The following is a 132,365-nucleotide window of genomic DNA, read 5'->3' as shown; positions in this document are numbered from 1 at the left end:
TGTCTTATCTAAACCCTCAGTCCTTTTCATGTCTGTTCCCCTCCCTCCTTTGTATCCTGCTGTCTCCTTTCAGAACACCCCTTTTTTCCACCCCCATGGTCAGGGTGTCTCGTCTTCAGTTGATTGCGCCCATCATTTTACTTTTTCAACATTGTCCCGTTACATCATCCTCCATGTCTGTAGCCTGCAGGCTCCTTTCCATCAACACGTTTCAAAGCAGTGCTCATCTCACACTTTTCTTTAGCTGAGAGGCACACACACACAAAGAAAGACATTTTTTACCTAGATATGACTGTATCACTGCAAAGCAGGCACCACACTCAAGTTCTTTTATTATCTACACACACAATTGGCGTTTTGTCAAGGTTGTTGGTGTCTAGCTGCCTCTACATCTCCCTTCATAGTAAGTTGAAAGCTGCTGAGGATGCATATCCAATTTCGGGTGACGAGACGAGACAGCATTTGCATCAGGCTCTCAAATAGGCCACCAGCTTTATATAACATAACACTTCATCCAGCAGCTTGTCAGGTCTGTTTATCTTTCTATATTTATGTTACTGGGTGTCTCCACAATCAGATTTACTCCCCAGTTACAGGGGTCCGTAGCAGCTGTGAGTGCTGTTATTGGACTTGGAGATCACAGTGAAATTGAATGCAAAATGTTTACAGTGAGCTTCATGCGTCGCTGTCAGTAGTTGCATTGTTTGTTGGCGGGCGTGAGTGGCAGAGCCGTACATTACATTAAAGTTTAGGGTGAGTTATGTAATGCGGTGGGCGTGATGGAAGGACAGAGTACTGCAGGAGACATACAGTAAGCTGTCTCACCATGATGCTTCATGCTCGGTTGGGGGAATGCTGCCTCCTGTTTATCTGCAGCTTCTCTCACACGACTCATCAATAAGCCTCTTTGACAGAGAAACAGATACACTCTATGCCATTCATCAACAAGCTCCTCACTCCTACAAGCTGACCCCTGGAACGCTCCCACATGCCTCCCACCAACATGTAATAAAACAAAACACCTATTCAAAAAGATTGAATTCAACATTTGTGTAGAAGAAAATCAAGCCGTTCTGTCCTAAATAAACTGTAGAGGAGTCTGGTCTAACTTTAGATTTTATCCATTCAGTTGGGACTAGAGAACGTGCAATGATGGGTTAGGTTTCTGTGATAAAGACACGTTGTTATTCATGCATGTCCAGATGGAAAAGCAGACAGACGGTGCAATGACAACACTGTTTAAACAGATATCCAGCATCACTCCTGCTCAGATTTTCCATGAATAACAGAGCTTGATCCTAACTTTAACTCACGCACTAGAAACATGACTGATGATGATCAGGAGGACTATGTATGACACGTGATATCCTTTGATAAATTGAAAATTGTCATGTTTTATAATAATGCACAGATTTCTGGATAGAAATCTCTGTTGCTGCTGCAAACGTCCCCAGTTTAAGATGCGGACGCAGTGACCTCCCAGCTGAGAGTGACTCTGTCCTCCTGAGACATCAGAAGCAGCTGGTAAGTGCAGTCATTGGGCACACATTTATTTTCTGCCACAGATACACAGACTTGCAGCATGCCATAATGAAAGAGAAGGAGTATAGACAGGATAGGTGTGTTCTCAGTAAATGACAGAGGAGATATATGAAGGAGTAAAACCCACTGTTGAAACAAACTGGAGAGCAAGTGTGTAATGAAAGTTGCAACACTCCTTAGGTCAGCAAAGAGATGGTCAACAGACACAGAGGGTTTAATGCACCTTCATTAACATCTAGAGTGTTTAGATTTCAAAAAATGACAAACAATATCCTAAAATCAAAGAGATTAAAAAAAGAAATAGACAGGTGGTAACTGTTACATCCACATTTGCTAATTTTCTTCTTTTTTAATGTAAACATGTAGCTGAATGCTGCAAACCAGCATAAAGAAGGTCCAATTTGCAAAGGAACATCAATGTGTCTATATGTTTCTACTTAGTGGCAGCTCACAGTAAAAGTGGGTCATGCTAATCAGAAAACATAGAGCCTACAATGTAATTCCAGAAGCACTGCAGTTGCTCCCTCTAATCCCAGAAGGCTACTTCATGCAATATTTACAGTGATCCACTGTCATTTAATGTCTAGACTGAGCTGCTTTTTAAATGTAATTGTGTCTTTGTCAGTCTGTGTGCCATTTTTGAGCAGGAACAATCATAGAGCACAGCAGTAATACAGTACTGACACCAAACGCACCCTAAAACCCTGCTTCAGAATCACAATATGTCAGCATGCTCCTAAGAAGTCAACTTGATTGTTTGCAGAATTCCTTTTTGCAGAAATTGTCCTCAATCCTCCAATCAATGAGTTGAGTAAATAAATGAAAATACTGGACAGGATAAAAAAACAGTTACCGTAGTTCTTCAGAACTGTCACAGACACTTTTTCCCCTTAAAGCTTTTTCCAGCCTGAAGGCTAAAATGAACATTTAACAGCACAAGAATGTACTGCTTCCATTGGATAAAGCAACGACGGTTTTCATTGTAACTTTGGAGGAAGAAGGTTTCTGGTTTCAAAAATAAAGCAGTGACTTGAAAATAAGAGAAGTGTCCAGTTTTCTGTTTCCATCACATGAACCTGTTCCTGGTGACTTGAAATAGACACAGTGCTTCTGATCTCTGCTGCTGATTAGCCTTTCTGTTAGTTTTTTCTCTGAGGCAATGTATGTTATTAAAACTGAACAGGACAAACCAGTTGAGACACTTTTACATGTAGTACTTAAACATTAAAAACCGCGTAGGAAGGAGAGGGCAATTTTCTTAAGAGTTTGGTTCAACTGTTGCTTCTTTAATTAAATTCAGATTACTTTGTAATTATGGAAAATACATAACATTTGCATAAATAAAAAAAATCTTTTTTTTGTTATAAACATGGGGACACACACTCACACATAATTAGAGAAAGACACCAAAGCTTTATCAAAGGTAAACTGCAACAATAAATTACTAATGTTAAAATTTGGGCTTATTAGAAAACGAGAAAAAATTTGAATTTACTCCACCAAATTAGATATTTATATGTTTTACTTACTAGCTAGGTAGCTAAATTGCAGCCTCTGTCATAAATGAGTGTGGGAAACTGACCATCAGTCACAAACTGTTTCTCCCGGCTGTCTAATCCAAGGCTCAGACTCACTGAGCCTCACTTATATTCAGAACCTGACTGGATGTGAAAATAAATTGTGTCAGTGCACCAGAGCTCCTTTGGAGGGGTCACTCGTTCACACATGAGCTCATGCGTTTCTTTCAAACACAGTGACAATCACACCTATTGACAGAGGGAATGACTTTTAAATAGCTACTTTGTCCTTTAGCTTGAAGTGTTTAGAAACCCACAGGTCTTCATTTTCAAAAGTCTAGGTCAGACCAGCCACCACAAACAAGGACGTTTTTCAATAATGAGGCCACTGAGTAGGTTGTTGGATGGAAGTTTTCAATTTTTCTCTTAGCTCCTCTCTTTCTCCAGTCCTCTCTAAAGTTTCACTTTGTCTTCAAAGTGTCCACATTTTTATGTAAACTTTGAAAAAAGTGCATGGCCTTTGACAGAATTTTGTACTTGGTTACAGTTGCCGTGATTTTCCCAAAGCTGAAAAAAATGGCAGCACTCTTCATTCATCCTTTTATTTTCCTCTCCCACAACACTTAATGTGCTTTTCTCTAAGTCTCCTTCATCTTTTTGCTGCTGCTTTGTGACTGATTCAGGCCTTCCTGAACTTCCCTCCCTTTTACCCTATTAGCAAATAAACAAAATGCAATGTCACTTATGTGTGTAAGCAGCATGCAGTTAGACAAGGTGCTCGAATTGTTTTTACTAATCAACGTTCCTCAACTGCTGAAATTTGAACGTCACCAATGCCATCTTTGTGATTTAATCATGAGCCATATGCAAAGAAAGAAATAGTAAAACAGACAATGAACTATTGCCTTGAATTTTAAACCTATCTCTAGTGGTTTTAAAAGAAACCGGAAAATGTAATGTCTGGAAGATGAAGACTTATCTGACACAGAGCAAAGGAAACTTGGTGCAGACTTTGGGGAGTGGTTACCACCATGTACCTTATTTGAAAGTGGTGGAGAACCAGGCTAAGAGCAAAACTAAAGATTGTGAACAAGATCCTATACATACTGTTTTTTTTTAAATAGCAAACTACATAGGTTGACATGTGTTCCATATTTTTCATCATCACATCATGTTGAGCAGTGAGGTTCCTCATTTAAACCGACAGGTCTGTCCAGAAGCAAACATTGTCCATCCAGGTAAATTTCATAGATGTTTCTACACAAAGTGACAGACCTGCATAAACCAAGTCTGTGGTCAAAAATCTGGCCATCTTATTTACATTAAAGACTTCTTTAAGTGTTTAATGTTAATGACCCCATGACAGTTAAGGAAATTCATATGCAGCTTTGTTTGTTGTATTATTGGGCTATATAAATACAATACAATTGAATGTAATCTCTTGAAGTTGCAGTAAATCTTGGCATTTGGACAAAGAAGACCACTTTAAGACAGCTTTCTTGAGATTTTTTTTAAGCTATGAGTTTTACTAGTCTTCACAGATTTCTTATAGAACGTGTAGGCTACACTAGTTTGGCTGTAAGGGTAAAAATGTTTTATTTATCAGAACAACACTGTATTGAACTGTAAGCTGTAAGTGCTTAGAGATAAACCCTGCTGCAGGTTTTTGTTCTCATTCTTACCGCGGTGAAAGCAGCTTTGCTGCTGACAAACACCAGACGTCACGACCCCGTTCCAAACGTGTCCAAACCCTCTCCTACCAACTCAGCTCCTCCTGATGTTTTGTTAGCTGTCGCTTCGCAGTCCGACAAAGAAAAGAACTAGCTGTCTAAAATGAAAAGGAACCGAACAAAAACCAATTAGTTCAAAGCATCAAAGCAATTTTCCAAGACTCAAAAGAGAAACTTGGCTTGATTACTTTCCAACGTGGCACTCGGAGAAAATCTTAGTTAAATAGTTAAACAAGAACAAATGGATGGTGTGGATGGCATCACAAAAGGAGTTTGCTCTTATAAAGTTTACTGGGAGTGACTGAAGACTTTCATAATGTCAAGCGAGGGATGGGCAGGGGTGAGCAGTGGGTGGGAGAGGATGTTGAATAAAAAAGAAAACTGTAATGTGAGGGTGTGAGTCAGTCCACACAAGGTTACAGGCTTAATTGTTCCCAATGATATCAGACCATGGTTTCATGATGTATAAAGGAACTTAAAAACATAAATACTACTTTTAAAAGTACTTTGATCTTTTTATTATTCTCATGTGTCTGGATTTTCATTCTGGTTTATTTAGTTATTTATTTTCAAAAAGAGGGACATAATAATACTTAAGACCAACTGAACTCTTGACTTCACATAAAATAAATAAAGCATATTTTTCTTATCTTTGTGCAACCAGGAATCTGAGACTAAACTATTGCTATTGTCAAATAAAATGTAGATAAAAGAGTATTTTGTTATTTTTGCACGACATATTGTAAAATCCTAACATACCTTTGTTAATAAAAAACATCTTAAACATATTAGGTCAGAGTTTATTGAAAGTTTTTGTCATAATGTACTTGCTGTAGCCACATGCAGAAATTACTAGAAACACATAGAAAGCTGTTAATAGTGTAACGCATTAAAAAAAGGCACACGTGAAAGTAAATGCCTGTAATAACGTCATCTGTCACGTGAATGCAGTTGAAAAAAGTGGTTAGGTTAAGAGAGCAATTTCTGCTTTGACCTTTGCCCCCACTGCAATAGACCAGTTGACTTTTCTCACTCAATAACAGCCTGATTCCAAACAATGTGTCCGAGCCGAGACTCAAGACGATGAACAGTAATGTCTGTATGAAGAAATCCCAACATCTTTATGGAAGAGTTTTCTCAACAGCTTACATTTGATCCTTTGGTTCTGTCTTTAGTTCTACATCAGCTGGATCTAGACACTTAGTCTGGACAGTGTCTCAGGTCAAGACCCTCCTGCAGAGCTTCTCTTCTGGGTCACATCCTGTCCAAAGGGGGAGCAAAAGGGGGGTCTTTTTTCCAGAAAGGTGGTGGTGGGGGGCTTGAGGTCAGAGATCATGGATCCTTTTCTCAAGTTTCAAAGGCTGCGGGGAAGGGGCAAAGCTTCACAATTATAGTGGGTAGATCAGCTCTAGTTAAAGCCACAGTGTCTTTTGGATCACAGCAATGGCCTCCACAATTAGGCACTAAAAAGAAGGAAGCATTTATATCCTCTGTTGAAAGATGGTGATCATGGGGCTTAATGCTGGCTCTGGGGTGCCCCTGCCTGCTGTGCGCTGCAGGTCATGCTCAAACATTGATTTTGTTTTGTGTTGGTTCTGTGGGATTACTGAGCAATCAATCAATGAAAGTCTGCCGTCACAAGCGCCTGTGGTGGCAGTGACGAAAGAAAAATGGATTAATTACTCAAGGTTTATAACAGAGTACTGTTTTGAGCAAATGGTGATACAAAAATTAAAAGATAAGTTGCTTTACACAAGTGAATAGGTGGAAAAAGAAGAAAAATACATAGGTAAGGGCAAAAAAAGGTGAAAAACGATCATCCTTCTGGTTAGAGATTGGAGAATGGGTCGTTGTTTTTCATAGTTTACTTGAAAATGAATGGACATTCTCAGATTTGGGGAATAGGGAGTTTCTGGAAAGAGACCAAGTACGAAAAGCACAAGGTAGAAGAACACAAAAAAGAAGGCAAAAAGGACTGAAACTAAATAAATTAGTAAGAAAAGTGTGTTAAAAAGTTAAAAGATAATACCTTCTGTTTCTTTCCCATTGAGCTGTAAATTTACTGCAATGTTTGGGGACAGAGAAGTGGAGCACTTCTGCAGGTGTTATCTCTGTTTCTGATAAAAAGCTTCAGGCCCAGCATGCAATGAGCCTGAAAAGAGCCTGGCTGTGCAGGGAGAGGGGGACAAGCTTACATAACTGGCCCCATAACTGCCAACAGCTGCCTCCTTTGGGCTTGCAGCAAGCGCTAAAGCCTCCACGGGTCCTGGTCTAGATTTCACGAGCGTATCAGAAAGTGCATTGGACGAGAAGCTGGAACAAAATGTCCCAGTTCATGACAGGTTTGATTTTCCATTAAGATGCATCTCCTCAGGCTGAGCAGGAGAGTGTTGATCAGGCCCCAAATGATGTTGCAATGCTTCACCTCACAGCCTCAAATCCTGAGGGAAAAGTTTCAACATGAGATAATCTGTGTATCTTTGATGGTTCAGTGCAATGTGAAGAAACCTGCATGGAACAAACCACATTTATATACAAGCAGGAATATACAAGTTTTCCAGTTATGAACATATCATGAATGACACACTGTTAGTGTAGCTCCATGGGTACTCAGATTAAAAGATCTAAACACATTTGGCTGACTTGGTCAGAAATTAGATTCCCCTTGACAAAAATCTAACATCAGTTTGTCCTTAAATAGGTAAGAAAAGTATATAAAGGCACTTTTCCATGTTGCATTTCAACCTCTGTAGTTTTTTTTATTTAAATTTTGGTCATAGACCACATTAGAAGATTATTTTAAATTTATGTTCTTTTAAAATGGCCTTTTTGGCACAGACTTTGGGTTTACTCTTATTCCAGGATGTTAACTTGTTTTTTTCCCCCTCAGGATATATTAGGTTGATCAAAGCCAAAACACAAGACACGTTTTAAAATCCCTTCAGGTTTGTGTGATTAATTTTTTTTACTGCAAACAAAAAAAAGCAGACTTATCACTTATTTGCCTAAAATGCCATGAATATGAGAAGTTTGTGTTCAACATCTGACATTACAGGAATCTCTAATTAAAGATTGGTTTTGTACAAACAACTTGTCATTTTCTTCGTAAAAAAAAAAAAGCTACAAACACAGTTGCAGATGCAGTTTTTATTTGTTTTATTTCCCCTGCTGATTTTTACTATTATAACTTCCCAAACTTGTCAACGCTTGTGCTTGTTCTCCCTGTACTTTGAGGATACATTGTTGGTCTAACTCCATGAAACATTTGACCATCAAGTCAGTCGATGCTGCATGTGCTAAACATTGCTATCTGTGTTTGCTCTGCAACAAGGAAACCTTTGGTCCAATGATCCTCATGGTCTGGTCAGCGCACCATAATGAGTTACTGAGGCAGGTAAATAATCAAGCAGCCCTGACCAGCTTTATCAGTCACCACCTTAACGTATTCTTTAGGTCTTCAAGCTGCACTTTTGTTCATTTACCCACGCTGCAGATGTTCGGAAACACCCAGTCGATACACTAATATGTTATCTGAGATCAATCTGTCAACCTGAAGGCTATTGGATTCTCAAACTAAACAGTGAAGCAGTGATATGACATCAAGGCCGGGGAAAACATGGCAGAAACACAACAGGGCTCTATTTGTTCCAAATGAGTGATTAAAGCACCTCAGGCTGTTAGCAATCAAGTCAAGAAAAACAGAACGCTGCTAAAGTAAACTGATAAGCAAGTGACGGAAGAAGCAGAGAGAAAGAGGGAGCGTGGGATGAAGTGACGGGACGATGGAGAGAAGAGAAGAAAGCAGATGCATGGGTCCTGAAGTAAATCAGGTCAGTGGACCTGTGAGCCATTTCTGCAGATAACAGCGTGTGTGTGTGGACTCTTGTCAGATAGCATCAGCTGAGTGAGCTGCTGCTGCGAGCCAATCACAACCACTGACAGTGACATCAGCTGCTCACTTGGATTCAAGCAGAGAATTTGATTGACTTGGACAAAAAAACTGAGAGTAAAGGCTGTTTGGTGTGTGAAATCAAAACGGTATTAAACAAAGTCTGCATTCCTGTGCTCCAGTTTCAGTAAAACAGCACCTTTCTACGTTCAACAAGGACATTTTACTGCCCCAGATAAAATTTAGCTCTAAGCACCAAAACTGGTGCAGGCAACTTGAGACACTTGGTTCTTATCAAGGATAGTGGTGTATCTGCTCTGTGTCTGAACTACATAATTCTAAACGGTTCACATTCGAGTGACAGTCATCAGATTTTAGAAAATTTACTCAAACTGTATTTAGCTGCACCAATTTCCATGCAGCATTCTTGTGCATCCCTTTCGCAATGAACATACTGTGAAGACAAGAATGTCTTTAAAACAGTCTTTGCAGCTGTAAATTTGCTTTTCCACATTTGTGACATTCAAATATGGCAAATGTTTCCAATAAAATGAAAGGAATGTGAGTAAATTATGGATTTTTTTTATATTTCGGAGAATCCATAAAGATCCCGAAGGCTGTCATCAAATTCATGAAGGATTCTTTTGGGCATATGGTTTTTGAAAACAATTAGAGGAATTGTCATGAATAAAAACTGTCCCTCCTGTGTGCAATAAAAAAGTAGCAGGGGGTCAAAAGTTGGTAGATTAAAGTCTCTGTGAAAATCTGCTTGGAATGTAATTAGTTCAGCTCACAATAGCTCTTACTAGAAGAGCCAGTCAACGCCAGTACATGATGAAAAATTTACTTTAATGTGAGGAAGCATGAAAAGCTCCACCCAAAAGTGCACGTTTTGGCAGACGGTGGGTAGACTATCAATTCAATTACTCAATAGGTCAAGAGTAGAAAAGTAACTAGTAAAGTAACTACTCAGGGACTGATTTGAATATATTGTACTTTAATTTCCTCTATAAAACTCCAAGTCAAACTTGAGGTTGTCTCGAGGGACCGCATAAGAAAATCCACACACAGAAAAAGAAAAAGAAAAAAATGAATCTGATTTACTCTAAAAACTTCAAGATTGTTAAGATTCCTGTAGTGAATAAGGCGCAAAAACCCCCAAAACAAATTAATATTCAATGTTTAGTTTTTAAAATATTGAAATAAAAATTAGTGTAAATTATTTTAGCCCAAAAATGTTGATGTTGTATGAAACAAGTGACGCCCATGACAGGCTGGCGACCCATCCAGGGTGTTCCCCGCCTTCGCCCAACAGCAGCCAGGTTAGACTCTGGCAGTTATGTGACCTCAGAATGAATACAGCGGGTTAAGACAATGGATGAATGTAAAAAAAAGTGACAAACTGCTAGCTTGCGTAGGTTTTTTTTCTTTCTGTAAAACCCCTAGCCCCATATACTACACCTGTATGTGCAAGTGTAGAAATGTTCTCATCCAGATAGTTTGCCTGACACATGCTTTTTGCGCCACAGGCAGAGATGGGCCTCTTAGTAACAAAACACAGAGTTGTTCAAAGAGGCACCGCTGACTTCAGGACACAAGCAAATCAATTAGCTTCCCATAATGAGACAGCTCTGTGGGGGGTGTTTATGTAAGCTTATTAAAACATAATCCTGCGAGCAGTGCTGCACAGAAACATTTCAAACAACTCTGCAACCTCTGTGTTAGCAAACAGCAGGCTGGTGGCTTCAGGCCATGGAAATTTAAGCCCCCGATTTATGTAAAAGTCTGTGCAAGATCATTCCAGCCAGATAAAGGGAGATTAGCAACTCAATCTCTTCTTGGCAATCAGTTTTGAGCTGCAATGTCATGTATTTATTTTTTAAATAAATAATTATTTTGCTACTGTTTAATTTAGCCGGGGGCACTTTCTCTTCTATCATACTCTCAAGCACCTTAAAAAAATATAGTAAAAGATCAACAAATAAATCACCTTTACATACGGTATTCAGGTTATAAATAAAAGACATGCGACTGCACAAAGAGAATAGAAGGGAAAGCACATTTTTGTGATAATGACTATGGTGTTCCAATTAGCAAGCAAGTTGAAATACAGAAACGTAGAGTATTGTTTCAAAACACAAAGGAAGACACTCTAGAAAGTTTTCAGGCCCATGCAGGTTCTAACTTATGCTTTACTAAACCCAAAAGGGTCTTAGCACCACCTTTTATGAGCCTTGTGCACTGTTTTTATGGCTAGGTTATACACTATGGCACAAATGATCCAGCTATAAAAGCAAAACTAGTTTTTTCTGGATGTATTTCAAGGACTCACAATTGCTGCTTTAACCCTAGTGCTATCTTAGATGACCCCACCCTTACATTGACGTGTTCTCCCTACCATGACAAAGCTGGATAAAGGTGGAAAGATTTCATGTAATCCATGGACACCAGTGAAGATCACAAATCATTGAAGAAAAAAGGTTCAGAGCACTGTCTTGTGGGTCTAGATGACCCAACTCCCAATGTTAAAGTACCTAGGATAGCACAAGGGTTACATGCATAGAAATGATAAAACTAAGCCTCTGGTTCAGGATTATCATCAAATGTAATTTCTTGTAAAGTTCATAATTCAATAGTATTATGTAATGATGAGTCATTATTATAAAGAAAACAAATGATCTTAATTAAATGTATAAAAGAGGGCAGGTCAAATGTGTTTCACAATAAGAGGATATAGGAGTCAGACTAATGTCTTGTTGTTAGATTTTTTTTGTTTGATAGTTTTGTCTCTGGAAAAAAGTCTTTTAATCAGGGCCTCAGACGTATTGCATCGTATTAACGGCTCAAGAAACACCTAATCCTTAAGACAATGTACAAAGTATACCACGGTCCACTGTTGGATCCACTCCCCGTTCATAGCAGCTATTAGCATGGTTAATGGTAATCAGTAATCCCATCCCTATAGCCCTGAGCTCAGGTTATTAGGCTGTTAATTATCTGATAGGAAGCAGAAAAATCCTTTATCAACCTGAAGACATAAAAACTGATTACAGAGCTCCTCTTTAACCCTTGTGCTATCTTAGATGACCCCACCCTTACATTGACGTGTTCTCCCTACCATGACAAAGCTGGATAAAGGTGGAAAGATTTCATGTAATCCATGGACACCAGTGAAGATCACAAATCATTGAAGAAAAAAGGTTCAGCGCACTGTCTAGTGGGTCTAGATGACCCACCTCCCAATGTTAAGTGCCTAGGATAGCACAAAGGTTAAGTGGAGTCAGAGTTCACTTGGTATTTCAATGATTTCTCGTATGTTGTGTAAGTAAGCAAGTACAGCTCTAAAAAATGCAAGGACCAGATAAGTTTTACACCTGAAGATGGTTACAGCTGATCTGGACTAAAACTTCACACCATAAAATCATCCTACACCCATTTGAGAGACATTAAAGATACTTTCCACTGATTTCCATCTTTTGTTATGATGTGGGTTTATCTTTTTATAGCAGTGAAGATCTTTTCCAAGAAAATGGATCAATAAAATAGATAGTACATGTTATCTATTTTAACAACACTTTTATGTGACTTTATTTGACAAAGTTCCTGGCTTATTTTGAGCTTTTCTTATACCACAATAAATCTACATTGAAAATATGTTTTTTGTGTTTTTAACATGTTCTTGAAGCATTTTTCTCATAACTGAGGACATGTTTGAAGGAAATTAAGCTTCAGAGTGCATTTCTAAGTATTCCTTTATTTAACCCTTGTGCTATCCTAGGCACTTTAACATTGGGAGTTGGGTCATCTAGACCCACTAGACAGTGCGCTGAACCTTTTTTCTTCAATGATTTGTGAACCTCACTGGTGTCCATAGATTACATGAAATCCTCTCCACCTTTATCCACGTTTGTCATGGTAGGGAGAACACGTCAAAGTAAGGGTGGGGTCACCTAAGATAGCACAAGGGTTAATCATTGGGAATCAGGAGCAAACAAAAAATGCTGTTTGAAAAAGCCTGTAGGAGTGACGTATAAGTAAGTCAGTAACTCACAAACTCCCTGCTTGGCTCCATTCTGATGCATCCACTTCCAGAATAATAGATCCATGTTTGTCTTTGTTTTCCTCATGAGGGTGGATAGCCATTTGGTTTTGGTGCCACATGGTATCTTCCATTCACTGAAGGAACTTTTTTACATACTCTGGGAGTAAAAGTAAAACAACTTGTGCCACAGATAAAACTTCATCATCATCATGTATAAATACCCAAAATCTGAGAGTTGACCTTATGCTGACTTATTTCTTGTTTCCTGTCTGGCATTTTACATTTTTACCATAAAAACACCTACACTTGTTATTCAAAGGTAGGTATTACAGTAAATCACAGAAGCCACAGATCCAAATCACAGGATATTTCTTAAGATGGCCGCCCTGCTAAGACAAAACATTGAGGTTTGGGGCTGCTAAAATATCGTTGGAAAGACGAGCCAACCTGAATATCATAATTACACCACTTGGAAGCACTTTTAGCTAAGTTTAATCCACTCTAAGTCATCATACTAATACTCATGTAAAGCCTGCCAGACAACGCAAAGTAGTTTCAACAGTTCAACCTATCATTAGCGCTCTAAACAAGGACAAGAGCGAGCTGTCACCATTTGCCTATTGTTGCATGCTGTGGTGTAGACATGTGGTTATAATTGGAGCATATTGTCTGTTTTAGACTTTTATAACCAACTGATCCTCCATAGACATTTTGGTGCCTCTGAGGCAAAGCCCTCTGAAAAAATGTAACTCTCTTCAAACATTGCGGACAACATTTAAGTCTATGCTTAATTTTTTTTTAGAGAAATTCTATTAATTAGCTCTAATGGGAACCAGTGTTCCCACACAATGAAAATTAATTCCTTGTTGACATGTTTTTTTTTTTAGACAATGCTTGACTATCCTTCAATTGTAACCCTTGTGCTATCTTAGATGACCCCACCCTTGCATTGACATGTTATTCCTACCATGACAAAGGTGGATAAAGGTGGAAAGATTTCATGTAATCTATGGACACCAGTGAAAATCCCAAATCATTGAAGAAAAAAGGTTCAGCGCACTGTCTAGTGGGTCAAGATAACCCAACTCCCAATGTCAAAGTGCCTAAGTTAGCACAAGGCTTAATGCTTGCCAATTCCCATGGAGGGTTATGGGGTTGCTGGAGCCTATCTTGGACTGTACAGGAGTTCATTACAGGGCCACACATAGGCATACAACTGCACTCACTCATATACAATGTGAGTCTTAACAATTTTAATCTCATGTTTTTAACTGTGTGTTGTTCCAAATTGTAAAGTGTCCTTGGGAGCCTGGAAAGGCGCTTATAAATTACCTGGAGGAAACCTGTATATGCACTAGGAGAATATCGATCCATCCATCTTCTGAACCCACTGTTTCCCTTTTGGGGTCACTGGGCTGCTGGAGCCAACCCAGCTGATGTTGGGCAAAGGCGAGGCACACCCTGAACAGGTTGCCAGTCTGTTGCAGGGCCACACACTCACATTCACACCAAAGGATAATTTAGAGATACCAGTTGATCAACAAAGCATGTTTTTGGACTGTAGAAAGAAGCCAGAGTGCCCAGAGAAAACCCACGCATGTACGGGGAAACATGCAAACCCCACACAGAAAGGTCCCAGCTGGGAATCAAACCGGGACCTTCTTGCTGTTCAGCAAGAGTGCTGAACACTACACCACTGTGCAGCCCTGATTGAATATAGTTATCATATTTACATCAAAATACTAAAGACAAAAAGTAGATCTTCAGTCAGGTGGTTTTGTTCACAAGCTTTGGTCCGTAACAGAATGGTCCGCTTGATGCCAGTCTGAATACAGACCAAATGCAACATTCGGGACTCGATCCAGAACCAAGCATTTTTCCAGTCTGAATACGCTCTTAAATAAACTCATCTATAGCACTCCTTGGAAAAAAAATGATATCAATCGCTCTTCTGCGTGCAAACATTAAGCTGCCCCCAAAGCACGTTCATGAGATAGCTAACTTACAATGTTACATTCCAGCTGGAAAACTGTTCTCTGGTGAGACAAATTCTGATGTATTTTTGATAGAGACCATTATTCAATATAGAAATCTAGCTGGTCAGCTGAATTAGGAAACCTACATTCTGAAGGAACGTGCTAACTGACCAGTACTAGCTATGAGGAAATTAAAACTAAACATGTGTGGTCTAGCTGCACAACAAAAAATGAATATGCACAAGTATGTTACATAACAACCATTAGTTTCTCCTTTTCAAAGTGACACAAGGTTATGTTTTATTGGATTAATCATAACCTGACTGTGAGCCGTCTCTTGTTTGGGGAATTTACCAAGGTTACAAAACAAAGTAAGGGTGAAGTTCCTTTGATCAAATTAATTTATACAATAACCACTCAAAAAACTCTAACAAGTCTTGGCAAAACAGTTCTACTAAAGAGGCAATGGGGAAGAAAATGTTAAATATTTCCCATTTTATTTTGTTCTGCTCATTCAAGTTGAACACATTCCTCTCAAGACAATCAGACACTTAAACGCACACAATTAAGTACCATTTAGAGTTGTAAAGCACAGAGAATCACTTATATTTGCAAACACAGAGTTATCCTGATGAAATTACAAATATCTTCAGCAATTACTATGTAACGTAAATAAAGATGTGATTATTCCGTACATCTGTGTTGTGTTCAGATAGGTGCTGGCCAAAAGTAGAAGATAAAAGAATGAGAGGGGCAAAAAGCTTCTGAAAAATAAGAAGCAATCAAGAAATCAGTGTCCTTACAATCTGATTTCAAGCTATGACAGAACTCCAATGTACTTTGACAGATCAAAATCTGCTTAAGGCCCTCTGAGAATGTTAAGTATCTGTGGTCATTGATACCCTCTGTGGTTCAGTTAGCATCAAAATACATTTTCTATCTGGTTTGGCATCCAGTTTTAAATGAAGATTTCCAGTCCTGAACCGACCCAAAAGTCAATGAATGGCCACATCTCAGTGATGTGCTTGAACTGTGCATCATAAGTGCAATTTACAGTGGCACCACCTACTGTATGCTTTGCTGTAACAGTAATAAATAAATGTATAAAAACTAACTGACTGTAAGTGGTCAAATGAAGGCCTTCAGTCAAGGTAAACCCACAGCAGATGTGTTAGAAAACCAGGATAAAGTAGCTGGATAATCATCAGAAAGACCTGGATCTGATTGTATTCTGAAACCTCCGTCCTCTGTCTTTATTTGTCTCTAAAAACAAACTGACACTCATATTGACACTAAATGTGGTTGTAGAGACACAACTATGGCAGCTGATAGAATAGAACTTAGAATAACTTTGCATATCCTTGAAATATCGCCAACCTTAGGAAAATTATAATCATATACATTGGATTTTGTCTCAAAGAAGTATTAGCTTATATGAATCTGACAGATTTTCTCCATAAAAAAAGTTGGGTTGTGTAGCAAGGTGCAGGGCTGGCTTTTAAAGAATAATTGCATCTTTGATTCAGTGGTAAGCTGAGCTGTTTGCATTACTTTAATATTTTTTTTAAAAATAAAAATAGATCTCTAGTAAGTCTGTATGACAGCGTAGAAGACATATAATACAACATTTTGCATGTATTTGAAACCAAATTTGAGGAAAAGGCCAAGAGTTTTTTCAAGACACCATTCTTCAGGATATTGTTTTACTGGAGCAATGTTTTTTTTTTGGCTGAATGCTCAATACAGTTACACTTGAAGCAGCCAGTGGTTGAAACCTGTTTGCTCTTTTTAGTGTCAACACGCGGCAGTCTCTAGGCAAACGGAAACTGTGCAAAAACCACAAACTCCACATGGAAGCGGGCGCACCTTCCCAGCTGACTGGTGACTGCACGGATCTAAAGTTCATCTTGGGGGATCCATTTTAGAAGTCCTTACATCCAGCTCTGTCCATCTTTATCAGTCCTCCCTTCCTACTGAACACATACATACTTCTTCCACCAGGATTTGGACAGCATCTTCATCTTGTCGGCTGTGCTGCGGACCTTTCTCTCACGCCGTGCTCGGTGGTCAGAGTGCCGTAGCCCCACGGAAATGGCTGCGTCAAACACCTCCTTCAGGTTCTTTTGCGTAAGTGCCGAGCACTCCACATACATGACGGCCCCAATTTTTTCTGCGAGCGCTCTGGCGTCCTCCTCTGCCACGGGCCTCTCTCGTCGTCTCGAAAGCTCGATGAGCACCTTAACGTCTTGCCGGAGGTCACACTGCGTGCCTACAAGGAGCATGGGAGTGAGGGGGCAGCGGCGGCGTATTTCAGGGACCCACTTTTCCCAAACATTTTGAAAGGATGCGGGGCTGACCACGCTGAAGCAGAGCAACAGGGCGTCGGTACGGCTGTAGCAGAAGTGGCGGAGTTTGTCAAACTCATCCTGATGGAGAGGCAGAGAAATGTACAGATCAGTTTATTTTAAAGAAATACAATTTCACTGAAAACTGTCCAGACCGTTTACATTTTTTAATACAAGCATGTGCAGTAAACGTTTTTGATGAAAATCTGAGCTTTTGGCTTTATGGTCTTTCCTCATCTCAGTGTACACGGATTAATGCTGGCCAAAACGTGGCCCGAACCTCTCCCTCTTTCCTATAAATCCTCTTCTTTCTGGCACACATCTTCTGCTTCCTTTTTGTGCAGCAAAGCCTGATACTCTCAGAACAGACCTGAAACCTCCAACCCGCTAATCTGTTGATGTGAAGCTCAACATTTCGATGCAGCAAACACTTTGCCACACACAGGCTCTGCAGCCTGATGACGCCGGTCCGTCTCCAGTTTACACAGACAAATCAACATCTTCTAGTTTGGAGGGTGTGTGTTTATGGGCTTCAGCGGCAGCTGTTTTCATCCCTCTGGCTCCAGTCTCTGATCTCTGCTGTTTTGGCACACCTCCCCTTGTTTTATGCAACAAGCTCTCCTCTTGTGAAATTGCATCAGTGCAGTAAGTCTTTAGCGCCTTTAATCAAACGGTATTTGTCCGATCTTGTCCATTTGCATTCATTTTAACACCCTGCACACACAGCCTGCAGCATCGTGCAGCTAGATTTTTTAGTTATAAGGGTTTGCCTGAAAGCCTCATTTCAAATGCCAAAAGTGTATATCAGTTCTTTGTAGAAGTGGCAGCGCCCTTCTGGCTTTTATGAATGTCAAACATGCTGCTCCCAGGGCAGGGTGCTGCAGAGCACCGAGATGTGGAATGAAAGAACGGCCCACGCCCCAGAGGAACAGAAACAGTGTTAAACTTTCAAAGGGGAGTAAATAAATGTACCTGGCAAACTCTGCATATCGCAGAGTCTCTCTCAGTAACAGACAAGAACAGTTTGTCTGCGATAAAAGATTGCAGCTGGTTACATCTATCAGACGCCATAAAACTGTGAACAGGAGGAGGGTCAAAGAGTACACATCGTGCTGCAGGCAGATACCTTCTTTTTATCGAAGCTACAAGGACATCTGAGCAGGTTTGAGGAGAATTATTATCACAGAAATGGAGCAGGGATAAGCGCTCACATGTGTGAGGGTGGACCAGGTGTTTCATGTAGATCCTTTGCTCCTTCAAGGATAATGCATGATGTCACTGTTTTATGGCACATGCTTATGCTGATCATAGAAGGTCATAAAAGTTTAAACTGCAGATTGTCTCACAGGGTTAAATATAGATATGTATTTCATAAGGGATACTAGTACTTCTATTCTTTGAAGTGAAACATTTTTCAAAATGATCTATTGTGCCTGCTTAAGTGCTAAATGGAAAGGCAGTTGTTGTGTGAACAGTTCTCACCTGTCCTGCAGTGTCACACAGCTGTAGCCTCACTGGGCTCCCGTCCACCTGGACCACAGCTGTAGGTGCAGAAACACACAAACATAAGGTTCAGCTGCTAAATTGACTGGAAGCCTGTGCACAATGCCCCCACCTGGATTTTTCTCCAACAGAATACTGTCTGGGGTAAACAATAGTTCTCCAGCTGAAATCCCAAAGCCCCCCGCTCTGCTCTTGTTCAAAGTTTTCCTCTGTCTCGCCCACCCACTTTGCCGGTTACTGCTCAGACCGTAATGTTTTACTGCAGCTCGGGCCGCTCAGTGAGCTTTGTACTTTTGAGCAGAGGCCTCTCTGGGGTTGTCTTAAGAGGAGATGGGGGTAAAGACTTTGTTTATTCAGTTGACTTTCAATCTGCCTTTTTCCAAAGTGGATGTGTCATCTTCAGGTGAGTTTCATTATCCAACCATTTATTCTTCTCAGAAGGCTGAACTCAGTGCAGGGCAGCAGGCACATGGAAACATTTTCCACACGACTGGAGTGTGTGGTCGGTCATGCCACCTGATCAAAGCAATCACTGGAACAGTTCGTGCAGCAGGACAGCCATCGCAGAGGGTCTGCGTTCTGACAAAAGCGAGGTTGAAAACTTCAAGGTAGAAAAATGGAAGCGAGCTGCTATTTGGTAATTATTCTCTAATACCTGACATATGATACTCCTTTTGATTTTCTGAAGCAAAACTCCCCCTTCGACGCTTCTCTGCCACCTGAGGCATTGCATAACTGCTCAGAAGTCTGCTTTCAAAGCAGTGCTCTGATTCGGGCCTCTGAGAAATGACATCACTTTTAAGGGCCCCAACTGCACAATCATTCTCTGTCAGAGCAAGGAGTAAGACAATCTCTGCCTCAGAGCTATTGCAACAGATGTGCCTATTCCAGCATAGAGGAGTGGGCTCACGGGTCAAGGCTGACAACAATAGGCTGAGTTGTGCAACCCCCTGAACCAGAGAAGCTTTCTGCACTGAGCCAGCACCCTTGAGAGGCTGGTACGAGTCCCTGTTGAATGTTTTTGTCAGATTTGTGTTGGTTGTTGGTTTTACAGACAATAATTAATAAAATACCGACACAGAGCCGCTTGCATTGTGCAGAGCAGGTGAGGAACAACACCATAAGGTGTTCACCATGTCTGGAGAGCAGATAATGGAAAGTCACAAATTACATCATAAGTTAGAAACCAAAGCTGCCTTGCATAAACTGCACTTGCAGGGACTAGTCACTTTGGAAAGTGGAACTGTGCCAAATGGAACAGTGCTAAATCAGGGAGGGAAGACCTGCCCATTACCTCAGATAGAGGATAGATAGTAGGAAACACAAACACATCTATCATACAATGGATGGAAATGGGAGCATTTTGGTAAACGTTTGTGCAATCTGAAATACTTAGGTGAAGCAGAAGATTCTAGAGGTAAATGGGTGGCATGCAGGTAGAGGCAAACTGGTTTCCACTCTGAAGTAGAAACAAATATCCTGAAGTGAAGTTTAGGAAAGTTAGTTTATTGTACTTTTCTCAAAATGTTCTTCTTTTGTCTCAGTCCCAAATAAACAGGACGTTTTATGGTCACCTGTTTATTATTTCAACACCCCAACCAAAGTACCTGTTGACTCTCTTACCGGAAAAGTCGTCAAAGGCCGTCGGGATGTATTTGGTTGGATATCCGTTTGTTGTGTAGCTCACAACCAAGCTGGTTTTCCCAACCGCTCCATCCCCCAGAAGGACGCACTTCAGCAGCCGCTCCTGGCCCTGTCCTGGCCGGGCGGGTTTGGGTTTGTGCGGCGGCACCGGCGGCGCCATGCTCCCCGTGTAATCCATTGTGAGTGGGGGTGACATTTAACGGACCACCGCGAACTCCTCTAGAGACTGTCCCACCATGAGAACAAGATTCGGTCTCCACGGAGATGCCGAACCCCTAGGACCGAGAGCCGAACCTGTGCGTAAAAGCCGTCATCCAGCGCGCGCTCGTATCCAGCCGGACTAACATCCACACAGCGGCGCGCGCACTGCAGCTCTGAGCCAGGGGCGGCTTAGACTCTTTATGTTCCCATCATTTGACTAATCCCACCCACCACAGTAGAGGAGGACTGATCAGACCTTCTGCAGCTTTGTATTAGACATGGTCCGAAACATCTAGAACATTAGTGCTGTGGACATGATTCAAAATTACATCTGTTTATTTTTTTAAATTTCATTTCCACTTTTCCCCCTCCTGTTTGACCTTGCTGACCTGCTCTATAATGCCCCCGTAAAGAGTGTCTGACCTGTTACAGACAAGTCAAGACATGCCCTCACCGGGATAAATAGCCCTGACGGCAAATTTTAACGTGACCTATAAAGAAACACTGAAATATTATACTGTCCTCCCAGCCTACTTTAAGCTGCAGAGCTGAGCTCAGGAGAAACGTGCTCAAACTGTGTGGAGAATGGAATTCCACTGAAGAACAAAAATTAGTGTCACCAGGAAAACTATTATAAGTAATAGACAAAGTCAAAATACTTTTTTCCCTACTGAAACCATCTTCATCTGTTGCACAGATTGGGCTTTCTGAGAAGTACAGGCCTTGATTTTGGCGCCACCTTGTGGTTGTAATTGGTTAATGTTTTTGGTTATCTTTTTTGTGCCTTGAGACTTTGTACATCATTTTCATACAAGGAATGAAATAAAAGGAACAAAAAACAAAAACTAAAGAAAAGTATTTTGTATGGAATGTTCTCAATTATTGTGTAAACTGTGAGTGATATTTTCTTTTGTCTAAAGACCAAAAAGACAGAACATTGCAGTATACAAACCTACTTTTGATGAAAGGATGCCCTGGGATTTCAAAAGTTCTAAAAACTTCTAAAAAGTTCTCTATTGAACTTGATATATTACCATATTTTTAAATAAAGAACTAAATAAATAATCATTCTGAGGTTTATATCAAGACTAACATGTAAAATGCTTGCATGTCAGCAATAACCCATTTGCAATGGTTTTAAAACTGTAATCAACATTTCAGGTTCTTTTATAAAACCTTTTTTATCACACCATCACATTCTAGCAGTCGTGACCTTTTCTTAAATTGTAATATGCTGAATGTGAAACTTGAGCATGTTAATGCAATGGTACTCACATTGTCTCATTGGTTCACATTAAGGATTACATTTTTTTTAATTCTATTCAAAGTACATCAGTTTTTTTTAATCATCATTTTAGTGATCTCTGCAGATAATCTTATTTTAGTTTTTTAATTTCACATTTGGAAATGATGCCATTTTTTTGCATCATAAACAGCAGTTAAATCTCCAGAATAAACTATACCACTCAAACTAAATCTATGTATTGCAACAGTATTTAAATAGGGTCAAAATATTTACAAAAACTTATTTGGCAACTACAGAACTGGGAAGGCCTCTAGAGGTGAAATGTCTTTAATAATAATAAAAGTTAAACCAAGTCCAGTTGACTGCTTTTTTTAACCAGCTATTTGGATATATAATGGAGTTTTTAGAGTATTTTCTACTGCTAAATGTCACTCGTTTGACAAACAGCTCAAGGCTTTGAGCAATTTTCTGCAGATAAAAAAATTCAGAAGATCAGCATGTTTGATTTTCCCATTGATTTTATTTGCTTTGCACAGAAAAAAGTCTGTTTTGTAAAATAACAATAATCAGTGTAACACATTTCCATGAAGATTAGAGCTGATTTTACGTAACCATAAGTCACTTGAGTGTTTGGATTTTGAACCCTGTTTCTAAGAATTGAAATTGTGTCGTTGACAATGGAATGCAAAGATATGCAAACCAGCAGGAACTAAAGCAAATGAATGCAAATTTAGAAACTGAAAACCCAAGACAACACCCTTTCTTCTGGTGATGAATTTTAAACATCCTTTATATTGAAGGTCCAGGTCTTCATTAAATGCAACATGATGGTGTTTTAGAAACATATGCTGCTATTTAGATAAGTGTTTCATGGAGGTGTTTGATCATTTTAAGAAGACTTTGCCAAACATGATGCACAAACGGGTCACTGTTGTGCCGGCAAATTCAAAATGACCACAATTTAAAAACCTCAAAACATACATGTTAATTTCTGCTTTTTCTTTTTTTTTACATTTATTAACAAGATACAGGTTTAAAAGCTTTAGCTGACATTTTAAAGCATTTAAACTTCTACTGAGACATGGTTGGGCAAGGTCCTGACGGAAAAATATCAAAACATTTGGTTTGTCTAGAAACATTTTTGTAAAGACACTCACTGATAGACCCAAACAGGAAATGTTAAGTATCTCTACTGATGTTTCATTAAAGAATTTGGAGTTTAGCTAAACCCTATAGAGTGAAATACATGTGAACTCACAGAACCGTCACTCATATCCGAGGCTAACATGCCATCCTGTTTGGTTGTTTCATGGGTCTGGTAGAGCTTCTCTGCAAGGTGCAGGAGTTGCACAAAGTAAGGCTTAGGAGCAAAATCCTGGTGCAAGACTTTAAAGCACTACGTGTGCGAAAAAAGAAAAGCAGAATGTTCATAAATGAATAAAAGTTTGCAGTATCCTGAAATGTCTCATCATCCCTAACATTTATGGACATGGAGGTTTTTTTTTTCTCCAGGTTAGGTTTTATCCCTAAACCGGACGTCTTCTGTTGATCAGATAGACATGAAGGTTTCATGAAGTTGTTTTAAAGACTGCTGTAAACAAAAAAACTGGGTCTTCAACCTGCAGTTAAAAAAGGCACCTGCTGTAGTTAACAAGTTTCCTTTGAGTGAATTCACCCTCTGCACCGCTCAGTTACCTTCTCAATGTTCAACATCTAACAGGAAAACAAGAGCAAGAATGAAAGCAAAGCAGAAAAAAAAAAAGGAAGAAATGAAGAAAAAAGTGATTTTAATTGTGGGAAAAAGTTCATTTTAGTTCACTCACTACCTCGCACATAAAAAAGAAGTCTTGACGATGTATATGCATTCAAACATGTGCACAAACATGCATCCTTAATTGCCAGTTTTATGCTGCCATGGTTAGGAACGACGTATTTTGTCATCTCGGACAAAACCACTGCGACCCCCTCCTGTTTTTCAAGGTGTGTTGCTGCCACTTGAGACCTCATTTGGAATACAGCTCCATCCGAGACACTTCCTGAGTCTTCCTTTTTATACGCATTAAAAACAATGTTTCCAATGATAACAGCAAGAATATTACTGAGGATTCATACAATTCAGATACTTGGATACAGTTAGAGTTACGCCTCCATTCCATTTTGTGGAGACTCATCCTTTGGAGCTCTGAGAACACGTGGCCGAGTAAGACTTCAGAGGGACAGCCTGGACCTGCTGACTTCTGCTAACTTTTGTCTTCACGATGTTTACTGGAGTTTAGGTTTGGCACCACCGGGAGTTGGATCAGGAGGTGGGCCCCCACCCTGGGCGAGTCTTTGTAAACTACAAGAGAAGAGAGTGAAGGGGTTAGTATTCATGTTTAATGAGAGAGATTTTTATTCCATCAACACAATCAATGCTTTTTGTGCCCTTATTTTTGCTGGATGCTCCTTCAATAACAATCACAATACAAAGAAATAATTTAGAATCCCTCTCGATTCAGTTTAAAGAAGTGGCTCCTAAAAACTGGTATCTATTAGAAATTCAGTCTTAGGTGATAGTTTTAGGACTAGAAAATTACTTTGTGCAAAAAGATTGCCGTAATAAGTAGGGATGCCACAATTCTTCAAAGCAAACCGTGTGTTACACCATTGAACACGACTGTGGAGAAACTGTATCGTTGCGTTGCTAGTACTGCCTTTTCTTTATTGTTACCTGCCAATTGAATAAAAGAAAAGAAAAACTTTTCTAAAGTTTTAGTTTTTGTTGTTGTTTTGTAATACACAAATCAAATATTGAATTGAAACAAAACCATGACCCAAAATTCAAAGTTTGAACCAAATCATGGGGAGAGGGTATCGTTGTATCACTAATATAAAACTATTTTAACATAGCTTTTGGATAATCTTATCTGCTTATTTACCACTTGTCAAATTCGTTTTATTGCATATTACCTTTTGTATCTAAATTTATTTGATGTTTCTTTCCATATTATGTTTTTAACATACACCTTATGTACCGGTCTTTAATTTAAACTGCTTTCTTTTTATAATTTTAGCTCCATCAGTCTTTCCCAGTAGGCATCCTTTGTGCCAGGGGCAGCCGGTTTGGTCTGGGGTTGTTGCTACAGTTGTTGCCCTTGCTGGGCAGCTGGAGTTCAGTGTTGCTGCCTCACAGATGTGGAGTGGAACACGTTGCGGTCTCAGTCTGGGGGGCGATGTTCCTGTGGCTTAGCTGGCTCCTGAAGAGATTCCCTATATACTAAGCCTTAAGCTTCTTTTATAAGCTACCGTACTTTTATTCAAGCATTCATTGTGTGTGGGATCATGAAGTGTGTGTTAACGGGGGGGGGGACACGGGGGGGGGTTGGATTTTTGTTGAAATTTCGGTGTCCATCTTTTTGTTTTTAACTGCAAAGTGCTTCGATCTGTGCCAAGTATGAGAAGCACTTTTTATAAATAAACTTTGATTTGATTTGTTTTGATTAAAATTGATTTGATTTAAATAAGTGATAACCCATGTAAAAGGGGTGAAATTAAAAATGGTAAAAGTCTTAGACCCCTAAACCAACAAATGCCCAGTAAATGGCAGATCTTTATTCTTAATTTATCAACATCTTGTGATCAGCTTTGATTGATTCTAAAACACACAATGAAATTATTGTGTGGTACCTGTTGACTACAACAAAAGGAGTTCTGCATCAGTGAAAACCTGCTGAAAAATCAGGGCTTTCGGAACTTTTTAAGAACAAAAGTGGTTTTAAAGCCTTTTTTGCCAGCTTGTTCTTTTTCCCTACGTCCAGAGACCATGTCTGTTTGTTTTAGGCTGACAAGGTAACTTTTCAAATGCTTTAAATTTTTAAATAATGGATACAGTTTCTATTTTCAGCCTCTAAGAGTAACTGTTGTGTCTAAAGTCTTTGTATCACAGATAGTGTAAGCGCTCATCAAAATTTAAGCTTTTAAAACCTGTTCTGTGAAAAGTGTACTTCAGTATAAAAACAGAAATACAAAGTTGTGTGTAGTCATGTTCAGTAGCTGGTCACAAAAAGCCTGATATAAACGGTTATCCCCTGTGTAGATCGGTGTGTAGATCTGCATTTTGCAGTGTAATAAATGTTGGGATGAGGTCCTGCATGTTGTCTGATGGAGACTCATATTCTGCAGAGATACACAAAACATGGAAGCCTGATAGACTGATATAAACTACAGCAAGCATGTGGTCCAAAAATATTAGTGAAGGGGTTTAATTTTAACAGGCATTGATGGAGTTCTGTACCCTGTTGGCACAATGTAATGCACACATTATGAAGCTCATGCAGTTTACTCATTAGAATGAATAGTCATACTGATTTCTGACTATTAAACATATGTAATAACCTCATGTAAATATTTTAAAATAAATAGGAAAAAGTATAAATTTTGGAAATAAACTGAAGCCTGGACAAGTGTCATCATATGAAACCATTTCTGTAATATTTCTGCTTGACATAGCTGCATACCAGGTTACATTGGGACCATTACAATTAGAAAGGCAATAACATTTTTGACACAAGGTGGCGCTAAACTCACGTGTCCTTGATGCTATCTAACTTAGCCTGGATTTTTGCAACAAAGCTGTCCACCTCCTCCTGTTGGGATACATAAAATGAGCAGTTGCACAAACAAAGTATTCATCTTTCAACATAAACCCGCCTTACCTGACGCCTCTTATAGAAAAGTGGCAGAGAGAAAACAGCAATCACACCTGCAGAGAGAAAAATGTGAAAATTCTAACCTTTTCTAAATGTCTAAAGAAAGTGAGGATATTAAAGTCTTACTGATGATCAGCAGGGTCAGGCCGTTGCACAGGTCCCCCAGGTAGGTCACCAGGTACAACAGAAACAGGAACTACGACCCACAGACAGAAATAAAACATCATTCTTTGAATACTCACTTAAATGTGAGTATTCCACCAAACAGTGAGAGTGTTTATTCACCTCCTCTGGAACACAATGTTTACACCACGGTTACCACTAAACCTCAAAAAATGATCTCATATCGTTCATGTTCCCACAGTTTTTGCTACATTGACATTCTTCTGTGTGTTTCACAAAATGTCTTCAAGTGCTTCAGCCCTCTTTGGTGGGATCCGGTTGCTCTGATATGGGATACCCCCCATCTCAGGTGGATAGCGGCTCCAGTTTCAGTGGCGGGTTTCTGCCTACAGACCTCTGTGTGTCATTTCACATACCGGCCAGGTTGAAGTTGAAAGCAGGAGGTCCTGGGAGTAAGGAGCTCCCATTCACTGCAAGTGTACTGGCCTAATACTCTGTCAGTAAAATAATACAATTATATTAAGGATAAACTGGAAGGACAGGGAGATGCTGATGCAAGCGTTTCTAAAGGAGATTTATTTTTACACCTCTGCCATGGAGCTTCCAGTGGGCTTTTGAGATTTCTGTTGGAAATTGTCCACCAATGTAAAAAATGAAATAACAAAAGCAGCACTTTAAAGTTGTACAATGGTTCCGTTGATACAATAACTGTGGCAGTGTTCACTTTTTCAGCAAATTGGGTTGTGTTTTGTATGTCTTCTGAGTTCTAAAGCATCACATAAAACTAAATAATTATTCTCCAGGTAATAACTCAGTTATTAAATTAACGGAACTATATAGGTAGATAAAATGCCCCCGTCATTGTTGTTTAGAAAGTGTGTTTTAAAAACCTTAATGTCAGTCTGAATAACTTTAAACTTCAATACCGGGAAAACAGGATCAGGGGTTTCCCTCCGGATACTGTTGGAAGAACATTTCCCCAGTCTCAAACAGAAACTTCACAAATGTTTTAACTTAAAGATCTAAAGCAAAACATTTGTAGGTAATCGAAGTGTGTTTTAACGAACTGCTATGGTCTGGCCCGGGTGTATAGATGACTAACACTCTGTGAACCTTTATTGCTGTGAAAACATCATGACAGATCAGCAAGAAGACAATTATTATGCGAGGGTCAAAACTTCATACAGTAAGAACTAAATTTAGCTGTCATTTTTAATTGGTACAAGAGAAAAGGGTCAATACAAAAAAAATAAACACCAAGATACATAAATACAAGTGTGAGTGATTATCAATAAGTGGTCTGGAGTGGACTGTCCCAGGTTTCTCTGAAAGAGTTAAGAGTCTTCGTGCCCATAATGGGGACTGACAGAAACTTTGACTTCAGTTAAAAGAGGACAAACCTTTTTATTATGAGTTTAATTTTACCTAAGGGGAACAGATTGTTTTCCCAAACATTCAGTAAATAATTATCCTCTCTAGAGCTGGAAGGAGCAACAATGATGAGGAAAAATAGATGTGACCGAATGAAAGATGTCCATCTGAATGTTCAGTTTAATGAGAGTTTCTGGATGAGAGGAATCGTTTTGGGGACAGATCATTAAAGTATTTACTGAGAGGCTGGCGCACAAAAACACACATGAGCACACATTTCATCCATCTGTCCTCCATCAGACACAAAGCTGAGATCAACCAGGACAGACTGCCTCTCCATCCCGGAAAATCCAGTGAAACAGGACTTTATTTGCAGCCTCAGCTTACCTTCAGGGAATCGAAAAGGTTTCCAACAAAAAAGAGTTTCTTCAGGGCGTCAACAGCAGACAGAGTCGACACTATGACTTTCTGCATGTAGAGGTCAGCCTGCTCCCCACTGAAACTGATATCCAGATCCAGGTATGACCTGAAGGCAAAAAATCTTTTTATTAACAAACAAAAAAGAAACACATTCAAAATGTTTACTTTGTTTTCTAATTTTTCCCTGTCTTATAGTTCCTAAAATACTCAGACAATCTAATAAAAAGAGTGATTCTCTTTGTTTTAAAGGGCTTTTATACCCGAGGGCACTTTTCAAGTCTTACTTGAAAGGATGCTCTCCATCTCCCCAGCTGAGGACGTAGAGGAACTGGTAATAGGTGCGCACAGATATGGTGAAGCACATGACAGCCAGGGAGACAGTGGAGACCACAGTGATGATGCTGAGCTGGAACAGGGACAGCAAGCCCACCACTAACCCCGTGAGCACCATGCCGCTTCGCTCCATATCCTTCCAGTAGATCAGGTCCATCACTAGGCGATGAGGCGAGCAAGTGAAAGGAGAAGGAGTAAAGCAGAAGTTTAAAACGCATGACTGTGGTGCTTTCCGCAGCAATGTCACATCAATCCTCTGCTGCCTTATTTTTGGGACACAACTAAAAAGGGGGCGTGGCAGACAAATCTGAAAAAGAGACAGACAGGCCAGAGAGGTGACAGACGGGAGAAAAAGAGGACTTTTCAGCCTTCAGCATCATGCAGGGACGCATAAGCTCCGGCCTCAGCTAAATTTAGCCCTTTACATGAGAGAGAGCAGCCAGCAGTTGAGGGGAGTAGATTCAGCCTTTCACAACACCTGCTGCCGGTCGTCAGGCTGTCAGCAACCGTTTCTACACGCACTGTTGGTCTCCCTCTCTGTCACCAGGCAATAGCTGCCGTAGAGATCCAAGCATCCATTTAGTCATCCTTTACTAGAGATGACGGCTGAAGCATTTACATGACTAGCTGTGCAATTTACTGCACTACGAACTGAAGTGAAATGCAAAGAGTGATCAATACGACGTGAAGCACACAACCTCACATGAGCCCAGCTCATGCCACGTGTGACAACATAATGCACGGTCAGGGAAATGCTGAGCCTCGGCATTAGAAAGGAGGGAAGCCTCTTTGACCCGAGAACGCCGAAGGCAGGCGGGTTATTTATGGAAATCATAGCATACAATTAACACCAGACTTGTGTTGCTCTCATTCGAAGACACAAGAGTGATAATAAATAACACAACATTAGACACTGATACATTTATTTAAAAAATGGAACGTTCTGAAAGTGTGAAAAAATAAAAAATAAATCACTCATTAAAATAAGAAAATAAAAACATGAGAAGAGATACTGTGCTTTTTTGTAGTTAATAAGAAGCTTTTTACTAATCTACTAATTAACAATAAACAAATATGTAAATGTGTATTGTGTGTGTACAATTAGACTGCATTCAGATTAGTATTTGCAGTGCCTCTTCATTCATTTTGAACAGTTTGAACGAACAATGTTCCTCCGTCTTTTGTGAGTAACATGTACATACATACACACACACATATATTTATATATATATGTATATATATACATATATATATACATATATATATTGACAAAAGCAAGATCTTTTTTTTAACTCAGTTCTGCATATTTGTGTCTGCTGCTCCAATTTACAGCCAAAAACAAGGAAAAACAGCTGTCAGACTTTAAATCACTGCAGACAGCCTTTTGGCGGCTTCCTCTTTTGTATAATTTATTTTTTATTCTGTATTAAAAGACATAAAGAATAAAAAACATTTTGTTCATTTCAGGAAAAAATTTAGCAAGTCTAAAATAAAGTGAATTTGACATCTAAAAACTGTTTTTTGTCACTTGCTGTAACTTCATGTCTTTTTTTTCACAAACAAATCTTAAGGAAAATATATAATAAAAAGAACAAATACTTTAAATTTTTACTCTAAGGACCAGAGAGTGCGCACTGTGATTCAAGATTTTGGATAGAGTAACAATAGCAGTAACTGGGTGATGACTATAATTATTCCTTTAAACATTTGCAGTTTAGAGTAAAGCATTTTTCGTAGGATTTTCAAAATCTAAACGCAAAAATATCAAGGCAAAGATCCTTTTTCTACATAGAAGGTCAACAATCTTTCCCTTCAAAGTATTACATCATGAAAATGGTGCTGTAATTACAATTATCCTAGCAGCACAATTTAAGCTAATTTCCCTCTGCTCTGGTCCTGTCAGATCAATGCCACATCCAAAACTATCAGAGAGTGAAAATTATCTTTGTGTATGAGCTCAACAGCTGAAAGCAGAAAGACCCAAATAAAACAGAACCCAGCTAATGAGAGGCAGAATACTATTTGAACTCAAGCTACTGATAAAAGAACAAGTGATCCCTCTGGAAACAAACCAGCTTTTGATGGAAGCCTGCAATCAACAAGACAGAGCAAAGCTGCCACTGAATTCATAATTTCACAGCCACTAAGCTCAGAATTATCTCGTAAAGATGGTAAATAAAGAAGTAAATGAAGCAATAAACTCAATCTGCTTTTCCTGCATGATTGGGATATAAATTAATTGTTCTGCAGGAGCTATCTGTCACCCAAACCCAGTTAAAACATCATAACGTTTGACAACAAAAGAGAAATATCATTCAAACGCACTTTAAACTGAAATGTCTTACCTTTACTGGCCATTTTAGTGTGTGCTCCAGTGTCTCACTCCACCTGTCCCTCACTGTGTCCCCACTGTGCTCCCCTCACTTGTCTGAGCTGTTTTTGGCCACACAGCAGTCCAAAGGCCTCCCAGCCCAAAATAATCAGGACCACCGTCCCGCCCACCACTCCAAAGACTGCCAAGGTTTAAGGTAAATGTCAGTCTTCCCCTTCTTAAGAGACATTTGCCTCTTTTCTCAAACCTCAGACATGTTAAAAATCCAATCACTCAAGCTGTGGAACAAGGACCAAATTTTCAATCAACAACTCAGACACTAATACATTTAAATACATTTTTTTCTGTTCTTAGCATTAAGGATTTTACTTTAAAATTTCAAATATGGATGCATTTTTCTAGAAAGGAGTGTACATGCCTATATATTTAAATACTATTACTGACAGAATTATGAACCCAAACTAAATCTTTAACAAGTTCCGCCCTCATTATGTGTGAATCAAAGCAAAACAAAAACCAAACCAAACGAAACTAATACCCAATTGATCTGTTTCATACAGTCAATGGCAGCAAGATACCCATTTGTTTCCAAAATATAATGAAATGTTGTGATCAGCTAATGTGTGAGCCATTTATTTCAGGAACTCTTAACTCTGTCATCATTCTGACCACACATTAATCAACCGTCCGACAAACTGCAGTCCCTCCCCCAGATCTACTAAAATAGGATCCATTGAGACGACTGCAGCGGCCCACTTAAAGAGCCGTCCATCTAAAAGACACAATCTTGCCTCCCATTATCTGTCTGCTTTAGTCCTACATAGGCAGCAATAACCCATAGGTATACATAAAAATTCCCGTTCCACAGTGAGGGACGTGCACCAGCACACACTCATCCGTGTGTGAGTTAAGCACTGCCAGGCTCTAATGAGGCACGCGCCAAAAACAGCAGCCAAAGCCAGAAAAGCTTTCCTCACGGTTACCCATCATTCCTGAAATCTCAAGGGAAACAGAGCATGGGCCCACAGGAACAGCGCAGGTTTCCAGTGGAGTGTCTTTGTCTGTGTGCTCTTGAAAGTACTTGCACAAACTGAAACCTGATATTTTCTTTGATCAAAGTATTGATTCATGAGCTAAGTGAAAAGCTCTCTCTAAGCAGTGAGGCAGAGAGGAGGAGTGAAGAAGAGAGATAATAATACTCTAAAGAGAAGAGAATGTGAAAAAGTAGGTGATCAATTTTGTACCTGCAATGTGGCTGAAAACTGCCAGCTCATCTTTAAGGCTAACCGCTGAAAACCAGTGATGGCTGACCAGCTGTTCCTGAGAGTTGAAGCCCGGGTCAGCTGGCGCTGAGCCAGCTGGGTCTTTGGGTTGGACAGAAGTGAGAAGCTCGACCAAAATGGCCTCCTTGGTGATGAGGGGCTCAGGTTCGAGGGCTGGAGAGGCGATGGCTGCTGGATAACAAGGGGGTTATTGTCACTATGGTGTTCACATATGAAATGTGACTTTGAGGTATTTGTTTCATCGGCTCCATATTTGTTCCTCGTGCCAGCTCAGCTATCAGGAAAAGAAATGCTCATGTTCCTATTTGGATGACAGGGATTTGACAAAAATACAAATTAAAGTGTTTAGCTAGCAAAAAGAAGCAACAGAAATCCGACAGTACCAAGAATAAACCAATATGAATGACCCTTCACTCTGTCATCTCTACCTTTCTGCTTTTCCTCATCCTTGGTTATCTGTGAAGGGGGTTGTTGTTGTGATGAGTAAGTGGCCGGCTGGGCATCCTGGCTCATGAAGTCTGCTCTTTGAAGTTCTGAGTCTGTCTCTTGACTTTCTGGCTCCAGGTCCTGGGGCTGAACTGGAAGAGTCTCAGTCTGCTGGTTTTCATCCGTCCTCGCTTCAAGCCTCTCTGACTCTCTCCGCTCAATGTCATCATCTTGGCCGATAAAGCCTTGTGGGTCCCAGTCTACATCTGGGGAGTCCAGCAGGGTTTCCAGAGTGTCTGCGCGCATCAGAGACGTGCGGCTTCCCCGACCCCCTAACCCCCTCCGCCGTTCCCGGTGATGCCGGGAGACTCCAACTGCCTCAGGCTCGGCAATGGCGATGTAAGAGAAAGTCAGCTCGTAGGAGTTCTGGCGAGGGGTGCCCCAGATTGACGGAGAGGAAGCCAGTCCTTCATCGTCGTCTGCCTCTCCCAGCTCCTCATCATCAGACCATTCTCTGGCTGTTTGGAGCTCGTACATCTCCGACTCCTCATTTCCGCCTGGAAGCACAACAGTCAGATAAGTATTCATGAACATAACTGTCGTCCACAGAGGCAAATTTGTACAACATGTAAAAAACCAATGAATCATTCTAAAGTTCAAAAGTGCGTCTTACCATCAGTGCATGGGGGTGTTGAGTCAGGAGTGGATGCCACAGAGCCATATTCCTCTAAAAAAAGAAAGTTGGATAACATCTTCATGTAGATGTAAACAGCTCTTTTATTCTTTAAGCAGAGGTGTCTGCTACTGTGTAACAGCACAGTGAACTTTGCAGTTCAGATTTCTCCACAGTATTTTGGGGAAAAAAAGGACAAGACCATAAAGACTGTTTTCACCTTTCACATTTCATGCAATGGATGCTGTTCAAAAATGTTGCAACATGCAAAGACATATCTTCATGTGTAGATTAAAATAGTCTAAAACATAATGCAAAAGTAGCTTTCAAGTCAAAACAAATTGCAGTTCTGGCATGGAAATGTGCTAAATGTACATGGCAGCCACACAAACCAATGCATGATGATGACAAAATAAGCTCTCTGCTGCGCTGCAGCCATCCGTCCACACGTGTGTTTTTCTTGTCTAGATGGAGGAAGGAGGAAAGGTGGCTGAGTTAACGCATAGGAGGCTCACAGATGTGGAGCTGGAGCATAAACACCACTGGCATGTCACAACCAGCCTTCAGAATGCTAACAGAACCAACTAAAGCAGACTTACGGCAGTGGGAGAATCCTAAAACCTGGCCCATGCTCCATCAAGGCATTGCTGGGCCTATCCAGTCTGGAAGCGGCGGCCCCCCTTCACCTCCACTGCTGCTAGCTCACTCTCTTCCTCTTCCTCCTCCTCCCTCTTGTGCTCCTCGCTCGTCTGTTAAGCAGCTTCCTCTCTCTGCCTCTGTTCCTCAGCAACCCCGCCCTGCCTCACTCCACCATCCTTGCCTGAGCACCCTCCTCCTCTTCCTCTCCTCCTGCATCGCTGCGACTGCAGAGGCAGCAGTGAACGCTACAGCAGAGGGTAGAAGCACAAGCATCTGTGTGAGCTCATCGGGGCATCCTCCGGTCGTAGCCAATCTACGCCGATCTCTTGCTCACTGTGCGGGTTTTTTTTTTTTTAGGTTTGTGTGTTAAAGGAGCAGGATTTCAGACAGGAAGTGACGAGTCTGTGATGTAACAAAACACACAGGAAACAATGACTTTTATCCAAGATAAGGAGAAAAGAAAGTTTTCTCACGTGCTTCCCCAGGATTCCACTTCTTTTGTTTCATTACCAAATATATTACTAAAGCTTATATCATTTAAAAGTAAAGATTGGCACATCTTGTTTGTGCAACCATGACATGTAGAGGGCAGTAGTATTCCATAAATCAAACTTCCTCTACTTCAAATAATTAACATTAAATGAAAGGTGGGGTGGATCCTATTTAAACAATAGAAATCTGTAAATAATCTTTGGGTAACTTCTTTTCTTATCCTTATAGATCATTAGTTACAAGAAAAACATATCAGTTTGTGTTTTGCAATGAAAATTTCCTTGGTTTGGTTAAACTTGATTCTCAGAGAACCTACAACTTCAATACAGAAAAAGTTTATATTATTTGCAATTTTGGATTTTAAATATAAGGGAAAACATTTTTAAAGTTGATAAAAAATGTAAACAATTTTTTTTGAACTTTTGGTAACACTTTATATTAAGATTCCTTAACAAGCTTTGTTAACACATTAACAAGCATTATAAAAGAATTTATAGGGTGTTAGTAAGACATTTATTAGTACAATAAGTCTAATAAGGTTTATTAAATTACTTAGTTAACACATTTACAAGCATTATTATTAGGATGTTTTCAAGATGTTAATGATGCATTTACTGATATTATAGGTGCCTAACAAATTTGTCAGTGTTAATAAGCTTAATAAGATTTATTAACAACCTTTGTTAACAAATTAAGAAGTATTTTTATTGTTTGGGGCTCTAGTAAGATATTTATTAGCATTATAGATGTCTCACACAAACCTAAGTGTTCATAGGCTTAATAAGTTTTATTAACTAACTTAACAAATTAATAGGCTTTATTAATGTGTCAGATGCTAGTAAGATATTTATTAGCATTATAGATGTCTTGTAAATACCTGAAAGTGTTAATAAGATTTATTAACATCTAAAATCAGACCATTGTCTTCTGAATCCATATTACTAAACTGCTTATAAGCTTTACAAATGTATTAATTAACTTTGTTAATAGTTTATTAATTGTTTTGCAGCACCTCATCTAAAGTGTGGACGTTTTTTAGCACAAACAACCACAAAGCATAAAGATTGTAAAAATAACTTTATGACATTAAATCAGACTAAACATACACAAATCGTTCTGTAAAAGATATATAATAATTTAATTCAGAAAAATATTTTTTTTTTTAAAAAAAACATATATACTGGTGTCGGATTATGCTAGCATCATAGCTAATAAGGATAAAGTATTAGCATCTATCCTGAGTGAAACATTCATAGCAAATCCCATCACCAGGAGACAATTCTCTGCATTCACTGCAACTGCATTTAACCACTGTTGCCTTGCTTCAAAGTCCACAAGAAAGTTGCACAAGCCAGTCATTTTTGAAGACCGAAGACAATAAACCTACAGGAGCCATGCTAAAGTCTCTCTATTGCCAAGACTGGGCCTTATTTTAAACAGCGATTCATTTCATCGGTTGGGTGGTTTTTTGTTGGCATGAGTCCATGATCTAAAACCCAAATTCTGGTAAAGTCATTTTTAATTCAATTCTTTTTTTCAAAATCCATCTATCCATTTTCCTATGCCCAGGACCCTCTAAGTTTACCAGAGACCATCTGGATGATCCAGCGGAGGATTGGGAGAAGGTCATGTGGTTAAATGAGACCAAAATGGAACTCTGGTATAAATGCCACTAGCCTGTTTTGGAGGGGGGGGGGGGGGGGGATTCTTAGATGTCTTCTCAATATTCACCATGGCCACTTTGAAGCATGAGGGTGAAAACATCATAATTTGGAGCTGTTTTTCTACAAAGGGTACAGGACAACTGGTCTATATTGAGAAAAGGATGAATAGGACCATGTATGGTGAGATTTTGGGTTAAAACCTCCTTCCACCACTAATAGCATTGAGAATAAAATGTGAATCTTAAAGTATGACAGGAATCCCAAACACAACACTTTGGGCAACAAAGAAATGGGTATGTAAAAAGCATTTCAATGTTCTAGAGTGTTCTAGCCAGTCTACGGACCTCAAGCCAACAGAGTTTCCACTAAAAGTCTGTTACCCAGCAAAAGCCTCAAAACATCACAGTTTAAAAGAAGATCTGCATGAAAGAATGGGCCAAAATGAATACCCGGTAAAGACCTACAGAAAATCTTTAATCTCTGTCATTACCAACCAGGATTACATTACTAAGTTTTGAGGTAAATATCGACCAAAGAAAAAGCAGACACTGTGATTTCCTAGATTATTTTTGTACATCTCTCAAAGTTAAGATGTTTCGATAATGAATATAACAGACCTCTCATCTTTTTGGGAGGGGCAACATGCAGAACCTCCAAATACCACTTTACCCCATATATACATTAACTTATAAAGTCGGTGTCAGTATAATATGAAATGTCAGTGACATTTGGACCACATCTTCCTATAACAAACAATGTCATTACCCAAGTTCAGTTCAGTTCGTGACCTTTAAACTGTGTTTGGTTCACATAACACTGACTGCTGCTGTAAGTGAGCCATCCGAGACTAAAAGTATCCAAGATTCTTGCCAAACGTGTGTGTTATCCGAGTACGTGATAATTTGTGCACGAGGAACTTTACCTCTATCACTTTTTACTGTGTCATAGTATAATGTTTATTTATTTCCTCCTAATTTATAACTAAAGTTAAAATATTTGTGAAATATTGAACAAAAGAAGTTCATGGTTAAAGCTATAGCTGAATTGGAGTAAGCCACAAAAATCATTCCTTATTAATACCCTAACATTTTGCACGTCATAGAATCCTCATACAGTCACATGACTGATTATTGGATTCCTTTGCCTTGTGCTAAATGTCCTGCTTTATAATCCATGCATGACTGGAGACACAAGTTATCTGCATCGGCTCTCTGGCGAGGTGATTATCCCAAAGAGTCCCAGAGGGAGGGGAAGGAGGACACACTGTGTGGAGCAGTGCTAAAGGGATAAATCATCACAAGCAGAGAGGACAACAGACTAAAGAACAAGATCAGCATAAGGGAGAACTTGAAGAAGAGAGGATGATGGTTTTTCTACAAGTCAGATTAAGGATGGACAAGTGACAAGTAGCCAGGACACTTCTTCCAACACAAACTACTTTGGTTTACCGGGATTTTTCCATAATTTACTTGTTGTTTACCTCTTTGAACTGGCACAGCCTAACTGTTGCCCTGGACCTGTTGAGGAAAACCCACAGGCGGGAGAGAGCCGCGAGGAGGAGACAGGCCTCTGGCAGGTCGAGCAGGAAGCTTGAGCTCAGGCTCCGCGGGGTGATGAGGACTGCCAGACGTGCCAGCAATGTGGAGGTGCCCTCCTTCCTCCGCCAGCTGGTCAAAGAGACGGAGAAGATGGTGACTTTCTTCTTCAAAGGTGGATCTAGAGAAGCGGGGTCTCCCGATGAGGATAATTTAGATGAAGAAGACGCATTACCGAGCCCCTATCTGGAGCGCCCCATCCTGGAGAAGCACACGTCAGAAGGAGGCAATGATTTAGGACTAAACTATGCTGTGGCGAGCATGCAGGGCTGGAGGGCTCAGATGGAGGATGCACACACCTGCATGTCCCAGCTGAGAGGAGATCTGGAGGATTGGGCCTACTTTGCCGTATTTGATGGACATGCAGGCATCACTGTTGCACAGTATTGCTCCAAAAACCTGCTGGATCACATCCTGGCCACAGGTAGAGGAAAACCCCTGATTTGTAAAATAAATGTTATGCATTAGGATTATTCTTATATTTATGTGTCCAAAACATGGGCTAATCTTTATAAATGCAATCGTTTTACGTCAAAATCTCTCCTTTCTGCAGGTGGGATCAAAGCAAATGAGGACCCTGAGCAGGTGAAAGAGGGGATCCGGGAAGGCTTTCTTAAAATTGATAGTCACATGCACAAACTGTCTCGTGAGGACAGCTGGGAACGGAGCGGCACCACGGCAGCAGGCGTCTTGATTTCCCCCCGTCACATTTACTTTATAAACTGCGGGGACTCGCGCACCCTGCTGTGCCATGACGGGCAGGTGGTCTTCTACACAGAGGACCACAAACCATTCAACCCCAGAGAAAAGGAGAGGATCCAGAACGCTGGAGGCTCCGTCACCCTGCAAAGAATAAACGGCTCGCTGGCCGTTTCCAGAGCTCTTGGGGACTTTGACTTCAAGGAGGCGGACTGGAGGCCACAGACGGAGCAGCTGGTCTCTCCTGAGCCAGAGGTGTACAAGCTGGAGAGGACCCCAGAAGATGAGTTCCTGATCTTGGCCTGCGATGGTGTGTGGGATGCCATTGGGAATGAGGAGCTCTGCGCCTTCGTCCGCAACCGCATGCAGGTGTGCGACGACCTGAGAGACATTTGTGCACAGGTCATTGACCTTTGCCTGTATAAGGTGAGAAGTCCCAATTCACAAAAACAACAAAGTATACATCACATATATACATCACAGATCTTTTATACTTAAGTTGACATTTGAGATGATAATAAGGCTAGTGTACAAAAGTAGAGGAACCTACTAAGAAAAATAAGAAGCGCTTTAAACTAGCAACAATAAAGGTTTTGATCATATTTCATGGAGAACCTTTTGAAGACTAAGGACTTTACAAATAATGTATATATTTATATATACATTATTTGTCATTACAATTATTATTAATTATTATAATAATTTAAAAAAACACAGCATTTAGAGGGTAAAAGCTCTTTGTTTTTTTGAAACCTCCAAATCCTAAGTGTATTATTGCAAGGTCAGTGTTTATTCTGCAATCCTAATGACAGAATTCTCCATCTAGATTTTCATTTATAATTTTTGTTTGTTTGTGCATTGTAGTTTTGGATTGCATATTGCATAGCAATTTTAATAATGACAGGCAAACAGGTTTTTCACACTGAATATTTAAATCTTATTGCACATCAGTGTACATCAATGCAACAAAAGCTTTTATGATTTTATCATCAACGTTTTTCCTAACATAAGATTGGGATCGAGGAGAAAAAATTAAGATTTATCTAAATAAAAGGAAAAACAAGAATAATTTGTTCAAAAATTGTAGAAATTTTAAATGTATCAAAGAGAAGTGCTCTACCCGCTCTACCTATCCCAAAGTTTTATTTTTGAACATTGTCTGTAACTGTTGATGGCAGATATACTACAGTGTGTTGATGTCAAATGTGTTTTGTTAAGTTGGAATACTCTGAAGTTCCAGTTGTGCGTCAGATCTCTGCCTGACAAACGTTGACTGTAAGCGGTGATTACAGCACAGCAGCTTCCGAGAACGTCAGTGGAAAGTTTCAGCTGAGCTCCTTAAGTTCTGCAGTTCCCTCTCAGCAGTGTTGCCCTGTAGATCTACCACAGCAGGCCTTCAGCCAATTACCTCAAACCCGCTTCACAATGAGTGGATTTATGAATGAGCTGCCCCACATCACAAAGGCGGAACGGTGTGCAAAGTGTGCGTCACAGAGCCTTACGCTCATATCGTTACGTAAGTAGATTTCTTCTGCTAGTCTTCGTGACACTTTCAGTAAATAACAATCTCAAGCTCTTCTCTATAAATAAGATGTATTAGGGCATCCTGGGACATGAGATTGGATGGAAGAAAATCTGCACATGGCTGGGCTTAACTCTAAATGTGGGTGTGTTGATGAGAGCTCAGCATCGTGGCTCAATGGCTCACCAGCTCAGAGGCTTTATTCTGACCAGCATGATCTGGTATTTATTTCACCTGCACCTGCTTAAAGGCGACATGTTCCAGCACACCAAGACACTCGCTACTTGGAGTTTTCATTTCGAACAATTACATGCAGTGATGAAATGCCAACCAAAAGCAAAAGAGTGTAAAATAAAAGACTTTTCAGAACATTTGAACTGCTAATGTGATTGTCATACCAATCACAATACTGTAAACAACCAGGTGTTGGTGGATTTTTTCTGACCCCCCCCCCCCAAAAAAAGACCCAAAATTTTGAATCAGATTATTCAAATTAATTAAATAAATATTTTTGCTGCATAATAAGAACAATTGTCTATCTTTAAGCTCGTCATTTGTTTTAAAAGAACAAAGCAGCCACTACAGGAGTCAATTATATGTAGCCAATATAAAAACAGCCACTAATATGTAACTAAACACTCCACTAATCTACTAAAACCTACCACTAAAATGAAGAAAACTACGGTACTTGGCACTCAAGGTGCGTTTCTGTCTCCCTCTGCAGGGCAGTTTGGATAACATCAGCATCATCATTGTGTGCTTCCCTGGCGCCCCCCAGGTGTCACAGGAGGCACTGCAGCAGGAGGCAGAGTTGGAGCACCAGATTGATGTAAAAGTGGAAGGTGATTTTCTGTACATCGGCTTAAACCTCATAAGACCTGGCGTTCACATGCGTGAACATCACATTTTGGGCTATATTACCACTGTAGGCAATTCTGCCAAACTGGGGCCGTGTGACTATATTTGTAGAGGGTTAGCTCAGATCTTAAGAGGTAAGGTAAACACACCAAACGTATCATTTAAAAAAACTATGACTCTTTTTTTTTACCAGAAATAATCCAGATGATGAGGTCCAAAGAGGAAGACCCAGACCTCTTGTATGTGATCAAATTCCTGGCAGCAGAAGAGATGCCAGGACTCCCACCAGGAGGGGGAATCACCAGCAAGTGAGTAAACCTGATGGGAGCGGGGGGCACTGCAGACATGTTCATTTTGTGAAAAGGGGGGGATAAGCATAAAAATAAAATGCATTCTTTTTCCAGACGAGACTGCATCATCTCCTCATATCAGAAACATGTAATGGGCCTTAGGACTCAAGAGCCTATGGTAATGCACACACACACGAAAGAACTTTGATCTTTTAGATCAATGTCATATTAAAGAAAGCTTTCTTGTTTTTGTTGAAATCTAGTCTTTTTCTAGTCAAACTTAGTCAAATATAACAGTTAAAGTGAAATGTAACACCACTAGTAGAAAAAAAAAAAAAGAGTTCATCATAGTGACAATCTAGCAAAAAAAATTCAAATATTGAAGTCCAACCTCTAAAGTGCTATAACCTTTAAAACCATTTTTGCTTTTGGGTCATTTGTCTCCGTTTGGCTCCATACTGATGCAATTAAAACTGTTTAAGGTGTTCAGCAATTAATTCTACTATATGTCAATGTGGTTCCCCGATACCACTTTTGTGCTTAAAAGAAACATTGAGAAACTGTTTTCTGTGGGATGTTCCAGGACATTGGGGGATCAGAGGAAGACTCCAGCTAAAACTGCAACCATGGAAACCGCTTCATCATCGCCATGAAGACTAAGATGCTTAAAGAAGAAGTGTTACATTAGAAACAGATCAAGAGGGAATTCATTGATTTAAAATATGGTATAAGATGTGTGCGTATTAAATAATTAAGATGTGGTTTGCATTAAACAATCAAGGTGTTGTTTTGCCTTTGTAAAACTAAATGTTCATCTGTTCAGCATGTTAAATATGTGTCCAAAAATCTCAGGAGTTTGAATCCATTGTAGCTGAGACATTTTAAATAATTATGTCGCAAGTTCAACTTTGTGCTGGAAAGAGCAAAGCAAACATACTTTATGAGTGCCAGAAGCTTTGTCTTAGTAGTGAATGTCTTTTCATATCAGAAATAGAATAATACCTCCTCCCACTCCTTATTATCAGTGTTGCCCCACCTAGTCAGCCTTTATGTGTAATGTTTTCCTTTTAAATGCACCAGCGACATATCTGCAAAAATGATCAGCATACTGGTTCCCTATCATGCAAAACCGGCTTTAGCACTGACAAAGATCCTGCTCTGCTTCTGATCCCTCTTGAGGCAGAACACAGGTGCAGGACACAGGAAAATAAATGAGAAATGAGTAAATTACAACTAAAACCTTAAAGGATGCGACACGCAATTTATTTTTAAAGGAAACATATTAAAATCCATTTTGATGATGTACAAGGAGGGAGTGCTTGAAATTCTTGTCCATTTTGTTAGTATCAAAAAATCCTTATCAAGGACTTTCAGATGACATTTTTGCTGTAATAATAAATGTAATAGTATAGACAGCACATGACATGACAAGATTATTTCTTACCAAAAATGATTATAGTTTTAATCCTCTTTAAAAGAAAACCACATAGAGTTTGCAGAGATTTCAGGGTCAGTGTGCTTTACATGTCAGTGGCTAATGACTGCATATACTGAGAAAAACGGCAGTACATGTAACAAGGACTTGCTAAAATCCTAAACTTGGAAGGTGAAAAGAGCCAGGGGATGAGATGCAAAAACAACAATGTGACAGAAAAGTTGATCAAAGTGGGGGGAAAAACACTAGCAGGCCCTTTTGGGACATTTCCAGCATCTAAACTTCATTAAATGTGCTCTGCAAAGCACTTTAGGGGTACAATATGACCTTGGCTCACAAAGTAAACAAATAATATAATTTTGAACCCTTTGAAACAGTCAACAGCCTAACTAAACGTCCTGTCGCAAAGTTTAGATCTTCTGTTCAAAACTGAACTCAAAGCCATTTGTCGAGCATTTTAGTTCTTGTTAGTTAGTTCTGTCACTCATTTAAACACAAACACACAGCTGCATACCAACAGAGGGTCACAGAAGTTTTCTTGCCTACTTTAGCAGTCATGGGTTCTTCACAATGTCTTGCAGTTGTGTGTTGAGACACATCACCTCTGCATTAATTAATGAAGCTGGGCTTTGATTGGACGGCGCCAGCTTCTCACCTCCTCACTCCTGACATGTCCAATCTCTCAAAGATGTTGAACTTGGTGTAACAAGGCAAAGCTAAGGACATTTGTGGAGAATAAAGTGAAAGAAGAGGAGGAGAAGAAGACCAGGAGCTCAGAAAAGCAGAAAATGTGAGTAAAAGCTAAGCTGTGCCTTGATGGGAAAAGCAACGGTTTAAAGAACAAAAGTCTTCTAATGAGTGTGTGCTTTAATATTCCTGTCAGGTTAACCAATAGTTTAGTTTTAGCTTTAAAAACACTTTTTTTTGTTTTTTGTTTAAAGGAACTGCTGTCGGCTAAAGCCAACACAGATAGTTGTACAAACACCTGATATGTTTGTAATTTTTTAGGTGATTAAGAAAAAAAAAGACGACAGACCTGTTATAGATAAACAACAAGAAATTTTTAAAGATTTAAAAAAAGTATGAGCAAGCAAAACCTTTATATCCTCAAAAAATGTAAAGTTTGAGAGAAGGGAAACATTAACCAGAACAGTTATGAATCAGTAGGAATTACAAATAGAGAATTGCACAGGCTAAGGAAAAGTTTCATGAAGACAAAGACCATCTATTATTACATCTATGTAATATGTACTGAATGTATTATCTGAAACACTTAAAAGCCTCAAATAAACTAAATAGATCTAGAATTTCAACACAATAGTGACATCCAGATGTCAAATTTCTTCGTACACAACTGAGTGCATGTCAACATCAGAAGCATTCTTTAATGTGTTGTAAAATAAAAAATTAACAAGGAAAATAATAGGTATGGACCTTTAGAAAAGTGTGTAAGTAAATTTGGACAACACAAAAGGTCTAGTTTTAACTTGCTTTTTAATTGTGTACAAATATTGCAAAAAGTGTAGAATAACTGTTAACTTAAGAAAACATTTGTTTTAAATTGAAGACTAACAATGGTTATTTTCTTATGTATTGTTTATTGTTCATGCCAGTTGAATAAAAAGAAAAGATAAATCAATGCACAATATTATTAACCTTTCCTGAAAGCTCTGAACAATTGGAACAGTGGAAGAAAAAATATTCTTATGTAATCTGTTCCTTGTACACCAGCGCAAAAACAACAGTATCAACAATAGTAACGTCACATCTTTTGTTGTGTGCATCTTTATAAAAAGTAAAAATAACATGTCTTTTGAATGGTGTTTTAATCCTACACTAGAATGTTCAGAAGGGAAGTAAAAATCCTTTATGCAAAGATTTTATTTTGATTAAATGGTGCATCTTCTTAATCTGTGTTTGCTTTAACCATCACATTTGCTCCACTGCCGTTCATGGAGGTTAAGGTCCTCCTAAGTTATCCATCATCCAATTCTAAGAAATAATTATCTAAATAATTGTTTTAGAAATAGGTAAAAAGTAAATGGTAGAAAAACTACTTACACACTGAGCTGAGTTAAAATATAACTAATTTATTGTCTAAAACCTATGGAACCAGGTAAACAAAAGAATCAATAGTATTGTGATCATCCAGACATTTTTGGTAACAAGGGTTTCAGGCTGCATGATTTGATAAGAGGCACAATCCCTTTGTCTGTGATTTAAAAAAAAACATTGCAGCAGGCCTCTAAGTCTTCCATCATGGTTTTATAACCAAATTTGGATTGACAGAATTTATTTTATTAGTTGAATACAATTTTTACTTTTTAAAAGACACATTTGTTGATTTGATATCCTTGTGTTCTTCAGTCAATGGTAGCCCACAAATCTTAGAAAGAGTAAGTTGTCAATATTTGTTTTTGTATGAGTAAGAGTTCTAGTTTAACTAATAGATATTAAGAGAAAAAAAGTAAACGTATATTTCCATAAATGTCATAACTTTCCAAATAAGTTACTTAAATATGCAACTGAGGTTTCTACCAACAGGAACGTGTGAAAAGCTCCGGCCAACACTTCCCGCGTGGTCTAATCTCGTGAGCAACTATCAAAAAAGGCAGCTAATTTACCTGCAGCGAGCACGTGCGCGGGAGCACGCGGAGAACACCGCGAGCCTCTGTTTCACCTCGACTGTGCGTCCCTCCTGCAGATGCCCGTATACGCAGCAGACACCAGCTACGGCAGCGTCCCGGGCACCGGGCTGCTGGGCGGCGGTGGCTCCATGGAGACGTCCCCGCTGCTCGAACCGGACCCGGAGCCCGTTCAGCACTGGCGGCCCCTGAGCAAGCAGCAGCTGGAAGCCGCCGCCGGAGGCCCCGGTTGGAGGAAAGTGCGCCACTACCTCGTGCTGACAGTCTGGCTTGCATGCATCGTGATGTTCTCCGTCGCCGTTGGGATCATCGTGTTGAGCCCGCGGCCTTCTGCGACATGTCTGCGATGGTGGCAGAAGTCGCTGTTCTACCAGCTGCAGGCCGACCTGTACATGGAGACGCAGGCCCAGGGGCCACAGGGGGCCACGGGTGAGCGCACCACCTCACTTTCTGCCCGTTTACGCACCAAACATCTCATCCGCTTCTAACTTCTTGAGTTCTCAGAGTTTTCCACCGGGGATTTAATTTGATTTCTTTTATCAGAAGATGGGATTTACAAAAACTGTTAAACACACAACAATCTGCATACCGGTTATTCCATACAATTATTTTCTTATTTAGATAACACGTCATAGATATAATAGCCACAAAATTGCTGCACAAGAATAAAACAAAGATTTTTTAAACAAAGAGAAGTAAAACTTATTTAATAGTCTTAAAAAATTATTTACCCAAACTATGGGTTAATGCAATATAAAATATATTTCATTAAAAATAAAATAAACAGAAAAGGATGATCGTCTGAAATGAGTGCACTTTGTGTCTCACAGGCTTATCTCAAACATTGTCATATCAAATGATATATTTATTTCTGCATTATTGCACACAAGCATGGCATATTTGGAAAATTTTATTTAGAAAAAAATGATGGGTTTCTGAGGTGTAGAGGTTGCCCAAATGAGCATGTGCCCACTGACAAAAGCTACTATTTCATTGAATATAAAAATACAAATATTAATAGCTAAAAGTTAGCTAATTGCTACAGTAATTTGTATTTCTTCTTTCACCTAAAAATTAAGTGTGAAAAAAACATGAATTATTTATAAAATGGGACAATTTTTATCACAACTGTTTTGTTCAACCCCATCACAGTTTATAAATCCTCCCATTTTTATTAGTAATGGTTTAAATCTTTTTTATTCATTGTTGAAATTAAATTAACTTCAATGTTTTTTTTTAGGCAGTCTGTATTCTTTTCGTAGCACAAAACATTTCTTTACATAACTTTGTCACTGTAAGCACAGAAAAAATGCTTTTCTGGTTCATGAATGAGAATCTTTTTTTCCCTCTTTTTGAAGAGGTGAGTGAGCAGCTGGCTCACCTCAGATCTTTGGGCATAGGAGCTCTCATCCTGGAGGGTGTGTTTCACAAAGGGATGTCTATTTCCAACCTCACAGATGCACCCACTCAGATCCAGCTTCTGCTCATGGAGAGTAACAAAGCAAGTGAGTTTAAACAGGAATTCTGTCTGTCTGTCTGTGTGTGTGTGGATTAATGCTGTTTGGTTTTTTTGCCCTGCAGATCTTAAGGTGGTAATGGATCTTTGTGAAGCAGATCTGTTGGAGCTTTATGCAGCAGCAGGACACTCAGACATGCCATCAAACCATTCAACCCCTGTACAGGTGAAGCATGTTCTCTCCTCTCATAAACTTGGTCTCGCTGCAATCATCTTTTGATCTGTTGTAAAAGTGTTCCCAGTGTTCAAAGTGTTCCCCTTTTAATGATGGTTGTGCCATTTTTAGGCAAAATTAAAAAAAAAACCTGTTGTTTTCTAGGACATAGTTTCTGCAGAGCAGCAGCAGCAGTAGTTCAGAAATTTGCCTCTTAGTTGTGGTAGGGAGTAAGCCTGTCCCCATTTCCCATAATCCCTTGGTTTACACGCTCGCCCACCCAATTTACAGCCTCCCAAAACCCCAACCTAACATAATCAGTGCAACAAAAATGGCAAGCAATATTGAATTTTGAGCCAGATGTCAGCTCAGAGGAGGAAAATGAAGGCGCACACGCATCTATTTGTCATCAAGTGGATGTATAAGAATGGAGCAGAGCAGGGAGCTTGCGGCCACCCAACTACTGACACAAGCTTTTTTTCAATGGCATTTCTGCATCTGCTCCTGATTCACAATGAATTCACAATCATGAGAAAACGGCACAAGATCATGTTAAAACATTTTCATTGGAGTGCGTCTTTAAATGCTAAATCTTTTAAACATTTTTTTTATCTTCAGGATGCATTGCGTTTCTGGTTGGGGCAAGGAGTAGCAGGTTTTCTTATATGTGACACAGATGTGGCATATTCAGAGGAGGTATGTCAATCAAACAAATGTTTTAATTTGACCAACATTGGGTTTTTCTAACCTGAATTTTTGAACGTTTCAGGCCTTGCTGGAGTGGAGAGGTGTGCTTCAGGAATTCAGCACTCGGGGGGAGGAGAGGTACACTCTTGGTGGTAAACATGGATAGATGTTTCCTCCTAATTCATTTTAAGATTTTTTGGGAAATGGTTTGTGTCTGTGTTCATTCAGGATTGTGATGGTAAAACAGACGTCGGACATTCCTCGTCCACTAAACTCAAGCCAGAGCAACGTTACTCTGGTGAATGTGGTCCTGCGCTCTATTTTGCCAAACTCGCGCAGCCCTCCATCCTTTCAGGAAGTGGCCGAAGCCATAGAGAAACATCTGCAGATAAAAGAGGAAGACGCATGGCCTAGCTGGACTGTAAGAGAGAAGTGGGCATGCGGTCGAAGGGTATTCTTTTGTGGTTGAATTGGTGTGAAAAATTTTCCAAAACGGAAGTTACTTCTGTTTTTTTAAAAGTATTCGAAAGTAGCATTACTCAAAGCATTTCACTTTAAAAAGAAGCATGGAATCAAATATTTGAGCTCAATTTTCCTCACTTTTTTTTTTATTACTGTTTCCCGCAGGTTGGAGGTGAAGCATCTCATGAGTTAAAGAGGTTACTCTTTGTGTTGCTAATAACCATGCCGGGTTCACCAGCAATCCAGCACGATGAAGACTTTGAGCGATTTCAGGTAAAACTCCGTCTGATGCTGCGTACACACCGGGGGTGTGATGCTCACTGAAGAACAGGCTGAATGCAGGTTCTTGAACGCGCTTTTAGCATACAACGTTCCCACTGGGCCGTCCATGAATTAAAAGGGATGCTATCCATGCGTCCCTACCAAAGCGGAGTCCTTGATTGGTCAAAGTTCAACTGGTTTAACCATCAATGCATTTTCAATGGCTGGACGTTTGTACGTAACCTTGAAAACAGACTTAAAAACTTGCTTAGTGATGCATGAACGACAGTTTTGATCGTGGAAGCTCGAAACACACATATTTACATGCGTTTACCTAGACTTTTTCATTGGGCGTGGTTGCTTGAACGCATGTTGTGGAGGCAGGTGTAAATGTAGCATAAGCCTTTCAGACATTAGATATCTCTTAATGCCTTTTCTTCACACAGAGGGAGTTTATGAGCAAAAACTCACCAAACAAAGACATTATTAGGTCATACACATACAAGGTAAGTCAGAATCCCAGCTGTTTTTCTTAGAATCTAACTTTTCATAAAGCTGGACATTTATCTTCTCATGTTTCCTCTTAATTCCCACACATTTTAGAACATGGACAAGACAAAGCGGGGAAACGTCGCTCTGTTTAACATCCTCAGCCACTCCAAAGCCATAGAAGAAGCTCTCATGTATGGGAGCTTCACTTTCCTTCCCTTCGACGCCTCCTCAAACTCTTCTTCTAACTCCACCGTGTCCCCTTCTTTGTCCCCTCCTCTCCTGGCCTTTTTGCGCTCTTGGGGCTGTGTGCACTTCCTTGTCCTGCTCAACGTTGGAGCAGAGCCTCACTTTCTGAACCCCGCATGGGCTCCTAACCTGCCAGAGTCCGGGGTGTTTGTGGCCAGCTCTGGGTTGAACCGCTATGGGACCACACCTCTGCACGCAGTGGAGGTGCATCCTCATGAAGCCATTGTTCTAAAACTCTTTAAACCAGGGAGGTATTCATAAATGTTTGCAGTTAAGTTTTGTTGAGTTCTTTTTTTTTTCTTGAAGTTGTGACTGAGTCTGTGGAAATAAAATACAGATCATGGATGTATATAGCATGATCTTATCTAATTTGTGCTTCTTTGTAATTTATTGAGAGTTTGTCCTTTTTATATCAACTGCTTTTTTGAAAAAAGAAAAAAAAAAGCATGTATCTGCTTTTTTTTTTTTTTCATGTCATCTGTTCTCCACCTTAGTACACATAAGCATTAGGTTTTTTTCTGTTGGTGTTTTTCCACAGATTTTTTTTTTACTATTTTTGAGTCATCAGTAAAGATTCAAGCATTTTAAGTTGTCAAAAGCTCCTGTTAAAACGGAGGAACAGTTTACTTGACTTTAGGATTTGTGCTGCAGCCGTCCTGGTGGGGCGTTGACTCGCTGCAGTTGGGATTTGAATCGGCTTCCTAAGCTGCTTATAAACCATGGCAAGACTTAAACTGATAACATCTGATTCATAAAGCTTGCAAGTAGAATATCTTTGGTGATATTTGAACCATTAAAAAAGAAAGCGACGTCTAGCTCTGCTTTGCAGCAAGCTGAATTCTTTGGTTGTTTTGGACTATTGAAACGGACAGCTGTTTTTGCATCAGTTGACCAAATGAAGGCGCTGTAGCACAACTCAGCTACACCATCTGATCTGTCCTTCAGAACTGATCAGTTCAGCAGTTAACATGGTTAAGATGTGCTCATACTTAATAGGAAGTGAACAGTTTTGTAAAGTATGCACAGTGACCGAAACAATTAATGCAAATGTTGACAATGCTAAATATGTAAACACAACTATTACAATGTTTGTGGTAAAGCCTGTTTTTCAATTTTACGATTTTTTTATTTTTTTTTCTCCCAAGCCAGAGCCTTCTTCATTTGTGATGATAGTCCCCCCCCCTCCCCCCAACACACACACCAGCTTCTTTATGACACGTTAGGTATGCAATGTAGTACATTTGTTTTAGTTTTGAGATTATGGTTGAACTGAAATGACTTTAAAAGAGCATCATGTTGACTTGTCGGCAAGGGTTTGAAAAAATAAATGAGATCGGGTGTCACAGAAGGTCGGATGTTTCTGTTCACAACATTTTATTTCACAAGAATAAAAGCACAGAAATAATTTTGAACAAAAGGTTTAAAATATGTACGGGAAAAATTATGACCAAAGGAAGTTCAATAGCATCGCTTTAAGTCAAGCACGTTCAATCTTTAGCATATAGTCAACCAAGCAAAAATATAAAACAAACATATATCTTTTTACATTTTAACACATTAAAAAAATGGAGAAAAATCACATTTGCAGTGAAGTGAAGCGAAAGGTTTTGAAAACATTCACAAACATCTTCAATAGCTTTATAAATTAGTGAACGAGGTGAAAAAGTAGAATCTTATGCTCATGCAGTGCAAAGATGCAGTAGAATGTGGTCACATTCTCTAACAATGAGTAAACAAATTGGCACATTAAATCATTTCAAAATAAAAGTTTAAAATGTGATATTTTTCACTTGTTTTAATTTTTTTTTGCTTTCTTCTTTAAGCAATATAATAGCCAAAAGAATGCTTGCTATGATAAGCAAGCATCCACAATAAAAGCCTTTATATTCTATTTTGAAACGGAACTTGCTCATTTTCATAATTTTGTTTTAACCATAGGATTCAACTATAGCAATAATAAAGCAACGTCTCACTTCACAGTTAATTTAAGTCTGTCAGTCTGTGCTGCAGGTGCAATGATGGGCAAATTTAAATAATGTTGTGGTGTTGTCCTGTCGTAACAGCAACCAGAATGCTGAAACATCAGATTTTTTCAAAATAAAACTAATTCAAGCACACAAACTATGTAAGGCCTGATAGCAAAGTGGCTTAAACAGAGTCAAAGTAATCCGCCAGGATTTATTTCCCACCACAAGAGAAATCATTCTAAAACATGAGATGAGTGGTCAGTGTGTTTTCCATCACACTGAATGTCGATGGCCAACTCATCAAATGCTCGTTAACAGCAGAACACCAAATGAAAACTGTTTTGTCTGAGGAGTAAATCACTGAAAGATTCTTGGAAACTTGGTGGGAAAAGAAACAAATGGTCTTCTAGTTTAATTACCTCTGAGGATATTTGACTGAAGATGACATTTATCTCAGAGTCCAAGAAGAAAAAAACCTAACTCTGTGATGTCATATAAACTTGCCAAATCTTGAGCTTCTTTCACACAGAACATTTTCAAATAGTACTTAGGTGTCTTAGCTACCCACCCCAGTCGTGTTTCTAGGGTAGAAATGGAACAAGATTCTTTACCTTTGAGTCACCGACCAAGTAAAACTGGCCTGTGGGTGTTGAGTTGAGAGCCGTTTTGGGGTATGACCCATGGGAAAAAGTCTTTTAACAAAGGATTTATGACAGAGGAGGCCAGCACATCTAACTAAAGAAAAAGTTTCAACTTTAGTGGCTGATTTATTTAAATTTTTGTATTTTATTTCCACCTAAACACACTGTATATACTGTGTCTTACCTTTTATCTTAATCTTTAAAATCATAAATCAAATCCATCTTGAAATACTTTCACTCTAGGGTGTTTGCTTCATACCAGAGATTTTTTAGACTTTGTTTGGTAAGTTAAAGTTAACCTTAAACTCAGGTGCAGATGGAAGAGGTGAACTCTAGTTCACCTAAATCAAGGGTCTTAGCATTTTTGCAAATGAAGTGTGGTGTGGGTCACTAGTGGAAACGTTGGATGAAAATTATGAAGCTCAAAGAGAACAGGAAAGAGGTAATGGACAAGAGCCCCGGCATATCCACCAGAAAAGAAGCAGCCTCTCGCATGAGTCTCAAAAGCTCAAAAACCATTTAAAAATGTTGCAAAAAGCCTCATGGGTAAATATGGTGAAGTGAGGCTCCTGTTAATTCAAAGTGCTCATTTTAAATAAAACTAACTCCCAAACAAGATGCTGTTGTTACTTATTCCAGCAGTTTGGTCCACAAGCGTGTTACTTTCATAAGTGTAGTTCTTTATACTTGGAAAAAAAATCATTTTTAAGAATTAGGTTTTAGGCTGGATAAAATTATCTATGTGAACAAAGTTCTGTCTGCATTATTTTGTTTTCTTAAGTGACTTTTTAGCTCATATTATTTCTTCCAAAACAGTGAGCTGCAATATAGTGACTATAATGCAAGTTATTTTAAAAATATGCAACGCAGTGATGTAGACAGAGAGAAGACAAACCTGTAGCATTAAACATGTTCTGGTAGCCAGTTAAAGAAAATATTTACGATCTTTAACTGGCACTTAAGTTAGACAGTGCAAACTTTTCAAATTCAAACAGCAGAAAAACTAAAATCAATGCTATATTGAAAGGAAACCTTTTAAGCTTCAGCACAGAATATCTTTCACAAGATTTTTGGGATAAATCATGCTGACAAGACAAAGATGAAAACGCGTATTAGATCAGAAGGAATACATGTTTTATGAAATGTTGTGGATTGTTAGCACACATTCTGCTGAGCCTCATTGACTTGCTGACAATGGCACTTCACTTGAAGCAAAGCTGTGCCAAAGTCGAGCCTTAAATGGACCACTCGCATCACAGCAGTCATGCTTTTGGATTAAGGCCTGTTTTAGGTTGGGATAGTTTACATGAGGAGGAGGTGACCAGTGGAGAAGATGCATTAGATGAAGCTCCTTCTCCCTCTTTGAATGTAGTAATCTTTCACAGAAAAGTGAAATGGATCTTTGCACTGAGAGAAACAGATGGCTCACACTTGAAAGCTGCACAGAAGAGAAACAGTCTTGCTGTGTTCCCTAAGAAATGCTCACTGACTTAGAGAGAAATACACAATATACATTCATGAATGTCCATATAGCTTCATCTAATGTCTTTAGACTTTGTTGACTATTTCTATTGGCTATATATGGTTGGATACATCGTATTTATAAAGTCTGTGGGCTTTGATTAATGACAAAATGATCCTTTCAACACAGAAAAGGTTCCATGGATCAGTGGAAAAGCAACACAGGGTAGTCATTTCATCCAGAGGTATCGCAAATAAATGTTTCTCCTTTGTTCCCTTAAATTGTAGGTGGAGTGCATCTTGTTTCAGTGCTGCAATGCCTCAGATGCAGACTGGGTAAACCTGCTGCCACAAATACTTTGTCCTTCACAGCCAAGAGTTTCAGTGACTTAGTCCATGTCACGCCAAGGGGCTGCACGTTATGGTGTTATCAAGTGGTAGAGACAAAGCGCAGTGTGCTGTTGCCTTCACAGCTCCTTTGCTGAAGTGGCAGCTCAGAAGGGAGCACAGGTGGCGAAACACAGACTTGCGGCAGATGATGAAGACCCAGGGATCCACGATGGGGTTAAAGGCGTAGAATCGGAAAGCGGTCAGATGCTGTTCGTCATCTTTGAATGGATTAAAGGCATTGATAAAGCCAACAATCTGAAATCAAAGAAAAAGTTGCGATTAGACAGGAAATCTGAGAAAGCAATGTTGTTTCCAAGTCCCAAAAAGAGGCACATTATAGACATGCCAAGAGACCAAACATTAAACTGAATCACTAATAAACTACAGAATTATGAGTTCTTCTATAAGCAACTATACTAAAGGTGCCTGGTGGAGGATGTTTTTTACTGGAGTACTATGGAGTGGTATTTCTGCCACGATGATGCAAACTAAACCTTTTAAGTTGCAAATGAAAATATTAAATATTTGCTTTTCAAAAACTTTTTTTTTGCTTCCAAAAACTTTTTTTTTTGCTTTCAAATTTTGTTTTTGCTTTCAAAAAATATGTTTGCGTTTGCAAAACACGTTTTAATATGCGTTGTGTCATCTCGCTTTTTTGCTATCTTTGATTTTGCTGAGATAAGTTTCAGTTTAGCAGGACAAAGCTGCCATCAAACAAAAAATAAAAATAAAATAAGTAAAAAAAAAGCTGCCATCAAACAGCTGCTGATTGGTCCAGATTCTAACCAATTCAATCACCACAGTTATCAAACTTGGTGTCTGCTACAGAGGCTCAGAAGTTGGTAAAAAGTTAGATTTTCTTTAAGATCTGTTTGTTTAAACAAGACAATAAAATATTTAAAGCACATATTATTTTATGCTGCACAAGTGTTTTGAAATAGATTGACAGCGATGATAACCAAAAGAATGATGGTTTACCAAAGCAGACTCAATGTATTTAGCAGAAGATGCATTTTTAACTTTTATGTTAATTTTTTACAGTGTATTATGTTTTAGAACTCAAAGTAAAAAAAAAACATTACCAATGAAAAAGTGCTATTTACTCTTAATATTTCAACATTTATTGATTAAAATAAAACAATAGTTCAGATACAAATCTTAAAAACTGTTACTTCCTGCTGGACGGAGTCGGAGTTCAGACGTTTTTTCTGATGCAGACATTTTAAACACGTTGGTCACTACACTGACTAAAATAAATACAAAACTCTGTTCAATTTAGCTGCTTTGCTGCTCCTTCTGGGGTTTACTCTGAGAAAAAACGGGCCAGAAAAGTTGATAAGTCCATGTCTGCTTCCAAGCACCGGCAATATAAGACGGAGACACCTGATTGGTTAGAATCTGGACCAATCAGCAGCTGTTTGATGGCAGTTTTGTCACACTATACTGAAACTTAACTCAGCAAAATCAAAGATGGAAAAAAGAGATGTGTCACAACGCATGCGAAAACGTGTTTTGCAAATGCAAAAATGAAATCTGAAAGAAAAAACAAAAATTGAAAGCAAAAAGAGTTTTGAAAGCAAAAAAATGTTGAAAGCGTAAAAAAACTTAGTGATACCAATGAATTTGAAAAGCAAATATTTAATTTTTTCATTTGCAACTTATAAAGTTTTGTGTGCAACGTAGTGGCAGAAATACCACTCCATAGAGGGCCTGACCCTAAATACCTCCTGCAAAGGAAATGTGTCTAAAAAGGCAAATCCAGGAAATGCTCTAGGTCAATTCTATGTTTAAATGTGATCGAACTGACAGCAGATCATCCTTTCCTGTTTCAAAGCTCTTTGGTAGCACTTCCAATGGCTCTTTGGAGTTAAATCTTTATGACAACAAAGCTGCATGTTCACCATCGTTGTCAGCTGAGAGTGTGGTGTATCTTCTTTATATGGAGCTGAGCATCATTACATTAAAGCCTCCGCCACCAATAAAACAAGTGTCCATGTGCTTTTTTTTTTTTTAATTCTTCACAATTAGAATATGTGATAAACACCCGCGCAACGGAACTGTGTTTTCTTCTTGCATTGACCTTTAAGAGATGACAGACTGCAGACAGGAAGCCCAGACAGAATCAGCTGAAGTTTTTTTTAAATCCTAAGCAGAGGCGAAAGCAGCAGCTGGCCCAGGATGCTCTTTTGTTGCCTCATTCCACTTCTCTATCAACAATTTCCCATTTCCTGCACAAAATATCCAACAAACAGTGGCCTAATTAATGTTCTCTGCTGATTGAAGACAGTTTATTGTGGTGTAAATGTTTTCCTGTTGCTAGTGCTCAGACAGAAAGCTAATAATTAGCCAGCGACTAATGCCTCTTATACTGGTTTATCTTATTCATTTTCTTTTTTTGCAAAATGAAAGTTTATTTTTAGAAACATACTAGATAAGCAGTGCCCATTAAAAAAATGTTTAGAATTTTCTGTATCAGTTTTCAATGCCAATTATGTTACTATATTGCTCTACATGTTTTGATACTTTGAGATTCTGCCTAAAACTGTTAAATTTTTGGATCACAATGTGGAGAAAACCCAGAGATCTTTGAGTTGACTTCTGCTCTGATAACATTTTAAATGGCGGCAGTGTTATGGTGTGGGCTGGTATTTTTCCTGCTTCCTCCTGGCATGTTGTTTGTGTAGCTGTGACCATGTTGCCTTAATGGCAAACTCTGATAAAAAGGATACACATCTAAAAGCATTATGATTAGTGGTTCCCCATATTTTATAAAGATTATCCCTATTAAACAATGAACTGTTCAACTGCCAATAAGTCTTGTTTTTTTTTTAAACAGTTCTTTAAGCAACAGTAGCATTTGTCGTTGTTGCCTGAGGTCTGCATTGCTGCTCATGCTGTATACTGCAAATACATCCAAATGTGGAAACAGATAAGAATAAAAGTAAATCAGCCTTGCATGTGTGCACATGGAAGGAGTGGGGCTAAAGTTACACACCAAACCACATAACACAGAAGATTTTATCTTGAAAATGCTAAACCAGCATGTTAAATATATTGTGATATTTTCAGGTTGTGTGGTTTTCTACAATTTGCTAAATTGGCCTAAAATAAGGGCTTTGCACATATCTGTTTGCAGTGGAATGGAAAGGCAAAGGCGATGTATCATTCTGACCCTTTACTTTTTCCATATTTCTCATTCACTCTTAATGCATGCTTTGCAGATGTTAAATATTATGGCTTCAAAAATTCGAGAGTTCTTTACAAACACACACAAGCACACACATCGGATATGCTTTGAGCTGTATCTACCGAAACACATTTTCACAGAGGCCAAATTGTAACTTTTTTTCATATTTCACCAAAGAAAAATTGAAGTTTGTGATACAATTGAGATCCTTAAAATGTTTTTGCTCCTGACCAAGAAAGGTGCCTCATAACAGCCCAAATTTGTTATTTCATTGCAGTTATCCTTCATTTAGTTTATCACACAGAGTGGTTAGAAACATAACAAACAGATTCTGCGCCGTCCTAGTCACCAACCTCACTCCTGCTCCCGATTCTGCATGCCAGCCTGCCTCTTATGGTACTCTGAGCAGACTTTAAGCCCAACAGAAAGGGAAACAAATCATAAACCGTGGTCTGTAAGCACCATGGCCCGAGAGGCAAAACTTATGACTTGTCAGCGTCTGCTTAAACAGGAGCATATTAATGTATCAGCGAGTGGCTAAGGAGCATGACAGAGTGAGTTTACAATGGAGGATTCTGGTTAAGAGAATAGGGTCATGTGGAGGTGCTAAATGCTAAAAGCCTGGGAGGCCTAAAGTATTGGCCTCCTAGCAAATAGATATATAAATCTTACCAAATCCCATTTTTCACATTCAATGTGTAAATAGACCATGCTATATGTTTAAGACAGCGACAAATACACACCATACAAAACATGTTCAATCATTTATCAGAACTGTTGATGTCATGAAAGCAAAAAATTCAGTGTCTCAAAAATTATAGATTGAAAATAAATTCAATTTTGGGAACTCATTGTGAGACTCCTTAATCAGCTAATTAACTCACACAAAAAAAAACTGCAAATGTTTTCTGAGCCTTTAATGGTCTCTTAACCCTTGTGCTATCTTAGATGACCCCACCCTTACATTGACATGTTCTCCCTACCATGACAAAGGTGGATAAAGGTGGAAAGATTTCATGTAATCCATGGACACCAGTGAAGATCACAAATCATTGAAGAAAAAAGATTCAGCGGATTGTCTAGTGGGTCCAGATGACCCAACTCCCAACATTTAAGTGCCTAGGATAGCACAAGGGTTACTCTAAGTCACTAAACTAGCAACCATGAGAAAGACTGCTGTCTGGACAGATAACCAGAAGACAATTACCGTCGCCCTTCACTTATAACAAGGTGGCTCTTCACAGAGTGCAGAATCCAAGTGTATTGACACAAAAATTAAGTCAAAGGTCAAATTATGGTAGGAAAGGTTGCAACAGGGCAAACCACAGCCTGGAGAGGATTGCCAAGCAAACTTTATTCAAAGAGCATCACAAGGACTGGACTGAGACTGGAGTCAGAGCATCAAGCCATCCTTGAACCATCTCAGCCATCTTATTTGGGCTAAGAAGAAAAAGAACTGGATTGGTGCTAAAAGTTCCAAAGTCCACTATTTAAATGAAAGTAATGTTTGTTTATGAATTAGAAATCTAGGTCCTGGAGTCTAGAGAAAGAATCTTTGTTGCTTGAAGTCCAGTGTGATGTTTCAACAGTGAGTCAATGTTCAAGATACCATGTCATTTCCTGGTGTTAGTCCAATGTTTTCTGAGGCCAGCAGTTAGGAAGCTTTATAAAAGGATACTTTTGACCATTTCTCTTCATTTTCTGCTGACAAGTGTTAAGAGGATGCTGATTTTTTTGAGAAATCTTTGATACCTGATGGAGTCTTTCTGCTGTACTGCATCCCGTCTGCGATGCGTAAGAAGCTGCTCAAAACAGATGGCTGCTGCATGTTTCCGGAAACAGACTGCGTAATGGATGTCTCCACTCAGCATCACATTATTGTATTTCCATCTTGTAGTCCTGGTGCACTCTTCCTGATCCTGTTTCAGCGCGCCATCATTACGCAGGGATGAACGGAGGCAGTGCTGGTGATTACTAGCCTTTCAGAGCAGAATGCTTACACCACTGAGTCGGGAGAGCATTGCTATTGTGCAGAGACCCTCTAAAGAAGTTTCGCATTTAGGGAAATGTGTTTAATACCATTTGTTTCGAGTATAGGAGATCAAAATCAATCTCATGTGAGTTTGTTTAACCAGGAATAAATGTGTGTGCTCTCTGTTTTTTATTCACTCAGCAGCTCAACATAGCATTATCGCTGTAAATCATCGGCTTTAAGGTAATGCAGTTTAATGACTTACTAATAGCATACTATTGTATACTTTATATATAGTATTCTTTTGGTCTGCTCTATATATATATATATATATATATATATATATATATATATATATATATCTATACAGAACAGACAAAAGGTTTGGACACACCTTATAATTCAAAGAGTTTTCTTTATTTTCATGAATATGAAAATTGTAGATTCACACTGAAGGCATCAAAACTATGAATTAACACATGTGGAATCATATACATAATAAAAAAGTGTGAAACAACTGAAAATATGTCATATTGTAGGTTCTTCAAAGTAGCCACCTTTTGCTTTGATTACTGCTTTGCACACTTTGGCATTCTCTTTGAATGAGAAGGAGTGTCCAAACCTTTGGTCTGTACTGTATTATATATATATATATATATATATATATATATATATATATATATATATATATATATATATATATATATATATATATATATATATATATATATATATATATATATATATATATATATATATATATAGATATATATATATATATATATATATATATATATATATATATATATATATATATATATATATATATATATATATATATATATATATATATATATATATTAGGGGTGTAACGATACAGGTAGTTGTACCGAACTGTTTAGGTACCGCAAACTCGGTTCGGATCACTTTTGTATCGTTTCGGTTTTTCAGGTTTTTTGTTTGTTTATTTTTCCCCCCCAAACCGCGAGTGGCAGTGCGCAGCGCACGAGTGTGTGTGTGAGCGCACGTTCAGGGTGTGCTGCTTAGTTTGCCGGAACAGTTACTAAAACGGTTTCCTCTAAAAGAAAATTGAATTGAATTTAATTAAGACTGACTGCTTCAGATGGAGCTCTTAAGTCACTTTTATTCTTATTTAAATGTTTATTTATAAACACATAAACATAAAAACTGGAAAAACCAGGAAAAAAGAGAGCAGACATTTGGTGAACTAACAAAGAGTGTGACGGATGTTTAAGTCCCACAGGCGAGAATAATGACAAGGTGCTGACCTAAAAACAACACCTGCACCAACTGTGTTTCCTTTCAGATCAACCATCTGAAAGAAAGTTTTTCCTTCACAAAGAAAAAAAAATCAGTTGAAGTTAGTTATTACTTCTCTGAAGAAATGTCTTTAATGGTATAGTTAGTACATCACTCAAAAGCCTATTACTAAACATACCATCTAATAAAAAGCACACAAACATTTGGCACATTTTTAGTGCTCTCATTCCTGAGCGGACAGAAGCTGAGATCCCTTTTGCTTGACAGATTTTATCGTTACATCAAAGCTTGTGTAATCTTCGGACACAAAGCGTGAATCTGTACAAAAACTGTTCTTTAAAGAATTTCTAGGATTTTTAAAAACTATATTCTCTGTACAAACTGCCTCGTAGAATCAATGCAAATCAATTTTAGATGCATTTCTAAACACATTAAGGACACAGAGGCCTAACTTTCCCCTTTTTGTTGTATCTGAATAATCAGGTTAAAAGTTAAAACTCTCCAATGAGTCAAAGTCTTGCATGTGGGTTGATAAACTGCAGGAGGAGTTTTTACTTATCAAGCAAAAACAGCGCTTTCACAAACCAGAAAACATAAGAAGGAAGTTGCATTGTGTTAAAGAGAGAGAGAGACTTTCACAGTGGGGGATGGCAAAAATGAAGCAGACTAACACCTAGAACGGATAAAAATAATAAAAAAAAAGGTCACATGGCTATGTTGCAAGATCTGTTGCAACCGACTAGAGTTCTGCTTTATGAAGAAGTGCTGTTTCTTTTTAACACTGCTGTTTGACAGTACTTTATGCATTTAACGCCAGTGAAATTTAACATTTTGAAACAGATCTAACCCATTAAAAACATTGAAGGCTTTGGTTATTGCAGAGCATGCGTTCTCACTGAGGCTTAGAGCCATCAATAAAGAAAGTGGTTCCTTTAAGCTGTTTTCCAGTAGATGTGACTAAAAATTGTCAATAAATGGGAGATAATTTTACATTTTAACTCTAAAGAAAAACTGTCAAAATTCAGAAAATAAAAGTATTGAAAACCATAGTTAGAATTTTGAAAACTAAAGCAAAAATTTTGAGAAAGATTGATCAGATTACAATAAGATTGGGATGAATATATTTGAACTTGAACTTTAATAATTGGAGAACGTCTGAGCTCATCAGAAAGCAGTTTCTATACGTGCAGAATAGCCACTAAGAAGAGCTCCACCCTGCCTTCTCAGTCTTCACGTTTTGTAAGCCGCTGCTGGGTTTAAGCATCACAGAACTGGGTTTTCCCAGTTCTGGTTAACACTCTGTCTGCAGTTTTTTGAGTGAGTTGCAGCTTTGTAAATGTCTTTTTTCTCTCTTTTTTTTTTGCCAGAGACTACTGTTAGAGTAGTCCAGCCTGTAGATGACGATATGAATCAGCTTCTCTAATTCTTGTCTGGACAAGAGATCCGTGAGTCTCACTGGCTGAGACGGAAAAAACCTTATTTAGCCTTAATGTGAGGCTGAAGTTCAAGTCTCAGTCAAAATTTCCAATGGGACATTTTTCCTTCATTCCTCCAAAAATGAGCTTTTCAGCCTTTCTCTAACCAGCAGCAGAAAGAGTCAGATGATCTGTGGTGGTTTGGTGACCCAACTAAGGGTTAAGTTCCTCACTTTCATCTAAAACATTGTGTGCATGATCTGACTCAGATAAAGCCTTTAAAGGTTAAACAGCCCCCCCCCCCATCCAAAAAAAAAAACAATACATATGACCCACCTCTAGAATGTACTTGATAATCCCTCCCACTACCTGATAAAAAAAAAAAACACTTTTTTTTGCCTGACAAGAAAGATTTGATTAGTCAAGGAATTCCTGTAAGCCATTAAGCTTTACCATAAAAAGAAAAGTAGCCAGTGACTGTTAAAGATGGAATAATCCAGGCTGTGTGTTGTTGTTTTAAATAACTACTTTTCGGGTGGTTGAAAACATTTTTAAAAATTGTTGACAGAGTCCAAGTCTTTTAACACCAATTCTGAATTCTGGTTACCAGGTCTGCCAAGGACGATATTTTGTACTTTTTGTTGAAGAACGTAAACCCATTCCACTTACAGTACTTTTAAATATGACACTAGGAGCAAACTAAGTTAGGGGTTTAGTTAGCCTTTAAACATCAGACGAAAGTTATTGATGTTGCTGTTGATAACATCTGGACAAAAGGCTCGGCCAGCCTTATTGACCCCACAAGTAGACCAGCAGAGCCCTACTATCTACATTTAACAATCAAATAGAGGACTGTTTTTATGATAGCATAAGACCTTCATTGAAGTCAGTAAAGTTTTGAAACTAGTTCTAGTAAATAAAAACACGAGTTGTAACTTACAACTGGTAAGCATCACTGAGGTAGGGAAATGCAGTTTCACTTGTTTTGAAGCATCAGAATTTCTACTGGTGGTCTTTATGCCAATTCAAATAAGCCACAAAGTTCTACAAATGTTTTTTTGTAATGAAGCTATGTGAAAGAAAATCCACGTTTCTAACAACCTTTAAATGATTTCAATCTTCTTCTTTTTTTTTTCAGAGCCCCTTTTGACCATTTTTCAAGCTTTGATTTGACTGTGAATTGGTGCTGCTACCCTGCTGGGAAGACAGACGTGTGTGCCAGTCTGTGTGGGTGGGCATCAGCTGTGGGCTCAGAACCAAAAAACATTGGAGACAAACAAGTCATAACCAGGATGGATGACTGCATAAGGGCAGGCATCAGGCAAGCCTCACACTTCTCATGCATTTTAACACTTTGGACAGTCACATCATCAACAGCATTCACCAAGAAACCAATCAAAAATGACACTTAACTGTTTTTTTCCCTTATTTAATAAAAATCCACTTTAGATGCTTCTTTAAGGACTGTACTCTCTCAATGTTCCCTCATCTATTTTCATCTGTGTCACTGGGGGCAGCGAAGAGAAGGAAAGCATTTCTTCCCTTCACAAACACTAAACACTGTTGAGTTTTCTGATATTCACTAAAATTCCAAACTCTGCCTGGCTGGCTGTTGGCAGTTATCCTATTAATATTCCCCGTTGTTGGAGTCTTTAAAGGAAAAAGTCGTCTTATATCTACAAAAAATCTGATGAATCAGTTTGTGTCTGATAGGTAAACATCCCAATCAAGCCAGACTATGGAGTCACCACTCATCTAACATGTTAAATGCTGTGAATCATAAATTAACTGATGCCAACTTAACTGTATGGAAGAAAAGGGGGAATATTTAGGAATAAAACTTCTTTTTCTCCGATTGTGTTACACTGAATGTAAAGCTGTGCGCGATCTGGGAGGAAAGATCTGAGTGAGTGATTACACAAAGGCTGTTTTTCTTTTGAAGCAGCAAACATGAAATATCCTCGAGTAATTTTGCAATGTTTGCTGTTTCTGAGCGCAGACTCCTTTTTTTCCCTCAAGTTCACGGCTTTACTGAAATAAGTGATACTGCTTCCCTATTTTCATGCATCCACTAACACTTACAAGGAATAATCACCATCTTCTGACCTGTGGTTTTGTTTGATGTGAGGGTGTTGTTTTACATAGTTTTGTCTTCCCCACACTTGAGTATCTCCAGAGACAGTGGAGAAACAAACACCTCATTGTTCTTTCATGTTCTTTCCTTTCACATGTGACTGAAGTGTTAACACAAAGGACCGGTTGGCAAAGCTGTTTAGATCCGTCTCAAAGTTGGCACAGTAGCTGGTTTTATTATGGTCTGATGTTGAGGAATCACTTAAAAAAGCAAAGATATGAGTTTTTACATCCTCTTAGCTTGCATACCACAGCAAGGATTGCCAGATGGCAGATGTTCAGCAACTCTAAATGATGTTCGAAGTCATTAAAAACCTTAACCTCTGAGTTTTGTTTGACTAGCTCAGAAAACCAACATTACAGTGTTTAATTTACTCGCTCTTGTAGCATGGTTTCAGTGCGACATTCACTTGTTTGACCAGACACAGAAACACCAGAGCTGGGTACCTTTGTGGAGATAATGGGGGAACTTGAACCCCAGGTCAACAGTCATGGCAACAAACGTGAAAACTGGGAAAAACCAGGAGAAGGCAAAGCATGCATGCCTTTTGAAACACAATCAAATTAAAGAGGAAACCCATGCAAACATAGAAAGAACATGCAAATGCAAACACAGAAAGGTCTGCAGCTTCCAACTCACTGCCAAGCAAAACATAAAAGAAGAACTGCCCTGAAGGGGATTTAGATTTAATGTGGACCTAAATGGAAATCCATACAAGTTTAAAGAAGAACAAGTCAAATTGACACAGCTCATTTGTAAATGAGTTGGTTCATAATAAATCATAGTCGTGTTGTCCTTTGCTGGAATGTTCTTTGTAAAGCACAAGTATACGCCCCCCCCTTCAAAAATAAATCACAAATGTGCTTTTTAATTAAAAATCTTTCTTTTGAAACATCCCTTGGTGTCACATGACCTTTCGTGACAATTTAAAGTGAGTCATGGGTCCCATCCCATAGATTGAGAAACCTCACAGATGGGAGTGGAGTGTTTGAGCTTTAAAGTCGCTGAGAAAATGAAAAGGTAGCTTCTGGAGACTCCTGGGACAAAACTAAAAATAGCTAAACAACCTGTGAGTGAGGACAGTCTGAAAGAGAATGTTCTCACAGGCGCTGCAGTTGTTTGAACTGTCTCATGATAAAAAACATGCTCAGATAAAGCCTACAAACCCATATCATTCACTAATGGCAGTGCCGTTGTGAACGTTTTCAAAGAATGCAAAGATGGGTCGGTGTTAAAGTCTGCCACTACAAGCCTTAACTTGTAAAATCTTTCCAACTTGCTCCTCGGTAAAATCTAAGATTTAACAATATGTGAAAGCAACATTTAACCCTGCAGCAACTTTGACTAATCAACTTTGGTTTAGACGCTCCTCTGACAGCCCCTATTTTGCTTTTCAACTCAACTGCCACAGAGCTAAAAAAGATTTTTGATATTTTAAAAAAGGGGTTTTGATACAGTGAATGCACGTGTACTTGCTTGATAAAACAAAGGAAATTTCCGCGACTTGGCTTTTGCATCAAGTCGTGCCAGGTTCCCAACACGCAGCTTTACATTTACATGCAGCAGACTCCTTTTGTTTCAAAGCTACCTACCGGTACAGGTTTCTTTCAATTGAGACCAATGTGAGGTAAAAGTCTGCAACTAAAACCTTTAAGCAAAAGCTTAGCAGAGCGCTGCTCAGTCCTCTAAACTTTCCTTTACAGATTAAAGTCCCACTCCGACCATCTGAGCTATTTCCAAAGGGTTCCCAGTTATCTTTTAATTATGATTATGCAGTTTTCAGCCAAAATAAAAAATACCTAACTCACCCAATCTAAAATGATCTGTGCAACAAAAATGGAGAGCAACTTTTTTACTTTACAAGTTTTAAGCCAAATGCCAGCTCAGACGAGGACAACAAAGACGTGCACGGACCTGTTTGCCTCCAAACGGATGCATCGGTATGGAGTGGAGCTGGGAGCTTGCGGTTTGGAGTTATAGGTTCTTTAATACTGTTTTCAAACGGCTTTTTGCCTGATTCAGATTTGCTCCTGATTCACAATGTTTTAAATAGAGAAATACTCAGAAATGTAGTGTTGAGCAAAATCTTCTTTTTATATATGGCCTCCATCATTAGAAAAAGAGCATGTCAAAAACACCAAAAATAACATTTTCATTAGATTAGGTCTTGAGGAACAGCAGCTGCAGGTCAGACATCCTGCATTAATGGTTACAAATATAACCAACAACTAAATCTAGAGGCAGACAATGATGGAAGAGGAGAGGTTTACTGATCCCTATTACCCCATAAGACCTTTAATGAGGCAGATCCAGCTGAGAAAGAAGTCAAGTTCCATCACAGAAACACATTTTAACCAACTAAATTCTTCTAACTGTTGCCTAAATCCTTGAATTATCTTTCCATTTTCTCATTTATTCAGTCCTTATGGGTACGTAGTTCCACAGATATGTAAATTCACTCTAACGATAACCATCTGTTCTGCTATATGTAACTACAACAGCCATAAATTATACTTCTTTTTTACAAACATCCTTTTAAGAAATTGCTGCACAGTTAAGAGTCCAGTTTTTCATAGGTTTACTCTGAATGCAGGAGAACAGTTCCTTACACTGGGCTGATTTTATACTTCTTTTTTCTTTATCTGATCTCTATTCATAAAACTGGATCTGCTGCTCTGTTTTCTCCCCCATGTTCTCTATTCCAAATCGATCTTTTACCCTCTTGTTGTCATTTTGTTACATAACCATTAACAATGATGTTCCGGCTAATCCTCCAATCACCTGCCGTCGTTGGTTTGTGTCATTTTCTTGGCACATATGGTTTGTTGTTTAGTTTCATTCATATGAGTCAAAACAATGAAATGGAGAATGAAATCAAATAACAAGAATTGAAAAATGTTATTGGACAGGGAGCAAGCTGGTGAAAACAACCCCAGGCAGAAAGCGTGGAGTCATGCTCATTTTTGTGGCTGACCTTTCTGGCTTTGTAAAATCTAATTAAAATGAAGGGAAAAAAAAAAGATGACGATGATAATAGAAAAGAATATGGATCTGGTGGAAGGTTAAAAGAAAATAACACAAAATGAAACTGTTCTCACACCCTAACTAGAAGAAGCAACTTTCATTCCCAGAAGGTGCTTCACAAAAACTGAATCTTAAGGAAGCAAAAGGACCCTTGTTTCGAGACAAAAAATATATATTTTCTGTCTTGCAAGAAAAATAATCTTATGAAGAAACTTTTTCAAAAGCAAAATATTCCTATTTAGACAAAACTTAAGAACTTGAATTTTCTTTCTTAAAATAAACATTCTGGGTAGGACAAATTTTCTTACCCCATTGTCAGATTTCTTATTACTTATTTAAAGAAAATATGCCAATAGGGTTAAACTCTTTGAGTTATTTCTAAGGGGCCTATTTTGGCAGTGTGTTTCTAAAATTTGGAGCCAGTGTTTGCATTGGCTCCAAAAATGGAAATGATCAGAAAGGCTAAACATGAACCATGACTATATGTTGTGATAAAGAGGTTTTCATTGCCAAAGCACAACATGGGAACCTGAAAGCGTGAAACTGCATTCAGAACTGGGCATCTGTCCAGAGAGAAAACCCCCATTGTCGCTCCAACAAAGCGAGCTGCTGATTACAAAGCATCATCTTTCCTTACGAGCCTGGAAGGGGGGGGCGTCAAATTCCAGCATCAGAAAAAAAGGTGCTTGCGGGGACAAAGCTGTCACAACATGAGTGTTTTTCCATTTCTAACTGTACCACTCCCCTAGTGTGGATTCATCTGATACCTCAGATGCAAAGAGCTCATTGAAGTGCACTGATGTGACAACAGGTGACTTTTATTGTGCTCATCCTCTCATTATGGCTTCTGTGGAGGCTTCATTATCTATAGCTTCTGGTCTGCCAGATTGGATAGCTGGATAAATACATTAAGGATGGTGGTAAGGACAGGGAATGTAAGAGGAGGCTGGGTCTTTTACTGACCGTTTATCCACCCTGAATGATCGCTCCAGACATGTCTTAACTTTTTTCAAAAGGGGAGATTCATTTCATGCGTTCTATGTTTCAGCTTGATCCCTGCAGAAGCATTCATCCATCTACTCAACCAGCTTTATCCCTTTCAGTTTCATGGGACTGCCAGGGCCTAGTCTGGTGACTGTTGGGCAAGGGCACACCCTGGACAGGTTGTCAGCCTCTTGCATGGCCACACAATCACACCACGGGACAATTTAGAGTAATAAATCAACCTACGGAGCATGGCTTTGAACTGTAGGAGGAAGCCGAGGTGCCTGGAGAAAACATACGGGCTCCACACAGAAGAAACCCAGCAGGGATTTAAGCCAGAACCCTCTCGCTGTGAGGTGAGAGCTCTAGCCACTATGCCACCATGCAACCCCCTTGGAAAAGCATCAACTTTTGAAATGATTATGGCTTTCTGTCAGAGCAAATACTGTTCAAGGACCTTTTATTCATTTATTTTGTTTGACTTGAGCTTTGCAAGAGGTCTCTATTGTTGGGCAGATTTTGTTTACCAAGAAATGTTTTTCATCAAAAAAAATAATAAATAAAAAATCTTTGCTTGGTCTGAGAAAATACACAACTGTATTCAAAGAAGCTGTCCTCACCAGCAGGCTGTAAGGAAAGGTTCAGTGTTCCATCACTCCAGTTCTAAAACCACATTGATGAATGTTGTGTGGCAATCATCAAGAACGTTAAATAACTGTTGGACCACCATTCTATTGCCAGTCAGCCCTGTTTCTGTCAGATGGTTAACAAAGAAACACAAGAAATTTCAGTATCATCCCAGATAATGAAAATAGAACCATTAAAATTTGCTTTGATTATATTTTTGACCACCAGTGTGGTTTTCTCAAACTTGAATATTTCAAAATTTGTTGAGATAAAATTGCAAAACCTGCTCAACAGTGGTTTGATTCTTAGTTTTGGCAGCCTCTGTTTCAACTTCACATGAAAACAGAACTGGTTGAGTCAGCTATTTGTATAGCAAAAACATTAGCAAGATGCTTTCAAAAAAATGCTTTTTTTTTGTGGTTTTTATCCACAGCTGCTGAGTCTCACAAACTCCAAGCAGTGCCATCTAAAAATACACCTGAATAAAAATATACAGATTGTCAGCAGCCAGTAGCTAAAAGTTAAACAAATTCACCACAGCAGAACCCATGAAAGGCTCTTACTCATTTGGTTAGTGAAATCCATGGTGACATATTTTGTGTTGAGGGAGTGTACATATATCAGGAGGCAGCACTGCTGTTTCTAACTGCTGCCATCAAAAGCCTTAGTCACAATTGCCCCTACACCTGAGCAAAGTAGTAAGAGTAAAGGAGGGAAGACACAGGCGTTATACGGATTTTTCCTTTCTTTCATCCCCTCAAACCTTGCACACTGTGCAAGGAGCCCGTTAGTGCCATTCAAGTGATAAGTGCTCATGTCTTGCGTGCCCGTTGCTCAGTTCAAAATTAGGAAATTAGACGATCTAAGTGTAGTTTTGTGTTGGCGACCTGTGGGCAGTGCCTCTAACTTACATCGTCAAATCCTTCATGATACACCAACAACAAGCACATTAATCATATGTTCCATTTTTATGACGTCCCCTAAGCAGGCCTTAATAGTCTCAACGGAAGACACACCTGCGCTCCTTTTGAGATGCAGCCCCTCCTCTCCATGACCCTCCACGGGCCCGGACAACCCAAAACCCAGCTGCACTGCTATTCTTCTGGTGAGTGTTTCAGAAACTCATCTGAATTCTGTGCTCATAAATGAGTCTAAGTCATCTCTTTTTTTTCCTCAATCTCTTTCACAGCTATCATTCCATGTATTTGGATCAGAGATCCTAAAGCTTTGGAAATTTCACTTAGATCCGAGATCCAAGTCGTTTCAGTTATTACCTCTGCAGTACATACCGGTAGCTTTTCTTGGTTTTAGCAAGATGCTTTTGGATCACAGCTATGAAAACTGTAAGGTATAGGCAGTTTTAATGTCGATCATATTGGCATTTTATTTCATTTAAGAAATTAGAAAAATATTTAAAACATTTTTATTGACATTCATTTGAAAGAAAAATTTGAGTGGAAAATAAAAAATAATCAAAATATGCATTTTAAATGTCCAATGGATTAAAATTTTAAACAGAATTTTGTCGTTTGTCAATGTTTTTATTTTCAAAAGGGCCATCTTGGGAAATATTGAAGAAAAACGAATAATTAGTCCTCCAAAGCTTATTTGCCAGTTTCTATTGGAGCAAGTCTGAACTTGAGCAAGGATGTACATATGTTTCCATGAGTCCCAGTCTCAAAAATGACATAAAAGATATGGAAAAGAGAAGAAGGCAAGAAATTGCAGCTAAAATTTTCAGCCTGTAATTTCATTTGCTTTGTTCTTTCAGCAGAACGATAGGCACTGAAGCCGCAAAAATTGTAGCCCTCTTAGTGTAGCTGAAGTCAACCTCAAACCTAGAGAGAAATGACTTTGAAAGTATCCATGAAGCCTGACCAGAATGACCAGATAGAGAAACTGAATGCCTGCATCAGTGACATCAAGACCTGGATGACAATTAATTACCTCCTCTTGAACCCAGAAAAAACTGAGGTCATTATACTTGGTCCTAAAAACCTCAGAGATGCTCTGTCTTCTCAGATAGTCTCCCTGGATGGCATAAGTATAGCCCCCAATTCCACAGTTAGAAACCTTGGGGTTTTACTTGACCAGGATTTATCATTTAAGGCTCACATATCTCAGGCGTGTAGAACTGCCTTTTTTCACCTGCGGAATATTGCTAAGATCAGAAATATACTTTCTAAGAGTGATGCTGAAAAACTCATCCATGCATTTTTTACATCGAGGCTGGATTACTGTAACTCCTTGTTAGCAGCGTGTCCTAAGAGTTCCTTAAGAAGTCTCCAGCTTGTTCAGAACGCAGCAGCAAGATTGTTAGCTGGAGCCAGCAGAAGAGATCACATCACTCCTGTGTTAGTTTCGCTCCATTGGCTCCCAGTTGATTCCAGAATCAAGTTCAAGATCCTCCTGTTAACCTATAAGGCCTTACATGGAATGGCCCCATCCTATATTAAGGACCTCATAGTCCCTTACCATCCAATGAGAACACTTCGCTCGCAAAATGCAGGACTGCTTGTGGTTCCTAGAATTAGTAAAAGTACGGTTGGAGGTAGAGCGTTTAGTCACCAAGCCCCTGTCTTATGGAATAAACTCCCAGCTCATGTAAGAGAGGCCGATTCAGTTTCTACATTCAAAGCTAGACTGAAAACATTCCTCTTTGGACAGGCTTATTGTCAGACTAGTTAGTATTCAGAGATTATTTAACTTAATGTTAATTTGTTTAAATTAAACTTAATAATAACTATTTCTTTTAAAAGGCTGCTAGAAGTTGAAGCTGGGGTAACTATGGTGCTCCGGGGTTTTGTCCTCTTTTCTTTTCTACTTCTACGCTTCCTCTCCTCTATTCTTGATCATAATTTATCATTTAGTTCTCCATGCCTCTGTTTGGTGCAGTGTGATTCATGTATTGTCCCTCTTTTCCTCTCCCCTCCTGGGGAGTGGGAGTGCTTCCAGACTCCAGTTGGCTCATCCGTGCTCCAGTTCCTGACCGTTTACCTCGCCTTTGCTCCTGCTCCTACACCTGGCTGTGGATCCTGCCTCTGGCTCATCTCTGGCTCGTCTCTGCTCTGTGCCTGACCGAGTACCTCGTCTCTGCTCCCGCTCCTACACCTGGCTGTGGTTCCTGTCTCCGGCTCGACTCGCGCCTTTGACTGTCCCCACAACCACGGCTGGATGAAGCTCGTCTGCTGGACTTTTATATATATATATGTAGTTGTAGATTTAGATAAGTTAATTCTTCTCTAAGATTTCTGGTAAATCGCCTGTCCGTCCTGGGGGAGGATCCCTCCTTCATGTGGGCACCCCTGAGGTTTCTTCGTTTTTTCCGGAATCCGTTTTTTTTGGGAGTTTTTCCTTACCGCGAAGGGGGGTCTAAGGGCAGGGATGCCAGTATAGCTTAGTCAGTTTGTTAGTTCATTTTAGTATTTTTCTATTGAACTCTTTGTATTCGTGATCCTTTTGATTTCATGTTTTACTTCGAAGCCCATCGAGACGACTGTTGTTGTGATTTTGGGCTATACAAATAAAATTGAATTGAATTGAATTGAATTGAAAGTAACAACGACAACAATAGACAATAAATAAAAAATAAAATAAAAAAAAGTTTTAAAAGGAGGTACATTTGACTATACATGTGCTTCGTGTACATGGACCGATTTAGGTCTGCTGACTAAGATTTGAATGCAGTTTTTATACTGATGGAAACCTTTTATGTTTCAACCACAGCATTATTCCTACTCAGAAGTAAACCAGCTGGGTCTCATAGGAGTTTCAAATCCCATAAAGGAACATTTATTAATAATTAAACTGTAACAGAGAGAACCCTGCACTCCATTTTCCCAACAGTTGTATTTATAATGTCTTAATGGAAGACACTCAGAGCCTCCTTAGCTGATTTTTGCCAACAAGCGAGGAAATACGTGCTAGTCTGCATTGATCAAGAGATATACCGGCAGCACAGGAAGGGCTTTTTGTGGTTTCCATGGTAACTTTAAAGGATAGGTTAGGCCTAAATGTGTCCAGGAAGAAAAACAGATTGTTGGTCTTAGTTGCAGCACAGAGTAACTTGTCATTTTCCATACAGATAAAATGAGAACATACTAAACTTACCGATTGAGTAAATGACAAAAGTATTAAAAAATATTGGTTTGTTTCATTTAATCAGCTGTTTCAGAAGCCTTTTTATTTGCTTTTGTTGTTCTCGTCTAATCTTAGTGGTGTAGACTTGCTCCATGTCATTGCTTCATTTGTTTCCGCATTTTGGTGTAAGAGGAAACGCTACAACTACAGATTTTTATTGCTCAATTTTAAAATATTTACTGAGCAATGTCAGTAAATTCCATCTGGTATGAAATTCCTCGAGATGTGTCAACTACCCAAATGAGAGAAAACCACAATAGAGAAGATTTCAAGCTGCTCGGACAAATCGCATGCATCTGATTTGCATTTGCAGTCAAACCACTCATGAAACCAACTTCAAATGCTGAGTGACCCCAATGGTTCCAATGTCAGATGTTTCAAAGTCTGATTTGGGTAAGACTGAACAGAAAAAAACAGTGTCACTGGAACAACATGAGCGCAAAAACAACCCTCCCCTACAAACATCCTCGAATGCAGACATTACTTTCCCTGAGAAATTCCATTTTTGGTCAGACTTCACCACATCCTCCACTGCACCACCACAATACCTAAATGCTGTCGTCTGAACAAGAAAAATCGTGTTTGACTGGTTGAAACAGCCATACTTCAGAAATCCATCGCCTGTTCAAAGGCAGGAAAAAGAGGACTGGGAAACCTCATCTCTAAATATAGAGACCTACAAGCATTATTGATAACTGTAATTAACAGAACGCTAACTATGGTTTTACAAATATTGATCTACTCTGCCAAACATAGATTCAAGGGATATTTTTTTCTTTTTTCAGGTGTCTCTTTATGGTATGCCATTGTACAAACCCTGTGGCGCCTGACTATCTGGAAAAAAAAAAAAAGTGGAGACCGTTTCAAAACAAAACGTTGCTCCCGGCTCATTCAGTGAGAAACACGTTCAGTAAATGAAGCCTAACTGGAAATACATGGTGAACAGCCTGATTTGGTTGCAGCTTACAGTATACAAGTATATACATGACAATGTCATTAATAATGGATTTGTTTGTGTCAGCGTGCAGAGGGCCAAAATAAGATACGTGCAACACGTTGTTCATTGCAATAAGACATAGTAGATTGTTTCTGCACAGGTTTATTCTGCCATGAAGCAAACCTGTCGGCATTAAACATGAGCCCACATATGTGTGGAAAGATCTCAAGTCTGTCTAGACACGTTGACTGTCTCAATTCTTTGACCACAAAGAAGTACAAACAATCACAAATGTCTATGAGATGACACAGGAATCTTTCGGGGCACTTACATAAGACAGAAAGCAATGCAGCACAGACTATTAAACAAAGGACACTGTTTTACTTGTCGCATTCAGATGGAAACAATTAGGCGGCCTCTTCAAAGCTCATATCCAATATAATCTGTTCTTCTTGACATAATTAATAAACCTTTTTGGTGTTTCACTCGTGCACAGCTCTCTTAAGGTTTACTCTAACTCAATCCAGTCCACTAAACAAAGTGTTCTCTAGGGGCTTCGCAAAAACTGCAACAAATACATCAAACCAAACCAAAATATAATTTTTTATTTACTGTCAAACTCTAATTTAATCAATGAAACCAAAAAGTCACAAGTTTACTTTTCGTTTACGATACAGTTCTTCAGTTTTGCCCTAGTATTTGACTATCCCAAATCTTGAGTTATACTTTTTCACATTCAATTGAAAAGTTCAAAAAATTGTTCTTTAAATGTAACCAAACCACTTGAGTAAAACTCCCCCAAACCAGCCCCTTTTCTAAGAGCACCAAGCAGGGAGGCATCGCCTTTTTGACTGACTGTGGCATCAAGTCATTTTAATCAATCTAATTCCGTGTCTGCCAGTATTGAGCTGCTTTGCTGCTGTAGTTTGGAAGGATCTTATCTTGAAAGACCACATTTCAGCTAAGCTTGACCCAAAGGACAAACGTTTTTTTGTCTCCAAGTGTAGAATCAGGCAAAACTCCTATGCGTCCATGAAACATTGTACCAGAAGTCATGTTTTATGGTGAGTCCGTGTTTGTTTTAGAACCAAGAATCTTTCTAGTGGGAGCTAAAAACAAACAAAAAAAATCTTGATGATGTTATAGGGGTGGGATCATACAAGTTTGCTTCCTCTCACTCTCTTGCAAGCATTAAGCCAGACTTTCTTTGAGAAACAAAATATTATGGATATATTTTTCTGTTTGTCTTCTTTATTTATTTTTTTCCTTTTTTTGATTGCCTATTCTTGTTTTGATAAACAAATTCCAATAAACAGACTCTAATTTTGGTTGGCCCTCGTTAGGCCTTCTCCGATCATGCTGTATCTGCAGGGAATCATTTTTTTAATTGCGTGAGCATTCCTCTGGAAACATTGGCAGCTCTTTTAGATGCTTCGACGTGTGAAAAATCTGTGTAATCGTAATGAAACATGAAAGTGCTGTCTCTCTCCTGTCTCATTATTCATGTATTGCCCTTCAGGCACTGCGTTGACACTTGTCTGAGTGCTGCAGAGCAACAAACTATCCAAACTGCTTCTATGGTGATCTGCCTAGTATAAGTAACAATCAAAGAACTTTTACTGTTTTTTGACAAATCAATGGTCTAAAAGAAGGTGGAAACTTCCGGGCATAACTGTGTTCATATGTGCAAAAAAAAAGGGGGGTTCGATGAAGTCTTACTCAGAGCATAACGTCATTACTCATAACTCCCTTCGATTGCTCTCAGCTGCAGCTCCGCCACAATACCACCACATGTACCATATGTTAGTCACACTTTATGGCTTCATCTTTGCCACAAAATAACAAAATATCCGCACACAGACAATGAGTAAAAAGTGAGAAGACAAAATGTGGCTTGAAATTTTTAGTTTCCCGAAAACTACTCGAGGATTGTCAGAACTAGTTTAAATCATTGTCCACATTTTTATGGAAAATCTGTGTTACTGGATCATTGCAAGGACAGACCAGTCATCCAGGGCTGTTAGGTTAAGCTCACTCCTCTGAGAGAGAAAAAAAAGTCAGACAAAGCGAGGCAAAGCACACAAATGCTCAACCCACACACATTCAGTGACTGCATGCTGTGTGTGGTAAGGGCTGCTCTCTCAGACACACCTTCGAGTGAAACTTGTAGAACTCCATTGTTAAGAAGCCTCCAAGAAGGACACACAAAAACATTAACGGCCGCCATACTCGCTAAGCTTTTTGTTAACATGTAAGGATCACAGAATACGGGGGAGGAATTAATTTCATAAGTGCCAACTCATGGGGCAGTACGCCCGAGTTATAAAAATAGACTTGTTACAGATTACCTTTAAGAACAAGAATCTGCCCATTTAGCTGGTGAAAGACACCATCCAATAACCACCCCCCACTTTCAGTTTAACTTTTTTCTGATTTGTTTTGCCTGCATTTGCATTTAGAGTTCAGGTTTCAGTATAAAAGATGGCGCAACTGAAAAATCACGATTCAGTTAGAAAAAAAAAGTGCAAATAGAAAGTTCAAATGTCAACTTACAGTCAGCGGCACGGAGCACACCACAAAGATGACAGTGATGAGCGCCAGCAGAACCAGGTGGTCGATCTCCTCTTCCCCCTGTTTGAACCAGGCCATGCTCATCTTCCTCTTCCTCCCTGTCGATGCCACTGAGCCACGTCTGACCAGCTGGCTGCGTCGCATCTGGCACAGGCTAAAAATCACTGACCCGTTGCAAACAAACACCACGAGGATCAGCAGTGCCATGATGGAGGAGTAGGACAAGGAAAAGACCAGCAATGACTTGTCCTCCTCTTCAGCATCCATATCAATGAAGCACCATGTTCCAGGGCAGTACTGTCGGAATTTGCCGTAGCCACTGTACGGCAGGAGGCAAAACACCAAAGAAAAGAGGTATATGAAGAAGAGTGAGAACTTGGCGAAGCTGCGGCGGATGTGGACCGAGTAAAAGTACGGGTGGCTGATGGCCAGGCAGCGCTCCACTGCCATAGCACACAGGATGAGCATGGGGGCCAGGCCGAAGAAACTCATGACGAAGCCAAAGAGGTTACACAGGCTCTCACCTCCCAGATCCTTAAGGGACATGTTTTGGGCATAGCAGATAAACACGGGTGGGCTGAGGAGGCAGGTGCCCAGCAGGTCCGTGAGAGCCAAACCAGTAACCAGGATGCAGAACAAGGAGGACCTGGATCTGTGTTCCTTCTGGTGAATTCCAAGGATGAAGAGTGCCACAAGGTTTCCCACCACCCCTGCTAAAAACATGATGATGCTCACTGCGGGGTTGCCATCATGACCCACAGTGCAGTTACTGCTGTTGGTCATGTTTATGGCATTAAAAGAGGCTGATCAATGTGGCAATAAGGAATAGGTCCCAAACATCAAAAGAAGCTCATCTTCTCCAGGGACCAGCATATGACAGCTAGGCTGTTAGGGAGACCCATAAAGCCATAAAGCTGCTGTAAGTTCAAGCTCAGCTCTCCCCTCCCTTAGAGAGCAGTCGTGTATTTCTGTAAAACAAAAACAGGAACTTCCAGTTACTAACCTACTCTTAAGAAGACATTTCATGTCACAATTTTTAATGTTTTTTTTCTTTTAAATTAAAAATTGTGACATGAAAAAAAACCTTTTCATCTCTAAAATTCAAGATAGATAAATAATGACTCACCTGCTGGTTCTGGCAACAAGCATGACTTACAGAAAAATAGGAAATTCTTACCTCGCTTAGGTTGGCTTTTTAATTAGGTGTTTATCCAAATAAAAATAAAACCTCGTGGAAAAGTGTCTACTCTGAGATTTGGAAAGTAGTAGTGCAGGAATTGTGTTTGCAGGAGCGCGCTGCGTAAATCCACGGTCAGAGCGCGACTGCTGGAGCGCAGCTCCACTCACTACCTCCGTTTTTCTGTCTACGCACCTCCCAGTTTGTGTGTGATCGATTCATGGCCCCGCCCACTGTACCGCTAATACACCACCTATATATCAAGTAAGGTTCCTCTTTGCTTGCGTCAAGATCCTTCTATTTCTTTTGCTAAAGTGTTTGCTTTGGCTGTGCCTGTCAATCTAAAAAGTTTGTTTTTCACAGCTTTAATTGTTTTTTCTCTAACTGAGACAAGAAAAAAAGAAAAAAAGTTGTATTTTTAAATAATAGTATTTACCCATTCTTCATTTTTTATTCAGGAAATAAAATCCGTTTGTTTCTAAGCTTTATGGTTAAATATTTTTCTATGAATGGATTGACCATCTGCAAACTCAGCCTGGCTTCTCCTTCTGCTTGTGCAAATAAACCTTTTGATAAGTTACTAGACGGAAAAACAAAGAAAGAAATTCTGCAATTACACATTGATCACCCTCTTTGTTGAAACCACTGGCAGATGAAAAGAATTGAGCTAATGAAGCTTGACTGCTCATGTCAACAAAGGAGATTTTGGGCTGACAAAATGAAACTGGAAGCTAAATGACAAGAAGCAAAGACACAGTAGTAAGGTCCAAAAGTGATTTAAGAAAGTAAATTTGTTGAGTGGACTTTTATTTTGATAGAAATAAAAAGGAAGACTGAGATAAGTTTCGTTTATCTTTAGCAACAAAACCTAACCATGGTTATAAATTATCAAGCAAGTCAGCAAGTGCAGTCATTTGCAACATTCTATGCTATCCCATTCTTTGCTTTGACAAGTAAATGATTAATGTTGCAACATTTATGACACTTTCTTTTTTTTTTTTTTAGATCAAGTCCATATTTGCTGAACAAAAATAATGATAAAATCTAATGGGTTTGACACTGTGTGGGATTGATGTGTCATTTAAATGACAAAAGGGAAAGACTGTGCAGTTTACCAAGACAGTATGACAGTGGAGGATGTGGTTAAGTGGTCCGTTTTGTTATTTTTTATTTTTTTCCTCTGTGATCTTGCTGAAGGCAACAGAAGCAATGTTCTAGAGCACAGGATTCACATGTCAATCAAAACAATACAATAGAATAGAATGCCTTTATTGACCACTTTGGAGGTCAAATAAAGTACCGGTATGCTAAAGAGGTTAATTAAAGTTCACTCTCTATAGAGTTGTCATAAAAAGATGTTAAATAAAACGGATTTCGAACTCAAGAGTGCAAATGAACTATGACTCCATTGTTGGTTTTGTTTTCGTGCCCATGCAGCACCAAAAACCCAAAGACAACATTTCACCAGATCCCTTTCCTGTCATCTATCAAGTATATTCTTGGAGGGGTTAGTCTGGGCTTGTTTCACTGCTACAAGACCTGGACGTGTTTCAGTTATGGAGTCAGCCGTTTCATACAAGGGTATTCTGGAAAAACACACAAGGACATTTGTGACCATTCAGTTTAAAACAGGGGAACACAACATGTTTTAAGGCTTGCTAAAGTGATTTTTGGTTATTTGTTTTTTTTTTCACACTTTTATTCTTGGTAATCAGTGCTTGTTTTGGGGCAACAAACAGTTTTTGTGACTGTGTGAAGTAGTAGATGGTCAATTCAAGCAAAGGAGTGAAAGTTTTTAAGCATCATTCAAGTCAGAACAGTTTCTGCAGCTGATCCAAACCAGAAGACAGCCACCCAAATGCAAAGAGCTTCATAAAACGACCCAAAAAAAATCTAATCTGAGAGTGATAACTATTTATCCTGTTGGTGTTGCTGTGTTTTTCCTTTTAATTACTGTAAACAAATGACACAATGAAAAAGATTTACCTTATTTCAAGATGTATTTTGATAAAACTATGACCTGCTAGAGTCATGACATCATATTTAGGCATTTAGAAATAAAAGAAACCCCTTAGAAATATTTGAAATACTGCTAAAAGGAGACTTTGTGGCAGAGTTTGATTGTTCCTTTCAGTTGCCTCCACAGCAGAATGCCTCGTTAATAAAATTATCAATAACCATCATCACATAATTACATTTTATTGGTCGCTCTAGTAATTCGTCCCACTCTGGTTTCCTGTTGCAGCTTCTGTAACTAACAGAGGACCGACAGCACAGTGTCCACTTGAGTCAAACCACTGATGGACCTCTGGTGCTGTAGAAGAGCTGCAGCAAGTTTCCCGGCTCAGCACTGAAAAGCTCTTAAAGCTCTCTCAGTTGGAAATGTTGCACATGACTCCAACAGGAGGAAAGACCAAGACGGAGACCCAGCTGGCTGATTAAAACAAACCACAGACGCAAATGCTCAGAACAAACACTGACACGAGTGAGCATGTGGTTCGTGTCAATAAAGCTGTGTGTGAACACCAGGAAAGGAACGGAGTTGATGCTGTCTGGAAAATCACACAGGTTTGATAATGACCAGTGGAAAGTTATGCTACTGTGCAAACAAGGCAAACTTGTTTTTTGTTTGGTTTTTTCCTTTGGTTTAAGTAAACATTTTAATTAAAGAATGCATAGCAGAGGTGAAGGGGAAGAAGCTGGAAGAACACTGACGATAATTAATCTGCACACTAACACACAACACAAAAGCAATCCAAATCAAGGCACAGGTGTTCCTGCAAAATACTCTTGGTGTAACAGTTTTAATTCTGTTCTTTCAATTGAGAGTCAAAAACATTAGCTTTTATTCTGAAATCTCACTGGTTTGGGGTTGGGGAGAGGGCATTTCCCTACATAAATGCAGTAAGACGAGACCCACATTAAAAAAAAACACAATTCACCAGAGAGTGGTGGGTCACCGCATCAAAGCCTCGACCAGAATTACAAAGTATGTTGTAGTTCAAGGGGGTTCTGGACTTTGTTTGTCTGTTCTTTCTCCCTCAGTTGGAAACAGATTTCTACACAGTGTCCCACAGTTTGAAAGAAGACGTTGAAATCAGTAGAGATTTGAAATTGCTTTCACATTTCATTCAAATATGTGTTTTTTTATGTATTCCATTGAAACCATTTCCTGTTGTTGGTGGATAAATGGACATTTCAATTGTTAAATACTTAGATTTGATGTTATTTTTGACAGCAAATCTATAAATGAAACACATTTTTGTAGTAAGCTGTTTATTAATTCAGACAATAGCATGTCGAGGAACCAGGAAAGGTTGATAAGATAACTGACAGTTAATGAACATTTTAGTTGCAATGAGAATCTCTCACAGGTGTTAAAGTACTATAATTCATAGATCCCACAGGTATAATAATTAGATCAATTAGGAGAGATCTAAGGAATGGGAAAAACAGATTTATTTCTACTACAAAAATGTGCACTAAATAGTCACTAATTGAGATCGTTTCGGCCCCAAGGCCTTTAATCATTTGTCCGTCTAATCAAACTATGTTTAAATTAAACATAACAATAACAATAAAGTTGTTACAAGGCTACAAGATGTCAGAAGCTGGGGAAACTACGGTGCACTGGGGTTCTGTCCTCTTTTCTCATCTACTTCTACTCTCCTTCTCTCTTCTATTCTTGATCATTTATTCATCAGTTCTTCATGCCTCTGTTTGGTGCAGTGTGATTCATGTACTGTCCCTCTTTCCCACTCACCCGGAGATCTAATTTTGCGTTCATGTGGTGTTGGAATGATCGGAAAAATGCCTGTCCAACTCAGAAAACACACATGAACATCAGTAGAACAACACATCTTCAGGCACAACATGAATACAGAATGACTTTTTGTCCCTAAACAAAGGTCAATGTATTTGTAGTGCACCATCTGTGGGGACACACCAGAATAACAGGGAAAATAAAACTTAAAAAAGGATTATCAAAATAATTTATTTCAGTTTGGCAAGCCAAATGAAATAGTTTAACGGGCCGCATATGGCCCCGGGCTGTGGTTTGCCCATCCCTGCCCCATGCTGATAGTGGTAGAAGTCATTCCACAACATAGTATTGGTCCAGGTGGAAAATGGGGTGTAGAATGTAGGAAAATAAAGGCCCACGAATTTAAAAGCAGAAATAGGATTTGTTACGGCTGAAGCCGTAATTTTTTTTTTCTATTTTTGGAGTGTTTTTCTCTCTCTGTTTTCTTTTGTTTTCTGCTGGAGTAGGAGGTTTTCTGTCTTTTTTTTTGCCCAAATTGTCCGGAGCACCTGAATGGATGAAGACCTCAGCTCGGAGTTTAATAACGGCATCATCATCTGTTGGAACCCCCTACAGCTAGCAATTATTTTGAATGATAGAGGCTTTGGTCCTTGTATTTTGGATGTTTTTGTGTAGTTTTGAGATTTTTTGTGAAAATATCCCAGGTTTTTTTCAGCTTGGGTTTTGTTGCAAAAGTTTTGGAGACATTGGGGTATTTAATTTGTTCCTTTTATCTTTATGTTTCATCCTTTTATTAACCCTCTAGTCAGGGGTGTAACAGATTGTTAAGTGGTGAATTTAACTATTGGTTCAGTGATGGGTTAATTGATGAGTGGCGTATAGAGTGAATGACGCAAGAACCCAGCTTATCAAGATGTGAGGTAGAGCTTCCTTATGGATTTAGTCCCAAAGCTTCACAAAGTTCTCTGTGTTTTACATATTTTGTTATAAACAATTCTGAGAGCATTTTCCAGATTGTTAAACTACTCTTGTGAACCAAGAAAAAAATCCGTCAAGTATTTTATCAGCATCAATATTCATGCATCTCTAAACTGTTAAAATACAGCATGGGTTCCATCAAATTACAACACTTTTGTGGCACACCTCCGAGTGTCACGCTACAACAGGTACTCACACAAAAGCCTGCAGGCCTTTTTTTAAACCTGCAAACAATGCAAAAGCTTCTGTAATATAACAGTAATGAGCGTAGCCTGCCCCAGCTCAGAGCGTTTCATGTCATTTATACTTTAATGGAAGTTAAAGATGTTTTCTGACTGTTTTTTTCTTGCAGCAGCCTTACTTAATTGATCTTAAACCAAAACAGGCCTGGACTGGTTTGGAGGTCTCTCAGTGCACAATTCTGAATCTATTCAAATCAACTAAGTAAGAAACAAATGTGCAAATTACATTGAACAACTTTTACAGCAATGCACAATGTTTTAGCTTTTATCCCTACTTTTAAATGTTTTGATAAGTTACAAATGAAAGAATGTTTTTATAGCTTTTGTTTGTCAGTTATCAGTATAGAAATCATGAACAGGAACAACAAAACAGAGAATGCTTTTAGACTTTAGTCATTGTTTTATTATTTAAAAACCACAACGAAAGTGAAAATTGAAATGTTTATGAAAACAAAATGTTTCATGATGTTTCTCCATCTTTTTATTATTCGTGCCTTTAAGGAGCACACAACTTTAAAAATATGGGTTAGAAATAATGAATGAAATTGGACTCAGCAATGAAGAAGTTGTTTGTGAGGGCAGGTTTGCACCTGCGGGGATTAATTTCAGCCAAAAGAAAATTAAAAACAGCTTCATGCAACCTAAGATAGGACACAAGAGGTCATTTTTCCATTTTTTTGGCAGATAGTCGGTTTTCAAAACCAAGACCTAAAGATCTAAACTGTTTCCTTAGTGCTGTACACAAACCTCAGTGTTTGTGTGTTGTTGAAAAACCCTTTAAGTGACCTCAGAGCAAATGGAGAAAAGCTATTTGTTCATCTCGGTCATGAAGAAAAACCAAATAATCTAATATAGATTACGTATTTTGTATACATTGTTAGTGCCTAATGGCTCCATTTTGCTATTCCCTGAGAAAAAACAGAAGCTTCATTTGTGAACTTACAGGAAAACTACGCAGACCAGCTTTGCTCTTGGGTGAAATTAGGACTGTAAGCCTGTTTGTGGTGCCTATCATTTTACCTCAACAGTAACAGTACCTGAGGTTTCACAGATGGCAAAGCCGGCCTGTGTGGGATCACAAATATACACACGCCAGAGTGGCACCTGAAGGAGAAAATGTTGTGAGGTTTGTTTGTTTTGAGCTCAATAAGAAAGAAAGACAAAGTTTATGCTTGTTAAGCTGTGAGAACGAGTCTGAAAGACATTTTTCTGTTAAATCAGTACGACAGTGAAGAGCAGCAACTTTTTATGTCCTGCCATGTGGGAACATTTGGAGATTTTCAGGATTTCGACAGTAAAGTAAGAAAAATACTAAAAGTCTATATCTTAGCTCATCTCAGTGACCCATGACTGTACCGCAGTTTTTACTTTTACAGATTCGACTTTGGCACTTCTCGAAGTTCCTAAGTTTGATTCAAAAGAATCTGACAGTCAATATTGTGTAAATGTCGAATCAACTTGATTACCGCCTAAGATTAACTTCTGGCTGTACTTACAGTTTTACAATCAGCTTCTGTTTCAAGGTATGTGATCACAAGCGTTTTGTTGAATATACTTTAAACAATCACTTTTCTTTTGCTTCTTTTTTTCTGCACAGATAAAGGTTCCCTATTTTTAAGAAAGCAGCTGCACAGGGACAGACGGAAGACATAAACTGTTTTGTAAAATATCTTTAAAGGAAAAACTGCATAGGGGCTTTTTAATCTTCTATAAAAATGATTTCACCACCACACGTTTAATCATCTTAGATGACCCCATCCTTACATCGACGTGTTCTCCCTACCGTGACAAAGGTGGATAAAGGTGGAAAGATTTCATGTAATCCATGGACACCAGTGAAGATCACAAATCATTGAAGAAAAAAGGTTCAGAGCACTGTCTAGTGGGTCTAGATGACCCAACTCCCAATGTTAAAGTGCCTAGGATAGCACAAGGGATACACTAAACAGTGTACAGTTGTTGAATCATATATTTTTTTAAATAAATGCACCAAGCTGTGGTTGAAATTGGCACCAATGACAGCTTCATGTTAGTGTTGCAGAGAGGTTTCCGTGTCAGCTTTGTGGTCTTAGAGGTTCAATCTTACCAGTCACCAGCATCTTCAGAAATCTTTAAGAAACTCCCCTTCGAATGACGACTTAACTTTTGTTCACGCCAGCAGCAGAGAAACCAGCAACCAAATAAGCTGAAAAACTCAATAAGAAAGGCTGGACTCAGTCTAAAAACTGCTGTGGAGCACCAAATGCTTTTAGTATGACATCTTTATTAACATATAGCACAAACAGTACATTACACAATACAAACAGTTCCTTCTTGCTAACAGTCGAGACCTTTTGGATTGTTTTTGCAGGGAACTCCATTACAAGCACTTTGATAATCAGCTTAACAGTGATATGGTGAAGTTTTATTTTTCTCTGTATTTCATTTTCTCTGTTATAATTTAATTTTGAGATGGATGTAATAGGATTATGTTGATGGTTGAAAGGTTAATAGACACAAATCACATTAACAGAGTCAAGAAAAACCGAAGAAAACCACTGTGGCCAATAACTCAAAAGAGGGTCAAGAGGGAATCATTCAAATCTTGGAACAAGTGGGAATTCTTTTAAAAGCAACGGATATTAATAATTTTAATGGGTTAAAGTGTTTATTTTAATGTGCTCCATGGTCTCAGCTGGTAGGGTGTTATCCTTCTTTGAACTTGTTTTGTAATATAATGTCAAAGTAAGATGAACATTTGTGCAAAATGGCACACCGCTTTTGTCTTTTTACTTGCTCGAAAATCAAGTTTGTACAAAGGTCCTATTGTCCTTCTGTAAGTGTTTTCTTGTTAAAAGAGGAAAAGGGGAAGAAAAGGAACTATATGGTGTTAATATGACTTTAAAGTTCAGCAGAAAACAATGATCTACGAAGACATCTGGTTTGATTGCGTTTTTTCCTTCAGTCAGCGAATAGCTGTTGCGAAAAAATTCCTGCAAATGACCCAGTGGTGAAGTGATGGTGATGCACACCATGAACTTAAATGCACTGGGATGACTGCTGTAATACTGGAACTTACCCTGAACGGGATAAAGAGAAAACAGGAAATGAACACAGCTGCTGTAAGTTAGTTAAAACTGTGAAAAACAGAAAGCATGAGGATAAAAACAATTATTTCCGGTTGTAATTATATTAAGACATCTAGTCATGATACACAATGTTTTACCCTAAGTAATTAAGTTGGAGGCATTTTTTAAAGGTGTACTTTAGAGTCAAGCATAAACATGTTTAACTTTATTTAAAAAATTTAAATTAGCACAAGGTGGCATTAAAATCATTCATCTAAACAGAACCCAAAATGAAATGAAAGATAATTTCTATTTGCCAAAGTTTTTTAATATGACATTTTATTCTGTTGGAAAATCTTTTATATTTCCATTTTTAATCACATTTGTAAGTTCATGATTTACTGTAGGAGCATCTTTGTAGCAATGAAATAATTCTTTTTAATATTTAAAAAATAGTCATTTATCAGATTTCACTATGAATTATTTTTGTCTAGATAAAAACCAAACAAGATTTTATGGTTTGTGATGGACTTTTACTGTTCGTCACATTATGGCGCAAGCTGAAGATTTAATTAAAAAGTACCACAAATGCCTTTCAAAACATTAAGAAAAGTTATATCTGCGGTCGTTGATTTCAAGAGAAGGTCAGCACAATCTCGTTTCTCAACAGCTTCTCTCTGCTTCAAATCAGATTTCACAACAAGCAGGTGCAAAGCAAACACGGACTTTCCAACGTGGTGTCTGAAGAGTCTCTTTCATCTCTTTTGACACAAGAAAGACAAAAATAATGTGGTGTTATAGTCTGATCAAGACAAGATGCCAAGATGGACAAGACTTCTCATTTCAAAGAATAGTTCTATGTTAAATAAAAAATCATACGAAATTAATTCAAATTTAAACATCAGACTTGAAATAAGAGGTTAAAAAGTATAAATCTTTCAAGCAAGAACTAAAGATAAATAAATAACAACTCAGGCTTTCTCATGACAAGACATGATTCTGTTACAAAGAACACAGTTTAGGATTTGCTTAGGATATCTTTTACGCACATAGATCTGTTTTATTCCTGCTTTTTTAAAATAAAAGTAGGTAAATTAATCTCGATGTATGAAAAGGTCTTTTTCTGTTTTATCCGTTTTTTTTTTCCTCTTGTCACCTTTCAGACCTCTCATCTGTTTAAGTGGAACAACTTGTGGAATTGGAGACTGAAATGTCATTTTGCCCCATTGTTGAGATCCCACAAGAAGTTTGGGGTTTGGATTCAACGAAGCAGCACCATCTAGTGTTTAAGATCATAAAAACTCCCATCTTTTCTGCACCATCTGTTGCTTTATCAGGACATTCCTAGTTAAAGCAGTTTTTAATCAAATCAAATGAGACTAACGTGTTATGTGTTTCTAAATTATAGGGAAAAAACAGAAAACAAACAGAGGACAGTCCTTCAATGCTAGCTCCATTGGTTACTCCCCTAAAAATAGAATAATCTCACCATCAAACATCCTATATTTACATGTAATTGCAAGTAATGGATGGATGGGTGGTTTAAAATCAGTTTTACATCATTGTATCCTAAAAATGTAAAAATTTAAGTTTTTCTAATGTTTTAATAAAGTAAATTACTGATGTTATATTTCATTTCTGAACCCTTTCAAAGATCAGTTCTTGCCCAATTTTTCAAATGTTTTGTTTGATACCTCTGTATTTTAATGAAAAGGTTTGCCATAAATTTCAGGATTTTCTTTAATTACTTAAATTTTTTTAAGTAAAACCTTATTTATGTAAGAATTTCAATGTCATGAGGTGTTTTCTGTTTATGGATACTTCCTGTACCTTTTTCATTTTTTATTAAAAATGCCATCATTTTTTAGTATTTTATGGTCTTCCTTTTACAGGAAAATTTTGTTTGTATAATTTTTCACTTTACAAAAGTTCTTTTAAATATTATTGTGGGAAATGTGTTTTTATAGTAGTGTGAGGAGAGAGATTCTCTGGGAATGCATTGCCATTTGTTCTACAGAGGATTCTCTGAATCAGAAAAAAATGACTTGGTTCCATATCCAAGTTCATTCCAAATGTGCTCTGTGGATTTGACGTTTGGGGGAAGACTGATCTATTTATGTCTTTAAAGAGCCCGGGACAGCTGTGACACAGAAGAAAAAGGATCGTCCATAAAAGTTACCACAAAATTGGAGACAGAATATTTTCCCATGCAACACTTACAGGAAGAGTATGAACTATAAATAAAAATGAAACCTGAAAATCTCCATCACTGGAAAATCCTTTTCTGATTTTCTGCTCTTCCCTACTCATTCTTTTCTGCATCACCAATCTGACTCCTTAAGTATGATCCCGTAGCTCACTGGTGAAGGAGCAGACTTTGCATCCCTCCATCTGACTCCTGATGATGCATACAGCTACCCAGTCATGGGGATTCAGCCTGGAGTGTAAACGTGGGGAACTGTTGTCTTGCTTGATGATGCAGTTTCACAAATCCATCCTTTAGTGTGGCTCAATCACAAAGCTCTGCAGAATTACTTATTCCTAAAATCATAAGTAATGGAATGGCTTGACGCTTTACCTTTTCCTAAATAACCTACCTTGTCGTTTGGGATCAACTTTGGAACACTTTTCTCCAGGTGGAGTGAACCTCTCTAGCCTGCAGCTTTGACCACATCTGGCTGTTACACTTGTTTAACTCGTTCACTTTTTTACATCGTGAAAAGGACACAAACATCCTGACAGTCAGATTTAAGGGCCCGGATAAAGTCTCATTCTATTAGCTCTTGATATTGCCAGTCAGCGATACGGCTCATTTGGGTTTAGTGGACTACCTCGGCTTCTTGTAACAATCTCTTGAGCCGCTAAAAATAGCTTGTGCCTGGGATAGTTCCTCCAGTGTCGGGCTGGGGTGACCTGCGCTGACCCAGTCTATGGCTGCATGGATGAGATTAAAGCTCCAACACAGGGACACTTGCTGGGGAGAGAGGAATTTCAGAATGTGTTTGCAACTATAGCCACTGTTCCACTTAAAGAAGAGTCAGAAAATATGCAGATGAAAGCTCAGTCAATTTATTGATTTATGGAAAATATATCACATCTTTACAACTGTGACATTCCTTCAGATAGTAATTAATAGTCAATTTTCAATTAACTTCCAAACGCCTGACATCCGGAAATGCCTGAAAGCAACATTTAACGTTCACCGTTTTGCAAAAAGAGAAAAAGAAAAAAGAAATTCAGCTAACCTGCCTCTTTGACTCAATAGTCAGCAAAGCTCAACACTGTTGCACATTTAACTCCGCCCCCTCCATAAAGTTCCACAATGAGCCAAACTAAAGTCCAGCCACCTTTCAAAAGTAGCTTTAGTGAATATACAATATATTTAATCTGTTCAATAAAACAGCAAGCAGACTTAAGTTTATTCACTGAACTACAAACTGAAGATTACACACCAACAAAGACAGGAAATGAGTCAGACACATTGTTATAGCAGCAGTTACAGTGACATTTGGTATTTCTTTTTTTTTTTTTTTTATCTTTTAGCACTACGTTATTTAATTCTCCAACATCCATATAGTTTATATCAAAGTGCAAATATGCTCCAAATGCATCATTTTGTTATATTATGCAGATTTATTATTTTCTGAACTACAAGACTTGCAGGAAGTTCGAGGCGTTTGGCACATTTCAAAACTGAAGGGGGAAAAAAAACATGTCACAGGTGATTTACTACAACATTAAGCAATGCAAACTTTACAATACACTATTATATATATATATATTTATATTTATATATATAGTCATATTTTGCGACTTGTTCGCTGTGGCGACCCCTGATGGGAGAAGCCGAAAGAGGAAGAAGGAGTCATATTTTGTAACCAAAATTTGTCATCAATACATTAATATTTGAAAACATTTAAAAAGCATTACACCAATATTGTCTTATATCTGATTGCAGAACTAATGTATCAACTGCAGTTTTACTCAACTGCCTGAAGTGTTTTTTTCTCTCACAATAACCAACCTGAAGCAGCACAACACTCTCCTGTATCCAAACAGAGCTGTTGGCTGTTCAAAGCCTTTGACAAAACTTCATCCCACCTGGGAGAAAACCTCCATCACATCAGCCTGATTTATCTCTGAACCTTTTCGAGGTATAAAAACACTCACCTCCAGCCAAGCACCAATGAACACCCTATATCTCAACTAATTGCTCTTGCAATGATTAAAAGTGACACACATTTTACACATTTATAGATATATGTTTATGTACGTGCCTCCCAGCGGGAACACGGTCTGACCGCCACCTCAGACGGGATCAGAGCGTCCCTGTTGTCACAAGAGATGGTCACAGAAAGGGTGCATGCAAGAGGAGTACTGGATTTAATAATTACAGAGTCACCACGGGTGCAAGACATTTTTCGTTGCTGAGAGGATTAACTGGAAAGATTTTTTTTTTTTTTAAACCACCAACTTTCCTAAGCCAACTGTATCCCGACTGCTGTCCCTTCTGCCTTTTCAGTGTTGCTCTTTCCTCTAGATTAATCAGGGCTGGTTGACTCACAGAACCATGGTCTGATGGTGGAGGGCTTTGCCTTCTTAAATGTTGCCCCTTAACTTCTATAGGGATTATACTGTTGGTGTTAACTAAACAGAGACCTTAGAAGTAGTTGGATGCACTGAAGCACAAATCGCAAAATCCTACAGATTAGTGATCTTGGGGGTTTGTTTACCGTTTGATTATTGTTCTTTTTTTTTTTTAATCTTAAAGACAAATCTCAAGAGGACAAGTAACACAGAGAAAGATCGGAGCTCTCTTCACTTGGCAGTCATCATCTGGACAAACTCTGTAGAAAGGAGAAAAAACACAAATAAATTGTGGACAATAATAACCTTACAGATGAAGTTAGGTGAACTCAAAACAGGTGGAGGATAAATAAATATGTTGTTGAAGAAAAAATAGCATATCTGCCCGTGTTCAGATGTTTCTGAGTGAGAGCTCCAAACAGCATGCACCTATGATTGAATGATTTCTCCCACACACAGGAACTGAATATGACTCAGTGTAATACACAAGCTTTGTAACAAGAGGGTCAAGTAGATGTAAAACACCCCATAATATCCTAGTTCACTTTGAATTACGCTGCATATCTGCATGATGAGAGAAATAAAACGGCATGATTTCGCAATGCAAACAGTGTGTTCTGCTTTGTTTAGTCGGCCTCATTTTACACTCCGATTCAGTAATTACAGTTCCATTCAATGGGCTTCAAATACAGCTAAACACGGTCAGTTTAAAACACAAAACAGGTAAAAATTCCATCCAGAGTGAGACTTGGTTTCAGCAAACATTTAACAATAACAACACACATCTGAGGTAAGCAGTCTCAGTATAAAAAAAATAAATAAATGTGATTTCTGGTCACATTTTTAGGAGCTACAGGAGGAAGACTGCAGGCGAGCGGAATGCCAAAAAGAGAGCTCACCCTCATAGTTGACCTGACCATCTCCATCGATGTCAGCCTCACGGATCATCTCATCCACCTCCTCATCAGTGAGCTTCTCACCCAAGTTGGTCATAACGTGTCGTAGCTCAGCTGCGCTGATGTACCCGTTCCCATCCTGCACAGCAAATACACTTACAGCGCACGCCGAGGTCTTTACAATAGATTACGTTTTAGCGACTCTACATAAAAGGTTCCGAAAGAATTTACTTTTCCCATCACACCACATGTCAGCCCTGACGTTTACCCACTACTTCAGCTACCGACCCAAACACAGAGGCACAAAAAGACATTTTTACTCAAATTGAGATTGACTGCAAAGCTCTCAACATTTGTCTGCAGAGTCAAATGGGTTTCCCTGTTTTAAACCAAACCAGCAAAATACTGTTTAAAGATGTCATTTGTTGGTGAACCTGTAGAGTAATGAGTTTGGATGCAAAACGTTTCTTCACAGCAAAAGGCCTAAACAAAAAAGTCAAGTGCCCTCATAAAGCTACAAAAATAAAACACCTCTGTCAAAAAAATTACAATGGCAGAAACTTAAAGACAATGCAAGACAGTTTTTAAGACACAGCAGACAAATCTGCAAACAATCAAGGATTTGTTAGGTGAGAGAGAGAAACTAGAGCAGAACATTAGAGTTTAACAAAGATCAAAACTTTTAAATACAACAAATATGATTTGGACCGAAAAAAAATTGGTTTCTGTTCAGGTAAACTCAGTCTCAAAGTACCTTGTCAAAAACTCTGAAAGCTTCTCTGATTTCTTCTTCACTATCTGTATCCTTCATCTTTCTGGCCATCATCGTCAGGAACTCAGGGAAATCAATAGTCCCATTACCTACAAAGACAAAAGTTGGAACTAATTTAGTTCTCGCACGATTTAATAAGACAAATATAAACGGCCCAATTTATCTCAAATAAAATAGATAATGGCTCACTTTGCGGTCCGCTAGTTTCACCAAAACCTTTTCTATTGTTAGCAAAAAGGATATTTCTTATGTATGCGTAAGTTGAAATATCTAATGCCCAGTGTCCTGACAGGTGTGGGGGTCTTCTGATTTCGAGTTATGCTTTCTCACCATCAGCATCCACTTCATTGATCATGTCCTGCAACTCTGCCTCTGTGGGGTTCTGTCCCAGAGAGCGCATCACTGTCCCCAGCTCTTTGGTTGTAATTGTACCGTCGCCATCCTTGTCGAACAGCGAAAATGCTTCTTTAAACTCTGCACATCACAACAACAGCAGAACAGAGACAAACATGTGAGCTGGCGCTTTGCTCAGGTCTATTAAACACTGACAGTGAATTATTAAACCAGTGATTCCCAGCCCTGATCTTTAGAGCACACTGCCCCGCGTGTTTTCCATGTTACTAACTAGGCCTGCACAATATACCGCAAATTTATCGTTATCACGACATTAAGCTGTGCAATATGCATACCGCAAAAGACGGCGAAAATCGCAATAAATGTTTACCTTAAATGTGCCAAAACAAACTCATGGCAGCTTGAAATATTGAACAAATGAAACAAATCCCTTTATGCATTTAACCAATATGAAGGACCCGTTTACGTTGTTGATCAATCAGATGAGCCCTTTTATGTTTGATGTTTGCCTCCTATGTCGACGAGGGTCATTTGGAGTATAATTTTTAAACTGTTGCAGTGAAATGGAAATGATGTTTTTGGTTGTTTTGCTATTTGTTTATATACCGCGAATTATATCGTTATCGCAATATTAATCACCAATATCGCATATCGCGAGTTTTCCTCATATCGTGCAGCCCTATTACTAACAAATATCATGTCTGAGTAATAGCTCTCTATGTGTCAATAGAAGTCTATGGGGTTTTGGCTTATTGGAGCCAGCAGGTACTTCCAGTTTGGAAAACGAGGGAAGGGCTCACTTAGTCCAGTTCTCATATACAGTCAATGGATAAAACTAAAACGTTCCAAAACATCCAAATTAAAACTGAATTTTGAGATTTACATCTAATTTTAGAAATGTACCAAATTTGTATTTCCATCACGGATCTGATTTACAGCAAGGTAATCCCTGTGAATGCAGGTTTATGCTCTTATGCTAAGAATACAGAAATGGTGTATAAAAAGCAGCGAGAGCTCCATTTCCTTTGATCTCTAAGACACTTAGTTTAATTATTGATCAGTCATAAATGAATGAAAGATGAACGTCCTACTGGAGGTAAAAAAAAACTTGTACACACTCACCAGCAATCTGCTCTTCAGTCAGCTGATCCGCCTGTTAACAAAATTACAAAAACAAACTATTAATGATCACAGCCAGACATTTTCGAAAATGCATCTCGACTATTCCTAAGACTTGCATTAGTGATTCAAATGTACAGCACAGTAGTTCATGCATAATACAAAAGTAATTACTGAGACCGCACAGGAACAACAGCTTAACTGTATCTAAGGATTACAACTGTCAAAGAGACAAGGATCCAAATAGAAAGCTGACACAGTTACAAACAAACAAACAAACAAACAAAAAAGACCAAGCCTGTTAAAACCAATAAATAGCCTCACGGCAATAACCATTAGGCTATTGTCAAACAATAATATTGCCAAATCTGATTACAAATATTAGGACAATCCCGGATAAAAATCAAACTTCCTGCAGCTCTAATGACAAACGCCTGCAGCAGGCTTCACTGACAACAAAAGCTAAACTAATCAGGCAAGGCAAATTTGCTAAAGACAAATTTATTCAAAACACAGTGTTGGCCGCATGCAGCAGCAAGGCTTCCAACACTTGACCAAACCAAAACCATGTTTGGATCCATAGGGAGAAAGTTATTTACACTCAGTGCTTTTTAATTGCTAAGTACACAGGAACATTATTAAGAAAAAAATAAAAGAGCAGAAAATAAGTGGATTAACATAATTTGAGATATTACACCAAGTCTATTCTTTCAAAAAGATCTGACCCATTCTGCCCTGCATGTGAGGTCCAATCTAATTCAATGAACATGCCCACCCCTCAGGCTAAGAAAATGTGATGAGGGATTGATATAAATACACTACAGCCTGAAATACACATGCCTACTATAATTAGTGCGACATGAACACGGTCGCAAATGTAGCACAAAGAATATCACAGAAATTAACACCTTTAAATCTAATTAGGAGTTTATTTCATGATAAATGCAGTAAAATGAGGAAACTATCTTATCTATCATAATAATAGCTAGTTAGGGCATGTAGGCTTATAACTACTTCAAATAAAAAATAAAGATCTGAAACGTCTAAGGGCTGGATAATTCATACATCAAAGTAAGGAAAAACCCTGTTTCCATTGTCATATATGCCTTGCATATGATGCAAAAATATAGTATTGTTTAAAAAAAATTTGCCTACTCAAAACCAAAGTAATGTCAATGAACATTTCTTCAGACTTAAGGTAATGCCGTACGTTCTTCAGGTCTGCTTTATCACATTTAATGAGTCACTAACCTGGCTGGGGTGGGAAACCAGGAAGAAAGAACAAGAAAAAAGGAAGACAACACAATCTACTTTGCTTAATATCAGTTTTGGGCAAACATGTTTTCTTTAAAACAACAGTTTGAGCAATATTACACAGAACTTACATCACAATTTTCTAATGTTTCTATAATATTAATCCCAAAGCAGACCATTTCATTTATCCATAAAGGAATTAGAAAACAAATTATTAACAGGAATTTTTACAAAGCTTTCTTTAGACACAAGTGTACACTTTAAAATAATGTGTCAACTATTTTCTTGCTTGCGTTTCTGGGTTAAAGTAACTGGTCTTTCCTTACAAAAGGTTAACAATACAACATATTTAACTAAGTGCAGGCAACCAAAGCATCCCAGCCTCTCCAGTTATTCAAAGCTTTTGCATTTGCCCTTTTGTCTGTGACTGTTTAAAAATATTAAAGAACAGCTAACAGGTCACCAGCTGAGGTCAACCAGATGCCACAGGTTGAGAACCACACGCATCATTCTCACCTATTCAAACTGCACTTAGAAACTGACCTTAATCAAGAGTTGGGCAGCTTCTAATTGTTACTAATGCAAAGCACGATTTAGCTTATATCAGGTTCTGCAGTCCTTTTGTGTTGTGTTCTTTTGTGTTGAAACAAAAACATTGAGTAGAAGTGCACCGCTCGATGTCTCATTGCCATATTCATACACACGATTAGAATATTTTCCAACTACTCTGTTGTACAATCCTGTTTTGTTTCATGAGTACTCCAGCAGTGCTTGTTTGAGGGATTTGTCCCACTTACAACTTTAACTTCCTCTAACTATGCACTAACAATGTATTGCTTAAAGCTTTGAAACTAATTAAGACACAAAAAAATCAGTTTAACATTTTTAAATTATGGTCTGCTTAACCATAATTAAAACTTTCGGATTATCTAGGTTGCTCTGTCAAACAGTGGTGTTCTACTGCTTTCACTCTCTAGCAGCATGTGACAAAGTCGTGTATACTGTGGGGCTAAAAAGTGGTCTGCAAGTAATCCAGGAAATCACATTTTAGGATTTTCAGAAATTGTATTTGCGTAACGGTACAGAAAATACTTAGAGAGCAAAAGTTCACTTCAACACTGAAATGTAGCCCTGGTTAACAATGACAGAGTTCGTCTCATTTCCTGCAGATCTTTACCAGATTGGAAAACACTGTAGCTGCTATTTTGGTCCATTCTTCCTCTCAGATCTGCTCAGGAGCTGTGATGTTTGGAGGCTTTAGGAATGCAACATAGATTTTCAACTCCCCTTGAAGATTCTGCATTGGATTAAGGTCCAGAGACTGACTAGGCCACTCCAGAACCTAGCCACTGCTTTTTGAGCGTTGTGTTTGAGATCATTGTCATGCTGTTTCTTTCTCACCAGGTGAGATCTTGCATGAAGCCCCAGATCATCAGTGATCTTGTATTTCTTCCATTTCCTAATAATTGCTCCAACAGCTGATGCCGTCTCATCGAGCTGCTTGCTTGTTGTAGATCCATTCATCCCAGTTTTGTTCAGGTGAACAATCCCATCCCTGGTGTCCTTAGACAGCTCTTTGGTCTTGGTGGTGAGGTTGCAGTCTTAAGGCCCGTACATACCGGGACGAATATTCGCCAGGCGTTATTCGCCAGCGTTTTTCGCCACGTCTTTTGTGTTCACACCCAGGCGATTTTCGCTGACGATGAGCCGAGCGAACATGCAATTTCATTCCCTGACATTAGATGGCGCTTAATGTAAACAGAAATACTCCTGTACACAAGGTGGCGCTGCGCAACTTTACGCTTCTTAAAGTCGCTTTTCACTCAGAAGAAGAGAGCAAGTATTTACGCGTTTGTCAGAATAATACAAAGAAAACATGAATATTTCAAGCACCAGTAGCTCCAACTGGTACTTGGTAAGGGGATATTTTAGAATGTCCGTCATTATTTCTTTGCGGCAGTGTAGACGCTACTTGGCGTCTATCTTCTTCGCCGGTATGTGTGCTCAGCAAGGCAGTTTTGTGTTTGAGCGCCCCCAAGTTGTGTTTTACTGTAACTTCAGAAGCTCCAGACACGTGTGCAAAAGCGCCATTCTCATTGGTCGAATAGATTTCGACGCGACGTGTCGAAAAAAAAAACGAACCCGAGGCTTTTTTTTTTTTTGACGCTTTGGCGCTTGGCGTTTTTTTCGCGTCGGTGTGCACACTCTCGTTGGTGCCCTTTGTTTAGTCACGAGGCGTTAAACGTCGGCGAAAATCGCCGGCGAAATTCGTCCCGGTGTGAACGGGCCTTTAGGCTGAATCAGAATTCTTCCCCTATCCCTCCTCTTCTCCCTATCCCACTAATTTTTGGGGCATTTGGAGGGATTGGGGTGTCCGAAATACTTTTTAGAAGGGAAAACCCTTGCGGCGGAGGGATACAGAGCCCTCCGCCGAGAGGGTAATCCGCGTTGTGCTGTGCCAGAGGAGAAACGCGAGTGCTGGCAGCTACCTGATAAGTTGGATGACCGGCGACTATTGATTACGTCATTGAGTAGAAGTGATGTCCAAATTAGGGGACACTAGTTTTCTATGGTTGTGTCCGAATTCCCACCCTAACCCATACCTACTAAAAAAACTATATAGTGCAGCACTATGTAGCGCCATGAATTTTAAAAGCAATTCGGACAAGGGATGGGTATCGTTAAGGTTTTAACAGTACTACAACTCTTATTGATACTGCTTATCGATGCAGTATTTTAACAATACTCTTATCGATACTTTTTAATAAATAAATAATTAAAAACATGAAGTGTTTTATTTCCCATTTATCCAACAACATTGTTGTTTTAACAAAACATTTTACTTTATAGGTGACATGATGGAAATAAATTCATTCTGATGCAGACTCCTTTCTATTATTTTTTTTCTTTAAATCCAGTAAACTCAATAAATTATATTAATTTCATGGATGAAAACTATTTTTTATTAGGAAGCAGTTGTTTTTTTGCGGGTCTGGAATCATAAGCGGTGAGTCTCAGCCCCGCCCCTGCCTCTCTACCTGTTCGTCGTTTTCCCCTGCGTGCAACCCCCCCCCCCCCCCCTCCAGCGTGTTCTACACAGACAGTGCAACATATGGTCATCGTAGCAGCAAGGTGACAGGATAGATAGTAGGGGCGCCCTAACGCAAATTTAATTAATTTAACGCTGAAATGGGTGGTCTTAGTCTAGGGGGATAAAAGGATTTGTTTTGTGATCAATACAGACTAAGAGTTTCTGCTTTATTTTTATTTTTTCGGATTCTGGTGTGCCGCGGGACTTTTGTCAAGGTTAAAGTGTGCCGTGGCTCAAAAAAGATCGCCACCGACTGTCTTTCCAGAAAAACTTTCCATCCCATTACAGACTCTGGTCGGCGCTCACAGCTGCAGACACGCCCCCACCGCGCATTCACGCTGATGTCTTCTTCCTGCCCGCTTGTACTACCTGACCATCCCTAATTCGGACACAACGCTCACTACTTTTTTTTTTTTTAAACGGCGGATATGACGTCATTGATTTCATGAAGTTAAAATCGAAATAAAATGAACATTTTGCGACGATTATTTATAATCCCCATGTCTTCTGAAGATAATAACGTTGATGGTTTATCAAAAAAATAAATTTAAATACTCTTTTTGGTAAAAAATGTTCCGATGCAATGCATTGTGGTTTATATTCGCCGATCTAGTGAGCATCGATGCACATTCGTTTTTCGCAGAGACTTCTGGGAAATTTCAAGGGCACTCGACTTGGGAATTGTAGATTCGGACAGCACTACAAAATGGCAAACGCACTATATAGTACACTATGTAGGGGTTAGGGTGGGAATTCGGACATACTCTATAACTCTCCATTTGGAGGGCTAAATGTGGCGGTATGGAGAAGCCGTAGGGGTAGGAGAAAAATTCAGAGTCGGCCCTATTGCTTAAGGGTGTGACCAGCTCAAAACAGGTGTCATTACCACAGGTAACAAGTGGAGGAAAGAAGAGTTTCTTATACAAATATAGTAACAGGTCTATGGGGAACAGAATTATTGCTCGTTTGTATTGGGATTAATGCTTATTTACTACTACTTTATACAATTATATTCTTTAAAGATCATAAAATGTGATTTCCTGAATCGTTCTTCCTAAATTAGCAGTTTAAAAACACATACCTACAAACCGCACAGCCCTTAAAAGATCTCCAATTCATACGATGCCAGTTTGATGGGAGCCAAACTGTTGCCAATAAGTGTTGAAAATAAGAGATAGATTATGTCTAAAGCAGTGCATTTCTGGGGTTGTTCAAGATATCCAAATTATATATAATCCAAGCCTTTTCAGCATTGCACTAAAGTGCAGGGCCCTATGAAGCATGTTTGTTTCCCTAAAAATGCATTAGCAAACCAGACCAGCCTCTTAACATGGAGATTACAGGCGTTACATAAAGATTAGAAATAAAAAAGTAAATGCAGGAGTGGAACAATGGCACAAGTCCATAAACCTCAAATTATTGAGGGTGCATTGCAGCTCCTGTCAGCCTACTGCACCAAGCATGTTTTGGTTCAATGCGGGGGGAAGGGAGACGCGAAAGGAGGGGTGGCAAAGAGGATCATTCAGCAGAAGCAGAATGCGGTCGAGCTGTTGTGGCGCAATACGTAACAGAGGAGATGCTGTCATGAAGTTCCAGCGTGAAAACGATGCGAGTTCATCATCAAACCGAATCAAATGTGACAGATAAGTGTGGGTAGAGACGCGGAGCAGCCTGCTACCTGTGAGCAGTATTCTTATGTAATCGAGGATGGCAGCGATCACAACCTTTTCTTGCTTGTTCTTGCGCATGTCAAACTACATCCAGACTGCCTTGCTGATGAGCCTGCGAGAGGTGCTGCATTAGCTTTCATGATGTGGAATGACAAAACGCTTGTTGTTAACAAGTCATTTAGTCGATGCCTTCCTGAGAGATTAACAACATGGGTTCCAGGATTCACACTCACTGGACGGTCTATTTTTGCCAGCACCCCTTTCAACACACCCACGCCCACATTCGAGTTCCAGCCCAAGACGAGAATGCTGCAAATATTAACCTTAACGTTACGAGTTACGACGAATCAAGCAAACATCGAATTTCACACAACGAATATCATGTGCATTCGTCTGTGTAAGCAAGTCCGTTTTTTTTCCTCTGCGCAGCAACCAACTACGAAGAAAAAAGCGTTTCTCCAGCCTAACGGAGAACAATTAAGATATTAGCACAAAAATGCAATTGACTAGCTGCAAACTGGACGTTCCGGAAATATCAGACAAGCCTTAAAACATTTAATATGTTAAATAGCACAAGGAAGAGCGACTTCAACGTGATATTGACCCTAAAAATCATATTTAGCCACGAGAAATGCGACATTACTATGCCTTTTTGCTAGGAATGCTAACCGCGGTGTTAGCATACTACTTACCATTATCCCGTTGTCGTTTCAGGCTCTTTAATGTTCAAAAAACAAACTTGTGCTGTTGCTGTTGAATTTCAAAGACTGCGAAGAATTTAAATTATACTGTTCTTTGCAAAGGACTGAGGAAATCTGTCTGAACTGGATCCTTGCACCGCTGACAGCCTGGAAACCTCAATCCAGCGAAGCCAACCTGTGGTTTGGTTCGACAACAGTGTATCCCTCCGCCAGTGGCCGTACACCTTTAATCCCTCTAATCAAATAAAACTAATAATAATAATAACAATAATAATAATTATAATTATTATAATAATAATAATAATGTAAATGAGTTCATGTAATTATTCATTAATGTTTTGATTTCCATTTGGACAATTTATTCACTTAAATACAAATGCAGATGTTCAAAAAAAAGGTAACCTGAAACCCTTTTATATAATATCAAAAATACAAATATGACAGAGTACAGTAAATTTGAAAAATAACAACACCAACACCCAAACAAACCACACACAAAATATAATACACTTGTTTTGATACAAATCAGATACAATTGAAAAAAAGGTTAAAACAGAGGCATCGTCTCACTTTTACTTAGCACAAGTTAATCTTATCTCTTCAAATATAAACTGCCACAGGCTAGAAAGAGATACCTAGTAGTGACATTGGCCACCTCCTTGGTGAATTGTTCTAATAACACAGTGATGTTTTTTTTAATTGTCAAGGTCTTCAGATTAAGGGCAAGAACCATGCTTTACCTACAAAAATTTGTGTACTGTGCTTAATTATGTCCTTACTTGTCCTAAATTCCTCCATGAGCATGTAACTGACCAATCATAAGGAGCACAGCTGTGTTGGCAGAAAATTCCTAATGATGACTCTACCAGTCAAACAGCCTTTTTATGATAGGCGTTGTTTAGGAAAGCAGCAAAGTTTCCAAGTCACTTTTTGGGAGTCAAACTCAAGTCATTCAGTTAAAATGACAGCATGGATGGAGATCTTTTGGACTGGACTGACCTAAGTCTGACTGACCTGTGTCAGTCCAGTCGTAAATAATAATTAGAAAACTTTTATAATTTCAGTCTTGGAGAAGCCATCTTTGTCATACTAAATTTTTGTTATAAAAGCAAGACCACACAGGGTTAAAGTCAGTTCATGCAATGTGTCACCTAATGTTCTTTCAGGTCCAGCTAGACAACAGACAGGTTTTACATATAAAAATGTAGGGGGGGGGGAATGTGAGTATGTAACCTTTGACCTCAAAGGTCTTGACTCATTGTTTGTTTCCGAATTCCTTCACTACTCATTTCATAGTCTACAATTCCAAAATCAAGTGCCTTAGAAATTTCCCAGACTCGTTGAAAAACCAGTGTACAACGATGCTCACTGTAGGGAAATATAGACCACAATGCATTGTATCTGAACAATTTTTGTGGGGAAAACCGAAAAATTCTAATTGATTTTCTTTAATAAACTATTCAAATTTCATCATTATAACACAGTGGATTCATAAATAGTCTTCGTAAAATGTTCACATTTTTTTTAGGTTTTTACCTCAGGAAATCAGTGAAGTCATATTTGGTGTTTAAAAAAAAAGTAGTGACCATGGTGTCCATATTGCTTTTAATGTTCAAGGCACTAGATAGTCCCGCACTATATTGTTTTTTAGTAGTTAAGAAGTAGTGAGGGACATTGTCACTGAGTGACCTTTTACAATAAATGTGATGTTAACACATCCTGTGAACTTCCTATTCCTATAAGTCTCACTAGGTCTAGGCACACTGTATTTTCATAGCCAGTCTTTAATTCACTGTAAAAAAATTTATAGTGTTACCAATGGTTGCTCATCCAGTGTGATACAGAGAAACGTCAGAGTCCGGAGTTAATGAAACAAAGAGCACTTTCACAGAACGCAGCATTTACTACTCAGACATCTCTAATGTTAAATAAAATGTTCAGATGATTTTAAAATGCATAATTCTTTGTGTACTTCAGTATGTTCTAGGAGGTATAAATATTATTTTAGTGTTATGTAATATGTGATTCCTATTTGTTAACAACTTTTCCATTACTTGATGTACATTTTAAAATTAAAAATGTAACATAAACGCCATTGCCTTAGATATGGCAGATGAAATATTCATGTTTCTTATGTAGTCTCCTGATCCTGGATGAGTTATACGAGCAGCGCTGCCTACGCAGAGCAACCTCCATCATCAGGGACCCCCAGCACCCCTCTCATGGACTCTTCTCCCTCATGCCATCTGGGAGGAGGTTCAGGAGTATCAGCTGCAGATCCAGCAGGATGCTAAAAAGCTTCTTCCCACAAGCTGTGAGGCTGCTGAACGGACTGTCCTCCTCATCACAAACTTCTCTCTGCAATAAGACCCAAAGGATTACCCCAAACCCCCCACACAACCCGAAGACACAATACATGGAAACAGACTACCCCCCCACCCCCAAATAAACAAGACTGCTGTTAAACGCACATAGTCACTTCCCACATTTATCTTATTTTTTTGCTATTTTTTATTCTTGGATTGTTTTTTTATTGCTATTTTTTTATTATTGCTGCTTTTTTGCACTGCCATGCTAGCGAGAAACAACATCTCATCTCACCTGTGTATTTCTCAGCAAATACTATGTGTGAAATGACAATAAACAAATCTTAAATCCTGAATCTTGAATATAGTCAAAACAGTTCAGTTTTGAGAAGCATCAACTACTAAAAATAAACTGTATTTAGACTGGCAGGAATTTTTATTTAATATATTTATATAAATATATATATTTTTAATTATGTTTATAGATATACCAATGTCTGCATAAAAAAATAAATCAGAAAGGCAAACAGAGAATTAAAAAAGGTCTGGGATTACAAGAGGGTAATTTCCATCCCAATTTATGGCCTTCCCAGGAATTTTCCTTTGCTTACACACCCATCACGTTTTTTTATTGAACAAATCCTAGTGACCTCATTTAGCACATAATGTTTGGATGTTTATGTTCTTGCAAAGACATTTCAATTTGACAGAACATATGACAAACACGGTCTGGTCTGTCTGTGTAAAGCAGTATGGATGCTGTGCTCATTGAGAGGCGAGTGAAAGAGTGGATTACACTTACAAAAAATATTCATTACCAAATAAGAAATCTGCCTTAATGTGGCATCTGTGCACAGTTCAGTTTAATTTAAGCACAATTTATTTTTTTCAAGGAAAAAAGTGCATACATGTGTTAAATGTTATGGTGACTGTACTGCCTTGTGTTTTCTGGTGATACAAAAAGTCCAGTAGGGGGAAGCATTGAATGATGTTGCACTGGCAGTGGCTCACATTTTAACCCTTTTTCTCCACATGGCCAGTTAACCTATAGTCACTAAGACGAATAGTTAAATACCTCCAGTGTTTTTATTAATGCTTCTTCTTTGAAAACTTTAATTTAATTTTACATTTAATATGAAAAGTTGTATTACATATAATATAAATAAGTGCTATTTAAAAAAGGAGGATTCAGACAACCAAAAAGTACCGGGTTTTCCAAGAGTATTTTCCAAAGCCAACCTTTCACATAGAAAGTACTGTTTTCAAGGTCCTTTGCTTGGTTTAACATCAACAGCTGCAGAATAATAAAAGGAAAGTGGGGAAACAGTTATCACACACTTTAAAAAAAAAAGTGGCAGAAACCAAGAAAAATTGTGAAGACTGTTTCTAATTAAATATAGACATACATAATCCAAATTTGTCTTTTTTTCTTTTCGTGAGACTCCCCACAACTTTAGTTTAATTAGGTTTCGAGTGTATAACTTAAGCCAAATAAGTTAATTTTTGACGAAGAATGTATTATACACCAGAATGTGTGTTTAATTGAGAGATGTGTGAATGACTCAGGCAGCAAAGGACATTTCACATTTATTTATGAGGAGCTGAAGTAAATTTTCAGAATAGGTAAATGCAGTAGTGGTTTTAGGCAAGGGCCCCACGAGCTGCACGGGCAATTGCCCGGGGCTGTAACTTTAAAGGTGGTGACGACTCAGTGCTTGGTTTTCCACTATTGGTTTTCTTTCAACTGTTAAATCACAGAGTTTGGAACGGCCTGAAACCTGCAAATTGGCACGGGGCGGCCCCGGTGCAGCAGTAGGGCAGTCAACCCGTGATCGTAATATTGCAGGTTCGACTCCTGCCCATGTGTTGAAGTGTTCTTGGGCAAAACACTGAACCCTACCTTACCTCTGGTGGAAGGTTGGTGCCAGTGTTTGGCAGCGGAGCTGCTACCAGTGCGTGGATGGGACTGTGACTGTAAAGTGCTTTGGGCCTTCGAGGAAGGTAAAAAAGAGAGCAAAATATTTTACGTTATTTAAGGAAGGTTTAACTTGATTTCTTCTGGTTAAAATATTCCTGTCTGTTTTTATTCATTTTTATGTTCAAAAGGGTTAAGTTTTAAAGGTTTAAACATTTTTAGGGGTTTAGCTTTAGTGTGTTCAATAATTTTTCTTGTTTGACCTGGAATCTAAAACATGTTTTGGATTTAGGCCCCCTGTGCAACTGAGTTCGACACCCCTGTAATATGAGCATATACATTTCAAGCATTTTTTGTGTAAAATGGGCAAGCAAAAATAGGGAACACAAAAAGAAAACAAGAATTTCTGGTCTTGTTTGTGTCAAATATTGTCAAGTTTATCCATGTCAGAGTTTTTCAGTAGAAAAAAAAACACCTGCAGCCCGTTTTTTAATTCGGTGTCACAATTTCATTGAAATCATTCCTCTCACAGTTGCACAACTTGCTTTTTTTTTTTTTTTTGCTTTTTTTAAATGGTCCTGTCCAACAGCTAGGCAGACAGATGAGAGCTGAGGGCCTCTTGGGTTGGACATATTTTACTTTAACAAGAGGGGTTATTAATCTTCAGACAAACCAAAGGTATTTCTGAATAAACCCCTTTTGTAATTGAGGCCAAACTTTATTAATTTCAAACATGTCTGAAAATCTTTGGTGTTGGACCGGACGGAAAAGGAAAGAGGGGAAGAAGAGAGAGGGACGTTAGAGAGAGGGGGGGGTAGGGGGTGATAATAGGAGGGGAAGGGGGATAAGACCATGAAGCAGCATAAAGCAACAAGTTTACTGGTTGTTAATCATTATAGTAAGGTTCAAATGTAAAACAAAACAAAAAAAAAAAAAGGGCGGAGCCTGTCCGCACACACACTCAAATGTTATAAACACACCTGTTAGTTGCAAAAATGTCCACCTGTCGACATGTACACAAAACAGATAGTGTTCACACGCATACTTATGCCTTAAAACCAACTAGTGTGAAATATTTCAGTCATTCAGTCTGTTGAGCTAACACCTGTGCTCAGGTGAGTGTTTATGTTCTTCTAAAATGGATGGTGGAACGTGAAAAGAAGGAGGGAGAGTGCCCAGCCATCCCCACCCCAAGACCCCCACCGCACCAGCAGCGGCAGCCGGAATCCCCCCAACGCCACACGGGAACCGGCAGGGAACAACCGCCGCCCGGGTGACCAAGCCCGCCACCCAGGCCAGGGCCAGCAGGGCCGCCGCAAGGCCCCCAGAGCCAGAGAGCAGGGAGGCACGGAGGGAAAGAGGGCGCCGCCCCAGCCCAACCAGGAGAGCAGCCCCCCCGCCGCGCCGGGAGAACCCAACGCAGGGCCCCACCGGAGAAGGACGCCCACAGCCCCAGACGAGCACCCCACCACCACCCAGGAGTTCCGGGCATCCCCCCGCCCCAACCCCAGGTACGAGCCAGGACCCCCCAAGGGAGACCCACTCCGCACTCCAGGCAGCCACCCGCCCGGCCCACGGTTGGTCCAGGGAGGAGCGAGGCAGGGGCCCGCCGCCCCCGCCCAGAAGGGGGGAACCCCGGGGAAAAAAGAGGGCCCACAAGGGGTGTTGTAAATATGGCCCAACCAGGCTCGGCCACAGTTGGAAATTTGGCGGGGCCCAGCACTCAGGAGCAAGGACCAGAACCCACCCCCCAGGGACACGAACACCCCCGGCTCAGATGTAATGTGAACCCCCCCACCGCGCGGAGAGAGCACCGCCGGGCCCAGGAAGCCGGCACCCCGGGGACACAGCCGCCGTTGCAAAGGGGCCCGTACCCCCCACCAGGGAAGAGGCAGGGGACAGATGGTCCTAGGTCCCACCTTCCTTGCAAAATGTGTGTGCGTGTATGTGTGTTTGAGAGAGTGTGTGTGTGCATGTGTGTGTGTTTATGTTGGGATGTATATATTGAGGGGGGAGGGGTGTGTGTACTAAGGGGGGTGCGGTTAAAATTGGCGGGTAGGGCACTAAGGGGACGTCTCCTGATTACTCACAGTGACGTCCCCTCACCCTCCCCACCAAGGGGCCCTAAATGTCTAAGGTGCGATTAAAATTGGCGGGTAGGGTGCTAGGAGGACATCCGCTGCTTGCTGACAGTGATGTCCAAGCACCCCCCCTACCAAGGGCCCTACATGTCTAAGGTGCAAATAAAACCGAAAGAGGAGGGGCCCACTCCATACGGCAACCACAGGAGGGGGGTCACTGCCTAGTAAACCCCCCCCCCAAGGCTCATCGCAGGCTAAGCCCCCCACCCCCTCAACCTATTATGAGGTTATATGAGGAAGGGGGTAAGTTGGGGACAGATGATAGACTGTCCCCCGGTGGTCAAACAGCCGTCCCCCGCCCCCCCCCCAGCAAGGGGGCCAGGCCCACCCAGCCCCGGGGCCCCACCCCCGGAGGCGCAGACACCCCAGGCCCAGCACCACCACCCCCACACAGAGAGAGGGGAGCCAGAAAGCGCCGGTCCCCCCCGGAGCAAGCCCAGGCCCCCACCCCCAAACGCCGGCCCTAGAAGAGCTCTGGTCAGGCCTCGACGGGACCGAGGCAGCCAACCGGCCGGGGAAACCGCCGATGGCCTCAGCGGAGACCCCGACCCGTCAACCCCCCCTAACCCGTACCAATAGTGCCCCCCCCCCTCCCCCAGAATGCCCCCCCACAGGACAGGGCCGACAAGACCCCCACCCCACCCCACCCCCAGACCCCGCAGCCGAAGCGGATGACACCCAGAGCGACCGGGGGCCCCAAGAGGGTTGTCCCGTCCCGCCCCAGAGCCAGGGAAGGGCCGATCCCAGCCCCAGGTGTAGACGGGAAGCCCATCCAGCGCCGCTGGGCCCCCCCCCGAGCAGCGCCCCCCGCCAACCCCCCCCAGCACAGGCAAAGGGACCACCCCCCCAAGCCAAGCCAGACCACCACCCCACCCCCCCACCACGCACCCCCACACCCAAGCCCAGAGGACCACGCAGCGCCCCAGGCCGCCCCACCCAGGCGCCGGACCCGACCCCCCGACCAACGGAGCCCCCACCACCCCCGGCCAGGCACCGGAGGCCCCGACCCCCACCCCGGCCCACGGCAGAAGGGCAAGGAGCAGCGACGACCAGGCCCCCCCCACCCCCTAAGTCACGGAGTTAGCTATGGGAGACCAGAGAGACCGAATTCTTTCGAAGTTACTTGAACTTTGGGCTGACATTTTTTCCAAGCTGATATGATCAAGCAGCAGATTTCTGTGTTGACTTATATTTATATTTTTTTTGCTTTTCCAATTTATTAAAATAGTTTTTTTAGCAATGCAAAGAGTTATGAAAATGATAGATGCTAATCCTCCTTCTACATCGATGGCACTCATGTCACCAAGCACACAAAGTGACGGTGAAGCTGTGATTGAAACCTTAAGCCAGACTGATAGATCGGCACATACCTGCTGCCAGAGAGCCTGGACAGGCGTGCAGAACCATAGTGCATGCATGTAATTGTCGGGTAGATTACTGTCACAGTGCTGACAAATGTCTGAGTTACTGAGACCCATCTTGAACATCCTCTGTCCAGTGTAGTAAATTCTGTGAAGAGTTTTGAAATGGATTAGCTGCAGATTTGGATTTTTTGTCATTTTAAAGGTGTTTAGACAAAGTTCTGACCAAAAACTTTCATCTGTGCTGATGCTCAAATCCGCATCCCATTTTCTTGTCGGAAGTGAAATATTGTTATCTAAATTACATAAAAGTTTGTATATTTTGGAGAGAGTTTTATTCATTGAGAAATTGATCAGAGTGGTAACTACATCTGGTAGCTTTAAATCGTTGTCTCTGTATTTAAACTTTTTAGTAATAATTGATTTAAGTTGCTGATATTCCAAGAAGTTATATATTCCATGTTTGTCTTGAAGTTCCTGGGGAGTTATGAATCTTCTATCAATAATTATGTGCTCTAGTTGTTTTATGCCCCCTGCTTGCCAAGCTGGGAAGTGGATAATTTTTTTGTTTATGAGGATGTCTGGGTTGTTCCAGATGGGTGTCATTTTGCACGGTTGAATTGATGATTTTGATATTTTGAGAAATTCCCACCAGGCTGTTAAAGTGGCATTTATATTACTACTTTTGAAACAATCCTGTTTTTTAACTATTTGACTAATAAATGGAAGATCTGACAGGTTGATCTTTCCACATAACGCCTGTTCCAAGTCTAACCATGAGTTGGTTTCTGGATTATTTTTTAACCATTTTAAGATGTATTGTAATCTATTTGCAAGAAAGTAATTGTGGAAGTTAGGTAATTCTAATCCTCCACAGCTTTTTGCAGATTTTAAAGTTTTTAGACTAATTCTTGCAGGTTTATTGTTCCATAGAAAGCTTGATATGGATGAGTCTAATGTTTTGAACCATTTTAATGGCGGTTGTGTGGGAATCATTGAGAAGAGATAATTAACTTTGGGTAAGATTTTCATTTTAACCGTGTCTACCTTGCCCATAAGGGACAAAGGCAGGTTGGTCCAGCGTGTTAGATCGTCCTGTATGTTTTTCAGTAATGGGGTGTAGTTTAGCAGCACCAGTTCTGATTTTTTGGGGGAAAAATAAATACCTAGATATTTTATATTGCCTGATTTAACTGGTATTGTGAGTCCTTGCTCCGCATTACTGTTCAGTGGTAATAAAACAGATTTATTCCAATTAATGGAATAGTCTGATATAGAAGAGAATTCATTAATGATTGTTGCCGTTTCATTTACAGAATGTATATTACTTAAAAACAGTAATATGTCATCTGCATAGAGACTAATTTTATGATGGCTGTGTTTGGTTTTAATTCCTTTAATACTCTCATTCTGTCTTATTGCTGCAGCTAGAGGCTCGATAAATATTGCAAAAAGAGAGGGGGAGAGTGGGCAACCCTGTCTAGTTCCTCTTCCAAGAAAAAACCTGTTGGAAGTCTGTTTATTAGTTCTAACTGATGCATTGGGGTTGTGATATAATATTTTGATCCAATTGATGAATGATTCTCCAAACCCAAACTTATGGAGGGCAGCAATGAGGAACTTCCAATTTACTCTATCAAAGGCTTTTTCAGCATCCAGTGATAGCATAGTCATTTCCTGGTTTTTGATGGTGGCAAAGTCTATTATGTTAACGAGTCTGCGGACATTGTCATCCGAGTGTCTGCCTTTGATGAATCCAGTTTGATCAAAGTCAATTATGTGAGGAGTGACTTTTTCTATTCTCTGTGCTAGTGCTTTGCAGATAATTTTTACATCTGCATTAATTAAAGAAATGGGGCGATAGCTTGAAGGACTCGTGGGGTCTTTGTCTGGTTTTAGAAGAAGGATAATGTTGGCAGAGTTCATGTTAGGTGGTAGAGATTGGCTTTCATTGATAAATTTTACCGTTTTATAAAACGTTGGTGCCAGTTGTTCCCAGAATTCCTTATAAAACTCTGCAGGAAAGCCGTCAGGCCCTGGTGCTTTACCATTAGGCATAAGTAACAGAGCTTCATGAAGCTCAGACAACGAGAGCGGAGAGTCTAAATTTGTGATTTGATCTTCGTTTAACTTGGGCAGGTTTATATTGTTGAGAAATGAGTTGATGCTTTGTTCTGATGGATTGATCTGTGGAGTGTATAAGTTTTGATAAAAGTCTTTAAACGCATTATTAATTTTTACCGGGTCATGGGTGACATTCCCTGTTTGGTCCATAATCGAAGTGATTGTTGATTTTTCTTTATTAATTTTAAGCTGATTAGCTAGAAATTTGCCAGATTTATTTGAGTTTTCATATCTTTCCAGTCGAAGCCTTTGTATCTGGAATTGTGTTTGTTTATTGATGATGTCATTTAACTGCAGCTTTAAATTTTTCAGGTCCCCCAGTATGTGTTCCTGTGCAGAAGCAGCATAAGCAGTCTCCAGAGTTTTTATTTTATTTCCTAATTCTAATAAATCTGCTTTCTCCTTGCGTTTTTTATGCGTTGAATAAGAGATGATTTTCCCTCTCATGACTGCTTTTGCTGCTTCCCAAAGAATACTTGGTGATATTTCAGAAGTATCGTTGAATTCTAAGAAGGTTGCCCACTCTTTTTTAAAGAATTCAATAAATTCCTGGTCTTTTAACAGAGACGTATTAAACCTCCAGGTTGAACCCGAGGGTCTGGGTACTTCCCTTGAAATAGTAACAGAAACTGGTGCATGGTCACTGATAATAATTGGATGAATGTTGGAACTTTTAATTTCTTTCAAAAGGGAGTTACTGACTAATAAATAATCTAAACGAGATTGTGAATGGTGAACTGGAGAAAAAAAGGTGAACCCCTTAGTGCTTGGATGACATGAGCGCCAAGCGTCGCAGAGACCCAGATCATTCATGTACTGCTTTAGAATACTTGCAGACTGCCATGTACGCTGGTGTCATGGTGCCTCTGGCAGACTCCTCCCCCTCCAGCACTGTTTCACTCTTCTCCTGATCCTCAGATCCAGCGTTACGGGGAGTATTCTACCAATCGTTGAATGAATCCATCAAAGATCACCTATGTACGCAGCCCGAAACTCACTCTTTCGAGGAGCTCGTCACCGCGGCTCTCCGTTCTGACACCCGTTTACGAGAAAGACAACATGAAAGGCCCACTCAACCTCGTAAAAGCCCAGGTATGACTCACCACTCTCCGCTAACCCCCCCATCTGCCACACTTCATAGTGCTTCTGAAGAGCCCATGCAAATCGGTGATTATCACCTCTGGAAATCATAGGGAGTTTACCCAGTTTTTCGTCACCCACACCCCTCAGAATCCCGTCGTGCTAGGTTACTCGTGGCTTCAACGTCATAATCCACAGTGTGATTGGGTTCATCACCGCATCTCTAATTGGAGTGAGTTTTGTCTAGCTAACTGTCTTCGGTCTGCTGTTCCTTCTATTTCAGCCCCCTCTCCTCCTAGTCCAGAGGAGATTGATCTCTCTAACGTACCTGACTGTTATCATGACTTAAGAGCCGTGTTCAGTAAATCCAAAGCCAGTTCTCTACCACCCCACAGACCATACGATTGCGCCATAAATTTGCTAGATGGAGCCACTCTTCCCAAGGGGAGATTATTTAATCTTTCTGGTCCTGAGAAAGCAGCTATGGAGAAGTACATCCATGAGGCACTTTCCTCGGGACACATCCGTCCATCGTCATCTCCCGTTGGTGCAGGGTTCTTCTTCGTAGAGAAGAAGGACAAGACCCTCAGGCCTTGTATTGACTACCGCGTGCTGAACCAAATCACTATTAAGGACAAATATTCTCTCCCTCTTATTAGCTCAGTCTTTGATTCCATACAGGAAGCTCGTATATTTTCCAAACTTGACCTCCGTAATGCCTACCACCTCGTTCGGGTCAAGGAGGGAGATGAATGGAAAACTGCCTTTAACACACCCTTAGGGCATTACGAGTATTTGGCCCTTCGGCCTGACCAATGCTCCTGCAGTTTTTCAGCGGTTGGTGAACGACGTTCTCAGAGATTTCATAAATAGATTTGTCTTTGTATATCTCGATGATATTCTAATTTACTCCAAAGATCCCACTCAACACATGAATCAGGTTCGGCTCGTGCTCCAGAGGTTGTCTGAAAATTACCTATTTGTGAAGGCAGAGAAATGTCAGTTTCACTCCTCCGTCATCCCATTCCTGGGTTACATTTTTGAGGCAGGCAGTATCCGGCCTGATCCTGCCAAAATTGAAGCTGTCTCCCAGTGGGATCCCCCTACATCTCGTAAAAAGTTGCAGCAGTTTCTCGGGTTTGCTAACTTCTACCGACGATTCATCAGGAACTACAGTGCTATCGCCGCGCCCCTCACACAACTCACATCCACCAGCAGACCTTTCCAGTGGAACCAAGCAGCCCAAAAGGCTTTCGACACTCTTAAAGGACTCTTCGTTTCAGCCCCCATCCTTATCCAACCCGATCCTACCAGACAATTCATCGTCGAGGTAGACGCTTCTGACTCTGGGGTAGGAGCTGTTCTATCCCAACGAGAAGAGAAGTCCGGCAAATTAAAACCTTGTGCCTTCTTCTCTAAGAAACTCTCCCCCGCGGAGCGGAACTATGATGTTGGGAATCGGGAACTTCTCGCAATTAAACTGGCTTTAGAGGAGTGGCGTCATTGGCTGGAGGGAGCGGTCCAACCATTCATCGTATGGACGGACCACAAAAACCTCTCGTACTTACGCTCGGCAAGAAGACTAAACTCCCGCCAAGCCCGCTGGTGCCTGTTTTTTGATCGCTTCAATTTCTCTATCACCTACAGACCGGGCAGTCGTAATGTCAAGCCGGATGCCCTCTCCCGGAAATATTGCTCCTCGGATGAACTGGACAGCACCCCCGCCAACATCATCCCGCAATCCTACATCATTGGAAGTCTCACTTGGGACATTGAAACCAAAGTTCTTCAGGCCCAAGGTGAGGAACCGGACCACCCCAATCCTCCTAATGGTACGCTCTATGTTCCTCAATCCCTCAGATCGGACACAATTACCTGGGCTCACTCGTCCCGCATCGCCTGCCATGGGGGTGTCGCCAGAACCCTCAACCTCCTCCGCAGACGGTTTTTCTGGCCTTCTATGGGTAAGGATGTCAGGGAGTACGTTGCCGCCTGTCCCACGTGTGCACGCTCCAAATCCTCTAATAATCCACCATCTGGACTACTGCACCCATTGCCTACTCCCAGTCGACCATGGTCGCACATAGCTGTGGATTTTGTTACCGGTCTTCCCCCCTCCCAAGGCAACTCAGTAATCTTCACTGTCATTGACCGTTTCTCCAAGTTTGTTCACTTTATTCCACTTCCTCAGTTGCCCACAGCCACAGAAACAGCTGAAATTCTGGTCCAGCAAGTTTTCCGACACCATGGCATCCCCACTGATATCGTCTCAGATCGGGGTCCCCAGTTCGTTTCACAAGTATGGAAAGCGTTCTGCTCGGCGCTGGGCGCCTCTGTTAGCCTCACCTCCGGATACCATCCCCAATCAAATGGGCAGGCTGAGAGAGCTAATCAGGAGCTGGAAACCTCCCTTCGCTGTCTGGCCGCTCAGAATTCCATGGACTGGTCGAAATATCTGGTATGGGCCGAATACGCACATAACTCTCACCCGTCCTCTGCCACAGGATTGTCCCCGTTTGAGGCCGCCCTCGGGTACCCACCACCACTGTTTCCCTCGCAGGAGCTGGACTTGGCAGTGCCCTCGGTTCAGGACCATCTTCGGTGGTGCCAAGACATCTGGCACCAAACCAGGGCTGCTCTCCTCCGCACCAAGGAGAGCAACTGCCGTTCTGCTAACCGCCACAGGGTGGTGGGGCCCACATACCTGCCTGGTCAACGGGTTTGGTTGTCCTCACGTAACATACCCATCCACGCCACGTCACGTAAGCTTGCTCCCCGTTACATCGGTCCTTACACTATTGAGAAGGTCATCAATCCCTCCTGTGTCCGCCTCCGGCTGCCCGCTGCTCTCAAGATCCACCCGTCCTTCCATATTTCCCAGGTCAAACCTGTTCAGGACAGCGCGCTTTGCCCCCCTTCCGCATCCCCTCCACCCGCCCGGCTCATTGACAATGCTCCTGCCTACACCGTCAGCCGCATCCTGGACGTCCGACGCCGGGGTCGTGGCCACCAATTCCTGGTGGATTGGGAGGGTTACGGTCCGGAGGAACGTTCCTGGATCTCTCGCTCCCTTATCCTGGACCCTTCCCTCATCAGGGATTTCTATCGTGCCCACCCGGATCGGCGCCCTGGCCCGCCTGGAGGCGGTCGTTGAGGGGGGGGTACTGTCATGGTGCCTCTGGCAGACTCCTCCCCCTCCAGCACTGTTTCACTCTTCTCCTGATTGCCACCAGCTGCTGTCACTCTCCTCATCATCACTTCTGCTCTTGAGGAGCTCCAACGCCTCAAGCCGACGCCAGATCGTTAACCCTTACGGTGACTCGCCTGGTCTTGCTATGCTCTATCTTGTTTTGCTCACGTACCCAACCTAATTCCTATTCTCCTGCCTCAGGAAACCACGTTACGAGTGACACCAGTGTGGGTCATCAGTTAAGCCGTTCCAGTGAACCGGAAGACTCCTCGCCGTACGCTGACCGCGTTAACACCTCCAGCCACGCCACAACACAAGCCATCTTCACATTCGGACCTCGCCGGGACTAAACCTCAGCCTCACACGGAGAATCAATAAACGATTACTCATCTGCCACTTACCTGTCTTACTCTGGGTTTCAGCATCTGGGTTCGCTTAGCCTGAAGAATCATGACAGCTGGTTTGCTGCTGTGCTGAGTCTGTCAAGTTCAGGGTCCAAAACAAGGTTGACGTCTCCTCCTATAATGATTGTGGAGTCAGAGTGAACTGAGAGTGAGGTGAAGAATCTGTGAAAGAAGGAAGAGTCGTCAAAATTAGGACCGTATACACTCGCTATACAAAAGTCCTTATTCTGAATGGATATATTAATGATTACAAATCTGCCTTCTGGGTCAGTAACTGTATCCTTATGAGTAAATGTAACATTTTTATTAATCAAAACTGCAACCCCTCTTTGTTTGGAGTTGAAACTGGCAGAATACATAGCTGGATACTGGGAACAGCACAGGAGATGACCAGCTGATAATGATAAATGGGTCTCCTGCAGCAAAGCTATATCTGCTTTAAGATCATTCAGGTGATTTAACACTTTCAATCTCTTTGGCCCAGAACCAAGTCCGTGCACATTCCAGCTAACGATGTTAAGACTGTTCATAGCTGTTCTAACCGGGAGAGTGCAAGGCTAAATAGTGCCGTACCTGCTACACTGACAAGCGCTATGCGTTTTGGGTGAACGTGTCTTGGCTATGAGCTGCATGTTACGTGCGTCCTGTGTGAGCCTAAGTGAGGTTTTTGCAGTTTATCAACGTGTGTGTGCGGGATCGCGTGTGCATGCTCTTATGCGCGCTAGTATGCGCGCGCGCCCGTTCCGTGCATAAATAAATACTCACCGTGGTTGCGTTGACTTTACCTGATTCACATATATGAGGACATGGGAAGGGGGGGGACAAGAGAAAAGAGAGAGGGAAAGAGAAAGAACAAAAAACAAAAACAACGAAACAACAACAGAAACATGAATGTGAGAGAAAGAAAAAACACTTTTCCTGAGAGGTGTGGATTATTGATGATCCGATTATTTCCTTTTTTTTTTTTTTTTTTTTTTTAACTTGTCCTGTCCAACAGCTGGGCAGACAGACGAGAGCTGAGGGCCTCTTGTGTTGGACATATTTTGCTTTAACAAGAGGGGTTATTAATCTTCTGACAAACCAAAGGTATGTCTGAATAAACCCCTTTTGTAATTGAGGCCAAACTTTATTAATTTCAATCATGTCTGAAAATCTTTGGTGTTGGACCGGACGGAAAAGGAAAGAGGGGAAGAAGAGAGAGGGACGCTAGAGAGAGGGGGGGGTAGGGGGTGATAATAGGAGGGGAAGGGGGATAAGACCATGAAGCAGCATACAGCAACAAGTTTACTGGTTGTTAATCATTATGGTAAGGTTCAAATGCAGTACAAAAAGGGCGGGGCCTGTCCACACACACACTCAAATGTTATAAACACACCTGCTAGCTGCAAAAATGTCCACCTGTCGACATGTACACAAAACAGATAGTGTTCACACGCATACTTATGCCTGATAACCAACTATCGTGAAATATTTCAGTCATTCAGTCATGCAAGCTATTAGTGCAAAGGTGAGCTAACACCAGTGCTCAGGTGAGGTTTTATGTTCTTCTAAAATGGATGGTGGAACGTGAAAAGAAGGAGGGAGAGTGCCCAGCCATCCCCACCCCAAGACCCCCACCGCAGCAGCAGCGGCAGCCGGAATCCCCCCAACGCCACACGGGAACCGGCAGGGAACAACCGCCGCCCGGGCGACCAAGCCCGCCACCCAGGCCAGGGCCAGCAGGGCCGCCGCAAGGCCCCCAGAGCCAGAGGCCAGGGAAGCACGGAGGGAAAGAGAGCGCCGCCCCAGCCCAACCAGGAGAGCAGCCCCCCCGCCGCGCCGGGAGAACCCAACGCAGAGCCCCACCGGAGAAGGACGCCCACAGCCCCAAACGAGCACCCCACCACCACCCAGGAGTTCCGGGCATCCCCCCGCCCCAACCCCAGGTACGAGCCAGGACCCCCCAAGGGAGACCCGCTCCGCACTCCAGGCAACCATCCGCCCGGCCCACGGTTGGTCCAGGGAGGAGCGAGGCAGGGGGCCCGCCGCCCCCGCCCAGGAGGGGGGAACCCCGGGGAAAAAAAAAGAGGGCCCACAAGGGGTGTTATAAATATGGCCCGACCAGGCTCGGCCACAGTTGGAAATTTGGCGGGGCCCAGCACTCAGGAGCAAGGACCAGAACCCACCCCCCAGGGACCAGACACCCCCGGCTCAGATGTAATGTGAACTCCCCCACCGCGCGGAGAGAGCACCGCCGGGCCCAGGAAGCCGGCACCCCGGGGACACGGCCGCCGTTGCAAAGGGGGGCCCGCACCCCCCACCAGGGAAGAGGCAGGGGACAGATGGACCCAGGTCCCACCTTTCTTGCAAATTGTGTGTGCGTGTATGTGTGTTTGAGATGGTGTGTGTGTGCATGTGTGTGTGTTTATGTTGGGATGTATATATTGAGGGGGGAGGGGTGTGTGTACTAAGGGGGGTGCAATTAAAATTGGCGGGTAGGGCACTAAGGGGACATCTCCTGATTACTCACAGTGACGTCCCCTCACCCTCCCCACCAAGGGGCCCTAAATGTCTAAGGTGCGATTAAAATTGGCGGGTAGGGTGCTAGGAGGACATCCGCTGCTTGCTGGCAGTGATGTCCAAGCACCCCCCCTACCAAGGGCCCTACATGTCTAAGGTGCAAATAAAACCGAAAGAGGGGGGGCCCACTCCATACGGCAACCATAGGAGGGGGGCCACTGCCTAGTAAACCCCCCCCCCAAGGCTCATCGCAGGCTAAGCCCCCCACCCCCTCACCCTATTATGAGGTTATATGAGGAAGGGGGTAAGTTGGGGACAGCTGATAAACTGTCCCCCGGTGGTCAAACAGCTGTCCCCCGCCCCCCCCCCCCCCCCCCCCAGCAAGGGGGCCAGGCCCACCCAGCCCAGGGGCCCCACCCCCGGAGGCGCCGACACCCCAGGCCCAGCACCACCCCCCCCACACAGAGAGAGAGGAGCCAGAAAACGCCGCCCCCCCCCGGAGCAAGCCCAGGCCCCCACCCCCAAACGCCGGCCCTAGAAGAGCTCTGGTCAGGCCTCGACGGGACCGAGGCAGCCAACCGGCCGGGGAAACCGCCGATGGCCTCAGCGGAGACCCCGACCCGTCAACCCCCCCTGCCCCGTACCAATAGTGGACCCCCCCCCTCCCCCAGAATGCCCCCCCACAGGTCAGGGCCGACAAGACCCCCCACCCCACCCCCCCCCAGACCCCGCAGCCGAAGCGGATGACACCCAGAGCGACCGGGGGCCCCAAGAGGGTTGTCCCGTCCCGCCCCAGAGCCAGGGAAGGGCCGATCCCAGCCCCAGGCGTAGATGGGAAGCCCATCCAGTGCCGCTGGGCCCCCCCCGCCGACCCCCCCCAGCACAGGCAAAGGGACCACCCCCCCAAGCCAGGCCAGACCACCCCCCCACCCCCCCACCACGCACCCCCACACCCAAGCCCAAAGGACCACGCAGCGCCCCAGCCCGCCCCACCCAGGCGCCGGACCCGATCCCCCGACCAACGGAGCCCCCAACAACCCCCGCCAGGCACCGGAGGCCCCGACCCCCACCCCGGCCCACGGCAGAAGGGCAAGGAGCAGCGACGACCAGGCCCCCCCCACCCCCTAATAGCTTTGGGAGACCAGAGAGACCGAATTCTTTCGAAGTTACTTGAACTTTGGGCTGACATTTTTTCCAAGCTGATATGATCAAGCAGTAGATTTCTGTGTTGACTTATATTTATATTTTTTTTGCTTTTCCAATTTATTAAAATAGTTTTTTTAGCAATGCAAAGAGTTATGAAAATGATAGATGCTAATCCTCCTTCTACATCGATGGCACTCATGTCACCAAGCACACAAAGTGACGGTGAAGCTGTGATTGAAACCTTAAGCCAGACTGATAGATCGGCACATACCTGCCGCCAGAGAGCCTGGACAGGCGTGCAGAACCATAGTGCATGCATGTAATTGTCGGGTAGATTACTGTCACAGTGCTGACAAATGTCTGAGTTACTGAGACCCATCTTGAACATCCTCTGTCCAGTGTAGTAAATTCTGTGAAGAGTTTTGAAATGGATTAGCTGCAGATTTGGACTTTTTGTCATTTTAAAGGTGTTTAGACAAAGTTCTGACCAAAAACTTTCATCTGTGCTGATGCTTAAATCTGCATCCCATTTTGTTGTCGGAAGTGAAATATTGTTATCTAAATTGCATAAAAGTTTGTATATTTTGGAGAGAGTTTTATTCATTAAGAAATTGATCAGAGTGGTAACTACATCTGGTAGCTTTAAATCGTTGTCTCTGTATTTAAACTTTTTAGTAATAATTGATTTAAGTTGCTGATATTCCAAGAAGTTATATATTCCATGTTTGTCTTGAAGTTCCTGGGGAGTTATGAATCTTCTATCAATAATTATGTGCTCTAGTTGTTTTATGCCCCCTGCTTGCCAAGCTGGGAAGTGGATAATTTTTTTGTTTATGAGGATGTCTGGGTTGTTCCAGATGGGTGTCATTTTGCACGGTTGAATTGATGATTTTGATATTTTGAGAAATTCCCACCAGGCTGTTAAAGTGGCATTTATATTACTACTTTTGAAACAATCCTGTTTTTTAACTATTTGGCTAATAAATGGAAGATCTGACAGGTTGATCTTTCCACATAACGCCTGTTCCAAGTCTAACCATGAGTTAGTTTCTGGATTATTTTTTAACCATTTTAAGATATATTGTAATCTATTTGCAAGAAAGTAATTGTGGAAGTTAGGTAATTCTAATCCTCCACAGCTTTTTGCAGATTTTAAAGTTTTTAGACTAATTCTTGCAGGTTTATTGTTCCATAGAAAGCTTGATATGGATGAGTCTAATGTTTTGAACCATTTTAATGGCGGTTGTGTGGGAATCATTGAGAAGAGATAATTAACTTTGGGTAAGATTTTCATTTTAACCGTGGCTACCTTGCCCATAAGGGACAAAGGCAGGTTGGTCCAGCGTGTTAGATCGTCCTGTATGTTTTTCAGTAATGGGGTGTAGTTTAGCTGCACCAGTTCTGATATTTTGGGGGAAAAATAAATACCTAGATATTTGATATTTCCTGTTTTAACTGGTATTGTGAGTCCTTGCTCCGCATTACTGTTCAGTGGTAATAAAACAGATTTATTCCAATTAATGGAATAGTCTGATATAGAAGAGAATTCATTAATGATTGTTGCCGTTTCATTTACAGAATGTATATTACTTAAAAACAGTAATATGTCATCTGCATAGAGACTAATTTTATGATGGCTGTGTTTGGTTTTAATTCCTTTAATACTCTCATTCTGTCTTATTGCTGCAGCTAGAGGCTCGATAAATATTGCAAAAAGAGAGGGGGAGAGTGGGCAACCCTGTCTAGTTCCTCTTCCAAGAAAAAACCTGTTGGAAGTCTGTTTATTAGTTCTAACTGATGCATTGGGGTTGTGATATAATATTTTGATCCAATTGATGAATGATTCTCCAAACCCAAACTTATGGAGGGCAGCAATGACGAACTTCCAGTTTACTCTATCAAAGGCTTTTTCAGCATCCAGTGATAGTATAGTCATTTCCTGGTTTTTGATGGTGGCAAAGTCTATTATGTTAACGAGTCTGCGGACATTATCATCCGAGTGTCTGCCTTTGATGAATCCAGTTTGATCAAAGTCAATTATGTGAGGAGTGACTTTTTCTATCCTCGTGCTAGTGCTTTGCAGATAATTTTTACATCTGCATTAATTAAAGAAATGGGGCGATAGCTTGAAGGACTCGTGGGGTCTTTGTCTGGTTTTAGAAGAAGGATAATGTTGGCAGAGTTCATGTTAGGTGGTAGAGATTGGCTTTCATTGATAAATTTTACCGTTTTATAAAACGTTGGTGCCAGTTGTTCCCAGAATTCCTTATAAAACTCTGCAGGAAAGCCGTCGGGTCCTGGTGCTTTGCTGTTAGGCATAAGTAACAGAGCTTCATGAAGCTCAGACAGCGAGAGCGGAGAGTCTAAATTTGTGATTTGATCTTCGTTTAACTTGGGCAGGTTTATATTGTTGAGAAATGAGTTGATGCTTTGTTCTGATGGATTGATCTGTGGAGTGTATAAGTTTTGATAAAAGTCTTTAAACGCATTATTAATTTTTACCGGGTCATGGGTGACATTCCCTGTTTGGTCCATAATAGAAGTGATTGTTGATTTTTCTTTATTAATTTTAAGCTGATTAGCTAGAAATTTGCCAGATTTATTTGAGTTTTCGTATCTTTCCAGTCGAAGCCTTTGTATCTGGAATTGTGTTTGTTTATTGATGATGTCATTTAACTGTAGCTTTAAATTTTTCATGTCGCCCAGTATGTGTTCCTGTGCAGAAGCAGCATAAGCAGTCTCCAGAGTTTTTATTTTATTTTCTAATTCTAATAAATCTGCTTTCTCTTTGCGTTTTTTATGCGTTGAATAAGAGATGATTTTCCCTCTCATGACTGCTTTTGCTGCTTCCCAAAGAATACTTGGTGATATTTCAGAAGTATTGTTGAATTCTAAGAAGGTTGCCCACTCTTTTTTAAAGAATTCAATAAATTCCTGGTCTTTTAACAGAGATGTATTAAACCTCCAGGTTGAACCCGAGGGTCTGGGTACTTCCCTTGAAATAGTAACAGAAACTGGTGCATGGTCACTGATAATAATTGGATGAATGTTGGAACTTTTAATTTCTTTCAAAAGGGAGTTACTGACTAATAAATAATCTAAACGAGAGTGTGAATGATGAACTGGAGAAAAAAAGGTGAACCCCTTAGTGCTTGGATGACATGAGCGCCACGCGTCGCAGAGACCCAGATCACTCATGTACTGCTTTAGAATACTGGCAGACTGCCATGTACGCTGATTTGCTGCTGTGCTGAGTCTGTCAAGTTCATGGTCCAAAACCAGGTTGACGTCTCCTCCTATTATGATTGTGGAGTCAGAGTGAGCTGAGAGTGAGGTGAAGAATCTGTGAAAGAAGGAAGAGTCGTCAACATTAGGGCCATAGATACTGGCGATGCAAAAGTCCTTATTCTGAATGGATATATTAATGATTACAAATCTGCCTTCTGGGTCGGTAACTGTATCCTTATGAGTAAATGTAACATTTTTATTAATCAAAACTGCAACTCCTCTTTGTTTGGAGTTGAAACTGGCAGAATACATAACTGGATACTGGGAACAGCACAGGAGATGACCAGCTGATAAAGATAAATGGGTCTCCTGCAGCAGAGCTATATCTGCTTTAAGATCATTCAGGTGATTTAACACTTTCAATCTCTTTGGCCCAGAACCAAGTCCACGCACATTCCAGCTAACGATGTTAAGACTGTTCATAGCTGTTCTAACCGGGAGAGTGCAAGGCTAAATAGTGCGTGTGCCCGTCCGTGTGCGCGTGCACGCTGTGCGTTTCTGCTACACTGACAAGCGCTGTGCGTTGTGGGTGAACGTGTCTTGGCTGTCAGCTGCATGTTGCGTGCGTCCTGTGTGAGCCTAAGTGAGGTTTTTGCAGTTTATCAACGTGTGTGTGCGGGATCGTGTGTGCATGCTCTTATGCGCGCTAGTATGCGCGCGCGCCCGTTCCGTGCATAAATAAATACTTACCGTGGTTGCGTTGACTTTACCTGATTCACATATGAGGAAATGGGAGGGGGGGGGGGGGGACAAGAGAAAAGAGAGAGGAAAAGAGAAAGAACAAAAAACAAAAACAACGAAACAACAACAGAAACATGAATGTGAGAGAAAGAAAAAACACTTTTCCTGAGAGGTGTGGATTATTGATGATCCGATTATTTCCTATTCAGTTAAATAAGTTTGCGGGTTTCTTCTGGGCAGCGCAGATGTCAGTGCGCCTCTGAAAGCCTTCAGCACAGCCAGGGTGTTACCTCTGGGTCCCGGAACAGCTTGCCATTCACAAAAAGTTTATCAACGGCAACCACCGCGCGTGCTCCAGCAGACAGGTGCTTCCTCCTCAGCGGGAAGAGGATTTTCCGCCGGCGGAGGATCTCCCCTGGAAACTGATCATTAACACTGTAATGTGTGTCTTTCAGCTCTCGCCCTCTGCTTTTTACCTGCATCTTTTGTTTATAATGTTCAAATTTAGCAACAATAGGACGGGGACGCTGATTGTCCGGCCTTTTTCCTCCGAGCCGGTGAACCCTGTGGAAGGAGATCTTCTGGACTTCTTCCTTGGGGAGTTTCAGGTGGACCTCTATAAAGGACTTAACAATGTTCTCCGGGACTTCCCCTGCCTCTTCTGGAATCCCTGCGAACACTAGATTGTCCCTCATGCTCCTCGCCTGAAGATCCAGGAGCACAACTTGCTTTTTAGCGACATCTTAAAAGTATCTGAAGTTCTATAGGGATGAATGCATTCACTGCAAATCAGTCAGTGCAACACACTTTCAGAAGCATTTGGAAAAATATTTAGTCTCTTAATGACCTTGTGCTTATGCTTCTGTTTCCAAACCTTTCTGTTTGCATCTGCTCATGCACAGTAAAAAGCTTCCTATTTGCTATGGCATCCTTTAGGAGCCAAGCCCTAACAGAATTAGTCATATCCACATCCTCCTTCTAAAAAGGTAAAAGCTGAGATATTTTGATTCCAGCTAACTTCCTTTGATTTGTGTGGGAAATAGAAATTCATGTTTTTCCTGGCTTTGTCTTTCACATCTGGTTTTGGTGATTCATCATTTTATCTATTACAAGTTTGTCATTTGCTTCCTCTGTCTGATTAATTTGCAAGATTATTTTTGTTGCTTCCTTTCATCTCTGGGATGTTTGGTGTCATTTCCTTTTCCTTGTTTTCTTTTGGCTTACTGTTGTGCAAGTCTTTTTTGCCAAATGCAGCAGCATCTCTTTAAACAGTTGATGAAAGAGTTGACTTATCTTCAGTTTTCCTTCTGAATCTCTGCACAAAAATCCACACATAACCCTTGCAGTGAGATAGTTAGGGACACTTTATAATTTCAAAAAAAATCAGCTAATAGCTCAGTTTGCTACTGTTACGTCCACAAACATACAGGGTAGGGCTGGAGTGTATGTAACAATAACACACACAATGAATGACATTTAAGGACCAAGGCTGGGCTAAAGGAATAAAATAAAGAAGACAAAATATGGCCTAAATATCACTGCTCTAGAACAGAACCAGAAAACAAAAGTCTCACTGACTTATCTACAATCTAAAACATACAAGGGGTGCCACCAGCCAACTTACCTGGTGTGTTAACAGAAAGCAAGCTACATGAGGTGTACAGGCTACCCTGTCTTACCTGTCCACAAACCTCCCACACTCTCCAACATAAAGAGCTGTTCACATTCATCTGGGTTGTGATCCAGAAAGAGCTCTGCTTTCCACAGGAGCTTATATGCAGGCCTGGTGGCTGGCTATGGAGCCTGATTGCACAGCTCGTCAGGGGGGTATTCCAGAAGGCAGGTATAAACTACCCTGACTTTTACCCTGAACTCTGGCTGAAGTCTGCCTGAACTTGCTTACTCTGGGTATGTCGGTTCCAAAAGACCAGATACGAGTTAGCGTAATTACGCTTGACTTGGTAACCCTGGGTTAATGCGCGTGCACGGCAAGTACATAAAGGCATTCTCAAAGAATCGCAGGTTTCCGGAGTCACCATGAAAACACGTGGAGAAAAAAAGAGAGCGCTGTACTTTAGCGAGACGGAGTTGGAGATTTTAATGACGGCGTGTGAAGATTATACGACCATCAACAAAGTAATACGGCTGCATCATCAGCAAAAGAAAGAGTTTCTGCTTGGAGAAAAAGAACGGACAAAACAAGTAACTGAGTTACATTTATTCAAGCTAATTTCTTATTTTTACTAACTGTCATATTACTCCAAGTCAATTAAATGTTTTTCCATCTTAATTCATTGTACCTTTTGAACTCTCACACTGTGTGTCTAAGTTTGAGGCTGCAGATACAGCCAATCAAAGAGTGTGACGTTATCATTAGTCGCAGACCACCTAACACAACCAGCAACTAATGATGACATCACACTATCTGATTGGCTGTACGTTGGTCCGATGACGTCTACGGTAGTGATTGGTCTGGATAATCCATTGAGGAAGAGAAGTCTTGATGTAAACAAGCCTTGCTTGGAGTTATCTTCTAAACGGGCTTTTACTATTGTTGTGATTATTACCAAGTGCGTGTTCACTTATAGTTTTTTAAATCAACTTAAACTGGAATAACCATCAGCCTTTGCTTTGTCTTGACCTGACTGGTAACATAAACTCACATGATTGTGTGCACGGTTTGTCAGGACTCCGCCTCCGCCTGTTCCAAAGCCCGTCCTCGGTCTGGAGATTCAAATCTTCCGGGATACGCTGATTCTTCTGAGTCTGGGCGGCAGAACAGGGAAACAGACTGCGGTCCGAAGTCTCCTTTGTTGCGCATTGTACCAAAGCACCCTCACATCCCTGCAAACAGAAGGCCAAGAGTACATCTACTCTGCTCAGAGACATGCATATACAATAAATGTGCATGCACGCACTATTCCGCAACAGTACAAACACAATTGATTAATCCGTGCGCACCATTTAGTAAACTGTGCCCACGGTTTACTAAGCACGGTTTAGTAATCTGTGCGCTCAGAGTTTGTGGACGTATCAGATTTTTTTTATTTTTCACCACTGGTACCTAGCGGACTTCGTACTTATCACCCTTTCAAGGTGGAAAAAGTATTATCTGAGCTTCTTCATCCACTAACACATCTTCAAATGGATACGTCATGCTCCTTCACCTCTCTGAAACCAACTAACCTTCTGTTAAACCTGGTCCAGACCAGGTTATGTTCAGAGCATGAGTTCCTCCATTTTCGGAACCGAAATCTGAAGTTATCCGCTTTCTCAACCTCAAACTTACCGTGGTAACTAGCTTAACCTGCTTTCTGGAATACCCCAGGTCTGCACCAGGTGTCTTCATTCACAGGAAGCACATGCAGCACATGCAGAGTAAGGAGGAAAAAAGTAAAAAACAGTGAAAAATTCCTGCATGTAACAGCTACATAAAGAACTGATACATGGGATACCAAGGTTTGTTCCTCAGGAGGCGAGGAGTTCCTGAGGAAAACGTTTCAGGTGAGACATTTAAATCAGTGCCTCTGGTGATAACTCTTTGGACTACATTTTATTTTTATTTTTTTAAATAGCACAAGTGTTAGCTCCCTATTATGGGGCATCAATTGTTCACACTAGGTTGATTTTGAAACACGGTAAACTAGTATCCTTTACAAGCCCGCATTGTGATGACGGTCAGAGTTCATGAGTGCAAATTAAGCAGAAAGAGCACAGGGCTCTTTTAGAAGAGCAGTGAAAATAACACCATTAGATGCATGACAGAATGGTTCAAGTATGCAAAGCTGAACCACAAAAAACATACAAGTGAGCATGTTGGTTTAAAGGTGAATAGGGGTTCCATTTTATTTTTAATGCTCTTTTAAAAATGCATTTACTGGATTCTATACATGCATGAATTATTGTATTGTGATATGCTGAGCAGGCCTGTCTGCAACTTTTAATGTAAAATTCCACTATCTGTCACTGTGAAATTTGTTCTCAGCATTTGACCCATCCCCTGGTGAGCAGCAGACACAGTAACAGGAACCAACCCTACCAGTTACAGGGCAGACATTCTAACTACAAGGCCACTGAGCTGGCCTATGGGATCATTTTGCGCTGGGGTGTTTATCGAACAGAGAAATTTGCTCATTGCAGTCTATGCATACTTGAGTGGTGCAAAAAATGTCTTGCATGTACAGACACACAGTCTAATGATGTATTTTGAATGTTCACATTTTGCCTTGATGGATGATAAATTCAATTCAATTCAATTCAATTTTATTCGTATAGCCCAAAATCACAACAACAGTCGTCTCGATTGGCTTCGAAGTAAAACATGAACTTAAAAGGATCACGAATACAAAGAGTTCAATAGAAAAATACTAAAATGAACTAACAAACTGACTATGCTATACTGGCATCCCTGCCCTTAGACCCCCCTTCGCGGTAAGGAAAAACTCCCAAAAAAAACGGATTCCGGAAAAAACGAAGAAACCTCAGGGGTGCCCACATGAAGGAGGGATCCTCCCCCAGGACGGACAGGCGATTTACCAGAAATCTTAGAGAAGAATTAACTTATCTAAATCTACAACTACATATATATATATAAAAGTCCAGCAGACGAGCTTCATCCAGCCATGGTTGTGGGGACAGTCAAAGGCGCGAGTCGAGCCGGAGACAGGAACCACAGCCAGGTGTAGGAGCAGGAGCAGAGACGAGGTACTCAGTCAGGTACAGAGCAGAGACCAGCCAGAGATGAGCCAGGGGCAGGATCCACAGCCAGGTGTAGGAGCGGGAGCAAAGGCGAGGTACACGGTCAGGAACTGGAGCACGGATGAGCCAACTGGAGTCTGGAAGCACTCCCACTCCCCAGGAGGGGAGAGGAAAAGAGGGACAATACATGAATCGCACTGTACCAAACAGAGGCATGGAGAACTAAATGATGAATTATGATCAAGAATAGAGGAGAGGAAGCGTAGAAGTAGAAAAGAAAAGAAGACAGAACCCCGGAGCACCATAGTTACCCCAGCTTCAACTTCTAGCAGCCTTTTAAAAGAAATAGTTATTATTAAGTTTAATTTAAACAAATTAACATTAAGTTAAATAATATCTAAGTACTAACTAGTCTGAGTTAGTATATAGTCTGCTTGAGAGCAAGAGAGAGAGCGGTGAACCAATAAGCCACACTGGTCGTGTTTTCCATCTCTCCCCTTTTGCAAAAGGTTGGAAAATTTGTGCAGACTCGTGTGAATTTTCATTTCCCGAGTTCCACATTTAATTGTCCTGAACATTCCGCAAATGCCATACGGGGTCCGGAAATTGGTCAAAAAGAAGAGATTACTTTGATAACTTTGATACACAAAAAATGTTTTATACCTTACTTTTATCTTGCCTATGGCCTTTATCTGGTTTAACCTAAAACCTTAAAAAAAAAGCACAAACCTCTACAGAGCTCATTTTTTTGCATTAACTTTGACATTTTCCTGTCCACTGAGGATTTTTGCTACTAAACACTTGATGACTCATCCTGTTCCCATCAGTCTGTCTCTTCTTTTCTTTTCTTCCTTCCTTCCTTCTTTCCTTCCAAGAAGTTGCTTTTATGAGGGTGGGTGTCTAAGCATTCAGGATGTGGTTTCAATAAATTATGAGGTTCTTACAGAGTTTAACATTTAAAAGTGGATTACATTCTCAAATCTGCAGTACAACACCCCATTTGGCCTTGTATAATTGTTATTAATAAAGTAACTTTTTAAGTTAAGTTTGAGCAAAATCTTGGAATCTGCTTTCATGGCTTTTTAGGTCTTAGACTATGATCCGAAAAAACTTTGTTTCCTTCTCAGGTGGACAAACGGGGCAGTTGTCTTGGTTTGACTGCCTGCATTATATGCTTTAGATTTCATGTGGGTGACAATCTGTTTACTTTTTCAGCCAGTGGAAATGGCAGCTGTCCTGAGGGCTTTATCGTCTAAACCATCAGAGATAGTAAAACTGTCATTGTTTTCTATGTACATAAACACTTTTCATGACTATGTTGACCTTTGTTTTGCAAATATCTATTTTTGGGGCATCTTCCCACTTTTCATCCACTTACAATGAACTTGTCACTAAACTGAAAGGCTTTTTTTATTTGCAGAACATTTTGGACGAACTGTCAGCATCTTTCTCATTGTAAAATTCAAATATGTGTACTTTCATTCAAATCAAATCTCCTTGGAAATTATTTATTTTCCTACTACACAAAAATTGAATTGAAAGACTGGCTTGAGACAAAAATGGATTTTGATATATAAACTAATGTAGTAGCCCATTTAAAAAGGCCACCAGACTTCAACAATTCATGTTGAGGATCCAACAATTTGTAAATGTTTTCTCTACAGGCTAGTTGTGCTGTAAACAGTAGACCACCTTCACTGTAAACCCGAACAGTACAATGAGCTCAAAAGTTTTATAATCATAAATGCCATGGTACTCCAGAGAGTCCTTTCCTTCCACCCTCCCTTTTCTGCTCTTCCTCCCAAGATTGGACCCTGAATTCTTGACCACCAGCCACGCCATGACTCCACACCATGCAGTCGCACTATCTACCTCCAAGTCTAATGTCATCAGCCACTCCAAATGTGTGCTTTTCGTCAGTCAAAGGAAGACCGTCTGAACCTCATCCAGTTACCACCACCTCTGATCTCCACCTCCAGGGAGATCAGAGGATGACCATCTCCATCATCTTGGGGTGTCATCGCCTTTTCCTCAATCAGTCACAAGAACACTTTCACGTCCTATCATCCTGGACAACAAATCAGTGACTTTCTCCACTTCTGTGTCTGTGACCTTTCTGGGATCCAGCAACTGGGTCTGTTCACATCATCGCAAATCATGACAATAAAAATCAAAAGTAGCAACCAAAGGAAATCAGCAAAAAACCTATAAGCCAATTCAACTTTAACTTCAGTAATATCTTCTTTGTAATAAAAGATTTTGAGTGAATGAAACCTTGGTGTCAAAACGTATAAATTATAAGAAACATGAACGTACTGAGAAAATCCTTCAAGATGCGATGGCGCAGAGCAGCAAGGCCCCAGTTCAAGTCCCTGTTGTTGGACCTGAAATAGAGCCTTCTGTGTGGAGTTTGCATGTTCTCCCTGTGCATGCGTAGGTTTCCTCCATGATCTACTGCTTTTTCCCACCATTGGGAGTGGCAGTTCTACTCTAACTCACTCCCTGGGCGAGTAACCCCACAAGCGCCCCAGCCCCACTCCCCCACCCACTTAAACAAAATTTGACAACATCCTTTTGTGTTCCCTATCTTTTATTTGGCCATTGTACACAAAAATTTATGAATTTTCTAGACTCGTATTACAGGGGGGACAAACTCAGTCGCACAGGGGGACTGAATTAAAAACACACTTTAGGTTTTGGGCCAAACAAGATAAACATTTACTGAACACACGAAAGCTAAACTTTTAAACCTTTATAACTGAACTTTTTGAACACAAATATGAAAAAAAAAACAGACAGGAATATTAATCCAGAATAACTCAAGTTAAAACTTAAATAACGTATAATATTTGGAGCCATCTAATTGCTCCAAAGCCGAATTCCATGTCAACTCCTGTGCGTCTTGTCTGGAATAGTAGCCAAAAGTTCAATGGGCTGAGCATGAACGACCTCTTATTGAAAGGACCTGATGTTCTAAATCCCATACGAACAGTTTTACTCACGGTTCAGAATAGGTGTGCACGCAGCTCTGGGCGACATCAAGAAGATGTATAACTCTGTATGGTTAGAAGAAAAAGAGATGCATCTTCACCGTTTCCTCTGGAGGGATGACGAAGAACAGGAAATCATTGAATACGCCATCACCAGAGTGAACATGGGTGATCGACCAGCTGGATGTATTTGTCAACTGGCTATGCGAGAAACAGCAAATCCTTAAATGTTCATCAACCTAGAAGAAGAACGACGGATTGTTGAAGAAGACAGATATGTTGATGACATTTTGACGTCCAGCAACAACTTGGAGAGCTTGAATGAAAACATAAAGGGAGTCGAACAGATCCTGAAAGCAGGAGGATTTTTCCTCAAACCATGAAACCGATCTGGCCAAAGTGGGAGGCACACTGAAACTTCAGATCCTCTCACACCAGCAAATGAAAACAAAGTCCTCATACTACCCAATCAAATGAAAATGGAGGGTAATAAAGCTCTTGGAGTTGGCTACCTGGTGAAAGAAGATAAACTGTATGTAATGACTGCAATCAATTTATCAAAAAGAAAATACAAAATAACAGTTGAACAAGATCTTCTGGAAGAGGAAGTAAGAAGGAAAACTCCAAACCCCTGAGTTACTGAGCCAAGTAGCAAATCTGTATGACCCAATTGGTCAGCTTTTTGAAGATTACATGCGTCTCAGTCACATCACTTTCCCCAGAAGCCTCACACCATTGGACTGGGTTGGAAATCCCTGCAGAATAATGTTTTCTGATGGAAGTGACAAAAGCTATGGTGCTGTGGTTTATTTCAGGTGGGAAACAATCAAAGGCGTTCAAGTTAGACTGGTTGAGTCAAAGGCAAAGCTTACTCCACTTAACCAAAAAGGAGACGCAGTCAAAGCTGAAATGTGTGGAGCTGTCTTTGCATCACGACTAAGACTGTACGTCAAACAGCATAGCCGCATAAAGATAGACTGCTGGTATCATCTAGTGGACAGTCAAACTGTTCTTGGAGCCATAAAGAGAGACAGTATGGATACCAAACCTTTTTTGCTAACAGGGTTGGTAAAATCCAAAAGGTCGGACCCATAGAAGATTGGTGGTGGATACCAGGAGACCTCAATGTTGCAGACTGCATTACAAGAGGTACTGGACCTGAAAACCTTTGTGAGGAATCTGACTGGCAAAAAGGACCGCCATTTTTGAAGAAACCTATGGCAGAATGGCCAATAAAGTCCAGTAAAGAAATTCCTGCCAGTTCCAAAGAAGGATTAACAAACTCCTACGAAAAGCTTACTCTTCTGCAATCACAAGAGCTCAGGCAAAAATCAAGATAAATGCACTCAACAATATGGTTCAAGGTAATCCAGAAAAGGCATCTTGAGTCCAAAGTGGAGATTGCTCATGTTCGCAGGCTTTCAGCTGGATCAGCAGTCAAAAAACTCATAGATGTGACCAAAATCAGCAGTTTAATGCAATTAGTCAGGATTATTGCTTGGCTTTGGAAAGCTGTTGAAATATGGAAGCAAAAACTGAAGAACACAAACAGGAGACAAATCAAAGTTGCCCTTTCAAAAGAGGAAATAGGAAATGCAATTAAAAAACTCACACTCACTGTGGAAGAATTCCAGGATGCTCTCAGAGACGTGTTCCACGCTGCACAAGAAGGGGTGAAATTTGAAAATACCACACTGAACAGACTTGTTGTGTACAAGGATGAGGAAACAGGACTTCAAGTTTGTGGTGAAAGAATCCAAAGCTTTGATGAGGACAAAACCGTAGTGCCCCTTTTGCCATATAACTCCTGGGTGTCAACACTCCTCCCCGAGAAGCACACGAAGCAAACCATGAAGACATTGCTGGAACACTCATGAGGATGAGGAAAAAGGCCTGGGTTTTTAAAGGCAGAAGACTAGCTAAAAAGGTCAACAAATCATGGCTGACCTTCCTCCTGAGAGAACACAGAAGTTTGTTCAAAGGGCCCGTATCATGCTTTTCTTTAGCCTTTCAGAGTAAACCATATCCATATATATGATAATATATTACCCTTGGCACACTAAAGAACAAGTATTTTAAAATGAAAATTGAGTTATTTCCGCAGCTTATATTGGTAGCCAAAATGAAGACGACTCAATCTCTGAGGCACCGGCTTTCATTTCATGACGTCAGCCTAGCATCAAACTCGGCAAAGTGTTTGCGTATCGCCCACGCAAAAAAAAACATCCAAACTTTTGCAGAGATGGATGTGCTTGTGCACATAAAATGAAAGCGTTTAGAGGATCACTGCGGAGAAAGTAGGTGTTTGTGTTAGTCTGGGTTCCTGGAACAGGATGCGTATTATTTAAAAAAAATAGTTTAAAAAAATCCTAATTTATTGTGTTTGAAGAATCTTTTAAAAGAGGGTCTACCATTCAGTTAGAATGTGTACTTTTCCAAAGAATCCACATGATCTCTCCTTTTGCAGACAGTTTACTTTCTATTGTAACAGAGCATGAATGTTAATGTTCTGCCTCATGACACCACTTAAAGCGCTCTTTGTTATGAAATATGGTTTGTGGAAGACCCTTACTGCAGGTCACAGGAAAAACGATATAGAAAAAACAGAATTTATTTTTCTAATTTATTTAAATATGACTAAAAATACTGAGGAGATACACCAAAACATGGCTTATCTTAAACATAAAATACCTAAATATGACAAATATTGAAACACAAGAATTAGGATGGTGACAAAACAGGAGATCAAGCAACCAAACAGTGACATGCCACAATAAACTGAAACAACCATTGAACTACAACTGGGTGTAATTGTGACTCTAAGAAACTGATAAAAAGTAAATATAGTCTTAAAACACAAAAACATAAGTAGAGAAAACAACTGTTAAATGCTGTTCACCTTTCATTATATCCCTTCAGGGGTCGCTCCTGCAAATCAGTGAAAGCTGATTCACACAGGTGGTTGGGCAGATTTTTTATTTTATTTTTTTTTGGTTGGATGCCCTTCCTGACACAACCCTATATTTTATCTGGTGTGGGGACCCGCACAGGAAGTCCCTGACTTGGGCCACCTTGTGGCTACACAGTTGGACAGTAGCGCGAAAGGTCCTGCCTAGGGACCCACATGGGATGAAACTCATCATGCCCCCTGGGAATCAAACCCTTTTTTCCCCTATGTGCCAGTCCTGCATGCAGCCATCCATTAGGGCAAATACCTAA

General features: G+C 40.3%; 6 protein-coding genes across 8 annotated transcripts; 2 read left to right on the top strand and 4 right to left on the bottom strand.

Moving 5' to 3' along the window:
- Positions 1–15,176: 15,176 nt before the first annotated feature.
- LOC101159601 (rho-related GTP-binding protein RhoU) lies at positions 15,177–20,578 on the bottom strand. The gene is made up of 3 exons (XM_004075398.4): positions 20,168–20,578; positions 18,524–18,582; positions 15,177–17,122 (listed from the first exon to the last, which is right to left on the bottom strand). Exons 1-3 carry the CDS (start codon positions 20,382–20,384, stop codon positions 16,667–16,669), a joined length of 732 nt encoding a protein of 243 aa, XP_004075446.1. The 5' UTR covers positions 20,385–20,578; the 3' UTR covers positions 15,177–16,666.
- A 1,557-nt stretch (positions 20,579–22,135) lies between these two features.
- On the bottom strand, positions 22,136–34,257 carry LOC101163837 (reticulon-1-A). Of its 3 annotated transcripts, none has more exons than XM_011482550.3 (10): positions 33,884–34,257; positions 33,285–33,338; positions 32,614–33,168; positions 32,147–32,356; positions 28,522–28,729; positions 28,205–28,343; positions 26,450–26,519; positions 26,330–26,376; positions 26,202–26,260; positions 22,136–23,973 (listed from the first exon to the last, which is right to left on the bottom strand). In XM_011482550.3, the coding sequence occupies exons 1-10, from the start codon at positions 33,912–33,914 to the stop codon at positions 23,898–23,900; spliced, it is 1,449 nt and encodes a 482-aa protein (XP_011480852.1). In that variant the 5' UTR covers positions 33,915–34,257; the 3' UTR covers positions 22,136–23,897. The 3 variants fall into 3 exon arrangements, with proteins under 3 accessions (XP_011480852.1, XP_020563916.1, XP_020563917.1); XM_020708257.2 differs by having other exon boundaries at positions 32,147–32,353; XM_020708258.2 differs by lacking the exons at positions 32,147–32,356; positions 32,614–33,168; positions 33,285–33,338; positions 33,884–34,257 and adding an exon at positions 30,916–31,033.
- Positions 34,258–37,244: 2,987 nt separating this feature from the next.
- Positions 37,245–42,351, top strand: LOC101159369 (protein phosphatase 1A). Its single transcript, XM_004075397.4, has 6 exons — positions 37,245–38,098; positions 38,228–38,799; positions 40,620–40,737; positions 40,947–41,061; positions 41,158–41,221; positions 41,627–42,351. Exons 1-6 carry the CDS (start codon positions 37,693–37,695, stop codon positions 41,657–41,659), a joined length of 1,308 nt encoding a protein of 435 aa, XP_004075445.1. The 5' UTR covers positions 37,245–37,692; the 3' UTR covers positions 41,660–42,351.
- A 2,707-nt stretch (positions 42,352–45,058) lies between these two features.
- On the top strand, positions 45,059–49,310 carry LOC101159121 (4F2 cell-surface antigen heavy chain). The gene is made up of 9 exons (XM_011482547.2): positions 45,059–45,552; positions 46,482–46,628; positions 46,705–46,805; positions 47,412–47,489; positions 47,563–47,618; positions 47,709–47,901; positions 48,108–48,215; positions 48,650–48,709; positions 48,807–49,310. The coding sequence occupies exons 1-9, from the start codon at positions 45,183–45,185 to the stop codon at positions 49,200–49,202; spliced, it is 1,509 nt and encodes a 502-aa protein (XP_011480849.1). The 5' UTR covers positions 45,059–45,182; the 3' UTR covers positions 49,203–49,310.
- A 981-nt stretch (positions 49,311–50,291) lies between these two features.
- On the bottom strand, positions 50,292–77,163 carry ptgir (prostaglandin I2 receptor). Its single transcript, XM_004075655.4, has 3 exons — positions 76,850–77,163; positions 75,655–76,640; positions 50,292–53,655 (listed from the first exon to the last, which is right to left on the bottom strand). The coding sequence occupies exons 2-3, from the start codon at positions 76,453–76,455 to the stop codon at positions 53,410–53,412; spliced, it is 1,047 nt and encodes a 348-aa protein (XP_004075703.1). The 5' UTR covers positions 76,456–76,640; positions 76,850–77,163; the 3' UTR covers positions 50,292–53,409.
- A 10,769-nt stretch (positions 77,164–87,932) lies between these two features.
- Positions 87,933–99,526, bottom strand: calm3 (calmodulin 3). The gene is made up of 6 exons (XM_023961391.1): positions 99,315–99,526; positions 92,611–92,641; positions 91,465–91,608; positions 91,117–91,223; positions 90,366–90,501; positions 87,933–89,726 (listed from the first exon to the last, which is right to left on the bottom strand). The coding sequence occupies exons 1-6, from the start codon at positions 99,315–99,317 to the stop codon at positions 89,698–89,700; spliced, it is 450 nt and encodes a 149-aa protein (XP_023817159.1). The 5' UTR covers positions 99,318–99,526; the 3' UTR covers positions 87,933–89,697.
- Between the last annotated feature and the right edge of the window lie 32,839 nt (positions 99,527–132,365).

Source organism: Oryzias latipes, chromosome 13 (assembly GCF_002234675.1).
Source record: "Oryzias latipes chromosome 13, ASM223467v1".
NCBI lineage: Eukaryota > Metazoa > Chordata > Actinopteri > Beloniformes > Adrianichthyidae > Oryzias > Oryzias latipes.
This window is presented reverse-complemented; position numbering and strand designations above follow the sequence as displayed.

Bases quoted from the DNA above. Each gene is read 5' to 3' on its own strand.
- LOC101159601 (XM_004075398.4), bottom strand. From the start codon at position 20,384: ATGTCACCCCCACTCACAATGGATTACACGGGGAGCATGGCGCCGCCG. The intron at 18,583-20,167 runs GTAAGAGAGTCA...CTGCACCTACAG, and splicing joins GGCCTTTGACGACTTTTCCG to CTGTGGTCCAGGTGGACGGG. The intron at 17,123-18,523 runs GTGAGAACTGTT...CCTCTCCATCAG, and splicing joins TGTGTGACACTGCAGGACAG to GATGAGTTTGACAAACTCCG.
- LOC101163837 (XM_011482550.3), bottom strand. From the start codon at position 33,914: ATGGGCCAGGTTTTAGGATTCTCCCACTGCC. The intron at 28,344-28,521 runs GTAAGACTTGAA...TTTTGCCTTCAG, and splicing joins GATGGAGAGCATCCTTTCAA to GTCATACCTGGATCTGGATA. The intron at 23,974-26,201 runs GTGAGTTTAGCG...CTTCTCTTGTAG, and splicing joins TTAGATAGCATCAAGGACAC to TTTACAAAGACTCGCCCAGG.
- LOC101159369 (XM_004075397.4), top strand. From the start codon at position 37,693: ATGAGGACTGCCAGACGTGCCAGCAATGTGGAGGTGCCCTCCTTCCTC. The intron at 38,099-38,227 runs GTAGAGGAAAAC...TCCTTTCTGCAG, and splicing joins GGATCACATCCTGGCCACAG to GTGGGATCAAAGCAAATGAG. The intron at 41,222-41,626 runs GTAATGCACACA...GGGATGTTCCAG, and splicing joins TTAGGACTCAAGAGCCTATG to GACATTGGGGGATCAGAGGA.
- LOC101159121 (XM_011482547.2), top strand. From the start codon at position 45,183: ATGCCCGTATACGCAGCAGACACCAGCTACGGCAGCGTCCCGGGCACC. The intron at 47,902-48,107 runs GTAAGAGAGAAG...TGTTTCCCGCAG, and splicing joins ACGCATGGCCTAGCTGGACT to GTTGGAGGTGAAGCATCTCA. The intron at 48,710-48,806 runs GTAAGTCAGAAT...CACACATTTTAG, and splicing joins TTAGGTCATACACATACAAG to AACATGGACAAGACAAAGCG.
- ptgir (XM_004075655.4), bottom strand. From the start codon at position 76,455: ATGACCAACAGCAGTAACTGCACTGTGGGTCATGATGGCAACCCCGCA. The intron at 53,656-75,654 runs GTAAGTTGACAT...CTTTGATTTCAG, and splicing joins TGTGCTCCGTGCCGCTGACT to ATTGTTGGCTTTATCAATGC.
- calm3 (XM_023961391.1), bottom strand. The intron at 91,609-92,610 runs GTGAGTGTGTAC...TGTGATGTGCAG, and splicing joins GACTGAAGAGCAGATTGCTG to AGTTTAAAGAAGCATTTTCG. The intron at 91,224-91,464 runs GTGAGAAAGCAT...TTGTCTTTGTAG, and splicing joins CAATGAAGTGGATGCTGATG to GTAATGGGACTATTGATTTC.